Raw genomic sequence first — 143,263 nt, forward strand, 5'->3', positions numbered from 1 at the left:
AAGCTCGATGGACTGCTCTTCTATTCCACGTGGCATTGACAGAGGTCACTCGGTGATATTTTGCTGGCAGATGTGCTGGTCTGGAGGATCCAAGAAGGGGTCACTCAGATGTCTGGTGCCTTGGCCGGGAAGCTGGAAGGCTGGACCCAGCTGAGACTATCAACCAGTTTGTCTCCTCCAGGCCTCTTGCATGGAGGTTTGGGGGCAGTCAGATATTTTGCATGGTGGCTCCGGGCTCCCAAAAAGAGTTACGAGACCCAGGCGGAAGTTGCAAGGCATGTTATGACCAGCTTCAGAAGTCCCAAAATGCCACATCTGCCAAAAATTCTAATGGCAAGCAAGTCACTAAGGCCAACCCAGAACGAAGGTTCAGGAAATACTTAAGAACACAGGCTTGCTGACTGAGTTTGAAGTATAATTCTACAACTGCTATCTAAGTAATCTTGAGAAAGTTTACTTAAGTATTTTTGAGCCTCAGTTTTCACATCTGTAAGGTGGGAATGTTAATAATAGTATCTACCTCTTATGGTTTATGAGAATTGGTTATTTACGACTCATATCAATGCCTGCTGTGGAAAAGCCTGCTCGTGATCACCAATATCTGCAGTTTCCTCTTCTTCCTGGGCACCCTGGTAGATTACATTTCCCAGCCTCTTCAGTGAGGTGTGACCATGTGACTGAGTTCTGGCCCATGGAACTAGAAGGGAGGAGTAGCGCATGATGCATGCTTGCTCCCCCCAGCCATCATCAACTTGTGTTGTGAGGGAGAAATAAAGTCAGAGCCATTAGCCTACCCTGACTAATGCACTGGTACCTAATAAATACTCAGTTAAAATCAGCTGTCTGGCCTAACCTCAGTGGAGCTGTGCTCTTATCTGTGTAATGGGGGCGATGGGATTAAATGAAATAATGTATAATTTGACTTGCTTAATTTCTTTTTGACACAGTTATTTCATCTAAACACTGTAAACTAGGTCATCATTACCTTTTGCTTGAAGCAAGATTATCCACAATAAAGGCTCTTGAAGGTTTTAAAAATAATGTGAACTTGTAACATTTTAGGCCTAAAGCCAGTAATAATGGTACCATTTTAATTCAGAATACTTCCTAAAATCGATTTGATGGTAGGTTTCAAAATGTTAAGTAGATAGATTAGGATTCTTCTAATTTTAAAAATTAGTCAATTTTTTATTTCTAAAATTAGGAAATATTTTTTAAATATATAGAAAGAAAAAAAAGGAGAAGATAACAAACACCTATCTTCCCACAACTCAATATCATCAAATCTTAACATTTTGCCATATTTGATTTGTGTTTTTTTCCTAAAGAAATAAAGCATTATGGATGAAACTGAAGAAAGAAAAATAAATGATGTATCTAAAGCACTTAGCACAGTGCCTGGCGTATACAACACAGTCATTAATCGTAAGCAAAATTTTCTAAACTTTTTTTGAAATAATCTTAAAATTGCAGAGAGCTATAAAGACAGTAGAGACATGTCTTGTATACCCATCACCCAGCTTCCTCTAATATTAACTTCTTACATAACCACGGCATATTTATCAAATAAATTAAAATTGGTGTAACACTATTAACTAAACCACAGACTTTTTTCAGATTTCTCTAGTTTTTCTACTTATGTCCTTTTCCTGTTCCAAAATCCAATCCAGGATACCATGTTGTATCTAGGTCAGCTAATTTTTAATCGTTCATTCATCCAACATGATGAGAGCGCTACCAACTTTTAGTCTAAGATTGAGGGTTCTGAGTAGCACATGATGGCCAGGAGGCCCTGTACTACTGTGTTTCCCCAAAAATAAGACCTAGCTGAACCATCATCTCTAATGCGTCTTTTGGAGCAAAAATTAATATAAGACCTGGTATTATATTATACTATATTATATAAGACCTGGTATTATATTATATAAGACCCGGTATTATACTATATTATGTTATGTTATTTAATATTATATTATACTATACTACATTACATTACATTACATTATGTTATATTAAAGACCCGGTATTATATATATTATATTATATTATATTATATTGTATTATATTATATTATATATTATACCCAGTCTTATGTTATAGTAAAATAAGACCGGGTCTTATTTAATTTTTGTTCCAAAAGACGCCTTAGAGCTGATGGTCCAGCTAGGTCTCATTGTTGGGGAAACATGGTATGTGCTATGACAATAATCACAGCTCTCATTTCTGAAAGCTGGCCACAGGTTGTACAAAGCACTTTCTATTAGGTTGGCGCAAAAGTAATTGAGGTTTTCAATTATTTTCAACCTTTTAAACCGCAATTACATTTGCACCCACCTAATATATTCCCCACTTAATCCTTGCAACAACCCTATATGTTGGCTATTACAACTCCCATGTTATAGATGGGGGAACTGAGGTATGGAGAGTTTAACTGAGGTCATACCCTGGAAGAGGGCAGAGAGAGGATTTGAGCCCAGGTAGTCTGGCCCCAAAGTCATGCTCCTAACAATACCCTACTGCTTCATGAGGTTGCTCTGAGAAGAGGGAGAGTAACCACATCACCATAGACTTCCTGAGGCAAGTGTGGCAGGCAGGAAGGCTTCCTGCCAGAGGTACGTGTCTGGAGCTCAACCTCTGTTTCCTTGGGTGCTCTGGAAAATGTTTGGCTTTCCCCCCAACCTATTCTCAGGGCTTCCCTCCCTCTTCCCCCTGCAGCCCTAGGTTCTGAGCCCAACCCTCACAGCCCCAAGAAGGCGACATGCTGAAACTCAAGCTCCAGGGTGCGGCTGTGGTAGCCTCTGGGCACCTCACCCGAGCCAGCAGAGGCAGGTGGCCCATATTCATAGACCTGGATGTTGATTTACAGACTGGCTTCTGGAGCCACTATTTTGGGTCCTGCTGACAGTGCACGAGCAAGAAATAGCAACAAGGGCTGAGTTGTCAGGCAGAGAGGGGATCCAAGAAAACTGAGGGTGGGCAGGTTGGATTACTAACTTTGTCTGCTCTGGAGAACTATAGGTCTCAAGAACCTGAGGATGAACTGAGAACAGTTTTCCATTCCCTAGATTTGAGAGGGACCCTGCCTGGTTGGGCACAGCAGCAACAGCCCTCTGCCATCTTCAGGCTTTGGAAGAGGCCCAGGGAGCATCTGAGGCAGCCGACAGCCAGCTGGGATTGGGGTGAACCACGTGCTGCTGGAAGGAGAGCAGAGGAGCTGACTGGGCAGTACCTGCTCTTTGAGGCCAGTGCCCAGAGATCCAGGAGGCACCATTCCAGCCCCATTTCATCTTCTCAGAGCCTCAGTTTGTTCGTCTTTAAAATAGGGATATTAAGCCCTGCATCCCAGACAGAGTGGCATATGTTTGTGCAGTTTATGAACTGCAGAAGGAGTGAATGGGGGCTAAAACATAGCCTGTGTTCAGCTCACTCAGTTGAGCACCTGACTTGGAGCTGTCTGCTTGGGAGGAAGTGACACCTTTTTTTGGACAAAGCCCAGGAGTGTTTCTGCTTGAAAGGCTGGTTAGCTCCGCGGGGGAATCTTTCTTTGATTTGCACAAAGGAAAAGCACTTGCCCTCTGGAAATAGACCAGATGGCACAGAAGGGCAAGGGACCCTTAAGCCCCCAGGAGAGGGCAGAGCTGGCCCCAGAGAGCCTTGGTGAGGAGTGAGGAGAAGGGTCAAAGGTGGCCAAGGGGTGAAGATGGGCTAGGAAGAGAGAGTTAGGGTAACGATGTGGTGAGGTGCTGTGTGCAGTGGAGCTGGGAGGACAGCAGTTACCCCTGGAGGCAGGCCCCGTCCTGGGTCCAGCTGGGATCCGCCTCCCCCTGGTGGCTTCTGTGGAGAGGGCTGAGTGGCAGTGGTACCAACCTGTGGCTGCTGGTTCACAGAACCACAGAGCTGTACCTGACGTGGGGTCATAGCCAGAGAGTGTGGGAGCCGTGGGAACAGTGAGCCCAGGGAAACCCTGGTCAGAGAGCCAGTTGGAAGAGAATGACAAGGCACCAGGCAATTATAATTCAAAGTGATGGGGATGTCACAAGGGGCGGATGGACATTCTCGTAGCCAAGGAGGAGCACTTCTCTCAGGTTGGGGGGTGTAGGAGGGCTTCCCGGAAGAGGCATCTAAACGAAAACCTCAAGGAGACCCCAGCGAAGAGTGGTGAGAGTGGTACATTCAGGTGGTACAACATGAAGCCTATGCAAGTTACCAGAAGTGAGAGTAGTGCATTCTGGAAACTGTAAGTGGATTTACTGTTTCTTCATTACCTGGTATGTATGAGAACAGAATTGAAAGAGATATGGCTGGAGGTATGAGAAGTTCTCAGATAATGAAGCATCTTTATATTTTGTCAAGGTGTTTGTACTTTGGGATTGTAAGTGGAGGAGTGACATGATCAGATTTTCGTTTTAGTAAGATGTCTGCGTGGAGATTGGAGGGGACAGGCTAGAGGCAGAGAGACTGTTAGTGGGCTGTTGAAAGAATCCAGGTGAGAGGTGAGGGTCGCTCGAACTTGAGTGGTCACAATAAAGATGAAGCGAAGTGAGCAGATCCAAGCGGTATGTAGGAGACAGAACTGATAGGCTAATTGGATGAGAGGCAGGAGTCCACGGCGACACCCATCACTGACTGGGGTAGCAGTGGCTGTCAGACTAGGAAGAGGAGTGGGTCTAGGTGGGGGGTGAGGAAAAGTTCAGCTGAGTTTGAAGTTCAAGGGCAGTATTCAAATGGAGGTGGCTAGTGGGATACAAAGGCTTTGAGCTCAGGAGGGAGAACTGGGCCAACCCTTGGTGTCTGGGAGTCATCAGCCTAGAGATGTGAACTGAGGCTGTGGGAGCGAGAGGATCTCCAGGAGGGCGGGGACACAGGCAGGGAGAAAAGAGGCAGAGGACAGGCCCTGAGAAACCTTGATATTTATGCAGGTCAGCTGTAGGAGGCAAGGAGTAGCCAGAGAGGGAGAAGGAATGGCAGCCCTTTTAATCTACATAATACCTGTACCTCTTACAGGTGCGGAACCTGCCCACTTTTATATTGTTGTATCAGGGCACAAGTACTAAGAAACTCAGAGCTAAATGTCTTGCTCCATCATATAACCACTGTTTCCCGAGGATTTCTGGGAGGTCTCCTCCACAACCACTTATCCTCCTGTTTGATGCCTCGGTTTTCTAGGTGTCTGTAATTTTAGTCAGTTTCTTTTGAAAGTAGAGTGTAAATGAAAAGATTGGATTCAAGAGATGCCATGTGTACACAGCACGTTTTGATTGTTACTTTTTGATAGGTGGGTATGGAGAGGATGGTGATACATTGAACCTTGGTCTTTCTTCAGACAACCTAGCTCTTGGGTGATGGTGTGAGGAGGACACGATGAAGAAAAGGTCAGCTAATTCTCAGCACTTGTATCTCACTCCTCCCTCTTGCACCCAAATTGCTCCTCATCTGCTGTCCTTCATGGAGCCTTCACAAGGATTCAGACTCCTTCTAGGCTGCCATCACGCTGACAGAGCTGGCAAGCCTTCTGGAACCTCGGGGCCATCCCTGGCGTCAGCCACCAACCCACAAATGACCAGAAGGTCTCCTGCCTTTATTAGGATGAATTTTTTTATTATAGAGACAGACTGAACTCTCTTTTGCATAAAGAATATCTGGATTGGGTCAGGGAATCTGCCTGCGAAAGGTCACCAGCCAGCTCTCCCTCTGCTAAGGCCCCACTTGCTATGTACATCTCAAGGTCACTCAAAACAGACACTGCTGTCCCCAGGGCCAGGCTGGTTGGGTTGGGTCATGCCGGCCAGAAAGTCAGGGTGCTTGGCTGCCCGCCAGGTCAGAACCTCCTGGTCTCCCGTCCTAGTTGGTTGTCCAGAACCTGGAGCTGCCGGAGAAAGCCCGAGTTGGGGCAGATAGCGCGGTGGGCCTGCACCGTCTGGATGGCCTCCTCCAGCGTCATATTCTCGTAGATCATGAGGAAGGCAAGGACCACTGTGGCAGAGCGGCTCACCCCCATGGCACAGTGTACCAGCACGCGGCCTGCGGGGAGACCCAACCTAGCGTCAGCTACCTGCCCTCATACCACCCACCTGTTTGGGAATCAGATATTTCTGGCCACCCTTCAACCCACCTATCACAGCATCCTGGAATACTGATACTGTCAGATGGGGCAACTGAGGCCCAGAGAGGAAAAGGAACTGGCTCAAGGTCACACGGCAAGTTAGTGGCAGAGCTAAGGTATAGCAGCTGGGATTCCCTTCTCCTGGTTCAAGGTGCTTTCTATGGCATCTTTGCAACTGTGGTGGGTTGGTGGAGGGCGGGGTTGGGAAACAGTACTCCTGGAGTCCCCTGGGTTTGCAGCAGATTACAGGGCTTGTCTACCTCCCTCTCTCCCCCTGCCCAGTTCTGCCCTCTCCCCTGGCCCTGCAGCCCGATGCAGTTCTCCCCACAAGAACCTTTGCGAGGTCCTATACCTTTTGCCCAACACCTGGTCTCTTACTGAGGGATATGGTTATACTGATGACCACACTGGACCTTAGTTGTGCCTGTGATGGTTGGTTTCCAGGGGGTCCCTGAAGGGGATGTCCACTAAACAGAGGAAGCTATATGCCCCACAGGATGGGACGGGTGTTGGAGAGGTTTATGGCTCAGGATACTCCACCTCTCAGTGCTACTGGAAAAATGGGTAGCCCCAGATCTCACCCCCAGTCCCTTCCCCAGGGCTCACCTTGGGGAACACTGAGGGCAGTTCGGATGTAGCGAGCAACAGGCAGAAAGTAGACACTGAGGTCGAAGAAAGGGTTGTCATCAGCTTCAACGCCATAGTACGCCAAGGGCATTCCGCGATAGAACTTGTCACCTGTGTCCACTTGAAACTTGCCCGCAGCAACATTCACGACGTGGGTGATGCCCAGCTGCAGCAGCTTGCTCTTGTCCCGGGCTGCATAGCTGGGGGGAGGGCACAGGGGGAGCTGGGATGTGGGGCTAGCTCTCCCTGGATCAGCTCTGGTCGGGCTGCAACTTGCACCCTTCCCTCCTCGGCCATCTCCCTCCAAGGGGAGAGACTGGAGCCAGAGGACTGGCCCACGTTAAAGGGACTCCTCAAGTTAGAGTTCAAGACCCCCCTATCACTCAGGCCAACTTTTCTGGAGATGCTACATGCATCGAAAGCTTTAAAAATGTGCCCAACAAGTCTCATTCTAGGAATTTAATTAAAGAAAGAATCCAAACTGTGCCCACAGACATGTAAACTGGATCTAATGATATTTAAGATGGTGAAAAATTGGGGCAAAATCACTAAATATCCTCTAGCAGGAGATTGAGTATGTACAGGTAAGTGAAATGTTATGCAACCACTAAAATATGGTAGATGTAAGTAAACAAGGAAAGGTATTCATGCTGTGTTGAGAAGGTGTGAAAAATGCAGAATACAAAATAGAATGTTGTTTAAAATTTTTTTAAAAAAATATGTAGCATGATTCCATTAAAAAGCCTTTTATATAAAGCAGATTACAAAATGGGATTATCAAGTGAAACTATTTTTGTAAAAAAAAGTGAAAAAGCATTTATGTATGTATGTGTTATGCATTTTTAAAAAGTCAACAGGATTTTATTACCGGTTATCTGTAGGGGGATACCATATTTGCCATATTGTTAAGATACTGATCCTTATTTTCTAAAAATTAAGGAAATTTTCTAAAATCCACATTATCGGTCCATATAAGTTTTACAAAGCTTTTAGAAAAAAATGGCTCTAGAAAAACACTCTAGAGAAATTCGTGTGTGTGTTCCCAGGACACCTGTACTAGAATGTTTCTAGGATTACTGTTCATAATAGCCAAAAAGTGAAAACAGCTCAAATGTGCATATGAATGGATAAACCATGGTGTATTTATATAATAGAATAGTATACAGCAGTGAAAAATGAATGACTGCAGCTACACATAATAACATGGGTGCATTTTACAATTTTGAACAAAGTATGCCAGGCACAAAACACACAATATGATTCCATTCATATAACTTTAAAAGACAGACAAAACTAATTATTAAGTACATAAGTAGTAAAACTATAAAGAAAGCAAGGAGATAATTATTTCAACACTTAGTGGTTATCTACATAAAAAGGGTTATGATAAGAAGGGTTCAGCAGGGGCTTTTGGGGCACAAGTAACGTCCTTTTCTTGACCTGGGCGATGAAACTATTTATGTAAGCTCTATGCACTAAATGTGTGTTCTATTTCCACAATTAAAAGAATAATATAAATGAAAAGACCCATGTGCAGAGAGATAACGGCAGACAAAAAGGGGGTTCCACCTGTGCCCCAAGAGGGCTCCCCTTCTGCTCCCTGCACCCGCCCACGTGGGTCATACTCACGCATCTCCCAGGAAGAGGTTGGGCCAGACCTCGTCGATGTGGCTCAGCATGGCGGCACGACGGACCCACAGCAAGCGCTGCAGCGAGGACAGCGTAGGTGGCTGGTAGGGCAGACCGACCGCCCTGTGGATGTTGGGCCTCCGGAGGTCCTGCTCCTGCAGCGAGTCCATCCTGGAACAGAGCGGATACTGCAGTGGCTGGAGACAAGGCTCCCGAAAGATGGGTCCAGCTGACCCAGAGGCCCAGGAGCGGGGCAGAGCCCAGGTGCCACTGAGATGGTGCAGAAGAGGCCGCAGCTAGTTCGTATGATGTCATTAACCAGCTCAGCTGGGGCTGAGGCCTAGAACCTTTCCTAGGGAACAAGGGAATGGACCGCTTGTCACCACTATGAAGCTGGGAAGCCCTGTCTCCAAAGGCCTCTGAGGGAAACCTTGACCAAGGGATCCTTGGAGTTCCCTGTTTGTGGCGGTAAGTCAGTGCAAATCCCACCCCTTAAGTCTCTGCTCACTTGGGACTTTGTAGGGATGGAGACCTCAGAGGTCTGTGGCCCCCTCAACCTCGGCAGCTCATCTCAAGGCTCCTCCTCTGTTACTTCAATGGCTGGTCCTCGGACTCCCCTCCCCTCCCAGCTTCAGGTGTTGGAAGAGCAGAGCCCATCTCTGGAGTGAGGGGCCTAGGCTATGAGTGACGTTTGTTAGCCTTTCCACACTGCATAAGCTAATGCTTCTTAGGGACCTGGTGCCTGGTGTAGGTCCCTGTTTTATAGAGGAGGAAGCTGAAACTCAGAATGTTTTAAAGAGATGCCAAGCATCTCTTTAAAGCCATGTGGCTAGTATGTAGCAAGGCTGAGGTTGCAATCCAGTTCTGTGATGCTGCCATTCCGTCCCCAAGCTTTGCAGGTACCATCTTTGGGGATTTCAGAGAGTGGTCACTAACCCATCCCTCTCTACAGGGGAGCCTGGTGTGGCTGTTACACAGCTGCCTGTAGGCCCTGGGACTGTCCTCCTTACCCCCTCGACTCAGGCCAGCGCTGCCAGTCAGGCCTCAGCCGGCTGGGGTGGGTTGTCTCAGGAGTCAGCTGGCTGACGGAGTCCGGGACCTGACAGAGCTTGGAGGTCAGTGGCACCAGAATAGGGGTCTGGAGCTGTGCTGGGAAGGAGTGCTTATCTTGGCTAACTGGCCCCAGTCCCCTCAACCAGTAACTAGGGAAGGTACAAACTGGAAAAAACATCTTTTCTCTTTGGGAGGCAGGGCCAGGACCAGAAAGAGAAACAGGCATCCAGGAGGACACTGGCTTGGCCAGGCTCACCCAGCGGGCAGCCGGTGGGCAGGGGGGAAGTGAAGACCTGGCTTTCCCCTTCATCCCCCACTGTGACCTCTCAGGGCAGGCTGAGTGGCCTGCCACCTACCTAGGGCATGGTCTGGGGCTGGGAGAGGGGGAGTGAGTGCTGGGACAGGCCGGAGGAATGGGACCAGGGCAGGTTCCGCCCACACTATGAAGCGGCTAGAATTCCAGGTCCACCCCTTGGAGCCCGTGGAGGTGGGGCCACTATGGAGGGAAGCACAGCCCTTCCAAACCTCCCGGCCCCTCTCTGCTTGGCGTCTCTTTGGGATTAAAAGTTCTTGGGCCTGGAACTCTCCCAGTGGAGATGGGAGGCTACGTGAAGTGGTGGGAAGAGAACTTTAGAGGGAGAGGGAGAGCTTGGCCTCGATCCATTCTGTGGCCTCAAGCAAGTCTTTGCCCCTGTCTCAGCCACCTTTCTCCTCTCACTTTGAAGATCCTGGCTTTGCCTGACTGAGGAGTCTCGGGGGCTCTGACCTGAGAATGAGAGAGGAGTGGCTGGTTGAGCAGCAACTACGGGTTAGAGATCAGCATAGTGTGTTGGGGTGGGGTAAGCCCCGAGACTCCATGGTTGTCCAAAAGCTACAACAGTCTGGAGCCGCCATCTGGGGCTTGAGCCCTAGGCGGTGCCAGCTGGGGTTTTGGGAAGCCTGGCAGGCTGGGGCGCAGGCCTCTGAGTTTGGCGTAGGGTAAGGCTGCCCCCCGGTGGCCAGTGGGTGTCTCGCAGTTGAATGAGCGGGACCCTGATTCTCCTGGAGGCTCCTGGGCAGAGGAGACAGCAGAGGGGTTAGGGATTGGGGGCTGCTAGGCTACAGCCCCCAGCCCAGTCTCCTCGGGGACCCTAGCCCAGGTCTGGAGAATGGAGCCTTTCCCTTGGACTTAGAGGTATTCCTTGTCACGTCCTATCTAGGGTCTCACTCCTGATGCATATGGATGTACCCCCCTGTCTGCTCCATTCCCCTGGTGGTCCAGCCTCCCTTGCCAGCCTGAGTCAGGCCCAGCCCCTTCAAGCTCCAAGCACACCTAAGAAAGGGGAGTCCGTGGCTGCAGCAGCTCCCCTGGTTTCTGCTGCTCCCAGACCTGGACTGCCAAGGGCCCTGCCGGACATGTCCTCCCACATCCCCTTGGCCACCGGAGGGTGAAGCAGGGACAGGGCTGGCCTGGCTCTTCTCACTCACTCCAGCCCTCATTTCGCCTCCTTCCTGCATCTCCCCGCTAGGCTGAACAGCTGCCTCTGTAGGCAGCAATTTTCCTGCTCGTGTTGCTGCTATTTGCAAGTTCAGACACTTGTTTTCTGCCTTCGTGTCTCTCCTCTCTCCATTGCTCTCCTGGCTCCGTCTCCCACCCCTCACAGGAGCTCCTGCTGCTCCACAGTCTCCCAGCACACCCTGCATGCCGGTGGCCGTGGGCCAAGGCACAGGTCTTCCCGGGGAAGAGGGGCCGCTGTTTGCCACCCAGCTCCTCAGCTGAGCAGGTGTTCCCCCTGCTCCTCCCTCCTGCCCACTCTCTCTGCCTCCCCCTCTGCCTCCTCCTCCCCAGGCAGGCCAGGTGGGACCAGAGATCTCAGGGCAGGACAAATGAAGAGTTTGGTGAAAGAAGCCTCAGGAAGGGTGGCAGGCGGGCTGCCAAAGGTGAACTGCCCGTAGGTCTGTGCTCAGCGTGCAAGCCTTGGAGGAGGGCCGACCTGGGCAGTTCTTAGCTGTGGGGCTTGTATCTGTGTGGGCTTCTGTGAGCCCGCAGTGGGGCTGCCATGAGAATCCCAGGAGATAATAAATGTAAGGCACTTCCCACAGGGTCTGCCTTGTGGTAGATGCCCAGTCAATGGTGCACCTTACTATTATTATTGCTATTATTATTACTCTTATCCTTTCAACCTCAGCCATATCCTGGGTAGAGGGTAATTTCCCCACGAGACAATGAAGCTTGGTCTTTATCTCTGTGTTTCCTGATGTTTCTTTGTAAACATAATAATGATTATTATATTCACCACTTACTAAGGATGTACTATATACCAGACAGAGCTAAGTGCTTACATTTTCTCATTGAATCCTCACAGTACCCTCATGAGGCAGGTAATATCATCCCCACTTTACAGATAAGGAAACTGAGGCTCAGAGAGATTAAGCAATATGCCCAAAGTCACAAAGCCAATAAGCACGGGAGCCAGGCTTTAAGCTCGGTTCTTTCTGACTGTACTGTGCTTTGTTCCTCTATCTCTAACCCAGTTCAGCCTCCAATCTAACCTGATCCCCTCCCCCCTCCACCACAACACACACAGGCACAGGTGCCATGGCCCTCATTACCCAGCATGCTCTGTGGCCCCTCTGAAATAGTGGCACTCACCCACCTGTGGGGGTATCTGGCCCAGGTTGTGGTCTTCTCCAACAGGCACTTCGTGCTGCTGATTTCCAGCCGCTTGTCTCTGCACACTTGATGCTGTTTCTATTTTTTGATTTGAGTTTAATTATAAAGCATGATGTGCTGCTCCCCTCTTGTGGCCTCCCCTTGCCACTCCCCACTCACCCACTGGTCCCATGGCACGGTCAGTGCAGGCCCAGCCAGGCAGCTGGCCCTGCTAGAAGTAGAGGCAGCCCGGCAGGAGGTTGCCTGTGGTGTGCGTGTATGCGTGTGTTGATTGTGGGGCAGGGAGAAGGAAGATCGAATCAGCCATTTTAAAACTTCCTTTGGCCTCCAAGGGTGTTGTGGAGCAAGGGCAGAAATTTAAAGCTGGAAGGAAAGATCTTCTATGGAGGGAGACAGGCCCAAATCACACACAAAGAGACCCGCCCAAATCACACACAAACCGGCCCCATTGCCAGCATCAGAACCCAGGTCCAAGGGCCTTTGGCTGGGGGCTGAGGATTATAGGACTGGCCCGGGATTCAGATTTAGAAGACTCAGGCTGAGGGAAGCTTGCCCTCTGCCAAGCTTCTACCTTCCCCCAGAAGGCATTCCTGGCCCCCGTCCCACTGTCCCTTGAGACCAACGAGATGGTTTCTAAGGTCCCTCCTAAGGTTAACTGTGGCCAGGGGCCTTGGATTTGGGCCTATGAAGAACCCTCCCTACTCTCCAGAGACCCTGCTCATCAGTACTCTTCCCCACTCACACTCCCGGATACCAGATGCACACAGAGCCATGTGTACACCCACAGCCACACTTACATGGGTCTCTGAAGTTGGAGCTCCAGGGAGTGGGGCTCAGCCCCTGCTGGGGCGCCCTGAGCTCTGGGGAGAGCTGGTGGAGGCAGCTGCGGCCATGGGCTGTCATGAACACTTAGAATCCCCTCCTGCTATCCTCCTATTCTCCCCCCTGCCTCCCACCCACTCTGAGGGACCTTGGGGTCCCTGGCAGAGGAGTCTCAGGGCTCAGCTGAGACGGCAGCCCATTCCCACCTGTGGGGACTGAAGGCAGCGGCTGAGTGCAGGGAGCCGGAGGAAGCAGACGGAGGAGCGGGCTGTAAGGCAGACCCCATGCTGGACTCTGACCATCTTCTGTGTGTCCACCTGGGCCAGAGCCTCCAGCAGCACCAGCAGGGCCAGTGCCAGGGTGGCAAAGTGGCAGAGCCCCATGGCAGGGAGTAAGGACCAGCTCTGGAGGACAGATGATCTCCATGTTACAGGCAGGTAAACCAAGGCCCAGATTGGCTGGGTCAGGGGTGAGAGCTGCCCCCTAAATCTGCTGCTTTGAGCCCTTTGGGTAAGGTCAAGTGGCAACAGGTACTGGGAGAGATGAGGAGGCAGGTTTGGGGCCCAGGGCTCATGGAGAGAGATGACCTCACCCCATGGCCCCCTCATCTTTCAGAGGCTGCTGTGTATGGCACAGGCTGCATACTGCACAACCCCTTGGGGGGGAGGTCCAGTTGCACAGACTATTTGGTGGGTGGCACCCTTGGAATTGTGCAATGCTGTAGCCCAACTGACTCCCCCAAAGCCAGTTGCCTGATGGGAAAGACGTTGAGGTTAGAAGTCAAGGTATTTAAGATCCCCAGGCCTAGGAAGTGGGGTGACTGCTCTGCCAGCTTCCTGAAACCTGCTTAGAAGAGAGCAGGGTGGGAACGTGCCATTCCCGTCCTCCTCTTGGCTCCCCATACCCGCAGAGCTCCCACAATAGTTTTCCACCCAGCTTAGCTCCAGGCCTAATCCCAACCCCAGCTATAACCCTAACTTTCTTCTATTACACTCACCCCCAAACTCTAAACCTACCGCTCCATCCTGCCCTAGTCTCCAGCCCCAAGATGCTCATTCTCCTGACAGCATGTGGGAAGGGGTTGGTATTGCTAAAGCGCTCCCCCTTGCTCAGGCTGGCTATTGCAGTCAGAGACCAAAACAGCTCTTCTGAGTGGGGGCGAGGGAGGGAAGATTTAGGCCATGCCCTGGGAAGTTCTTGGCAGGAGGAGAAAGCTGTTGCTCTTCCAACTCCCAGGAGAGCCTAGGCCAGTCACCCATCCTCACTAGCAGCCCCTGTGAGCCAGTGGGTGGTGTGGCACAGCCAAATTCAAGGCTGAGGAGAGCTCAGGAAAGGAGCAGTAAGGGTAGCAGGAGTTAGGGGCAGGGTCGAAGGAATGGAGGGCAGCTCTGGAGGCCTAATCCCCCAGCTGATGGCCCTCAGCAGGGATGTGAATGTGGGTGTGGGGGCCAGACTGAGCTTGGACGTGGGGAGAGAAGAAGGGCAGTGGCACTCTGCAGCTTCCTGTCAGTCCTGGGGCCACCCCAGGAAGGGACACCCCTGCCTCCTCCCAGATGAGCTGGAGGAAAACACAGGGCTGATGGCAAAGAAATGAAAGTAGCACCTCAGTGACCATTTGTGGGCTGGAAGCCTGAGAAGCAGGGTTGCTGCTGGGGTAGCCCAACTCCTTCTCCTGGGTAGCTGGGGACACTGGGGCTTCCAGCAGAAAATGGCTTGGGGAGAGGAGGTATTAGGGATCTGTTCCCTTTGTGCTATTGCTCCAAATGCACTGAATACAGAACAAGAAGGCAGGGGTAACTGGAAACAAGAGTTTGAATAGACTTCAATAAGACCTTTATGTCCTCGGGGAATCCCCAGAACCAGAGAGGTAGGGAGGTTAGGAAGGATCCTTCTGGGATAAGATCGGGTGGGGTGCTGGGGCTAAGGCAGAGAACTGATTAGCATGACAACAGGGGAACTTTATATCAAGCAGGGCTGTGTGAGGAGGTCATGGCTGGTGGCAGGAACACCTGTCCTCCTTCCCCACGTGGGACTGATGAGGCAGGGCTGACATGAGAATGAACTAATAAGCTTGGAGTGCTAGCTGCAGCCACACTTTTCGCCCAGAGCTGTAGCTGGGGTCCAGCCCTGCAGGGAAGGTGTGCAGAGCTGTGGGAAGGTCCCGACGTCCCACAGGGCCGGGACTGACTGAGGCTGCCTTGAGGGGGTGCAGGTGAGCCCCCACAGGCTTTGGGTTGAGGAGGCAGGAAGGTCAGCATCAGGACCAGGTAGGAAGGCCTCACCGCTTCCATTGTATGCTTTCCACCTCTTTCTTTCCTGGTCTTTCCACCCTCTCTTGAGTCTGAAGAATCTGGGTGGGCTGAGAGGGAGAGGGTCCTACCTGAAGGTTACCTTGGTGAGGCTCTACTAAGACCTTGGGCTGGGGAGTGGGCCAGACCCCTTTCAACTCTCACTTCCGGCCACACACAGCCCTGACAACCACCCTCTGCACTCGTCCCCTTCCATGTCCCCTGCCAGCCCTCATTGCCCTCCCCCTCCACGTTCCCCGCCCCCTCAGCTCTCACCTGACCTCTAACTGCACCCAGCCTTGCCCCCTCGCCCCCTCACACCTGGCAGAGCCCTCACCTGGCCCTTCAGCTCCGGCCTGCACCTCGCAACTTCTGGTCCAGCTGGCAGAGCTGGTGGAGGAAGCCGCGGTTGGGGAAGACCCATCGGTGCTGCCTCACAGTGGTCACCGCCTGGCGCAGGGACATCTGCTGGCGCAGCATAAGGTAGGCCAGGACCAGTGTGGCAGAGCGGCTCACACCCACCACACAGTGCACCAGGACCTTGGCTGAGGAAGACATCCTGGTGAAATACCCTTTACCACCAGCTGGCCCACCCAGGGACTGAGAGGGGGACCCAAGTTCCTTTTCCTGCTCTGCTTTGGGAGTACTCTGTGACAAACCCTGGGCAAATCACTCAACCTTTATGGGCCTCAGTTTCCTGATACGTCAACTAGGTAGAGCAACGCCTATTTTGCCTACCCTTGGGATGGGGTCCAAAGTCCTTAACATGGGTTGAAAGACCCTGCAGGAGCTGGCTCCTGCTGATCCTGCAGCCTCATCTCAGGCTGTCCCACCTCAACCCTCAGCTCTAGGAACACGGGTAACTTTCGGTTCCTTGAAGCTGTCGTGGTCTCTGGCCTCCAGCCTCAGCACATGCTATTCCAACTTCCTGTAAAATTTTTCCCCTATTCTTGGTCTGACTAATGTCACTACTCATCTGTTAGGTTTCAGCTGAGACATGGCTTCCCTGCAGAAGCATTCCTAACCACTCATGGTATTGCCGAAATCACAGAGCAGCTGATCCTTTATGCATGTGGCCCAGTGAATACTGTGGTAGAGGGAAGTCACCTTACATCTCTGATCCTCTGAAATGAGCTCCCCGGCCCTGTGTTCCCACAGCTCTTCACATTTGCCTACTCGTGTGAGTAGCCCTCATAATACTTTACATTTTGACTGTCTTTCTGCCAAACATATAATGACACGTGCCATGAGGGTAGGCACCCTGCCTTGTCTAAGTGTGAATTCCCAGTATCTAGCTCAGTGCCTGCCACAGAGAAGAGAATAAATAGCTGGCGAATGAATGGACGAAGAACAAATGAATGTCAAAGTGCTTTGGCTGTTAAGAAGGGCTATGAGCCGTCATGTTGTCTCTCTCATCGCACAGATGAGAAACATAAGTCCAGAGAGGGACACTGGCTTGCCCAGGGTCAAGAAGCAAGGGGCACAGCTCTCACCCCGGAAGAACACAGAGTGGGGGCTCAGTTTACCCCAGGTCCTTTTTTTTTTTTTTTTTTGCTGTACCCTGGCTCTTAGAAATTTGTTTTTGGTTCTTTTTCTCATTTGAAAGTACTTTGGGGCAGAAACCAGACCTCTAGTTACCAAATGGCGATTTCCCAAGGCTGAACGATGCAGAGAAAGAACAGTTTTGCTGTTTGGGAGACTTGGCTTGCTGCCCCAGGGCTGCTCCTAACTCGTGACATGGCCTTGTATTCTAGGCCTCAGTTTCCCCATCTGTAAAGCAATGTGCTTGGATAAATCAATGAAGCACTGAGCAGAGGATTTTTAAAAACCGGTAACTTTTTAAAAAACTAGGGATGGAAGGACATTGATTCTTGAAGGGAAACTGGACATCCCCCCATGACTGAGCAGGATGGGATTTGAGATGAGACCCCAAGTCCTACCCCCAGGTGTGCTGAGGGCACGGTGAATGAAGTCAGCTGCAGAGGAGAAGTAGGCACTGATGTCGAAATCGGGGAGGTCGTGGGCTGGTACCCCCAGATAGCTCACACTGCTGCCGTAGAAGTCAGGGCCGCCCTGGCAGTACAGGCCCCCGTGGGCGGCGTTCAGCACATGGGTGATGCCCAGCTTCCATAGCTCAAAGCGGTTATTTGCCGTGGCCCTGGAGAGGGGAGGAAGGGGGCTGGATGCTGGCTGAGCCATGGGATCCAGGAAGAGGCTTTGCCAGGCCCCCTACTTGAGAGGGACAGAGACATTAGGGTTCAAGGGAGTTGGGAAAAACCCAGCAAGCTTGAGCTGGGATCCACAGCTCACAGCCCCACCCTCAGAGCTTTCTGGTGGGAGAGTTGGTAGTATAGGGAGTTGTCTTTAGCCACTCTTTGCTTCCTGAGGTGATCTGCCCCTGCGTTGGCCAGTACAGGAAAGAAAGAATTGCCTCACCCCTCAGATCCAGCTGCCCCTCCCTTCCTGCCCCATGTCATCGCACACACTTCCGGCCTCTCCTGGCCACTACCTCATACCTGCTTCTACTCGGTGAATGTTTAGAGATGACGCCTTTCCTGCTTCACCTTTAATCAGGCTTACTCACCCACTCTGTGTCCAGAGGAGGGAGGCTGGGACCGAGAAGGGGAACTCTCTGTCCACTCCAACTCATACCCCAAACCAGCATTCCCCAGGCCTTGGCCCCCCAGACTCACCAATAATCCTGGATGTGCCAGAAGACTCCAGGAATCTCTGGGAGCTCAATTTCAGACAAAGCCCCCGCTCCCCCCTGGTGGCCACATCTGTCCATTGCACCATCCCCAGCACACAGGGATCCTGGAGAAAGTCCCTGGCCTAGGATGCTGAGAGCAGAGCTATTTCTCCTTGTTCCCTGCTCCCCAGTTTCTGGTAAAGTGCCCAAAAACTGTCTCTCCTTGTTCCCATTCCCACACCCCTCGGCCAGCTACCACTCACGCATCTCCTATGTAAAGGTTGGGCCAAACTTCATCCACCCGGCTGCAAGAAGAAACTTTCCCAGCCCTCAGGAGCTCCTCCAGTTCCAGGACGCTGGAGCAGGGTCTGGCTTCGGCATCTCCCCTCTGCTCTGGAAGCGAGGCCTCAGCCATGAGCCAGCCCACCCACCCTTCTGTCTCTGTAGTCGCTCCTCTCTGCCTCTCCGGTGTCATTTCTCCTTCCAGAGATTGGCAGGGACAGGTGGAACCAGAGGAAGTGACTCAGCAAGTCACAGGCGCCTCCAGAGAGAACAGGACATTTTCCTCCTCAAGTCACCCCCATAACCCCAAATTCTGTGACCACATGAAATCAGACATACCTCTGCAAGTCATTTCACCTCTCCATCTCAGTTTCTTCATCTGTAAGATAAGGATAATTACACCTACCTCAAAAAATTGTGAGGATTAAATGAAACAAAGATTGTTCTGTCTTTAACACATGGTAGATGCTTAAGAAATATTTTTAAAAAGCATTTAGAGCCCTGAATGGGCTATTTGCTTCTGAGGACTGAGTTAAAGGAGAGATCCAGGTAGAGAGGAGGTGGTTGGCTCCAAGGACGAATGACAGAAAAAGCCCTGCAGGTCTGGGTAAGAACTATATGGCTTTTGGATGAGTCTGTGGATTATAGGGCTCAGGGGAAGTATCCTGAGTTGTACAGCCAGAGAACTGTGGAGAGGAGGCCTGGAAGACCTCATCTAAAGGGTGCCACAGGGTTCATGGGTGAAAGTTTGAACAATGTTTCTGTAAAGAAGATGGCTAATTTCTCAAAACAGAAGGCTGAAAGGGGCCATGGACGTCAAAGGGGGAGAAAGGAGATGAATGCTGCCCTACACCTTCTACAAAGCCAAAGGGCCTAACTGTCATCAGAAACATTTTGGGTTGGGAGGGAGATTCCTCTAATTATAAGGGCTTTTGTCCCTACAGTAGAAACTGAGAAAGGTCTGTATCTGTCCTTCTGCCAGAGCTAGTTATCGACAAAAGAAGTGAGAAATCTTGCCTGCTCTCAGATGACTTCATGAAGGCCCCAATGGGGCTGGGAGGGGTACAAGCTGCAGGGGGAAGCCCCTGGCCTTGAGTCCAGCTTGAGGGTAAAGTCTACTGCAGGATATCCCATGTAAGCAGTCTGCACGCATGTCTACCCCAGAACCTGTGCCTACCCCCACCAGAGGCACTGGTCTGCCTTGCACTGCTGGGGAAACACGGCCAGGGAGGGGCTGGAGCCCAGGTCACAGGTGGTTTTGGACTTGGTTTAGCCAACGCTGGGCATAGGTTGGGGAGTTCCCTGGGGGGGGGGGGTCATATAGTGGAGTGAGAAGAGCACAGGTTCTGAAGTTAGGCGGATTTGAGAATACTGGCTTTGGCACATACTAACTGCCCTACCTCAGGCAAGTCTCTTGGCCCTGTAGAGTTGGCAGAAGGATTAGGTGAAATATTTATATGGCACGTGGCACAGGGACTGTCAGAGAGTGGAGGGACAATAAATGGTAACAATGCTCATTGTGAGTTAGCTCTCGGAGAGCAGCTTGCTCCCTTTAAAGGAATTGCGATAATTTCCTCTTGTCCTCAAACCGCATTCACTAATCCCACTGGCCCCACCTCATCTTCACGAGCCCCTCATCTTCTCCTCCGGCCTTATCTTCTCGCTTTGGGCCTGACGCATGCGCTCTTTGGTTTTCTTGGTGTAGTTCTCGCTCGCCTTTTGAGCCTCGCGTCCCTTCCGGCTCTGGCCCCGCCCCCGTCCGTAAGGCTCCGCCTCCCGCCTGTAGGGCCCCGCCTCCCGAAGCAGTTCCGGTTCGGATTTCGTGCGGCTGCGGGATCCGCGGAGACCCGCGCAGGAGCTATGCCTGCGCGCAGCCGCCACCGCCCCCGCTTCCACGCCGGCTCCCCTCCCCGGGCTCCGCCTCCGCCGCTCGAGGCGCTTCACTCCGGCGAGTCGCGGAGGGTCCCGGACTCCGACGGCGGCTCGGACGCCGACTCGGAGGTGGGTCCGGGGAGTCCCGCTCGGACCGCGGAGGTGAGCAGGGGCTGAGGCTGAGGCTGAGGCTGAGGAGAGGGGAGTTCCGGGGGCACCTGCAGCCCCGGGAGAGCGGGGGGTCGGGGATGGAGCCGGGGCTGGTGGAGGGGAGGGCTCCATCCGGAGGTGCCACGGGGGACGGTTGAGGGAGCCCGGAGAGGCAGCTCCAGAATGGAATCTGAGGGCAATGGAGGTGGTTGAGCCGAGGGCCCGAGGTGGCTGACGGCGGCCAGAGGCTGAGGGGTAAGTAGAGGCAGAGAGGCGACACGGGGAGGCTGAGGCAGAGGTGGCCTGAAAAAGGCAGGCGCTTGGAGGACTTTGAAAGCAGAGTAAGGAGAGAAGGTCGAAGGGGAATTCCCCCAAGAATATCCCCGCGGGAATGTGGGACCGAAGGAAGAGATGCTCTGGGATTTGGCGTGGGAGCGAGGGGCTGATCCGGGCTCGACGTGACCGCGTGGCGCGAGCGGGGGAACGGGCGTGGGACCGCGGAGACTGCTGACCACAGCGGGGGTGGGGGCCATGGGGGGACGGATTTGGGTTTGCGGGAGCGGGAGGGGTCGGGCAGGTGGGAGTCGCGGGCTCGAAGAGATAAAGGAATCAAAAAAGAAAAGGAGCCCTGGGGGATCTGATCCAGGGCTTTGGCGTTGGTACAGGTGTCTTTCAAAGCATCGACAACCACTAGGGGAATACACTTGGATTATGGGGCTTTCTCGTTCGTGGACGGTGGATCCTCTTCAAATCTGCGGTGGGAGGGATGGTGTTAAGCACTGATTTGCCCAAAGGACTGGGGGAAGTAGTGAAAAAGGAAGCGAGGTTTGGAAAAGCTAGTGAAGGAGTGATTCTGAAAATAACGGTAGTAGCATTTGGGTTTCTTCTAACAGTATGTTTCTGTTTTTTGCTTTATATATATATATATATATATTTTTTAAATTTAAATGTAAGTACCAGACACGTTTAGATCTTTACAGGTATTTAATACATTACCTTTAGATTAAAAAAAAAATTAAACTCGAGGCAAGAATTGGGACTTTTACGTGTTACAGATACCTGAGTATTGAGTGGTTCCACATTGACAGCTTGAGTCGACACATGCATTTACCACAGTGGAAAAATGTGGTCGATGCAGGTGTCCGGGTTAAAGGGGTACTTAAAACAATGCATGAAATCACTACGGTCTAGGGGCCTACCAGGTCTTCTTCTTACCCATAACTGCAGGATTGGAGTTCTCTCTCTTGAAAATTGGAGGCGTACTTTTGATAGATTTGCAGGACCAATAATAATGCAATTTTGCAGATATTGTATGAATAATATTTTTAATAGAGTGATTTAGAAGAATAAGAATAGACGGTGCTTGTAGTTGGCAGCTAACAGAACTGGGTAGGAGGCTTTTTATAGAAGACATAGTACCAAAACCATACTTGTGCCAGAAAATGATTGTAAAATTTATATTCGCTTTAACAGAAATAAATTAATTTCCTTTTGTAATTGTAAGTTATAACATGGCTTCATGAAACCTTTCACTTTAGCCACGTCTTTCTTATATGTTGTTTTACAACTTCTTATCTGGTTATAGACTTTGCCAAGTTCTTGGCCATTTCAAAACAAACTTTTCATCAAGTAGTTCTACTCTAAATGGGTATCAGCTGTTTAATCTTCATAAGATGATAATTTACTGATTACAACAAGCTTTTAAATTAGTTTATGTTTATAGACTACATTTGTCATATCTTCAAATGCTCAGTGGATTAGTAATTTCCTCAAAGGAGAGATGAATTCTTAGCTTTGTTTTTAGCTTTTGTCAAAAGATCAACTCCCTTTGACTTAATACAAATGATCTTTAGTTGAAGATGGTGCCACAGTATTGTTTATATTTCAGTTTACCCTCATCATACTGAGATCCTCTGGAGACCTTGTCTTCATACTTAGCTCTAAATAAGTCTTGGCATGTAAAAAAAAAATTGTTGAACTGAACTGAAATATAAGAACTCTCTATTAAGGTTACATCTTAATGTTACTGCAAAATTAAAGAAAAACTGTTTAATGGCGTTGGAGAAAAACTGTTTAATGGAGTTTGATGGAGATGGAGTTGTACAATTAATATACCGGTATGGAGTTGTACAATTAATATGCCTGATAGTTACTTTTTTTTTCTGTCTCCCTTTAATAGTTCTCATAATCACTTTGTGGTAAAGAAAATCAGTGTTATGGTAGAGCAGTTTCTCTAAGGAAGAAATTCTATATTACTTCGGAAGAAGCCATCATGACTGCAATGGCAGAACATGCAATCATCTTTAGATAGATCAGTTTTAATTTCAGTAGCATTCATTCCATTCTGCAGACTCTTACATTGAACAACTACTTGTAAACATTTTTATTTTGTTAATCACTGGAGCCTCAATACTTTTTCAAAACTTTGCTCATAGTTTTGCTGATTTAGAGACATTTTCATGGTTTTTCTGAGAATTGAAATTTGAACATTGTTTTTGAGAAACTGTTGAATCACAGATGTTCTAATGAATATTATCATTATTTTTGTCTTATAAGAATGACCATATCAACTTAGCTATTCTTTCAAAATTCTTATCGCCAGCCCTGATACAACCTTTAGGGCGTACCTAGCACAGCCATTAACTTATGGATGGAAATCTTTCTGTCTTCATTCTTTATGTGGTTATATATTGTTAGTGAAGGTTAAATTCATTTTTTTAATTTAAAACTTCTGTAGCTTTGTTTCTTTTTGTATATCAAACTGATTTATATGCGATATGAATAAACATCCGTATTCTGCTAAATTACCTATGAAGCTCTTTTCAAAGATTGTAGTATTAGTGGAAGAATACAATAGAGCTAAGTGTAATTCTTTTAATGGATGTAGGTTACAGGGAGGCATTACGCTGTTGTGCCGAGATTAAATGCATTGCTTTTTGCATAGAACTTAATTTTTTTCCCCCACTTTTCTCTCATGTGTTTGTATTTGCTTACAAATAAGGTGTTAGTCATTTACATAATGCTGTGTCTTTGTGATTTAAAATTTTTGCTTGCATGTGGTTTTGGAAACTTGAAATCTAGTTTTGTTTTGCTCTGATTTTTCTCTAAGGTGTAATGTAACACACTGAGGGATATTAATAGTTGGGCAAGAACAGGAAGAGCCGCTTAACTAAAGGTAAACATGACAGTGATTCTTACTTTGGGTCTTGCGGTTCTCTTGGCTTTTGTGAAATGACAAAGTTACCTAAAAATAGGAGAGTATGGGCCAGGCACAGTTGGAGGACAATTCGGTGTTTACATGCTGCCTCTGGTTAATTTGCCATCAGAATATATGGCTATGGATTTGTGACAGACCTATGGTGTGAATATTCCTACACCCCCTTCTCCCATACACACAGCACCGTCATCACTGGATCTGAAGCTGAGTCCAGACTTGGTGGTTCCATACCGAAATGCTCTGTTACTTCACCACCCCCTGGGCCCTCCCCGTAATATAACCACCTCAGTACAGAATGTAACATAATGTGAGTCTATCTTGGCTCTTGCTTATGATGGCAGAAACTAGGAAAACTTGGTTTCATCACAGTGTTTCATTATAAAATAGTGTTGTATGATGAGATGTTTTATGTACCTCAGAAGAGCTGTGGAGGCAGTGACCTATATTTGCATTTGTCTTAAGTTTGTATTGTGAGTTTTGTTAAGCTTTTGCATTATGGCAAGGGACAAGAGAGGTGATAATGTATATTATCTTGTCTCTTAATACTCTTGACAGATAGGAAATTCTAGTAGGAGGTGAGAACCATGAAGTATGCTAATTTAAGGGTCTTTCTATAAGTTAAAGTGTATCACTGAGTTGTTGGAAATGCCAGCAAATTAGTTTTAGCTTGGAACTTTGAAACTAAATTAAATTGATGCCAGTTTCATCAATATAATATTGGCATGAAAGTCAAAGGCTGCCAAAACCATACATTAGATTTTTGATCCAAATCCAATATAATTTTTCACAATATTGTAATGGAATTTGAAGTCTTGAGCCAGTTTCTCATTTTCCATTATATTGATTTGATTTGGGGGGTGTAGTATATTTAAAAAATAGTGATTTTTACCATTCAGTATGTCAGACCGTTAGCCTGCCTAAATATTATTTTAGTGATTAGAATAAAGATTATAATTTTGTATGCTTGGCTTCTTTACTGGTGTGCTCTGGTGTGCAGCCAGGTCAAGCCCTTCAAATTTAGCACTAGATTTTTATCGTATGTAAAAACTTTTGCTATAGCTGAGGATATAAACTGGACAGTGTTATTAGATTCACATTCACTGAGTTGAGACAGTTCTAGACATGGTATAGAATTAAATGCAACCTGATTGTGAGAGTCTTAGTTTAAAGGCAAGTTGGAGCCAGAAAAGATTTGTGCTCATTGGTATACATGATAACTTAAAAAATAATAATAATTATTATTATTATATTGAGTGCATGGTCCCGGCAGCAAAACCTGTCCCAGAACTGAGGTGCAGAATGATGATGTAACTGAGGAGGCTATTTGATTGCTTTAATTGTGCTGCCCCCAATTCTGCTCAGAAGTGGGACATAACAAAACAGTAGAAAATCACTGCTAGAGTTTCAAAAATGGAATTGGTTCAGGGTCTTTGAAACTGTTTTGTAATTACAGCAGATTTCATAGATGTTTTAGAAATAAAGCCCTGTGCTTACTAAGAAAAAGTAAATAATTTTTAGTAAATACCAGGAGAATAATTTTTATTTGCCCACTGAAGATATTTTAATTTAGGATCAAAAATTAAAAATGGAATTTAAAAGGCTTGATAGTCCCAAATATAACAAACTGTAGAGCTAAATGCCCAAAGTAAACCTTGGCCTCCTTCATTGGAAGTTTAGGCTTTATTGTGTGCATATTAAATAAACTTTATTAGGTAAAATTGAATTTAAGCTTATTTTAGTGTGAGTGCACCTATAAGGTATAATTGCCCTAAGGACAATATATTGCCACTAACTTTATATAATTAAAAAAAAATTTCCACTTTTTTTGCCTTGGTATATGGAAATAATTCTTTAGGTTTTATACTCATTTAGAAATGATAACCTTTTAATTTTTTTACTGTATACGATATCAGTAATAACTTCCCAAAACAGCACATTTTGTATTTATGAATCAAATTTCATCAGTTCTAAATTTGAATGTCTGCTTTTTAAAGTCAATGTATGGTTTTTGAAGAGGACAATTGCTTCAGACAGCTATACTGTAATATTTTAGAGCATTTTGTGTACAAACACACACAGATGAAACTACAAGAAAAATCTAGCATATTTAAATCATTACAATCACCGTTTGAACATGGACATTTGTTCTGTTAAACACAGAGAGAGTAAAAGTTTCATTTTGTTGATACATCCTCTGTATTCTAAAGATTACCTAATGATGAATTAGAAGCTATTTTGGTCTTTTATGTGTTTGTATAATTAAGCCCATAGAATAGTTTGTGTCTTTCCATTTATTGGTGCCTATCACTTTAGGAAATTTCCACAGTTTCTTCCAAAATTTTTAAATTATAGGTATGACATACTTTTTAAAAATGTTAATGAGTGCAATGCTCCTGTTGAAATATTTTTATTTAAATTTGATTTTAAATAAGTCTGTATGAGAAACTCATGTTAATGTGTAGAATTCTTCATTGGTTAACTGGAATCACTATTGTATTGCTATTCTGTTTCTCAGTTATGTCTGAAAGTTACTTAACTCTCTAGCTTTAGTTTCTTCAGGTGTAAATTAAGGAATTGTTCCACATCTCTTAGATAACTTTCAACCCTAACATTGTAAGAATTCTGTCATCCTAATTTACAAAATATGATTGTTTAATGTCTTAATTAGTTCTGTAGTCTCTTGGTCTCTTAAAATATAAAAGTGAAGTCATTTTCCCAAGTCACACAGTTTAAGAATTCTGTCATCCTAATTTACAAAATATGATTGTTTAATGTCTTTAATTAGTTCTGTAGTCTCTTGGTCTCTTAAAATATAAAAGTGAAGTCATTTTCCCAAGTCACACAGTTTATGGGAGAGGGGAGTGGATCTATAATCAGATCTTCTCTTGGACTTTTTGGTCTTGCTAGTTGCCTCATTATTTCTTATCATTTGTTTAGTGTATATATGCCTACATGAGTTAATCATTGAATTTAATTGATTTTTTAAATTTCCATTCATATTTATTTAAGTGTGATGTGCTTCAAACAGTGAAAAATAATAGTTTTCATTTTCTTCAAAGGATCTTTTCCTTCTGATTATTAAGCATTACATGCTCATTGTATAACATTTAGAAATTTTAGGAATATTTAATTCAGAGAGTGAAAGATTCCACTGGAGAAGCAATTATTAATAATCTCATATTTTATTTAATTAAAAATATGTACCTATGCTATTTTTAGGACATTTTGCTCCTTTTTAAAAAACTTAAAACTTTTTATTTTGAAATAATTAGAGTCACAGGAAGTTACAAAGAGTGTACAGAAAGATTCCATGCACCTTTTACCCAGTTTCCTGCAAAGGTTACATAATTATAAGAGCAGGAAATTGACATTTGTTTAAAGTGTGTGTATAAAGTCAGTTTATCATGAGTGGATTTGTGTAACCACTGCCCCAATCAACATATAGAATTAGTCTGTCACTATAAATCTGCTTTGGTCTATCCCTTTATCATTGCCCTCCCACCCCCCCAGCACTATTTTTAACCCTCGGCAACCTCTAATCTGTTTTCCATCTTTATAATTTTGTCATTTTGAGGATGTTATATAAATAGAATTGTACCGTATGAGACCTTTGGAAGATTGGTGTTTTTCACTCAGCTGATGCCCTTGAGACCCATTGTGTGTGTCCAGTTTATTCGTTTGTATTGTTGAGTAGTATTCCATGGTATGGATGTGTACTGCAGTTTGTTTAACTCTTCACATATAGTGGGATATTTTGTTTTTTTACACTGGTCAGCTATTACAGATAATGCTACTATGAACATTTATGTAGAGGTTTTTGTGTGGACATAAATTTTCATTTCTCTGGGATAAATGCCCACGAGTACAATTGCTAGATTGTATGGTAAGTGTATGTTTCATTTTTTAACAAACTACCAAACTATTTCCAGCATGGCTGTACAATTTTCCTTTCCCAACAATAGTGTGTGAGAGATCTAGTTTCTCTGCATCTTTGCTGGCATTTCGTATTGTCACAATTTATTTTAGCTGTTCTAATACGTGTGTAGTGATACCTCATCATAGTTTAAATTTGCATTTCCCTATCAGCTTTTGATGCTGATCACTTTTTTTTCTGTGTTGATATACCATTCTTATATCCTCTTTGGTGACATGCCTCTTCATGTCTTTTGCCCATTTTCTAATTGGATTTTTGTTTTTTTACTGTTGAATTTTGGAAGTTCTTCATATATTCTAGATATAAGTTATTTCTCAGGTATGTGGTTTGCAAATATTTTTCTCCCAGTCTGTAGCTCGTCTTTGTATTTTCTTCACCGGATCCTTTGTGGAGTAAAAGTTTTTAATTTGGGTGAAGTCTAATTTATCATTTTTTGTCCTGTTTTGTTTGGATTGTGCTTTTAAGTGTCATGTTTAGGAGCTCTTTACCCTGGGTCCTGAAGATTTTCTTCTATGTTACTGTCTAATAAAAGTTTTGTAGTTTTTCACTTTACATTTAAGTGTGTGATCCATTTTGAATCTTTGGGCAAAGTTCCTTTTTTCCCTATGGATATTCAGTTGCTCCAGCACTGTTTTACAACTATCCACCATTGAATTGCTTTTGCACCTTTGTCAAAAATCAGTTGGCCATGCTTGTGTAAGACTTATTTCTGGATTCTCTGTTCTGTTCAGTCGATCTGTGTGTCTGTTCGACTAGTATCATCTAGTGTTAATTTCTGTAGCTATATAATAAGTCTTGAAATGGTGTAGAGTGATTTCTTCCACTATCTTCTTGTTCAGAATTGATTTAGCTAGTTTCTTTTTCTTTCCATGTAAATTTCAGGATAATCTTGTCTACATCTACAAAAATATATCACTGGTATTTTCCACATGAACTGTGTTAAACATATACCAATTTGAGGAGAATTGACATTTATAGTATATTGAGTCAGCTAATCCATGAGTGGAATATCTCCATGTATTTCAGACTTCTTTGATTTCTTTCATCAGAATTTTCAGTATCTAGATCCTATACATGTCGTTGGATTTATCTAAGTATTTCTCCTTTTCTGGTCATTATAAGTGGTATTGTATTTGGACTTTCTTCATCCATGTGTTTATGGCTAGTACACAGAAATACCGTTGATTTGTGTTACGTTGCCCTTGTGTCCTACGGCCTTACTGCACTCACTTATTAGTTCTAGGACTTTTGGTTTCTTTTTGTAGATTCCTTGGGATTTTCTTTGTAGACCTGCAGATGTCACCTGCAAATAGGAATGTTTTTATTTCTTCATTTCCAACATGTACACTTTTTATTTCCTGCCTTGTCTTATTGTGCTGGCTAGAATTTCAGTGCTACGTTTGATAGCAATGTAGAGAGCGGACATCCTTGCCGTTCCTGATCCTTGGGGAAAAGCATTCAATTTTTCACCATTAAATGTGCCAGCTGTAGGTTTGTTATAGATGTTCTTTACCAAATTGAGAATTCTCTCTCCATTCCTGGTTTTCTGAAAGTTTTTATCATGAATGGGTGTTAATGATAAAATTTTGTCGTATGCTTTTTCTGCCTGAATTGGTATAATGTCCTTTTTCTTCTTTAGCTGGTTAACACAGTGGATTACCTTGTTTGCCTTTTTAATATTGAACCAGCTTTGCAACCCTGGAATAAACTCCGTTTACTCATGGAATAATAGTTATATATTGCTGAATTCTATTTGCTAATATTTCATTAAGAATTTTGCATCTATATTTGTAGAGAATATTAGTCTCTCATATTGTAATTTCCTACAGCCACCACCTCCTTAGTGCCAGCTAGAGGTTCTGGTGGCTAAGAGGGGGAGGGGGCCCTCATTATTATTCCTCTGGGGGGCTTTGGGGGGTTGTGCGTGGTTCTTTACCACTGGACACTGCTGGGCAGTGGTGTTAGCTCTGACTCTCCATGAGGCCTTCTCTGACAGCATCTGAGCAAGCAGTGGGAAGGGGTGCCTCATCAGTGCAAGCTGGGTCCAGGCTCCCCATACGGTCTCCACTCCCACCTCGTTAATGGATGAGGATGGATTTGTTACTGCTGGGCATGTACGACATTCTGTTCCCTATTTGGTATTCTCTGATACCACCCCGGTGGCAAGGGAGCAGCAGGTATGGCCTGGTCACAGCCTGGCAAGGTTAGAAGTCTAGGCTTTCCTCTGGCTGTTGCTAGTCGAGGTGGGGCCATAGTTTTTTCTGTATTTGACTGGAGTGGAGCAGTTACTGTTTAAGTTTTGTCTTGCTTGTCTGCCTCTTTTCTGGTCCTTTGGCTGGAGAAAACCAGCTTTTCTTGGGACTCTCTTTGTCTGAACCCATTGGCATTTCCAGGTTTCTGGCTTCTCCAGTTATCTAGTCTGGCATATGTGATAGCAAACTTATTAGTTCTGGTTGAATATGCTTTCCTATTTCGTGCAGTTAACTCTTCTTATCTGATACACCCTTATTTTGTCTTCATGAACAAATAAGCCAACAAAAACACTCAGACAAGTCACCACTGTGTTTTTACTCCTATTTCAAGGTGCCTGCCAGTCTGCCTTCCTCTCTTCAGCTTTCGGTCTTCTTATGTTTGCTTTATACATAATGCACAGGGGGTAATAGGGGGAAATATGTAAAGCAGTAGTCCATATAATGCTATTTTTAAGAAAGGTGCCTGTCGGAAAGTTTATAGATTGCAAACACTGGCATCTTTTCATCTGCTGTAGTATTTCCTTCATCCCGTGCCTTTACTTTTTAGAAGCTGTTTCCTTCATTCAGTCTGTCATTACATTTCATTCTAGCTGCCAGCCTCACTGTTTTACACTCTTCTGACAATTATGTTTTCTAAAGCACACTCTGACTATGGTATCCTCTTGCTCAAAAATCTCCAGTGGTTCCCCAGTGTCTGTTGAATAGCCTTAACTTGACAAAGATTTCCATGATCTGGCCCCAGTTTATATTTTCAACTTAATATCCTAATACTCCTTTCTCACCTATGAATACTAATGGTTCTCCATTGTTTTCTGTCTCCATACCTTTGCTCATGCAATTTTCTCTGCTAATGTATTTTTATATCTCTGTCTGTATCCACAGTTTCACCCGTCCTTTAAGACTTAGCTCAAATGTCATTTCCAGGTACTCATCTCTGATCTCACTAACTGGAAATAATCTCTTTTCTCCAACTCCCGTAACTTTCCAGTTGTTTTTTTTTTAACACATTACAGAAGTAAAAGCTTTATTAGTGTTATTTTGAAGATCGAGTAAGCTAATGTATAGAAAGAACTAGCAACTGTAATTTCCTTTACCTTCTTTTTTCATTTTTTATTGGGGAACAGTGTGTTCTTCCAGGACTTTTTTCCAAGTCAAGTTGTTGTCCTTTCAGTCTTAGTTGTGGAGGCCGCAGCTCAGCTCCAGGTCCAGTTGCCATTGCTAGTTGCAGGGGGCGGAGCTCACCATCCCTTGTGGGACTCAAGGAGTTGAACCAGCAACCTTGTGGTTGAGAGCCCACTGGCCCATGTGGGAATCGAACTGGCAGCCTTCGGACTTAGGAGCATGGAGTTCCAATCGCCTGAGCCACCGGGCTGCCTTTTACCTTCTTTTTTAATGACTCTCTTTAATATTCCTTTCCAGACTGTAAAATCATTGAGGGTAGGACCTGTTTCAGATTCATCTAAGTAAATATCCTTCACATATTATGTGCACAATGAATATTTAATAGGTGAATAAATGTAACAAATGAGGGCATCTTAGAACTGTGTCACTGGGGAATGCCTTAGTATCTGACATCTGTATGTAGCACTCAGTAAATGTTTAAGATTGAACAGTGCAAACTTGTGATTCAAAAAGCCTTCATTAATAGGCAGCTCATTGATGTAATTTTTATCTAATGTAATTGAAGACCTTTGATAAATTTCTTTGCTGACTACTAGAAAATATTTAATATTTATGAAATTCATCCCCTTTAGAAGTACAAGAGCCCTCAGCTCATGAGGTGTTGTAGTGTAGTGAGTAAGAACATGGACTTTGAAATGAGATTGCCTGGGTTGAAAACTTGTCTGTACTAATTACTAGCACAAGTTCATCTTGGGCAAGTTACTTTACTCATCTATTCAGTTATCTCACCTGTAAAGTGAGGAAGATAATAGTACCTACTTTCTATGGTTGTAAGGATAGTTTGAGCATATAAGTAAAACACTTAGAACAGTTCCTGGCACTTTGTAACTGCCTTACATATTAGCTCATCTAATTATTACCTGTTGTTACTTCCTGAAAATGTCCTGAACACAGTTCAGAATTTAAGGAGTGTGTGAGTTAGGGTATATATTCTTTTTAAGGAACAGCACTCCCCAGCCATCAGATATCTTATACTTGTGCATTCTGTCCCCTGTATTGCTGCAGCAGGAGGTATTGATTGGATAGCTGATAATCCTTGTCACCTTGTTATGCTTCTCATACAAAAGTTGAACAAGTCCTTCTGGAGCTTTTTAGCTCAGACAGGATTAACTAGTTCACACCAAGGAACAATATGTACTCTTGTCCTTTTCCTTTGAAGGATATGACAAACTTGTTAGTTCTGGTTGAATATACTTTCCTATTTAGTGCAGTTCTCTTCTTCCTACCTGATCCACCCTTATTTTCATGAACAAAACCAAAGTGACTATTTTACATTTCCTAACATCAGTTTTAATTTTGTCTGTTTTTATCAATTTAACAGTCCTCAGATTTTTCCCCAAGATTCATCTGAGTCAGACTTTTTTTTTTTAAATAACAGGTGAATCTTAAAATCTACTTTTGTATAAGACTTCAAGAATACATACAGTATGTTTCCAGTCATATAAAATACAAAAACAGGCAAAACTTAATTATATTGTTTATGGATACATGCTTAGGTAGTAAAAGTATAAAGAAAAGCAAAGGATTATCTCACAGATGGGTTTGTGGGTGACGTAGGGGGAAGAAGAGGACTTGATGGTGAGTGTGTACAGGGATACTGCTGGTGACCTATGCTGGTTACAGAGTGTGAGGGAAGTGCAGAGCTGCACGCCTGAGGAGGGAAGATTTGGCTTTTATCTGGCTGTTTGTATTGCATTATTGATATGTGTGTTTACTTGGTTTGGGCACCTAAATAGTTAGCACAGATTTCCAGACACAAGTTGAGGACAATGTATTACTTCTATCTGCAAGAGGGTCTTTTAGCAACAGTTGACACTTTTGTAATAAAAAAGCCCCACTTTCCTCTGTAATCCTTTTCTGTGCAAATCACTAAAAAATTATCTGAATTTTGTTTCTAGTGTGCTTTTCTTACTCTGAAAATACTTGTTTTATCTTCTTGAACTTCTTTAAAGTTAAAATTATTATCTACTCATTGACATCTTCAGATTTGAATTTGTCATCTATATAGGTAACGGAAGGTCTTAGGCATAATAAAAAATGGATTATTTATACAGCCTTAGATACATAGTAGGTAAAGTTTTAAATAACACCATTAATGTTTTAAGAAACACCCCCAGTGTCGTTGGAACATTTGCATGAATCCTTACTGTTGGAGATCTGTGTTAATTTTAGCTGTGATCTTAACCCGATGTCATAGTATAGTGGTTAAGAGTGGAGAAAATTAGTAACCAACTAGGGAGATTCAGAATGTAGGTGAACCTACAGAAGAACTGTTCTGAACTCAGCTCTTCTTCCTCCTTCCTCCCAAAGATGGGGCACTATTCTAGACTAAAAGAGACTAAAGAGAAGTGATGACCAAATGCAACGGGTGAACCTAAACTGAATCCTGATTGGGGGGAAAAAACAGATATAAAATACACTTTTGGGACAATTAGAGTGATATTGTGGCTAATTTTCTTGGGTGTGGTAATAAGTATTATATTGATACAGGAAGTTATTATCAGAAGGTGCATGCTGAAGTTAATTTATGGTGAATATCATAATGTCTGCATATTAAATAGTTCAGCAATGTGGGTATGTGTGGAAAGCAAATGTTGGGTGGGGAAGGCAGAGGAGGAGGAGATATGAACAACCTTTTCTAGACAGGTACTCTCTGTGCGTCACAGACGTTACATTAGGTCTCGTAAGAGTCTGGATTAAATTTTGCTTAAGATCCTCTGCTTTTCTTTGCTCTGATTATTTACTCTACAAGTAGCATTCTGATTATTGTATCAGCATCCTAGATGCTTCACAACTGTAAAGAGGTGTGCCTGACACAAGGTGCTTGGAGCATTCTTTCTAGACACTTAAGTGTCCAGTGTTGGCGTTCTAGTTTATCCATCGGTACCTTGTGAGTTTGCCCTTTGTCTCTCTTGGTTTGATCAGCCCCGGTGTACTGACAAAGTCAAGTTTTGAACCTTTGGACCTGAATACCAGGTCCTGATTTCTGAAGCACTTACCAAATTAGTGATCAGGGGTTATCTCTTGGCAATTAGACATTGTGAATTTGTTGATATAATACTGTCTGAAGCCCTCAAGAGTTTGTAATAAAATTTTGTAATAAGAAATATGCATAAATAAAGGGAAACTTATAATAAAATCTTTTTAAGAGTATACTTCTAAAAATGAAATAACAAGTCTAAAGGCAGGGATTTTGTTTTGTTTTGTTTTTAATGATCCTGTTTGGAAGGGCATTAAGGAACTGAATTATTGAATTATTTTGGTTGCTACTTCATTCTTGCACATTCATTTAATAATGCTCATTGAGGACCTATTATGTGCTAATCATATAGGCCTTCGTAATCTTCTTAGTAACCCCTACGTTCTTCTCTAAAAATAAAACAAAAATAGCCTAACAAAAACTCACTAAGCTCTCTTGCTGCTCTTGGTGCTAGATACTTTTTTTTTTTAAGATACATTCTTATTTTCCCTTCCTCCCATTTCTTTTATTTGTAGCGTGGCATTTGTCTTCTTTCTTATACTTGATACTGTTGAGCAGCCTGCTTAATAGATAAAATGGCCAGATCAGAGCCTTTGTTTTGTTTAAATTATTAATGGGACGTTTTACTACTCAAGTCTTTTTCCACTAACAATGTGCTTGGTTGGGAAAAAAATAGTTGTACTGCTTATTGAAATAAAACATGTCATTCATTCCAAAGATAAAGCAAGAGCATATCTATTAGAAGAGAGGATGAAAATCATAATATGCTTAATTCATTTTCCAGGAAATTAATGGAAGTGACATGAAGTTACTTTGCCTCACCTAGAATTGAACCAGAACGGAGATTTATGGGAGAGCCTGAAGCCTTTACTTTGGGAACTGCACTGGCTTTGAAAGATGACAGCTTGAAGGGCCTATGCTGATATATTCAGTCAGGGCTCAGTTATAAGAGACAAACTACTTTAGGCTCTGGGCTGGGCTGCCAGGAATGACTTGTAGAACAAGAGCTGAACTGGTGACAGGAGTACCACCTTTGTCACAGTCAGGAAAGGCATTAGGTAGGGTATTAGAAGGCCAGCATGAAACTTCGTTTGAGAATAAATCCTCTCAACAACAAAAAACCAATAACCCAATTCAAAACTGGGCAAAGGACTTGAATAGATAGTTCTCTGAACAAGATAGACCAATGTCCATAAGCCCATGAAAAGATGTGCAGCATCACTAATAATTATGGAAATCAAATCAAAACCACAATGAAACACCACTTCACACCAATTAGGATGACTATTATTAAAACAACAACAAGAACAAATGAAATAACAGGGCAAGGATGTGGAAAAATTAGAGCACTTATGCATTGCTGATAGGAATGTAAAATGGTGCAGCTCCTTTGAAAAATGGTATGACGATTTCTGAAAAAATTAAACAGAATTATCACCTGACTCAGCAATTCCACTTATACCCAAAAGTAGTGAAATCAGAACATAAGAGGAGATATTTGTACACCCACGTTTATAGCAGCATTATTCACAATAGCCAAAAGGTGGAAACAACCCAAATGCCCGTTGATGGATGAATAGAAAAACAAAATATTATACATATATGTGTGCACACACACACACACACAATGTAATATTATCCAGCCTTTAAAAGAGAGAAAATTCTGACACATGTTATATAACATGGATGAACCTTGAAGACATTATGCTAAGGGAAATAAGCCAGACACAAAAGGACAAACACTGTATGATTGTACTTACATGAGGTATCGAAGAATAATCAAATTCATAAAGACAAAGTGGAATAGTGGTTGCCAGGGGCTGGAGGGAGGGAGCAATGGGAAATTACTGTTTAATTAATGAATATGGAGTTTCCATTTGAGATGATGAAAAAGTCCTGGTAATGGATGGTGGTGATGGTTGCAAACAATGTGAATGTATTTAATGTCACTGAACTGTACACTTAAAAATGGTTAAAATAGTAAATTTTGTTTTGTATAATTGAACACAGAGACACACAAATACACACAAAGAACATACAATCATATCTGTGATACAGGTATTAGGAAGCCAGTACTGCTTCTTCACAACTGCAACTGTTTCTTGACACTTAGAAAGTTAGTGACTTAAAATTGGAGAATTACATGCACACACATACAACCAACCAGCATGTTCACAGTCGTTCTTGTGGATAGCCGAAACTTCAGTAAAATGGCCCAACTTCACTTTCTACTTTCCTCATCTCATGTCAGAAAATCTAGTTGGCTGAACCTTACTCACATTTAGAACCCTACTTTGCAAGTATCCTGGGGAGTAATTTTTAGCTTTCAACCTCTGTAGTAGCAGAAAACAATTAGAGGGAGATTAGAAAGGATGCTGAGTGCCATTTCATCATGTTTGTCACAGACTCTGAGTCAGTTGTGATTTATAGTAATCACAGGTGATGTTCCTTTTAATCAAGTCATCATGTCCAGTAGTGGCCAGTTATCCTGCAGCTGGTCGGGCACAGAGGTAGAATGGGGCAAACAGATAGTTTCAACAAGGCAGAATAAGGGAACAGTTTGTTTGTAATCATGTCCTTTTGCAATTCTGGGCTGATTGTGCTCATTTTGTTAAACCTAACATACAGTGTTTGCAGTTTTAATGAGGTAGAACACAACTGAGTTATTTATATTACTGTGAAGCGATTCAGGTCACTAATGGGATACAGGAAAGGTTCATTGATTAAAGAATAGCTATGCTAATGTTTAGGAATACCAGATTTAAAATGTTTATTATAAGTTTTTTCAGTTTATTAAGTACGGAGATAAGAACATCAAGGAAATCAACTGAGCTCTTGCTCTCAGGCTGCTGAAATCTCTAGTATGAACTAAATTTGGGGAAAAAAGCAATTTACTAATAAATAAAAGAGTTGTGCTAAAAATTGCATATTTTTGAACCGTTTTCAAAAATTTCTAACCATGGTCCACCCAGAAGATAAGATATCTTTTGTTCTACTTTGTACAGAACAATCAGCTGTTTTGTTTATCTCTTATTTATTACTTGGAACTGTTTGACTAATGCCTATTAATAGTAAGATTCTGCATGAGTGCACTGTTCTCTCTGTGCCTTGTTAATACAGTATTGACCTTTTGATAATTAAGTAATTTCTTAATTGCTCATATTTCAGAATAAACTTTTACAATTTTTATCTCAAATTGAAATGTTGTACCTATCAATTAACATTTTGGACAAGTACCAAGCTTTGCATGCAGTGCTTTTTAATGTGGATCAAACTTGAATGACGTACCTGGGAGTTAGTTGTCTAATTAATACCTCAGATTCTTTGTTACAGGTTTTCGCTTCTAGAAATCTAACCTAAGGCACTTGGCCTCTCAAGGCACCTCCAAGCACAGTGTGGGCGGTGGCCATCAGCACATGGCTTTGTGGCTTATGCCAGGTCCTAAATAACAGAACAAAGCTCCAGAAAAAGACGAAATGAAACAGAGACAGGCAATCTACCAGCTGCACAGTTCAAAATACTGATTTGTAATAGTAATAAAATTGTGAACAATTGCCAACAGTGGGGAGATGGACAAATTTTATTATTGTAGAGCCATACAATGGAATGTCCTTTTCAAAGGATAATTTAATAACATTAGACAGGACTCATACTGTAATGTTAAGTTAAAGGAATTATTTATGGTATGATTTCTCTTTACAGAGAATTCTGTGTGTGAGATAATAACAAATTACAAGCAGTAGTTCTCTGGGGGTAATTTTAAAATTATATTTTAAATGTTCTTCAATGAATATGTATTGCTTCTATGTATTTTCCTCTTTTTATTATAGAAATACATTGAAAGATATAAACAATGCAGAAATCTGCAGACTAAAAACCATAAAAGTCCTTCAGTTCCCTATATAGACAAGCAAAGCCCAGTCTATCAATTTGTTTTTTTAATGGATTTTGCTTTCGGTGTCATGTAAGAAATCTTTACCTAACCTAAGGTCAGAAAGATTGTCTCCTGTATTTTCTTCCAGAAGTGTTCTATTTTCAGGTTTTACATTAGGTCTGTGATCTATTTTGGGTTAATTTTTATGTGTGGTAAAAGGATGGATTGATGCTTTTTATATATGGATATATGGACATCTATTTGTTCCAGTACCATTTGTTCCAGCACTTTGTCTACTGAATGGCCTTTGCACATTTGTAGAAAATGTGAGATATCCATATATATGCAGGTCCATTTCTGGATTCTCTGTTCCACTGGCAGATGTAGGTGGCTGCCGTGTCTGAGTGTCCACCAACATGGCTAACACTGTTCATTCACCCTACCCTGGAGATTCTGAGACCCCTGCCCCACTCAACTTGTGGGCCCACCCAAGTCACTTCCAGTGGCTTTTCTATGCAAACAACCTGCCTTGGCGCATATTGCAGAGTTTCCTAAAATCTCTCAAAGGTTCACAAAACCCAAACAACCAGCATATGGCTTCGGTTGTCCCATACCTCTGGCTGTGCAGCCCTAAGATGGCACTAGCAACAGTTGACCTCTGTCCGTGGCTTGGCCTTTCAAGGCACCTCCAAGCACAGTGTGGGTGGTGGCCATCAGCATATGGCTTTGTGGCTTGTGCCAGGTCCCAAATAAAAGAACAGAACAAAGCTCCAGAAAAAGAATAAACAAAATGGAGACAAGCAATGTACCAGATGCAGAGTTCAAAACACTGGTTATAAGGATGCTCAATGATCTCAGGGAGAACTTCAACAAAGAAATAGGAAACATAAAAATGGAGACAGAAAACCAAAAAAAGAACAAGTCAGAAATAAAGAATACAATAAGTGAATACATTAGAGGGAATCAACAGTAGACTAGATGAAGCAGAGGACTGAATTAACAATTTAGAAGATAAGGTAGCAGAAAACACCCAAACAGAACAGCAAAAAGAAGAAAGAATCCAAAAAAAGGAGGATAGTTTTTGGGACCTCTGGGACATCAAGCGTACCAAAATTTGCATCACAAGAGTACCAGAAGAAGAAGAAGAGAGAGAGCAAGGAACTGAAAACCTATTAAAAGAAAAGTGATGGAAAACTTCCCTAACCTGGTGAAGGAAATAGACATACAAGCCCAGGAAGTGCAGAATTCCAAACAGGATGAACCTAAAGAGGCCCACACCAAGACACATCATAATTAAAATGCCAAAGGTTAAAATCAAAGAAAGAATCTTAAAAACAGCAAGAGAAAAGCAGTTAGTTGCCTACAAGGGAGTTCTTATAAGACTTTCAGCTGATTTCTCAACAGAAACTTTGCAGGCCAGAAGGGATTGGCAGTAAATATTCAGTGATGAACATCAAGGATCTACAGTCAAGATTACCCAGCAAAGCTATCATTTAGAATCTAAAGACAGATAAAGGGCTTCCAAGACAAGAAAAAGCTCAAGGAGTTCGTCATCACCAAACCAGTATTACAAGAAATGTTAGTGACTTCTTTAAGACGGGGCAAAACAAATCAAAAAATGAACAATAAATTGGCAATAACTACATATCTACCAACAATTACTTTCAATGTAAGTGTATTAAATGCTCCAATGAAAAAGTAGGATTGCTGACTGGACAAGGAAACGGCCCTTACGTATGCTGCCTACAAGAGACACACTTCAGATCGAAAGACACACACAGACTGAAAGTACTTGTACAGGGATGGAAAAAGATATTTCATGAAAATTCAAACAACAAAAAAAGCTGGGGTAGCAATACTTACACCAGACAAAATAGACTTTAAAACAAAGGCTATAACCAGAGATAAAGAAGGACCCAGTAATCCCACTTCTGGGTATTTATCCAAAGAAACCCCAACGGGATGTGTGTATCCATATGTTCATTGCAGCAACTTGGGTGTCCGTCGATGGGTGAATGGATAAAGAGGAGGTGGTACATAGAAACAGTGGAATATTGCTCAGCCATGGAAAGGAATAGGTTCTTGCCATCTAGGGCATGAATGGAAGGTATTGTGCTGAGTGTAGTGAGTTAGACAGAGAAGGACAAATGTCATGATTTCGCTTATAAGTGAAATCAAAAGAACAAAATAAAACAGATTCATAGATACAGAGAACATTTTGATGGTTGCCACATAGGAGGGGTGGGGGTTGGTGGGTGGGTGCAAAAGGGGAAGGGATTAAGAAGTACAAATTGGTTGTTACACAGTAGTCATGGGGATGTGTAGAGTATAGCATAAGGAATATAGTCAATAATGTAATAACTGTATGGTGTCAGATGGGTACTAGATTTATTGGGGTGATACATGGGAGGGCAGTTGGGGGCAGGGTGAAAAAGGAAAAGGAATTAAGAAATACAAATTGATAGTTACAAAATAGTCATGGGGATGTAAAGTAAAGAAAGCATAGGGAATATAGTCAGTAATATGGTAACAAGTATATACAGTGCCAGGTGGGTACTAGATTAGTCAGGGGGTCACTTCTTAAATTATATTTCTAAGCACTATGCTTCACACCTGAAATTAATATAAAATAATATTGAATGTCAGCTGTCATGAAAAATTAGAAAAGGGGGGAAGGTGAAGAGGAAGAAGAGGTTCAAATTTCCAGGTATAAAACAAGTCTTGGGGATGTATTATACAGCATAAGAAATATGGTCAATAATATTGTGAGAGTGTGGTACGGTGTCAGATGGTTGCTGGACTTTTCATGGTGAGCACTTCTTCAGGTATATACATGTTGAATGACTGTGGTGTACACCTAAAACTAAAAAAAGAAGATTGAGTTTTATATGTTGATCTTATATCCATCAATCTTTCTAAATTACTTCTAATGTTTTTTTTGCATAGATTCTTTTGAATATTCTGCATCAGTGATCATATTATCCGCAAACACAGTTTTACTTCTTCCTTTACTAATCTATATGCCTTTTGTTTTTTCTTCCCTTATTCTACTGGCCAGAATGTCCAATGTCTTCTAGAAATGGTAATAACGGGCAGTCTTACCTTGTCCCTGATTTTAGGGGGAAAGCATTCAGTCTTTCATCATTAAGTATGATGTTAGCTATAGGTTTTTCAAAGATGCCCTTTATGGAGTTGATGAAATTTCTCTCTATTTCTAGTTTGGTGAGAATTTTTTTATCAGGAATGAATATTGGGTTTTCTTGAGTACTTTTTTGTGTGTTTTGAGATGATCGTATTTCCAGTTTTAACTTGTTAATATGGTGAATTATTTAAGTGTTAAACCAACTTGCATTCCTGGGATAGACACCCCTTGGTTTTGATGTATTATCCTTTTAAAATATTGTTGGATTTCATTTGATTTGTTTAAAATTTTTGCACCTGTGTTCTTGACTAGCAGGCTACAGTTTTATTTTCTTATAATGTCTTTGTCTGGTTTTGGTATCAGGATAATACTGGCTTCATGGATTGACTTCAGATATATTCCTTCCTTTTTTGAAAGAGTGTTATTTGAATAGTCCATTTCTCCCAAGTTTCATGCTATTATTGACATATATTTTACTTATGTATTTACTCATATAGCTACCATTTCTAGTGTTCTTCAGTGCTTTGGGTAGATTCACATTTAAATATGGTTGCATTTTCTTTCTTAAGGATTTCCTTTTAACATTTCTGGTAGTGCAGGTCTGCTGGTGATGAAATTGTTCAGTTTTTGTGTGTCTAAAAGAGTATTTATTTTACCTTTGTTATTAAAAGATAATTCACCAAGCATAGAAAATGCAACCATATGAAATGCAACTATGACTTTTTTTTTCTTTCAGTACTTTAAAGAGGTTGTTTCACTGTCTTCTAGATTGCATTGTTCCCAGTGAGAAATCTGCTATCATTCTTATCTTTGTTTCTGTGTATATAATGTGTCTATTTTCTCTTTTAGCTTTTAAGGTTTTTCTCATTGTCACTGGTTTTGAGCGATTTGATTATGATATGGCTTGGTGTAGTTTTCTTTGTGTTTCTTATGTTTGGGGGTTAATAAGCTTTTTGGATATGTGTGTTTATAGTTTTCACCAAATTTGGAAAAATTTTTGGTCATGTTACTTCAGTTTTTTTCTTTCTTGTCCTCTCCCTCATCCTTTGGGGACTACAATTATACCTCTTTTAGGCTGTTTGAAGTCGTCCCACCTCTCACTGATATTCTTTTCATTTTTTTTTATTATGGCAAAATATACAAAACTTATCATTTTAACCATTTTTAAGTGTGCAATTCAGTGGCATTAAGTACATTCACATTGTTGTGCAACTGTCACCGCTATCCAGTTTTAGAACTTTTTCATCATCCCAAATGGAAACTCCATACCTATTAAACAAGAACTCCCCATTGTTTCTTACCCCCAGTCCCTGGAAATCACGATTCTACTTCCTGTATCTATGAATTGGACTACTCTGCTTACCTCATCTAACTGAATCATGCAACATTTGTTCTTTTGTGTCTGGCATATTTCACTTAGCTCGATGTCTTCAAGGTTCCTTTTAAAGGCTAAATAATATCTTCATATTTTAAAATTCTCTTCTGTGTTTCATTTTGAATAGTTTCTATTGTGTGTCTTCGAGCTTATTATTCTCATCTTCTACAATGTCTAGTAAGGTATAGATCCCATCCAGTGTCTTTTTCATTACATATATTGTAATTGAGTCTGTAGAATCTTCAGTTAGATCTTTTTTTATATGTCCATGCCTCTATTTAACTTTTTGAACATATGTAATATGCTTTTCATAATTGTGTTAATTTCCTTGTCTGCTAATTCTGTTATCTGGGTCTATTTCAATTGGTTGATTTTGTACTCATTATAGGTGAAATTTCATACTTCTTTGCATGCCTGGTTATCTTTGATTAGATGCCAGACATTATAAACTTCCTATTAGGTGCTGAATACTTTTGTACTCCTACTAATATTCTTGAGCTTTTTTGTGGGATGTAGTTTAAATTACTTACAGACAATTTGGTCCTTTTGGGTCTTGCTTTTAAAGATTTGCTGGGCCAAAGGAGAGACATGGTTAGTCTAGTACAGTGTTTCTCAGTATCAGCACTATAACATTTTGGGTCAGATAATTCTTTGTTGTCAGGGGCTGCCCTGTACATTGTAGAATGTTTAACTGCATCCCTAGCCTCTGTACTCTTTAGATGACTCCCCAGTTATGGCAACCAAAAATGTCTCCAGAAATTGCCAAATATTTGAGAGGGAGCAAATTCCTTCCCCTCCCCCCATTGAGAATTACTGCTTGAGGGTTAATGTTGCCCTACTACTATGGCAAGATCTTCCTGTGTACTCTGCTCAATGCCCTGTGAATCATGAGATTTTTTTTTTCAATCTGGCTGTTTGGGGTAGGCACTTTTATTGACCTTCTGTGAATACTGGGCACTGTTCTCTCTAATCTCTCTGGGTGGTTCTTTTTTAGTCTTATTTGGTTTCCTGACATATGTGCACTAATCAGCATTGAGCTGCATATTCAAAGGAGACCCTCTGGAGGCAGATCTCTGAGTTCCATCTTAGTCCGTTTGGGCTACTATAACAAAAGACCACATTTAAACAATACACATTTATTTCTCACAGTCTGGAGGCTAGGAAGTCCAAGATCAAAGTGCCAGCAGATTCGGTGTCTAGTGAAGGCCCACTTCCTGGTTCATAAATGGCCATCTTCTAACTATGTCTTCACAGAGCAGAAGGGGTGAGAGAACTCTCTAGGTTATCTCTTATAAGGGCACTAATTCCATTCATGAGGGTTCTGCCTTCATGACTTAGTCACCTCCCAATACCATCCCACTGGAGGTTAGGATTTCAACATACGGATTCTGGTGGGGACACAAACATTTAGTGCATGACAAGTTTGCTGTCTATGCATCTTTGTGCTCACCAGGATTCTGTCCCATGAACACTAGCCACCTTGATCTCCTCTGACTCTCAGCTCTGTCTCCTCAGCTTAGCAAGTCCGCCAGTCCTCATCCAGTTTCCATCCTGTGCCACTGATGGCCGAGAAACATTCAAAGCAGTAAGCTGGGGCAGTAGGGCTCACCTTATTTCCTGTCTCTCAGGGACCTTCATTGTCTGATGCCTAGTTGTCTTAACACTTTTTTTCCCCATATACAAGTATTTTGTCTGTTTTGGGGTTGTTTGACATGGGAGGGTAAATCTGGTCCCTCTTATTACATCTGGGTCAGAAGCAGAAATCCGTTTAACTGATAATTGATTCATATTAATTATTGGTTAAAGCTGAAAGTGTTCTTAAACATTTACTCACCTAACTTCTTCATTTTGTAGATTTATATGAAACCTATATCTGTCATATTCTTCGTTCAAAATCTCCTGTTCACTGTAGTTCCTATGGCATAACATAAATAGTAAATTGGCCCTAAAGCCTTCTATCATCTTTTAATACACCTCTTTAGTGCAGGTTTTCCCAGCGTTAGCTAATTATGGGCACCTAACCATGTGTAGGAGCATACAATTAAAGGACATGCCCTGACCTGATAAAGCACAGCAGTGGAATGCGTCATGCTTTTAGGCCATTGCCACAGCAGGCTCCCAGACTTGGAGGAGGCTTCTTTGTATGAGAACTCATAATTTCTAGCAGCTAAAACACCACCATCAAAGCCTGTTTGTTAGCCTGTTTGTTGGGTTGAGGGTGTAAAGAACTGGTGATATAAAACCAAAAAAAACAGAAGATCATTTTGAGCAAGTTCACAGTATGAAACTGTACTGAAGAATAATGCTACAAGGATGGGCGTGACTTGGAACCCATTGGTGGTAAGCTGTTGAAGGAAGGAAAAAAGTAGCAAAATAGAAATGAAGTGACAGGATATGTTTTGTATGAGATGAGCTTCTCGGATGTGCTACATCATAACTACTGCAGAGTTTGTAGCATGTGCTTGTTGGCTATTCAAGGATGAAGTAATTTATTCAGAGTATACCTTGGGGCAAAGATATGTGGTAGATAGGGTGAAACCATTTGGCTATGTATATGAACTAAAACATAGCAAAATCATATTTTAACAGAATTTTATATATTTATTTATTTATGTAATCAGTAATATATATCAGTGTGTATTAATTGCATGTGTTAAAGTGAATAAATCGTAATTTTTGGGGTTTTGGCATGATGATGATACGCTGTAGCTAAAAAGAAGACCTGAGTAAGTTTTTTGTGGCTCCACAGTATATAAGAATTAGCCTTTTAAAACATACAGATAACTTATAGATGGATGTGCTGTTAATTTTCTAAGACTGAAAGCTATTGTGTATTTATAATATTAAAAACTGTTTGGAAACAAAATATGATTTAAGGCTTCCAAAAACTAGGATTGCTTTTTAGTAATTAAGAAATAAATATTTTATGAGCGTATTTCTTATTTGCTGAATGTTTTTAATGGTATAAGTGGTCCTCATGCAGTTAGGCATGTGCGTTTTTCAAGTGATTATAAATCTTCACGGCAAGAGTTTGTGGGGACAGGGGAAGAATGCAGAGCAGTAGCAGCTTTTTACTTTCCTTGGCCTAAGGAAGCATAGAAGGTTTTCATAGGCAAAATTCATACTATAAGGGAATGGTAAACACTAAAATCAGGAATTACTACATCTGGGAGGAGATGCAGGGAATGCTATCAGAGAAGGACATTCACTGTATTGATGTTTTGTTTTTGAAATCAGACTTTAAAAATAAAGTTTAACATATGTAGAGAAAAGTGTAGATCATAAGGTGTACAAGGTGTGATCAAACAATACTGTGAATGTTTAAATAAAAAAATTTATTACAGTAAAGACCCATCACCATTAACCTCCCTCAAAATACTCCTCACTTTGAACACACTTATCCCATCATTCTTGCCACTTTCTGAAGCAGTTCTGGAAGTCCTCTTTCGTGTTTAATTGCGCTGTCGCAGCTGCCTCTGTCTCCTGAATCATTTGGACTTTGGGGAAGATCCAGAAGTCGCATGGAGTCAGATCCGGTGAATAAATGGATGAGAACACACCGTAATGTTTTTATTTAACAGAAATTGCCGTACCGGAAGCGATGTGTGACATGGAGTGTTGTCATGATGGAGGATGATGTACGGCACACTTTAAAACACACCTTCTCTCAACTGTAGTTCACACCCAACTGACTGCACCGAATAAGTTGAAACTTGTCACACACTGTTAACTAAGGTTCGATGCACCGCTTCCCGTATTGCAGATCCCTGCCTTTCCATTGGATGGCACTCGGCAGCAGCATTCACCATATTTTTTGATCACAATGGAAAGGCTCCATGTCACACATCACTTCTGGTACAGCAATTTCTGTCAGAAACATTACGCTGTGTCCTCATCTACCTTATTCACTGGATCTGATGCCATGTAACTTCGAGCTCTTCCCCAAAGTCAAAATGGCCATGAAAGTTAAATGTTTTGAATCGATTCAATGTGTCTTTTACTGCAATAGTTTTTTTTATTTAAACATTCACCATATGTTTTGAGCACACTTCGTGTATAGCTTGATGAATTTTCACAAAATGAACATGCCTGTATAATTAATACCTAGATTAAGAAACAGAATATTGTATCAGAACTGTTTGATTTTTTTTTTTTTTCAAGGTGGGTAGTGGGCACCTGGGTGTTTGTTATATTCTTTATTTTTAAAAAAATGCTTTAAAGTTTGCCATATATATATATATATATATATATATATATATATATATTTTTTTTTTTTTTTTTTTTTTTTTTTTTAAATCATCTCAGAAGGAAAGAAATACAGTCTTTAGAGAGCTGGAAAATGTCAGAAAACCCACAGGCTTTAGTAGTTGAGAAAGTACTAGAGGGAAATAGGTTTTTTCCCCCCCCCCCACTTTTTTGTTGTTAGTTTCATGTGTACGAAACACTGTAATAGTTAGACATTTTTCATTTATACCTCTCACAAAGTGATAACCTCCCTCATCAATTCCACTCCTAGGTATCCATCCAGGGAAACAGGTTTTTTCTATGTAGGCCTTTGTCTCCTGAAAGTTTATAAACCTGATATTGACCCAAGTTACTGAAAGTTTTAAAATGGAAAAAGAACATATACAGTACTGTATGGGATCAAAGTAGTAAAAATTATTAGTACTTTTTGAAACAGTACATTATTAGCCTTTTATAATTACAATATAAACTTTGGGTCCTCAAATTTATGGTACATTGAAATGACAGTTTTGTTTTAAATTTTTTATCACTAAAATCTCAATGATAGTTTAAGAAGGAAATTCCTTTTTCAGTTCTACAATGGAATATTCAAAGTATAGAAAGAATTGCGCTATTAAGATATTTATAGATATTTATATCTAGTTTAAAGGTTTTATATCTTATCGAAATTGTTATTTGTATAGTCCATAGAAATATACTTAATCTAAGGGGTTTCCTCAAATTCGTTATCTATCTGCCTTTGTGTGTTTTTTTTCTATTTTGGAGGAGGAGGAGATACTCCATGAACACGAAGATTTCCAAAATTTAATTTTTTACATGTAACAAATAGTTTTATATATCTCACTTTATGAAAGGTATTAAAATGGGATTTTTCTCCATTGTTCTCAAAAGTAGGCTTTATCTAACTAAGTTACGGCAGCTGTGCTGTGGAAAAGCCATTTGTAAAATAACATTTTGTAAAAATGGTCATTTGCCTTTCTGCTATTAGAATGTTAATCTGGTGAAAACCACTCATGATTGAATAATTTTTGTTTCTTTCACTCTCGTGTAGAAGCCAATAGGGCAGCATCAGCAAATTGCTGTTTCTGGTATGTTTATGTGTATATGATCTTCAAAGGAGTTGTTAGGACGCACTAAAGTTTTTGTTTTGTTTTCCTGTTTTCCCTTAACAGGCAGTGGAAGAGGAAATGGCCGGTCCTAATCAACTCTGCATTCGCCGCTGGACCACCAAGCATGTAGCTGTTTGGCTGAAGGATGAAGGCTTCTTTGAATATGTGGACATTTTATGCAATAAGCACCGACTTGATGGAATCACATTGCTAACGCTGACTGAATATGATCTCCGGTCTCCTCCTCTGGAAATCAAAGTCTTAGGGGACATTAAAAGGTTAATGCTCTCGGTGCGAAAACTGCAGAAAATACACATTGATGTTTTAGAAGAGATGGGCTACAACAGTGATAGTCCCATGAGTTCCATGACCCCTTTCATCAGTGCTCTTCAGAGCGCAGAGTGGCTCTGTAATGGGGAGCCTTCACATGACTGTGATGGACCCATCGCTGATTTGAATTCTGATCAGTACCAGTACATGAATGGGAAAAACAAACATTCTATTCGAAGGTTGGACCCAGAGTACTGGAAGACCATACTGAGTTGTGTGTACGTTTTTATAGTCTTTGGGTTTACATCTTTCATTATGGTTATAGTCCACGAGCGAGTGCCTGACATGCAGACCTATCCACCACTCCCGGATATATTCTTAGACAGGTAAGTCTTGTTTCTCATTGCCAAATTTGTAGGCGGTTGCTATAACAGCAATGATAAGAATATATTTATGATAATTGTTTATTATTGTTGGTTTGGTTAATATGTACTTTCCATTTGCTTTATCTGGTGGTATAGAAAGATATGCTTTGAAATTGGCTCTTTCTCTTAGAGTAAATTAGACCTTAAGTCTAGGTAAGTGGGAAAGACCACTGCTTAATTTATTTTTCTATAGCTATATTATAGCTCCCCGAGCACTTCAGATTTTAAAGGGGTTTCCCGGAACGTTGTTTGTAATAAATGGAATTTTGTTACTTTTTTTTTTATGATGTCAAGGTTCTACTTTTCCAAAAATATGGGAAGGTCTCCTGTATCACCAAATAACTTGGATGTTTCACAAATAGTACAAACTGATTCATAGATAGCATTCTGTTATTTTCATGAACTACCAAATGTGTGATAAAGAATATAGTATATGTATATGAAAAATAAGACTAGAACAAACCTCGAAACTGTTTTGACACTGGTGATTTTTAAAAATCTTTTTAAAGTTTGTAGTGCTTTCTCGTTTGCTTTTATAAAAGGTGTTACCCTTTTAAAAGTGCCTTATGGTCTGTGCTTGTTTAAATGAAATGGATTAAAATGTCCACATTAAAATGGCAGAATGACATACATATCACACTTTGTCCCCTCTCAAACCTCAAGTGAAAGCATAGTAAAGAGGTTTTTAATGTTTATTTGTTTTAACTTGTAAGCCCACAGGATGGGGCAGATAAGAGAGGAGAAAACAGTCGTACATTTTTAGAAGTCTGAAAGCAGATGGCTGAGTGGCAACTAGCAGACCTGAAATAACCTAATTCTGAAACAGTAGTCGAGAAAACTGAGAACCAACCCAATGTACGTTTCAGATTTCTCAAAGCTCTGGACATTGCAGATGAAAGGGTGGTACTAAAATAAGGAGAATTGAATGAAAGCTGTTACATCCCTGTATGTCCTTCCCTCTTCTATACAGTTTTCCCAACTGTAAATGAAGCCCCCAAGGAAGTAAGGAAGAAAGCATGTGGATATCTGGGAAAGAGTATTCTAGCAGAGGAAACAGTAGGGTGCAAAACTCCAGAACGGGTCGTGTACTTAACATGTTTAAGGAATAGCGAGTGAGAGATGGGGAGAACAGTTGCAGATGAGGTCTGAGAGGAGACAGGAACCCAGATTGTGTAGGGACTGGACGGTTGTAAAAACTTTGGTTTTCATTTTGAGTGAAAAGGGAAGCCATTGGGAAGTATTTAGGAGAAGAGTAGAGTGCACTAATTTCCATTTTAAAGGGTCCCTCTCACTGTTATATTAAGAATAGCCTTGGGGTGGAAGTGGGAAAGGAGGGAAATTATTGAATTCATTTAGACAAAAAGGACGTCAATTGGATGATAGTAGTGGTAGAGAGGTAGAGATGGTGTGAAAGAATATATATGTGTGTGTGTGTGTGTGTGTGTGTGTATATATATATATATATATATATAGAGAGAGAGAGAGAGAGAGAGAGAGAGAGAGAACGAGAACAGCCAACAAGATTTGCTGATGAATTTGTATGTAAGGTGTAAGTGAAAGAGAGACGTCAAGGATTATCCCAAGATTTTTGACCTGAGCATCTGGAAGGATGGCTTTGCCCTTTACAGAAATGGAAGGACTGTGGAAGGAGCTGACTTGGAGAGAAAATAAGGGTTTGGTTTTAGGTGTGCCAAGTTTGAGATATCTTTTACACCAAATCAGATAGCAAGTAAGAAATGAGAAGATGAATTGGAATTCGGAGAACTCTAGGCTGATTTTGCAGTTACCAGCATAGGTAAAGCCATGATATTAGATAAGGTCTCCTAGGGAGTGAGAAGGGAAAAGAAGAAGATTGAAAATTGATCCCAAGAACATTATAATATTTAGAGGTCAGAGAAGTAAGGCAAAACCAGCAAACAAGACTGTGACTGTCAGGGCAGAGAGAGAGAGTGGTATTCTGGAAGCTAAGTTAAAGAAGCAATTTAAGAAGGTAGGAATAACTAATAATTAGCTGTGTCAAGTACTGCTGAAGGGCCAAGTAAGATGAGGATAATTGACAATTGGATTTAGCAACATGTTGGTCATCACTGACCTTGACAAAAGTCAATAAGGGCAAAAGCCTGATTGTAATGGGTTCAAGAGAGAATGTGAGATGTACTGGAATTTACCTAATGGTATATCTCCACAAATATGAAACAACATATGCACAAAGTTATTTGTGACATTATTTCTAATAATTATAAATATTGGAAATTATCTAAATGTTTATCCATGGAAAACTAGTCAAATATACTATTGTACATCTATACAATACAGGACTGTTTAATCACTGTTTAATCATAAAAAAGAATGAGGAAGATTTCTACAAAGTGATAAGAAATGATTTGTAAGGAAAACTCAGTAGCATGAGCACCATGAGCATCCAGATGATGGTTTTAAATACCAATCCCCACTAAAAAGAACCCCAGACCAAGGCTCTGTAGAGAAATGGCTGATTTTAAGTCTAGGGCAAGGAAAGTGAGACATGAGCTTGAAGCAGATCTTGTGCCGTAAAGCAAGGAAGCACACAAAACCAATGGAAACATGCCAAAAACACATAGAAACTGGTTTGAAGGTGTTCCCACTGATCAAATTAGGACAATTGGAACATCAAAAAAAATAGTGATGGCAATGGATTATACTATGTCGAGTAAGAAAAAGAGTCTATGAAGCCATAGTAACAAACAAAACAAGCAAAAAGTAGTGTGGTGAGAGGGAAAGTTCTTCAGGAATAATACCAGCAAAGAAATGTGGATGGCTATTCCTGGCTATTTTGCAACCTCCAATGTAATAATTGATTCAGGCAAATGGATGCTAAAATTAGTGGACGCAAAATCTGTTAGGGGAAAGGCCATGGGGAGCAAGATAATCACATGATCTGAAACTATTATCTCACATATTATACTTAATTACGGGGGAATAAGGTACCTTTACAATGGGTATAGTGACCTTTATGTGTGTCATTTTAACCAAATAATCAAAGGTATCATCACAGTGAGATAAACGAATCTAATCACATCCAATTCACTAATCACTTATGTAATACTCTTGCCTCCCCCAAAATATGTCCTAAATCTAATCATAAGGAAATTATGAGACAAATCCAGAACATGGTACATTCTACAAGACAGCTGATTTAGACTCCAAAAATGTCAATATCATGGCAGACAAAAGCCAGGCAAGGAGGAATTATAAGGGAAATTGAAGAGACATAACCAAGAGCAATGCGTGAAATTTAATTAGATCCTCTATCAAGGGAAAAAAATACTGCTATAAAAGACATTTTGGGGACAGTTGGGAAAATTCAAATATGGACTGCATATAAAGTGATGTAGTGTAACACTAAAGCAGTGTTACTCTTTTCTGGGTGTAGTAGTGTATCAGGTTATGATGAAGATATCCTTGTTCTTAGATACATGTCAGAGTATTTAGGGAGGTGTGTTATAATGTCTGCAAATTACTTTTCGGGGGTTCAGTCTCCTCCAAAAGAGTATATGTGTATGTATATGTAGATATTCATAGAAAGTGAAATGAAAAATGTGGAAAATGTTAATTATTGTAAACAGTTGATAGCTTTAGGTGAAGAATGTAGTGTTTATTTTTTCAACTTTTCTTTTGGTATGATCAGAATTTTTCAAATTAAAAAAAAATGAGCAAAGAAATGATAAAGGAGAGAAAGAGAACCGGAAGAGAGAAATTGGAAACAATCAAGTCTTACAAGTTTTCCTTTAAGGGCAGCAGAGAAATGAAGCTGCAAGTTGGGGAGAGGAGAAAAGGATATGGAGTTACCAGCGTTTTCTTTTGGCAGGGCTATATTACAGCTGATTTGTTATATTGATGATAGGAATGCCCGGATTTTGAGGGAGGGGATGATGTTAGAGGAAAGAGAGGGTACAATTGTTGGGGTCATGTCATGTCCTTGAGTATATGAAAAGGGATGGGCTCTAGTGGGTGGAAAAGGCTCGTCTTACGCTCATGGACTGTTCATCCACACAGAGGAAGGTGGAAAAGATGGAAATCGAGGTAGTAGGTTGCTAGATGTAATGGTGGAGCATGAGGAAATGCTTTTCTGATGGTTTTGATTTTCTCTTCAAACAGAATTAGAATGGAGAGAAGGTTGGAAATTTGAGGAGAAAGGATGAGGTGTAAAATAGTCATTGAGGAGAGGGATAGACTTGTGTGATACAGGGGCAGCACTAACGGCCTCCGTGGTCTTGGTAGTCATGTTGGCACTGTAGTCTTGTTGGCACCATGTGTTTTACCAGCCTCTCTGCAGATACAGGTACGGGGTAGATGGGAAATTGGATTCAGACAGGGCTGAAGTTTTTCTAGGTGGTACGATGAAGGAAAAAAGGACAAGGGAGTGATTATAATGACTGACCATGGACTCGGGTGGATAAGGAGGGATGTGAGGATATGAGGTAGGTCAAAGAAAGTGAAAATGTTATAAGAGCAGTGGATTTTAGGTTTCAGAATTGTTGAAGTTGGAGTACTAGAAGGAATAAGCTGGAAAAACAAGGGGTATTGGTTAGTATAGGATTCTTGACATTGAGATTATAAAGAATAATCTTGATAATGACAAGATCCAGGTTATAACCATGGGTATGGGTGACTGTAGTAAGTAAAAGACAAGGTCATAGGAGAAGTGAAAAGAAAAGTGATGTGAAGAACACAAATTACAACAGGAGTTTTGGAGAGAGTGACAAGTAAAGCAGAAACTAGAATCTTCAGGAAATGAGAGAATGGATGCGGAGGGTCTATAGATGATTATAGCAAGGCATAAAGGGAGAAAAGGGGAAAATGGTCTGGAAGTACAATGAGGATTTTAATTTAAAGTGTACAATTCAGTGGTTTTTAGTATATTTACAAAGTTGTACAGCCATCACCACTAATTCCAGAACGTTTTCATCACCCCCAAAAGAAACTCATATCCATTATCAGTCACACCCCATTCCCGTCTTTCTTCAGATGCTGGCAAGCACTCATCTATTTTCTGTTTCTATAGATTTGCCTATTCTGGACATTTCATGTAAATAGAATCATACAGTATGTGGCCTTTTTCTGTATGTCTTGCTTGTTTAATTTAGCAAAATGCTTTCAAGATTCATCCACATAGTAGTATATATAAGTATTTCGTTCCTTTTTATTACAGAGTAATATTCCATTACATGGCTGTACTGCAGTTTCTTTATCCATTCATCAGGTGATTAATGTTTGAGTTGTAGCTACTTTTTGGCTACTACTACTGCTGCTATAAACATTAGTGTACAAAGTTTTGTGCAGACATATGTATTTAGTTAACAACAGGGATTTGAAACCAAGTTTTACCTAATACTACAATGCCACCTACTACAAATCTCCACACTCTAAGTATCTAAACTTTATTCACAAGATAATGGTAGCAGGTGCTGTCAGTGTACTTCCTATATCCCCCTCAGATCTGTTTCCTATTTTCTTACACATTGATACTCCCAACCTCCACAAATATGTCTTTGTTGGGGAGCTGCTCTTGGGCTGCTGGAACCTACTTTGCCTGCTTGCAGAGAGAACCAAACATGCTTGGAAATTGACATTGCTCCGGCAGCAACCCTTAACCAAAGACTGGTGAGGTGGGGTATAAATATTTCATTTCTCTTTGCCCTAATTGGGACAGCTTTTAGGCTGGACCTACACTGTCTCCCAAACTCCCCACAGGACTGAGCCAAAGTGCCCCTTGCCTGAGGTCCCGTGGGGCTGTGCTTGATGTCCCCCCTTTGCCTCACTTCCTTGCCGTCCTGTCACTTCCCCATTGCCCTGTGGTTTTCCCTTGGGAACACTCCTAATCACTTTCCCACTGATCTCTGTTTCAGAGTTTGCCTCTGAAGCTTATTTGACAAAATTCCAAGAGCTTCAACACAACATAAACAGAAAAGTAGAAAGAAAAAGGGATGCTTCTAGATGCAGGCCCCCTTACAACAATGAGAGGGATAGCTGATAACCATAATAGCAAGGGAGGAAGCAGAAAAATTATAGAAAGCAAACGTAAGTAATGGAAAAACCACATCAATCTGGGGGTTCACTGTCCTTCATTTCTCAGTAGTCCTTGAGGTCATTACCATGTTCAACGTAATAATCAGTGATGCCTCTGAATTACCAAAGAAAATTAAATTCTATCTTTTAAAAAAGGCATCATAAATACGAGATATTGAATACTCATTTGACAGTTTTCTCACAATATTCCACTAAAAGGACAGTAAAAAGGGGCGGGGGGTACCCTATAATCCCATGAAGACAAAAATATTGATAATAATGAAAATTTGGAAAGTGGAAAGCTAAGTACCTCTTGTGAGCTTGGGAGTGGGGACTGGCAGTGCCTAAGAGGTGAGTTTATTTGTACCGCAGCGCTCCAGAAAAACTCTCAGGACCAGAAGCACCAAGCATCTCTCAAGACCAGGTATAGACAGGAGCTAAATATGAGAGATTGGGTTGGAAATCAATGGAAGAAGTTTTAGACATGCTCTACTCTGCCGGAAGACAGACAGGTGGTATGTTCTCCAGAGGAGCTGAATGTGATAGACTCTGGACTCCGGACACTGGGTCCCATGAGCACAAAGGTGTATGTTTTTTAATATGTTTTCAGGATTAACTGTAAATCTACCAATTGATCACTGAGACTTCCAGCTCCCTTACTTAAACAATCAGACTTATTTCCCATCCCCACTCCCACCCAACCCCAGTCCTCCCAGCAGGAGAACAGATTCCTCTCCTTGGAAAACCTGCACAAGAGAAAAGAACTGTAGATACTGTGGTAGGAGAGATACACGTAGCCCTGGCTCATAAACCAGATGTGCTCAGTCAGCGAAACCCACAACTTGACAGGCTCAGTCCGTGCACACAGAGCCTTTGTGCTTTGTTTTGGGTTTTATACTTCACTGTCAAATATGAATGGTTAGTCCAGAATCACCAGACATTTGAGAAAAAGAGACCCATGCAAACAGAAAAAAGCAAACTGGGGAAAACAGAAAAGGGAGAGCAACACTTCAAAAACAACAACAACCATATTCTCACAGATAAGAGATGTTGCATGCTATAAGACAGTAACAGTGGGTTATAAAAAGGGGAAATACAGAGAAAAAAAGCTTTTGGAAAATAAAAAATGAAAGTAGAAATTTAAAATCCAGCAGGATAATTGAACGTAGATTCGATGAAATTGCCCAGCAAGTAGAGTAGAGATGAAATGTAGAGGACCAATCCAGTTGGTCCCACAGGGACCAAACTGGACTTCTATAAAGAATACGTAGCAAAAAATGAAGGGGACAATGTTATCTAAGATACAATACAAGGAAATTTCTCAGAACCAAAGGATGTGACTTTCCAGACCGAAAGGGCCCACTGAGCACCCAGTACAAGAAACAAAAAATTTCAGAACACTGGATACAGACAGAAGATCCTAAAAACTTCTTAGGAGACAAGACAGGTAACATACAAAGACTGGAAATTCAAGTAGCATCAAACTTCTTGGCAACAGTGGAAGCTAGAAGACAATGGAACAATGCCTTTAACATTCTGACCTAGAATTCTCTGTCCAGGCAAACTACCAATTAGATACAAGGTTTAAACCCAAGGATATTTTTAAATTGGCAAGTCTCAAAAATTTATTCTCCAGCTCACACCTATAGAATTGCTAAAATGAAAAACAACAAAAAAAGATAGAACACAGCCTGATGAGGCTTCAGAGCTCCTGATGCCGTCATTCATTGCTGGTAGAAATGCAAAACGACACAACTGCTGTGAAAACAGTTTGATCGTTTCTGAAAATTATAAATGTACATTTAACAAAAGACTATAAACACTTTCACTCCTAGGTGTTTACCCAAGAGAAATGAAAACATATGTCCATGCAAAGACTTGTATGGGGCATTTATTCATAATCACCCCAAACTGAAAATCGCCCAAAATGTCCGTCAACCAGTGAATGGATAAAGGAACTGCAAATAAAGAATTATGCATGCAGTAACATGGATCAATCTGAAACATATCCATGCTGAATGAAAATAGTCAGATACAAAAGGTTATCTGGACAAACACTGTGAGTGCATTTATGTGCCCTTCCAAAAAAGGCAAACCTGTAAGGGATGGACATCAGAGATCAGTGGCACTTCCAGAGCTGGAAGTGAGGGAGGGGATTGACTAAAAAGGGGCATAATGGAACTTTCTGGAGTGATGGAAATGTTCTATGTCTTTATTGTGGTGGTTACATGACTGAATACATTTGTCAAAACTCATTGAATTGTATAGCTAAAAAGGGTGAATTTTTCTGCTTGTAAATAAACCTCAAATAAATCTGACATTAAAAACTCTAGCCCCTCTTTCTCAGAAAACAGCTGGAGGATATAATATACACCATCAAAACTAAGGAGTAAACTGAGAAAGAGGAGAACATGAGATTCAGGAAGCAGAGAATCCATTGTAGAAAAAGTGGAATTCCCAAGATGAGGATTCAGTTTTATTCCAACAAGTAGCCATGCAGGAGAACTAGAAAATGGCAAACTTCTAGAATGGACAAGAAGAAGAGCTCTGGGAGAGCTTCCCCTGAAGGAAAAATTGAAATTGATAGAATAATTTGGAGATGAATTGGTGATAGGCACACAAGAAACAGAGCAAACTAAAAAGAAAAAAAAGAGAGTTCTTTATTAGTTCCAGAGAATTATAAGAAGTTGTACAAGAAAGGGCTTTAATCACTGTTCTCTGACTCAGCTATGAATAATATTTACAAACTAAACAAAATTGTGAAATAATATTGAGAGCATGGGAGAGAGAGAATGTATGTATATGTTTGTGTGTGGTGTGTGACTAAAAATGTCAAATAAAACAGAAAAGTGAAAATGATCACCTCTGGGGAGCAAGAATTAAGTTTAGGTTGGGTGTAAGGCAGAAAACTTATTTTCATCATAAACATTGTAAAACGATTTTAAATATGTAAAAATTTATATAAATACATATACATACACATATTTGTTTTTCATGTTTATTTTAAAAGTTTGAATTTTTACAAGTCATTTAAAAAAGAATCTTTTATCTGAAAATTTCTGTTATGTGAAATAATCCTTTCCCCCAGTGATGCCAGATAAATAAGTCAGCAATAGATTAAAAATGCATAAGAGGAGCCCCGCCTTGGACAAGAGTCCTCCCTTTGCCCAGCATATCACGCTGTGTACACTCCCTGCCCATTAGTCACTTAGTAGCCGTCTCAGTTATCAGATCGGCTGTCGCAGTATCAGCAGTATCACAGGGCTTGTGTGCAAGTGACCCTTATTTAACAATGTCCCGTTCACCTCACTTCATCTCATCACAGAGGCATTTTAGCATCTCACATCACAAGAAGGGTGAGAACAGTACAATAAGACACCGCACGAGAGAGAGGCCACATTCGCCTAACTTTATTACAGTATATTGTTATAATTGTTCTATTTTATTATTGGTTATTATTGTTAATCTCTTACTGAGCCTAATTTATAAATTAAACTTTATCATAGGTACGTATATATGGGAAAACACATAGCATATATAGGGTTTGGTACTGGCCATGATTTCAGGCATCCACTGGGGTTCTTGGAACGTGTACCCCATGGGTAAGGGGAACTACTCTATATTAAAAACAGAGGAGTTAAGGTCAAGCCCTGCTTGTCTGGATTCTGAAATAAGCACATCATGCAAGAAGTGAGCCTTTTTTCCGCTGTCTTTTGTGGGCAGTCCTAGATCCAGGACTGTCATGCTATAGGGAGAGAGAAAAGGGCTGTTACTTCTCTGCTGAGAACTATGACTGGGAATCACAGACAACAAGAGGATCTGGTTAATAGGATACTTTATGAAACAGTTGTTTCCCTTAGATTCTCCAAATATCTCCTAAAAGAGGTAGAAGTTACAGAAAACAATTTTAAGGTCACTGTTAGAAGAGTGTCTTATTGAAAAGAGTGACATCACTTATGTACATATACTTCTTGTCAGCCCACTATGTAATTTTTTTCTGTTTTAGTGTTCCTAGAATCCCATGGGCCTTTGCCATGACAGAAGTATGTGGCATGATTCTGTGCTATATTTGGCTCCTGGTTCTTCTTCTGCACAAGCACAGGTACCTCACTTATTCCATTAAAAGACTGAAAGTGTTTTGATTGTGTTAAAGGTCATCAAACTTGTTTCTCCCTTTGCAGTTTCCTTGTTAATTTCCTTCTCTAGTCATTATGACATGGTAGTTATTGACAAAGGACAATGTTGGAGGTTTGGTCAACAAAAGTCAGCTTGAGGTGACAGCTACATATTTAGTAATATTCTGAACATTCAGAATATCTGCAGGGAAAGATCACAGATAGCGATGATCAGTCATGGGCTAACCTTTAGCATTCTAGCCTTATTTTTCTTAAGAAACAAACAAAAAAATGCCATATTATGTAGAAGGATAGAAACTACTCCAAGGACAGTCTGTGGTCACATGTTTGGATAGAAGAAACTTCTCTGCTTGGAGGAGGCCCATTGAAAAAGAGATTACTTTGCACAGACCATACATGCCTCGTCAGTGTGGTTTACTTCAGATGGTACAGGAAATTGCTGAATAGGGAACATGCTTCTTTGGCACGTTCACCAAGAAATATAAAGCGAAAATTTTTTCTCATTTAAAAAAAGAGAAGCATAAAGGGAGGCTCTTTTCCTATGTTAATGAGGTAAAATTACTTGATTTAAGTAAAACATAAGGCACACTGAAGAAAAACTTAAAGAACTAGAAAGTTTGTGGATCTGCTCTTCGTTTTTGGATACTGAAGAGTAACAGGGCCACTTTCTTGATTTTTCGATCCTTTCTTCCCACAGGGAGCTTGAGGTAAACCACAGTGACGAGCTTTGGGTCCTAAGTAGCAGTTATTTCAGGGCTTTGAAGGTGAAGAGAAAGGTTGACGTTGCTATTCCTGTCACACTTTTAGGCCATATTGCACTTCATTCTCTCCTGTTTGCAGCAATATTTTTAACTGGGTTGCTTAAAACCAGACGTAGTTTTGAAAAACTGCTGCTTTCTGGTTTAAGTTTGTCTTACAAGACACTATGGATTTGAATTTATCCACTCTTCAAAACACGAGTTTATAAGAAACCCTGGTAGGTTTAGCAAATCTTAGCAGTCGCCAGTTAAATGCAAATTTTGATGTTTAAATTAGAGAAAGAAAGTGTCAAAATGTGGTCTTTGTGCACTTTCATTGGAATCACCTGGGCTCTTGTTAAAATGCAGACTACTAGGCTCCATCCCAGGTGTACACAGTAACATTTGAAAAATATCTAACTTTGCATCCAGTGTTTTTTTTGAGGGTGGGAGGGAGCATTTTGAAAACGTATAAAGCATAGTCCCAGTACTTAAGAATTTTACAGTCTGTTTTGGTATAAGACATTTAAAAAAATAATACAACAGTGTAAGTGATGTCACAGTATAGTTCAAAATTTGTGTTAGAGATAACTTAATGTAAAACTTAGTATTAAAAAAAACTTAGTGTTTTATAGCTTAAGTTGAAGTTAGGAGAAGTTAGAGAACATTTATTAGGTAGCTGCTATCATGAAGGAATTTACAATGTTATTAGTAAGCAAAACAATCCCTAGAATCTCGTGTTTAACTTTATACCTCTCATTAAGTAAATAATGTCTGAGCAATATATGAGTAATAGGACTAGCACTAAGTTGAGTCAGACTAGGCACAAGTCTTCTCTTTTACAAGAGTCTACTCTTGCTTTCTCTCAGCCATATTTTCTTATGTTCTGTGACGCTCTGAGGTCTGCACTGTCCAGCATGGCAAGTGCTAGCCACATGTGGCTCTTTAAATTTAGTGAAAATAAAATTAAAATATAGCTCCTCAGTCGTATTAGTCACAGTTCAAGGGCCCAGGAGCCACACGTAGCTGGCCTGTTGAACAGTTCAGTTATGGAACATTTTCATCATTGCAGAAAGCGCTACTGGACAGTGATGCTTTAGACGGTCTCTAAGATTTCTGTCCTCTTCAAAGAGTCGAGCGGTTTTCCTGCTTGCTTTCCCTTTAAGTAAACATTAGATGGCTGGGGTATTTGGGTTTGTTTTCTTCTGATCACCTCCCCGTTTGGTCGCTCTGTTCACAGGTCAATACTTCTGCGAAGGCTCTGTAGTCTGATGGGTACTGTGTTCTTGCTTCGCTGCTTTACCATGTTTGTGACCTCGCTCTCCGTGCCGGGACAGCACCTGCAATGTACTGGAAAGGTAGCCTGCTGCCTTCTTTATCATTCTTTCCTCTTGTTCCCTGTGGGTTCATGGCACCATGTATGCAGTGGGGCTAAGACTTTGCTTTTAATATTAAAATGTACTTTTCAGTATTTTCAGTATCTTGTAATGAACCTCTAGAAATAATCTGGTAAAAATGTAAAGCCAGAATCTACCTCCCTGTTACTTCTATCTATTGATACTAGTTCTACACTGTGGAGCTATAGAAAAAAAATGATTTCAATTATCGTCGTCCCTTTCCCACCATCCTCAGCATTTTCAGTTCCTCATCACAGAACTCTGGTCCCTTCGCTGTCCTTATCACTCCTTTTTTAAGTGTTGCACTTCGACCATATTCCATTTAAAATATAGTGCCCACTCCTCCAAACTTTACTCTTTCTAGGATATACTAAATAATGGCTGGTTTTTTGTTTTTGTTTTATATTTTGTAGCTTGTTTTCTTCTATTGTAGGCATATCTTCTCTTCTGGTTAAATTGAGAGAAGAGAGATTATACAGATGGGAACAAAAAAAGGGTAATTAAGTACTTTAAAACAATTGAAAAAACCCTGAAAATCACTTACACTTTTTATACAAAATTGACTATTGTGACTCGTTGAATTTGGACAGAAGAATTTATTGTCTGACTTTTCTAAGCCTCCATGCTTTAGTTATGTGTTTGCAAATATTCAGATATGTATATTAACATCTTTGTTATTTTAATGTTGTTTATAAAGTGTAAAACAAAATTATCAGTTATTTTACTGCAATGTGTAGCTGAAATGCCAACAAGGGAGGATTAAGCAGCCAAACAGGATCAAGAGCTAAAAATACAGCCCTGAGCTGAAAGGTGACAAAATTCCTCCAGGAGTTAGGAGACTGACCCATAAGAAAGCGAGAAGGGATATATGCCATTTAGGATTTAGTGTAAAGGAAATGTTTTGTTTTTAAGATAAAAGCTGTTTTGGTTTTCAAAAAGGGAAAGTGATTTTTTTCTCATTATAGAGTTATATGTTCATTAGAAAAATTCAAATTTTAGGGAAATATATAAATTACAAAGTCAAAGCTCCCATAATGCCCTCTTTTTTCACCCATAAATAAAACTATTCACAGTTGTGTGAGTATATGTAGTCACATAGACTATTTTTAGGCATGTTTACATATTCAGATAAGTTTATATAGATAGATACTTTGTAAACAAAAGTTACGATTATATTGCATAGTTTTTTTTTAGCTTATGTTTTATTTAATGGTAAGTTTACTTTTTTCTGAAGAAATACATGTAGCTATACTACATTTTTTCAATAGCTGCAGAGTGTTCCATTGTATGATTTACCAGTCTCCAGGTGATACTCATTTAGGTTGTTTCCAAATCTTACTATTTATAAACACTGCTGTTGTAAACATCCTTGTACACTAATTCTTTTTCATTATTTAATCATCTCCTTAATATAAATTCCTGGGAGTGGAATTATGAAATCAAAGAACACACACATTAAAAATTGTGATATGTATTGCTCCAATGTCCACTTGGAAAGACTAGTTTTCACTGCCAACAATGTATGCATGCCAGTTTCCCACCCCTGTGCATGCACTACTTATCAATCTTTTTCAGTCACTGCCATTCTGATTAATGAAAGATGATATCTGAGACTTTTATGGTCTTATGTTTTGTATTTAAATCTTTAATCTATTGAATTTATTTCTGTACATGGTGTGAAGTAGCGATAGAACAGTTTCCCCAAGTAGCACGCTAATTGATTAGAAGAGATTTTAAAAAAAGAAAAATACAAGCTTATTACCTTGAAAAGAGAATTTCCTATAGCGCAAATATTTAATTGTGGGTCAGCCACTAAAGAGAAGGACATTTGGTCATAGGGCTGCAGCATGTGCTGCAAAACCAAACTAGATACCATCCCTCTACAGCATGGACAGCCCTTTTTCTGTCTCTAATGACTGTTTACCAGTTGGTTATTTATGGCCATTTCTATTCAAATCTGCGCCAAATGATGTTAATGGCTTTGAATTACTAAATAACCTACTTCTTGACCTATATTATTTGCAGTAGTTGTTAAAAATAGAAAGATAATACATGGTCATGGAAGGAGAACTGACTCTGGGTGGTGAACAGACAGTGCAAATACGGATGGTGTATTATAGAAATGTGCACTTGCAACCTATGTAATTTTACTAACCAATGTCACCCCAATAAATTTTTTTTTAAAGATTTTATTGGGGAAGGGGAACATGACTTTATTGGGGAACAGTGTGTACTTCCAGGACTTTTTTCAAGTCAAGTTGTTGTCCTTTCAGTGTTAGTTGTGGAGGGCGCAGCTCAGCTCCAGGTGCAGTTGCAGTTGCTAGTTGCAGGGGGCGCAGCCCACCATCCCTTGTGGGACTCGAGGAATTGAACCAGCAACCTTGTGGTTGAGAACCTGCGCTCCAACCAACTGAGCCATCCGGGAGGCAGCTCAGCTCAAGATGCCGTATTCAATCTTAGTTGCAGGGGGCAGAGCCCACCATCCTTTGCTGGACTGCAGCCTTGTGGTTGAGAGCCCACTGGCCCATGTGGGAATCGAACTGGCAGCCTTCGGAGTTAGGAGCATGGAACTCCAATCACCTGAGCCACCAGGCCGGCCCGACCCCAATAAATTTAATAAGTAAAAAATAAATAGAAAGTTAAGATGATAGTAACTAGCAATCAAATCCCTTACAGTGAACTTCCATAGGGCAACATTCATTATCATTAATTGCTTGAAATTAAATTCCTAGAAGTCGGAGGTTTGGGGGCAGAACCAAAAACATGCCTGCTTTTGAAATTAAACAATGGACTCACCTTAAGGAAAGAAACAAATTTCTATAAAACGAATTTCTATACTTTTTCTCATCAAAGCATTTTATTAATTCTGTTGTGTTGTGTTACAATTTTTGTTTTTCTGGAAGAATATTTGGGATATTTAAGACTGGAAAGGATAGGGAAACTTGAGTAATTGAGCAATAATTGCTTTCTTTTGACAGACCTCACCACCTCACCAGTATCCTTGGCTGAGATTTTTTTCCTGCTGTCTCTGTTCTTCACTGCCTGAATTTTTTCACTTTCACGAGAGTAACATCTCTAACCCTATTCTCATTAGAGGTCATGGAAGAACCAGAGCAGGTTTATTTTGGCACCTTCTCTTTCCTTTTCTCTCCTAATAAATTCCTCTTCCTCTCCTGCGCTCAACTAAGGCAGAAGGGGAAAGCCGGGTTATGTATAATCAGCAAGTGAGCTTTCCAATGAAATTGTGATAACTAACGAGGATATTCTGTTACTAAACAAGGGGGGGCCGTCCGCTCCACGCGCAGCAGAGCAAAATACTGAACATTGAGTTTTGCAGAGGAGAAATCGGATTCATTTATTGCCATGGCGCCAAGCCAAGAAAATGGGAAGCTAATTATTTAAACCCAAACTCCCTGATGGCTTTTGAGCAAAGGTTCTTAAATGCGGAGATTGAAGGTTAGAGGTAAGGGCCGAGGGTGAAGCTGATTGGTTAGTTCTTGTGCAAGCTTCAGTGGTTTTCCTTTCCTAAGTCCGTTCCTGAGGTCATCTGATTTCATGCCTTCATCGCTGTGATCAAGCGGTCTCAGTGATCGAGGAGCCAAGATTCTGCAAAATATCTTATAATTGTACGTCAGTGATGTCTTTAAAGCAGAAACCGAATATCTGGTGACCTTTGTTACTATTCAAGCTATCATTGTTTTGTGCTGAACGAGGTGCATTTTTCTATTATCTCAAGTAAAGTGTACTTCTGAACATTTTTTTCTGGAATTTGCTTTGTAGGCAGGCCTTCAGGACATGACTAACATGCTTTATACTCTTGGACTATAAGCTTCGTGACAACCAAAGCAATGGAAACATTTAGGGCTTTGGAATTGGACTCCCTGCGTTCACATCCTAGTTATGTTACTTACTAGCTAGCTGTGTGCCCTCTCTAAGCCAGTTTTCTCATCTGCACAATTGAGTTACTTCATAGGATTGTTGTGGAAATTTAATGTAATAACACATAAAGTACTTAGCAGGACGCCTTGCACATAGTAAATGCACATACAATTTTAGCAATTTTTTTGTATTGTTACTATGTATTATAATAAATGCCATGTGCGTGAGTGTGTGTGTGTGTGTGTGTGTGTGTGTGAGTGTGTGTGAGAGAGAGAGAGAGAGAGAGAGAGAGAGACCATTGCTCAAACTCTTCCTCAAAATGGATTGCTTTTTTAAATTTCTGTGTGGGGGTTGGGGTTCAAGATGGCTATGGTTTAATAAACAAACAATGATTTATTCTCCCTCATAAGAGAAGTCTGAAAGTAGGTACTCCGGGTCAGATACGGTAACTATGGAGGCGTGATTCTTCTGCCTTCCTGCTCTCCTATTCTAACACTTGGCTTACATCCTCAAGGCCATTTTGTGGTTCAAGAAGGCTGCTGGAACGTCATCTGTCATGTCTGAGTTGTAGGCTAGAAGAGGGAAAGGTAGAAAAGACTGCCTGCGAGCCATTGTCTCTTTCCTTTGTTAAGTAGCCTTCCCAGAATTCTTTTACACTTCCACTAAGATCTTACTGTAAAAAACGTAAGTCACATAGCAACACCTAACTGCAAGGGAGGCTGGGAAATGGCAGTGTTTTGGTTGAGTTCATTGCCACTTTAAATAAATTTGAGATTCTGTTACTGGAGAATGGATACTGAATGGTAGCCATTGTCTCTGTCATAGCCTATTTCTTATTGGCAAGAACAGCCAAGCAAACTACTACTCTCTTATTGGATTACAAACTGGGAAATATTTTTATGTCATAGTGATCTTTTCATTGTAAAGAAACTCCTAGTAGAGAAGTTTGAATTCTGTAGATTTCATTTAATTACCAAAATATTTATGAATACAGCCAAACGTGGACCACCCATTCTTGATGTCTGGAATGAATTAGACTCGAGGTCTGGTTGTTTTTGCTTAGATCTTATTTCTAAGCCATTCAGCATTTGAATTTTAGTGGGAGTAGCTGTTTGGAAGCTCCTCCCTCCCCCAGCACTCGAAGCACTGATTCACAGCTTTCTTTACAGATCTACGGCAGCGTGTGGGAGAAACTGCACCGGGCCTTCGCCATCTGGAGCGGCTTCGGTATGACCCTGACCGGCGTGCACACTTGTGGGGATTACATGTTCAGTGGCCACACAGTCGTCCTGACGATGCTGAATTTCTTTGTCACGGAATGTAAGTATCTCTTTAGTGCTTCTATGCATATTAGATGACTAACTGCAGAGAAAGCTTCGGGTAGGGTATCAAGTTCTATGAAGAGTGGGAGAAACAGACTGACCTAAGAAACATGGGGCTTGAGAAGCATTAGAAGGAATGTGGTTTTAAAATGATCTTTCTGTCCTTTTCCCAGATACACCAAGAAGCTGGAATTTCTTGCACACTTTATCCTGGGTTCTCAACCTCTTTGGAATCTTCTTCATTTTGGCTGCCCATGAACATTATTCCATTGATGTGTTTATTGCCTTTTATATCACAACAAGACTCTTTTTGTACTACCATACACTAGCTAATACCAGAGCATATCAGCAGAGTAGGAGAGCAAGAATTTGGTTTCCCATGTTTTCTTTTTTTGAATGCAATGTTAATGGTACAGTACCTAATGAATATTGTTGGCCATTTTCAAAACCAGCAATAATGAAAAGACTTATTGGATGAAGAATATCTTTGTTATGAATTCGTGATTAAATATACAGTGGCTGCTGAAAGTGAATAACTTTGCTTCTCCCCCTTGGTTGTTCCTGGATGCCTTGCTTTTTGGCTCATATGTTAACAAAGTAAAGTTCCCTGTTCTGAGCAAGGCTGTGATTATACAAAGCAAAAAAGAACTATCAAGAGTCCTTATAAATCTGTTTGAACAGAAAGCTTAAGTAGATGTTTTCTGCCCCTTCTCTTTAGGCAGAGGTAATGGGATTGATTGAAGCCAGGCTGTTACCCTTACTTGTTGAGTATTTGCTTATTGAACTTAAGCAAATCAACTTAAGCAATTTGCTGGTTGAAAGCTTTTTTTTTTAATTTCCAGTAGGACTCCAGTCAAGAAATAATATGTTTCGAATCTCATTATCTTCAAAAGAAAAACCCCTACCAAGCGAACAGTTGTACTTGTTCTTTGAACTAATCTCTGTCTTTTTAAAAATGCAACTCTGGAAAGTGATCCGTTTTACTAACAAGTAATTTTTATCTTCTGAACCATCTTCAAGAAAAGTGTATTGAACATAGCAGGATGCCCGAAATAAGAAGAGAAAGGGGCCGTACCTGAGGTGACAAAGTACAGATACAGTCCTGGCATTTTTCACCAAAGATGTAACAGAAGATGCAGTTCCTATTTTGTTCTGAGGGTTCAGGATTCATGAGGGGAACATGGCTGCACCCATAAAAATAAAATTGGCTGAATTTTAGTGATACAGGCACCTGGGATAACTTTGTGCAGTAGTTGTTAGTTAGATGGCAGCCCAATTTTATGTTTTTGAATGATGTTTAATGAGCAAAACAGTGGATTGTTTTACCAGATGTTAGATAACGTTCTTGTGTCCTTAAGTAGGGAGATGTGCATGCAAAAAATATTTTTTGTCTTTCTGGAAGAAATTTGTAGCAGGTTGCAGGCATAATATAACTTTTTGGTTTTTGAAATTTCTCATTCTTGGTCATCAGAGGTAAGCAGTCACAGACATATTTGGATCTGAAAAGGTTTTCGGTTTTCTTTAAAATTTTTAAATACAATTGTGTACATACATTCTTTCTATTTAGACTTAATTTGGCAGTCAGGAAGTGATACAATTTAGTTGCTGTTTACAACACTAGAAATTTAGTACCTTATGTAATTTGATCTGTGTGATAACATTTGTCGCTTACTTTTAACAATTTTAGTTAGTAGCTGTGATAGTAGGATGGTTATGGAATTGCAATTTGAACCCCACCTGATGAGCTTGATGAGCTTAGCCAAACTTTGGAATATTAATTGTGTAGTTTTTACATTCCATTTTAAAACAAGGTGTTAGAAAAGGTGCTGGCATATTGAGGTCTAAAATTAGGCCTCTTAGCAGGAACTTGCTCCTTAGATGGGTGAAATATTTTATTTTTGCACTTTGAGTCATATTCCTACCCCTGTATAAGCTATGGAGGAGCCTTGAATGGATGGGGTAGGAGAGGAATATTATGTGAACAAGTTTTAGCCAGTGCTAAGTGACCCCAACTTGGGTCTGCTCTGAACATTATTTTTTATTTCTCACGTGAGAAATGGCACAAAGCAATTCAAGTTTTATTATGCTTTTAAATCTCATACTTCAGAATCTCACAATAGCTTAAATTGTTGACTCGATTACATGCTAGGGACAGAAATGCCAACATTTCATCTAAGGAAATTGTATCATTATGAAGGGTGAAGGAGGCTTCCTGTGCCAGTTAGCGTAGTCTGATGCTTGAGGTCAAAAGATGTTTTACTGCCATTGTTCTTCCAAATGACAGAACAGGACCGAATTTAGCTAGGGAGGCACTAATGTTCAGGCTTTTGGAAAAATGTTTGAAGAAAATCTGTGGCAAAATTAATTCAAGAATGTTAAGCAGTTACTTAGTGGTCAAATTTCCTAACATCAGTCTTGTTTCCTTCATATGGATTCTATTCTAGAACAAAATAGAAAAAAATAAATTAGGACTAATTTGCAGAGCTATTGACATTGAGAGTGCCTAACAGCAGACTACTATGAAGATTGTAAAATAACTTTTCAACCTTGGATTTATCATATCTGTTTTGAGGAAAAGGTAAGCTAGACTTATAATTTATTCTTATAACTATTACAAGGCAAGTGTTTACATAAATCAGTCATCTCTAAGTCTCTTTCTCGGAAATTGAGACACAGTCCTTCCGTTTTTTGTGTGTGTGTGTTTTTTTTTTTAACATGAAACCTACATTTTAGTCGCTTTTTGTTTTGTCCAGAAATTTCCAGATTTTTTCTTTGTATTTTTTTTTCTTGTTAAAAATCTAAAACATAGTGAAGGTAGTATTAACATTTATATTTTGAGAGTGACTGTGGCTAGGTAGAGAAGCTACATGCCTTAGATCTACATAGTTTTTGACCTTGTATTAGGTTCTATAGTTGCAGACTTGTGAGAAGCTTACATCATTCAACACTGAGACCTCAGTATAGAAGGAATGAAGGAGGTTTTTGGTTTAGGGATGCAAACTGGAGGTTATGTTGAAAGTCTTTGATGCATTTTCTATGTTCCTGGCGACAGTGTGACCTTTTTCCCTTCCTTCCTTTCTTCTTTCCTTCTTTCTTTCCTTCCTTCCTTCCAGTCCATGCAGGGCAGTGTTACTAAAGGGTAATTGAAGTTCTTAGGGAGTAGAATGTTTTGAAGAAGGTAAGTTTGATGTTCTCTTGAAACAATTTGGGAGGAACATTTTTGGCTATGCTGCAGAATTCTCAACATGCCTATCCTCTCCATAGTTCTCTGTGGCCAGAATTGCTAGGAAGTTGTAAAATGACAACTTTCATATGCTAGGTCTGTTTATTAGTATCTTTTTAAATCAGAAAACAAGAGCTTAGCCTTAGAATCAGTCCGTTAATAAGTGTGTACTGTTCACCAGAAGAAAACCCACTGACTGAGAGACCTGCTGGTAACGTAACTGACGCCGCAAGTGGCATTCTTCTCTGCCCTGGGCCTGCCTGATCGTTGTTACTTGCAATTCCCCCAAATCCTATATTTTGTCAGTGGACAAAAGAGGAGACAAATGCTTTTATAGCTGATATGAAACAGTCTGTTTTAGGGACATCTGTTTGGAAAGTGTTATTTATATATTCAAAGTAATATTCATAACACTAACCTGCTTTGACTGTATTCAGCAAAAGGCAATTTTCTCATTAGTTTCATAGTAAACTTTCTAAGGACTCTAATTCCAAAATGCTTGAGAACATTAACTTTATTCTTGTTTTAAACTCTCTGATCTAATAAATTTTTTTGATAGTCTTTCTTGTAGACTTAAGTTATCCCTTACTAAAAGTAATTATACTAAGTCATTTGTCAGTTCTTTAAGGTAGTCAGACATTTGAGACAAGAAAGCTGTCTTTTAGAATAGTCTAGTACCTTTCTTAAACAGTATTGGTTTCATTTAGATAGTTGCAAAGCCAACAAAGCATGTCAGTTTTAAAGCCAACTTTACTTGGCATTTAAGACAGTTTGCATTTGTAAAAAGTTTCACCGAAATTACCCCTGCGTCTCTGTAGAGGAGAATTGTTAGTAACATCAAAAGTCAGGCTGCTTCAGGTGACCAATGCTGAAATTCCAGCAAAAGCCAATTTCCAATTTCAAGTAACTAAACTGTGGCCTATTACTTTGCATCAAGTTCAATAAAAATATCTATGAAATCGATAAGCCATAATTCAGCTACCAATAAAGTTGGTTTTTAACATATGTTCTACCCTAAATTAACCAAAGGACTTTTTATTTTGTGTACTCCACGTTTAAGCATAAAGAAGCATTGTGCTTGATATGGAGAGAAGAAATACTATGTTAATTTCATTGTTATTTCAGTCAGGTCTGTTTCAATCTACACTTGATCTTAGCCAAAGGGCCGAGAAGCGATGGTCTGTTTCAATCTAAACTACTGGGTTGTCTGAACATAACCAAACAATGTTATTAGGTAGTAGTGTCATCTTAAAAATGCTTAATTTTAATAATTTTTATTCAGAGAATCTATGGATTGTTAGGATAATTGAAATATTTCTATATGGCACAAAGGAAGTGGAAACTGATACATAATGGGGGAAGCAAAATTAGCTTGGATTAAAGTGGACATGTTTTGTTTCAAGATTTCTACCTAAATGTCACCCTATCCACAGAAACTAGTATTACTTGAAGATGTGAAAGTTCCTGTGGTAGCCATACCTTGAAGCACAGTATTGTATATAAGTAAATATCTTGATTCTAAATTAAATCCAGATTTAACTAATATATATTATTTTATATCTTTGTTGTATTAAAATGTTTTAAAACACTAAAAATAAAACATTTGAAAGTTGGATTACAGTCTCTTATTTAACTGTCTTTGCATTATTGGTGCAGCTGCCCTATTTTTTATACAGTGAATTTTTATTTTTGCAAATGATTGGGCCCTGCAACTCTAAATCCTAATGTAGTATCTAGTCGCTGGCATTTTCTAATTCTTAGTTGTCTGTTAGATAAGCCATTTTCCCTTTCCCCTTTCTTTTCTGGAAACTAGGAAAGAAAAGTGATTTTCCTGAGGGTGTTAGAATAATTGTAGATTAAGTTGAGAGGGAGGCAAGAGAAACAAATCACTACTTATTCCTGGACACATTCAAGTTTTTGTTTTTTATTTTAATTGTAGATTAAATAGGAAGCTGCCATCATCCTGTTAGATCAGCTTTGGAGATAATGATGAACAGCGAAAGGGAGGTAGTTGTTAGGGTAGCCCAGAATCACAGAGTAGTGGGAACACTACTACGCATTGTCACAGGTGTGGGACCAGATGAGCTTAATTCACAACTGAACTTGCCTTCATGATCACTGCTAACTGTAGCCTGTCTGGTGCTGGTCCCAGCTGGTCTTTCTCTCTGGAACTCTGGGAAAGAATAGTCCAGAACAGATCTAGAGGCTGCAGGTGGGATAGAAAATGCACAGGAGTTAGTTAGACTCTGAGGACCTGGGTATGAGTTACATCTCTGCCACTGAATAAATTGGGCCTTTTCTTCCAGCCCCACTTAACCTTATGTGTAAAATGGGGTAGGGGGTGCCTACCTCATAGGTTGTATTAAGGGCCAGATTATGAAAATACTGGAGTCTTGCTGGCCCAGTACCTGGTACATATTGCTGAAATAGTAGTTGAATCTAGGTCAAGAAAATAGGGCTTATGCTCCCAGGGATTTAATAATCTGGCTGGCAAGGTGACATTAAAAGGTAGCTAACAGCATTCATTGGTGGAATAGATCAGTAGTTTTAAAACTGCTTGGCTGGCAGCATTTGAGATCTTATTCCCTGGCATGTGTGGTCAGTTTGACTCAAACGCTTATAAAAATTCTTTACAGGTTTGAACGTTTCTTATGTTGACACGGGTAAGAATATTTTCCCATTTATTTGTATTTCTTCCGACATGAATTATGGGTCCATGTTATTCATCAATTTTTTCTATTAAGAGTTTAATGATTTTCTTAATAATTTGCCTGAGCATTTTATATATTAAGGATATTAACTCTGTCACATTGGGGACAAATAGTTTTTCCTGGTTTGTCCATTACTTTTTAATAAATGATTTTTGATGCTTGTAAAATATTTGTGACTACACATTTGATCTTTTTTCTTTTTAACCTAGGTAGTTCTTTCCCATCTTATGATCAATCACCAAGTTAAAGTGACTTTTTTTTCCTGGTAGGTGAGATTATAAATGAAATTTCTTTGTGGTTATAATTTCTGTACTTAATGTATGATAGCAAACAAGTAGTCTTTTATAACGAGGGGGGAATCTCCAAAAACCCACCAAATTAGAAAAATAAAATAAAAACGTTGTGCTGTTTACCTAGAGAAGAAAAAAAACCCCACAAAACTGTTTGGCTGAACATCTTCAGGGGTAGGGGAAGGGGGCTGGAGCTTGTACCATTTTCTTCCAGAGTTGGTGTTTTGTACATTTGACTTTCCTGGTAGGCTTTCCCTTTGAAAAAAAAAGTGTTGAAGATAGGGGAAGGAAATGTTTGGGAAAGACTGAGGCAATAGACAAACTTATTGTCTTCACTTAATGGTAATGCTACCTTGAGAGGAAGGGCTCACCGGGGACTGGGCCCAAGAAGAATTCACCAAGCATATGAAACTTGAACTGAACCCTCCCTGAAGGATAATTCCTAAGTACTAAGTTTAGTGAGCTCTAATTATCATGCAAAAAATTTGTATTTATTTTTGTATTTATTAGGGAACCGATAGACAGGATATGATATGTGTTTGATTTTGTTAGAAATGGAAGCCTTGGGAATGCCTGTTGCCAAGGTCTAAATTGTGGGGACAAGTATAAATAGTTGTATAATATAAGAATTGGTAAAGGCAGCATGTAAGCCAAAAAGAGAGGTAAGATGGTGGAAAGTATACAAGAAATCACTGGTGATGAAGGGAAGGCTAGAGACCCCAAGGAATCAGGACTGGGCAGAGCTTGTAGGAGGCTTTTGCCCCCAGTCAAGAAAGATCAAGACATCAAACAAATGAATGACCAGCGGCTAGTGGCTGGTGTAACATGAATCTAGGATATGTAACATACATTGAATCCAGAATTGTCTCTCTTTGGTGGCGCACCGCACCCACCTGTTGGAGTGCGAGATTGCCAGGAATCACGTGGAGTGGGAGCTGCTCTGGCAGAAATGTGAGGAGGGCACTGGGTGAGCGAATGCCTCAGAGGAGCTCAGTGACCACCGTCAGCTCTAACTTTGAAAACCAGATCATAGCTTGAATGCCTCTGCTAGAAGAGCAAGATATTTAAGTGCCATATGTTCTCAGCTTGCAGGGCTCCCTGAGAGCAGAAATACAAAACCACCGTGACCTGTCCATATTCCAACCTGAGGAGCCCTGGGTCCCACTCTAAAGAGAATACCGGTACCTAATGGCTTTTTTGATGCAGACTAATCAGCAGCCTTCATCAGTAAGACGTCAAAGTACACGAAATCTGATCCGATTTTTCCACAAAGACTGATTTGGAGACTTAACTGGAGAGCATTTTGGCAGTCGTGATGCAATTTGAGGGACTTCAACACAGATGAAATCTCGCATGCAGAAATTTGAGAAGCCTAACTGCCCAGGCAAGATTCTGAATTTTCTTCACTATTGAGTCCACAGAGGTGCCTGTGATTCGTACTATCTTTATATATATATATATATATATATATATATATATATATATATAAAATTTTTATATATATATATATAAATTTTAAGTGAATAATTTATGAACATGGTAACAAACTATATATGTGGAAAACTCTTTTCCTCCCACCCCAGCCTTTTAGTTCTTCTTCCAAGAGGCAACCATTTTAACTAGTTTTTCCAGAGGTATGCTATGCATGTACAAACTATTTTAAATTTATTTTTACATATTTTACACGAATTGTAGCTTAGACATGTATATGCATATTTATATGTGATTTTGCACCTTACTCATTTCACCTAACGTGTCTTCCCCTCCAAGGACACACCGTAGTTGAATAAGTTGGGTTTATTGCTCTTGCAATGAGGAAGAACACACGCTATGGGGAATTATAGGGCATCGTTGGAGGGTGTTGGAAAGGATTTACTATAATTTGGGTTTGGATTAGATAGCTTTGGGAAAAAATTTTAAGGAAATGTGGATTTGCTGTGGATTGGATGCTTTCGGGATGCTGGGGCAATTCTGTGGTCGGCTGTTTTAAATCTTAGCAGTAAAGCAGGAGGAATGAATCAGGGCCAATGTTACAATTGGTAAAGAAGCAGCCGTCACTCATATTAGCCAGGCTAGAGGGGTATTTGGTTGTTTCTGTGGTTTCAGTAATGCTCATATTTTTATCTGTGTTGAGACACTATTACTATGTAGTCTTTGTTTTTCTCTTGATCTATCACAATCACAGATCTTGTCTGATGTTGGTGTTCTGTGAATTTTATGTTCAGTGGGAAAATGCTAAGGCCTATCCATGAGTGCCAGGCCAGCCTCTAGCAGCACCAAGTTCTCGCTGATGGTACCAGACCAGCTCCCTGATGTCAAGAGCTGCTTTTCTTTCTCCCATGATGTATTAGTGTTCTCTCCATACAAGTACGTAAAGAATGAGATGTTCTTTGTTCTTGGGAATGACAGCATGATAGTCCATTGTACAAGCGTCATGACAGTTTGTTACTCATTCCCTGAAAGATGGACATTTAGATTATTTACTGTTCAAACAGTGCTGCAATAAATAACATATGCTACTTTGTATGGGTGCAAGGTTATCCGTAGAATAAATTGTTCAAATTGAAGTTGTTGGGTCCCACGCTTTGTGCATTTTAAATTTTGTTAGATACTGTCAGATAGATTTCTATATAAGGTGTGCTAATTTATTCTTCCACTAGCAATGTACGAGTTTGCCTATTAATCCACACCATTGCCAAAATAATGTGTTACTGAACTTTCTTATTTTTGCCAATCTGATGGGTTTAAAAATGGTATCTTAATTTCCTTTCTGCATAAGTAAGCTACAGAAGTATTTTTAAATAGTAATATATGTAATAAGGGAATGGTGGAATGGTGACAACTTTATTGGTATGTAAATCTTTCTGGAGGTTTAACTGAATCGCAGACTACGTGGTATATTTTGTTAAAAGCATATGACAATAAGATGTTGAATGGAAAAAGGAAGATAATTTAGCAGATTGAAGAGCGTTTCTCCCATTTTATTTGCGGCATAATCTTTAAGTTGGCCATCTCTTGCCATTGGAGAGTAGTGGTTTTTTCCTCATAATTGTCTTCCCAAGCACCTGAAGGAAGCTAAGTCCTGTCTAGTCTAAGGGAGAGTCTGGAGACTCAGTTGCTCTCACTGTTTAAAGTTCTGTGAGGGGTAAGTGTTAATACCTGTTTGCCTACCAGCAGCTATTGTTGGCTCTACCATCACCTGAGACATTCCAAGGACGCAAATTTGCCTGTTTCGTATATAGGGCTCCATTATAGATGTGTAAGACTTGAGGTATGGAAGATGTTCTGAAAAAATATTTAGCAAACATTTATTGAGTACTACTCTATCCAGGCACTATTTAAGCACTGGTGCATCAGTGTTATGTAAACAAGACAAAGTCCCTGCCCTCAGGAAGCTTACTTTCTAGACAATAAATATATGTATGAGAAAGAAAAAAGCATCCCTGACACGCATCAGCGAATAACTGGCCTAGTTACAGTGGTGTCTGCCTCCTGAACATAAACAGTGTTGTAGAGTCTCGACATCAGATGAAGAAGACTGCGTGACCATAAAGGACCATCTTCATCTCTAATCAGGCCTGAACAGACACTGCAACACAAAAATAACCACACACTCCTCTCTCCTAATTAATACATGTAACTAAGAGACTGAATTGCTCCAGCTTTCTAAAAACACCTAATCCAGACTAGCACCCTACTTCCTTGTTTTCTTGAACAGTCTATAAGATTACCTAACAAGCCCAAATCATGTACCAGTCTCTCCTATCACCCTCTTACTGAGATTCCTCACTCGTCTCCCTGGTGTTTACTTTTTCTTGCTGCAGGAAGTTTAATTAAAAAAACACACACAACTGACTGACTAATGTGTGCTCTTGGTGATTTTGGGGTTGGTGGGAATTGACTCTAGGCAGCCAAAAGTGCTCACTCTCTCCACACACATGCACGCGTGCACACATATGCACACGCACACGCACATGCACACACTAGAAAAAAGGATAGAGAGTGACAGGGAGCACTTGCTACCTGACAGCACTAAAAGGCCTTTTGCAGAGGTGACATTTGGGCGGAGGGAGGAACCACGTGGATATCTTTCTAGGGGTCGAGGGAATAGCAAGTGCATTGGCCTCTGGGAAAGACTGGGCATGTTCTACAATTAAGAGGCCAGTTTGCCTTAAGAGTGAGCAAGGGAAAGTTCTGTGACTGGAAGTAAACTTTATTCTAGAAAGCCATTGAGAGAGTTGGGTTTTGTGTAGGTGAGTGACTCACATCTCCATCCCACATCTCTGTTGTTCCCAGAGTAACACTGCCCTCAGGCTAAAGCAGAGAAGGCCTCATCCACCCACATACTTCCCTGGGGTGAGTTGCCTGGCCTTGGAGACCGTTATCCCTGAAAGTTTCGTCAGGCTCTTCTGGAGTCTTTATTAGGAGCCTGGAAGAGTGAAAGGTGCACAAGGAAATGAAAGCTGCAGGAGTATGCACATGATCTCAGAAATGCTGTGGTGGAACAAGGCAGCAGTGGATGTAATAGGAAACCATTTGTTTTAACTTTTAATTCACCTGAACAAAAAAGTCACAGGCTGGCAATCGAGAGTGACGAATCTTGCTTTTGGTTGAGGTCGGCCTTTGCCGAGGGGCACCAGCAGAGGGTGCTACAAACCTCCAGCAGCCTGTGTGCCTGGGTCACAGGCGGAGAATGAACTCCGGAAGTTGCTGTTTTGAAAAAGTCTAAGTGTGTGCATCAGAATCACCTGGCTTGTTAAAACACACCTCTAAACCCTACCTCCTGAGGTTGAGTTCGTGGATGGGAAGGACTTTCATTTCTAACAGGTCCCCAGGTGCTGCTGACACTCGCAGTCAGATTGGTTTTGTATGTGGAGGTGTCAGAATGAGCTGAAGAGCGTTTCAGCTTGTCTGAGGCACCTTTCCAGAAGGGCATTTCAGATGGGGGAGTGGGAGAATGCAGGTGTTTTTGCAAAGCTCCCTAGTTCCCTCCTCCCTCCTGCTGGGCTGTTGTAAAAGTACTGTGTATATTGAAGCTCTATACAAACGATTACCTACACATCATGCTTAGCTTTTTCATTCCCGTTCCATCTTTCCATTTTGATTTCCAATTGTACATTACCAGTGTTTAGAAATACAACTGATTTTTGGATGTTGACCTTTGATCCTGTGACTTTGCCAAACTCATATATTAGTTTTAGAAGTTCTTTTGTAGATGCCTTAGAATTTTTACATAGTTGCAGACAATCTCTTTGTCTGTGAATAGGGACAGTGTTACGCTTCCCACACTCCATCTTGAACTCTTGTTTCTCTGGTGGCCGAAAGTAGATCTGCTGACTGTATTCTGTCAACTTATTCAGGAGCAGAGAACACACCATTCACAAAGCAATTTGACAGTATTCTGAATCCTAAGTGACCACGGAGGACACGTAGGAAGAAAAACACTTGGAATGATGAGGGCGTTGGCCTAAGATGAGAGAGACCTAGCCTCGATGAATAATTTGTTCTCCTTGGCCAAGCTATCCCAGCCGAGCCCAGCGCCCAGCTGACCCACCAGCCGCGGCAGCTGCGTGAGTGCGCCCAAGGGAGACCAGGAGGCCCACTGTCCCGTCAGTGTGCAGAATCGTGGACAGACATTCTCAGAAGCCACTGAGTTTTGGTATGGTTTGTTAGGTGGTGATAGATAAACGATATACCATTTTATTTCTAAAGCCCCTTCCCATTGGTCTCTGTATCTTAAAAGGCCTGGCTCTACTTCTTTAAGAGGCCAGAGTGTGTTTTGCCAGCCTTCTCCGCCAATATCCAGTTCCACACTGTCCTGAAGTCTGTTTCCACAAGGCTGGCCTTGACTCTGAGTCTGCTGCATGTTAGTCTCTCTGCTGAGTCGCTCTCATTGTCTTGGCCTGGAATTAAATGGACCAACCCAGAGGCTTTTATATTTTTTCATTTAAGGAATCACTTCTGCCTGTGGCCAAGATGGAGTGGTAGGAACAGATATACCTGCCCATTTCAAACTGATCTCCCCTAGTTTGTCACCGTCATCCTAAATGCGATACTCCAGATGTGATGTGGGCCCCGTGCTAAGGCCAGCCTGCCCCTTCCCCGGGACCTGCACTCTATATGTCTATCACTTCATGCTTGTAATTTCATAAAGGAGGTCGAACCTGAGCAGGTACTGTCTGTAGAAGGCTGTGCTCTGGCCTCGGCTGACCTCTCCAGCCTAGTCTTGCTAGCTAACCTCTCTTCCCGATACCTCCTCCTCTAATATCCTATCTGTTATTAGGTTGGTGCAAAAGTAATTGCGGTTTAAAAGGTTAAAAATTGAAAACACCACAATTACTTTTGCACCCACCTAAATATAATTCCCATTCCTGCCATGTTGTTTGCAGTTTGCTGTACATGCCATGCTGTATATGTCACGCCTGGCCTCTTTTCTTGTGCACTGTCCTTCCCGTCTTGTCTGCTGCACAAACACGTCCTCCATTTTTGAGAATCCGTTTGACTCTGAGCCTCCATAATCCCACTGTTCTTTGTTCATATAGCAATCCTTGCGCCTACAGCACTTGTGTTTGTCTCTTTCTAGACAATGAGATGGTTGGTAGTCTCCAGGTCAGTGTCTGACACGTTCTAGTTGTTTAATAAACATGTGTAAATAAAAGCGAGAGATGAAGAAATGTGTGTCACAAAATCTGAAAGCCTAGGAATGGTCCCCGGCTACAAGCAGCCCATGCAACAGCTGACTGGACCTTCTGAGTGATGAGTTCCGTACCTGGATTTCAGGCTAACAGAGCCATTGCAGCATTAACTGGGAACTTCACTGATTTTGGAGGATTGACAAGTTGGATAGTTTATTTTATACCACTTGTAAACACAGGGTTTGTCCAGCTAAAATACTGTGATATAAACAAGAGTAGGCTTGTCAAGTCACTTTTAACACCTGACAAGTAACCCTTTCCATATAAATGAATTGATGGACTGAATTAGAAAATATTCTCATCTGTTCATTAAAACAAATTCCCCTCAAGACCTATCCTGAGGAGCACTTTATAAGCATAGTTCCACTAGGCTCCTGAAGGTAACAAAGCTGAATTGCTTTTACTATGCTTTATGACTCAGTCAAACCAACTCTTGTCAGTTGGACCTAGTTGATCTGAATTCACTATACTTGAAGGACTTGGCACTGCAGAGAACAGGATTCATTCATAGGGTGTGTCTTTGTAGCTTGTCTCATAAAATTGCTGGAAACTCAGAGAAAATGGATGCTGCTTTGGAGGAGGAGAAAGAGGTGTCTCCTGCTGGTTGTGGCCTCTAAATTTGAACCTCATGCCCTTGGTGGCTTTCTTCTTGCAGGGGAGCTGTAGCAGCAGCCCTGACTCTTAACAGGCACCCCTCCCAGCCTTCCCCTCCTCCAAGGAAAAAAAAGCCCCCTTCTATACATGTAGCATTTCCATAGAAATTTCCTGTGGCATAAGGGCCTTAAGTGAAGAAAAACACAGACTGTTCCTGGAGGATCATCCTGTTAGAACAAAAGGGTGTTACCTGGGGAGGACGCCTTGCTGCACTGGAACACACTTGCCTCCTGGGAGAGCAGAGGTCATGGGTGCTGCTCTGTGCCTGCCACCCAGGGCCACAGGCATTCGTTCCACCCATGACTGTTTCACTCTTTGCTAAAATTGCCTGGAGCTGGAGTTGCGAGGAACGAATGAGGCTTGGGGCAGAGCCAAGTTGTGTGTGAAGGGCTCTCCCATCGGAAAGACGTCAGGTTCCTGGGACAGGTGACAGCCTTTCCTGAGCCTCCCCAGAGGCACAGCCATAGGGCAGGTATAGAAGCAGATGATCTAGGAATTCCAGTAGTTTCCTCCTGCAAAGACCTGCAACGGGTTACTTTGGGGGCCACCACTGCAGTGCTGTGGGGAGTCCGACTTCCCCCACCACGTCAGACTCCATGGGAAAACCCTAAACCTTGGTGGCGTGACAGACACCCTGACCTGAAGGAGGAGGCAGAAAATACTCTGAACTAGGCAGACGGCCGGGTTCTGGGTGTTCTAATTGTGTCCCTTCATCGACACATTGTTCCTCACCAGCCTTTGAAATTTCATTCCTTCGCTTTCCTGTCATTTTTTTCCTACTTGCCCTGAGCTTGGGTATGAGGCTTTCACTGCGCGAATAGCCCTTCCAGGGTGTGTTTATAGGCGTGTAGTGCCAAGCTCTGCACAGGAGCCTGGGGGCACACCTTGGGCATTCCTGGCCCTCTTCTGGGCAGTTACTTCTGAAATCATGGTTCTTTCATATATTTAAATATTATATATACATAGATTTAAACACTTTCTGTTGTATACTATTTATATATTTTGAATATTTACATTTCCTGGATGACTTTCCCGATTGGCTCATCTGCCCCTCCTCTCTGAGATGCCCCTTTCCTTCTGCAAATGGCCATTTTTTCCCACTCAACAGCTATTTGTTGGTGCACTATGAGTAAGGCCTATATCTCAGGTACTTTAGGGGAGTTAAAGATGAAGATTACACTGTCCACACTCAAGAGTTCACGATCTGATAGGAGAAAGTAGAAAAAACACAAATGACTGTAAATGACCACAATCATTTTGTTTATTGAGCACCTGCTTTATGCTCAGTGCTTTAAATGTGATATTTCATTTAATCCTTGTAGGCCTTGCAAGATAGTGGTATCATCTGGAAATTTATAGGTTGTTGAGGAACCTCCTTAAGGTTGTAGTGCCAGTAAGTGACAGAGTGGAGGGTCAAACGTGGGCCACTGTCTTCCATGAGCTTCCCTACTGTACCAGGAAGCCGCTCGGTGCAGACCATGAAAATCAGATGCCATAAAAGTCATGTGAGGCTCCAAGGAGGAGCTGCATCCGGAAAGGCTTTAGAAACAGATTTGTGATTGGCGTGCTAGTTTGCATCCTCTGAGCAGCAGGTGCCGAGATGGAATGAAATGTGCGAGAGAGTTACTGAGGGATATGCCTGTGATGGACAAAGGCGGAAAAGCAGAAGAAGCTTCAGGTTGCGATACAGGAAGGAAGCAAGATTGGGTAGGAAGCGTCTCAGGTGGCAATGCAGTTCTGAGAAAGTTTCCGCCGGGCCGAAAGGATTTCCTCAAACCAAAGTCACCTGTTAGACGAGTGCCATGTTTTACACGAGTGGACCTGCGTGGGCACCCCCGTCATGCTCAGTCATCTGCTGGGAGTGGCCTGTGTGGCTTCACTGGATCCAGGGGCAGCAGCTGGAGCAGTGAGTGCTACACCCTCACAGCAGCCGACCTGAGCCTTGCATTTTGATGGCTCCCATGACAGGCTGAGAGGAACTGGCCAGATTTCAGGGTTGGCTGTGTTGAGAATGACATTTGAGATAGCACACTTTCTATGGAACACTAGTCTCTCAAACTTGAAAAAATTGGGAACATAATTGCATTGCTTTTTCAGAGACGCGTCATGTACAATAATTCAAGCCTCTGGGAAGTTCCACGTAAAGAAATGGGTTAACCTTAGTTTAATCCAACAGTTCTCAAACCTATTTGATAACAGCTCCTCCTATCTATGTAAATTCTATCAATGCTCTGTGTCATTAGTATTTGACAAAATTCCCTCCTTGCTTAGGAAGTTAGGTGTGGGCCACATTGTGGAGGACTTGAACATGTATTTGACCTGGTGGCGCACGGGTTGCTCTATGGAGGCGTTCTGGAGAGGGGAGCCATACACTCTGAGCTGTGCTGTCTGGCAGTGGTGTGTAGTGGAGATGGGAGCAAGAGGGTGGCCCTCAAAGTTAGTCACTGATTACCTGCAGCCGTAACCTGCCCTAGGATTGCCCCCACTCTCAAGATGGAGCATGTGAATCATTTGAAATCCAGTTGCTTCACTTCCAACCAAAGGTCTAGGAGAGCTTAAATTGCTGGGAAGGATGGTGGGTCACCCAGTATAAAACTGACGAACCTCCTACAGCCAGAAATAATGGCTCATTGTCCCTCTGGCTTCCTCATCAGCTTTCCTCGTACTGAGCATCCAGGAGGCTGCCAGCCAAGTCCTTGTGACTTTCCTAGGCCTCAGAACTCTCCCTCACCCTCCTTCCACTGACTCCCACAGTAGCCCCAGAGACACAAGGCAGCCACACAGTAGATGCAGGCAGCCGTGGGATGGGAGTCATGAGACATTCTCAGCAGTGACCCAGTGACAAGTCTGGAGAAGCTGGCTTCCCTCTCCCTCATTTACCTGCATTGTGGAGGCTCAGGTCCTCACCACAAATTTACCAGAGAAAAATTTTGAAGGCAACTACCTCTCTAAATGGGCCATGACGAGAATGGTCCAAAGCAGTGAACTCTGAATGTTCCATAAATACGATGAGTCAGCCTCAATGGGTAAGGCGTTGGCAATGGGGAGGCAATGGGAACGGTGGTGAAGAACACATGCTCAGACAGAGCTGGGTATAAATTGCATCTCCAGCCCTCAAAGAACAAACAATGCATCCTGGGCCAGTTACTGAATCTTTGTAGGCTCATGTTTTTTTAAAATTCATAACAGGTATAACAAGTATCTAACAGTTATAACAGGTATAACAGGTACCTGTTTCATAGGGTTGTTATGAGAACTAAATCAAGTATGTGAAATGTTTAGAGCAGTGCCTGGTACCAGGAAGTGCCTGACAAATTTTGGCCACGATTATGTTGATTGTGCTTATCATTACACATGGCATCATTATTAGATATTTAGATATTGGATGGGTGGTTGGGGAGAAAGATGAGTAAGAAACGGTTCTCACAATTAAAGAATTTGACAGGGAAAGCAGAGTATGTTTTTTAAATATGACATGTAGGTACATTTTATGTTAAAAAAATAAATATTGAACTCTAGTTAATGATGTTAATGTGAAGTATTTAGGGGTGAAGTGTACTGCCAGCTGCAGCTGACTTTGAAATGCATAAAAAAAGTTAGATGGGTTGATGAATTGATAAATGGATAAATATGGGATAAAGCAAATATGGCAAAATGGTAATTGTAGAATCTAGGTAGTAGATATATGAGTGCGCATTATACAATTCTTTCAACTTTCTGTATAGTTTAAATTTTTCATAATAAAATATTGGGAAAATATATAATAAAAGGCCATAAAGTAACAATTGCCATAGAAATTCAGAGGAAGTCAAATGGACGTGTAGCTGGTAAGTCACAAAAAACTGTGGTGAGAGTACATTTGAGATGGGTGTGGGGACAGAGTCCCAGAGAGCAGTTTCCAGGTTCTCGGCCTCACGTGGAAAGGTGCTGGCTTGGGTAGTAGATGGCCATCAACTGTGACTAGTGGCCATCAGCTACTGCCAGTTAGCCATTGGCCACTGATATAACTGCCAGGGCTAAGCTAGCAAACACGGATTGCGGATTGCAGCTAGCAAGTGAGGTTGGTTGGCTCCGTGGATGTTCCTTTTTGGCCTCACCATGTCTTGCGTTCTTATGTGGGGAGCTGGACCAGAGACCCTGCATGACACCCTGCATGGCAATGGGCTTTAAAAGGACTCAGAGGATTTAGCTCAAAATGGTAGGTTGGGGAAGCATTCTAGGTGGGATGAATGGCATAAGCAAAGGCAGTGACACTAAAGCACTGCCTGTGGTTTGGGGATAGTCTGTGACCTGGCTTACCCCAGGTGGCAGGTGGGAAACATGACAGACAGAAGGCAGAGTAGCATCATGGCCCATCTTCCTTTTATCAAGGACCTTATCCTATGTGTAAATGGGAGCCACCAACATTTCTTGAGCAGGAGCTTTTCTGGAATTTCCCTGTTACTTTGGGCTAAGCTTTCCCATAGAGGAAGGTGTGAGCTCTTTCAAGGAACAAAACATTGTTTCACCAGTATTGTAATTGTAACTCTGAGTAAGACCACACGTTGCTGAGTGAATGATAAATAGCTTTATATCAGTCTCTATGTCAACCTAGAATCACTGCACTGGAATATCAGGTGAGAGGAACGGCATGAAGCCTGCACCTGACTTGTGTCCTGCTAAGCTGACTCCCTAAACACACATTAATCATCACGCCTTATATTAAATACGAACGCAGCAGGGAGTCCACGCTGCACGTGGTCTAGAGAGCGATAGAATGGCCTCCTTTAGTCACCGCTGGGATTTGCTGGACGGACTAGATCAGTGGTTTTCATGCTTTAGTGTACGAAGAATGACAGCCCAAAGTTGCACGCACAAAACCAGGGATCTTGTCCTTTCTGCATCATTTCAGGAGCTTCACAGGTAGTGGCTCGACTTTTGAGCCCCGTTAATCTTAGGATGCTCCGCACCCCCAGCTGTGGGTCCTAAGTCCCCAACATAGTTTTTAAGTCCCTCTACTCATCTCTGCTCTCCTTAGGTTTCATCCTAGTCCTGTCTGCTTCCTTCTTCCTGCCCTCACTGCCCTCCCACTGCTGCTCTCTACCACCCCAGCCCACGGTGCCTTCTAGAACCTTGTTCTAGTGTAAACAAACTGCCCTAAGTCTTCAGCTTCCCCACTGAATGCTGTCACTCTCCTTAGCACAAAATTCCCTTTTCCCGTGGATACTGGATCCCAGGGAAGACTGCTCATTCTTCCACACCCTTCCCCACCCTAGGGCTGCACCTGGGGATGGGAAGCATGGCCAGTTTATTTCTCCACCCTCCTATAAAACCACCTGCTTTGATGTTCATGCCATCAGTCCTCCCATCTGCCATCAGTTGTCATCCTTTATGACCAGCTTCCTGGTTACTCCCCTGTGTGCCCTGAGGACTTTGGCACCTGACTCACAATTTTCCTCTCCACCTCTTATCCTCCACATCCTGGTGACTTCAGTATCCCTGGCAACAACAACCTGTGCCTATCCCACCATGGTGCATTAGATGGGGGGGCGTGGGAAGGGGGCGAGAGGCAAACAGCTCCAACAACCTAGCCTCACCTGTTCTTCCTGACCACCTCAACTCCAGTGAACTTCACTTCCATTCCACCCTTCCATGGCTACTCACCACCCAGAATGCTCCATTGCGGAATCTTACATCCCAGCACCCCACATTCTAGCCATAACCACAACTCTTGGTCCCCTCTCTCACTTTCTCATTTCATCTCAATGTTTGCTTCAATTGAGTCCCAGGCCCTAGTCCCAGCATTGCCCTTAGACCTGGGCAAGAGAGGCCCAGGGCAGGCCTCTGCGCCTCTTAATTTAGAGGGCTCGACTCTAACTCTTCTCAGATTGTGCTTATTCCTGTGGGGTGAGGAGTCTGCAGGGCCTGGGGAACATGCCCACCAAAGCCCATGCCCACCCTCTCCATTTCTGGACCAAACTCTGGATACAGAAGATCTCAGTCTTCCCTGCTGAAGCATCCTGAGCCTGCTTCTGGGGCTGCATGGACCTCTTCCCCAGAGCCTTTTCTCCTGAGCATGGATTGAACTGCCAGTGACACCTCCCTCAGCCCACGGGTGATCACGGAGCCCGTGTGTGTGGTGGGGGAGGGTGCTTAGATATGTGGGCTGGCTGTACCCTTCACACGGGGGGACAGTCTGGGACAGGAAGAGAAGGGATGTGCATCGAGGGCTGGCTCTCCCATGTGACCTCATCTGGTACAGAAGGAGTAGGACTGAGTCCTCATAAAGGAGCCTTCAAATTTGGTCTGGCTAGATTTCAGGACTGCTGTGGACCGCCAAGTAAATGCTGTTCTCCCACACACCCCCTCTGATCAGGGGTGTCTCTAGCAGTTATCCTGCACCGCTAACCCTGTGTGTGCTGGAGGTGTGTATGTGTGGGGCAGACAGTTTGTCTCTTTAGTGCATAGGTCTTCAGATCGAGAGGAATTGTGCTGGAGTTGCTGCATTTAAGGAACTACTCCTGACTTGCTGATGCTATAAAGGCTGGGGGTTTGGGGAGGGAGTGAGTTTATTTTCTGTGTAGGAGAAATATAAACAATGTGACCAGAGCATCGCCTGTGGTGATTTACGAGTAAAATATACCCACAAATTCTTTGACACTCCTTTCAAAGGTGGAGCCTAATTCCTCTCCCCTGGAGTGTGGGCTGGTCTTAGTATCTCACTCCTAACAAACAGAATAAGGCAGAAATGACAATGTGATTTCTGAGGCTGGAACGTGAGACATTATGGCTTCAGTCTCTCTCTCTGATCACCTGGTCTACGAGAGGCTGGCTGCCATGTCATGAAGACACTCAAGCAGCCCTGTGGAGAGGTCCTGTGGGGAGGAACTGAGCCTCTTGCCTAGAGCCATGTGAGGAAGCCGTCTTGGGAGCGGATCCTTGAGCACAGCCAACCCTTCAGAAGACTACATCTCCAGGGAGGCCCTGAACCAGAACCTCCCAGCTAAGCCATTCCCTCATTTTTGACCCACAGAAATGGTTAGATTAAACCATTTGTTGTTTTAAGCTATTGAGTAATAGTAATTGATACTCTGTATTGATAAAGTAATGAATACTTTACCTCAGTTGACTGCTTCTCAGGATTTGACACTGTCGACCACTCCCTCCTCTCTCCAGGGCTCTACCTTGGCTTCCAGGAAAGTACTCCCTGCCGTTTTCTTTTAGCCTCCTGGACAGTCTGCCAATTTTCTTCATTAGCTCCTCTGCTGCTTGCCCCTGAAACACCAATGCTCTTAAGGCTTCTATTTATTTTCCTTCCCCATCTCTCATTGACTTTCATCACGCCCATGGTTAATCATAATTAAAACTAAAGTTTTCATGCCCGTGTCTCCCACCCAGACCTTTCTCCGAGGCTTCATAACTGGCTATGGGACAACTCTATTTAGATGTGGCCCCGGGCTCCTCATTCTTATCTGAAAGTGATTCATCCTCTTCACTCACACACCTGTTCCTCCTCCTGTAGCCCTTTCCACACCCAGTGGTATCTTTGTCCTAGTTCCTCAAGTTAGAAATGTTGTTCCTAGCCACCCTGGACGCCTCCTCACTCACTACTTTCAGGACCTTCAGCATTTGACTCCTGTCAACATCTTTAGACTAATCTCTCAACATTTTCTATACGTTTTTCCAGCTCTACTTAATTACTTGTGGTTTCCAAATGATTCTTGCCACTTCAAATCCCAGTATGGCTTTACACATGACTCTTTCTAGAATTTTGCTTTTCCATCCTTGGCCTAATGGCTTTTTCATTTTGATAAGTCCTACTTTCAAACTTTAGTGCATGTGTTTTCTCAGTCTGACTGTGCCCACAATTTTTTGCGCTTACATTGAGCATTGTCCTTGCAACCCTGGAATTCCCATCCTTTGTTGTGGGACAATCCTCCTTGGTGTTTCTACAGGTCTTGGAACAGGTTTGACCTCAAACTATCTTTACAAGGATGTTTGCTACCCAAACATCCTTAGGACCTAGAGGTAGTGTCTCCCTTTAGAAGGCAGAGGGCAGATTTTATTTCCTGAGAAGTATACTATGGTCTCTCTCGGGGCAAAGGATGGACAGGTTTGTTAGCAGCTCCTTATAAGACAGGGAGTTTCCTAAACTCAGGATTCCTCAGCTGTGACACAAACACATGGTGTGCACAGCTTCTGCCCAGGGTGGTCTCCATCATCCTTGTGGAACACACAGGGCAAGGAGAGCTGATTTGTACACGAAGCTTATGCTCTCTGCTGTGCCCCGAGTAATAAAGTCCTTTGTCTCTGACCTTCGAGTTTCATGTCTTCTGCCAGAATCTATGAACCTATGAAACCACGGCACGCTAACTTGCTAGCTTGCAAGTAGGGTAAAATCTTGGACATCTCACAGTTCTTAACACCTTTGCACACACTTGACTCTAAGTGCCTTGAGAGCAGGAGCTGCATCTAAATGGGCTCCGCTACCCCTGTGGGTGACACAAGGTGATGCTGCTTTGGTCTAAAGGGCTTTGGATGTAAGTACTCATATATTTACTGAATCCAACTTTGAAATAAATTGCTATGATTCTTCTGATTATTAGATATTGTGTACATTCCTTGGATTCATAATGGGTGAAGCCTCAGATCAGTGTTCTGGGGCAAAGCGAAATTCTCTGGGGACTGAAAATGCTACAGATACAGGAGTACCCACTGTTGATGTAAGAACATCCAAACCTGTATTTTTATTTGTTTATTTAGGTGAAAACTGATGACAGTTTCCAGGAAGCAAGATCTCAAATGATCTGGAGAATAACCGTTTTGCATTTCTTTTATGCATTTGAAATTAAGGATGGAATTTAAAGAAGATTACATGAAGGTGAGAGGAAAAAAGGTGGGGATTGAATTACAGGACAGTTAACAAGATGTGCTCTCTTGAGGTTGGTTACTTCTCTTGAGGGTTATTACTTCTGGCATTTCAAATGTGTGTTAATCTAGATGCACAAGAACAATGGGCAGGACTTGCTTAAGGCAAAGATAATTCTTTTACCAGGGAAGTTATATGCCTGGAATGTGATTACCTACCAGGACCTGTTAGGAATTTATGATCAGTTAGGAATTTATGATCAGATCCCTCTGTGAGGTTACTTCCATTTATAACCCCTTTTTGTCCACACCCCTTATCCACAAGGGATATGTTCCAAGACCCCCACTCAATACCTGAAATTGCAGGTAGTACTGAACCCTAAATATTCTGGTTTTTTTTTCCCGATACATACATATACTTTACAGCTTCTCTTTGGCATATCCGAGTTGCCAGCATCACGACTCTTGTGCTTTGGGGCCATTATTAAGTAATATAAGGGTTACTTGAATACAAGCACTGCTATACGGTGACAGTGGATCTGATAACCAAGATGGCTAGAAGGACAAAGGGTTGATTCACATCCAGGGTGGGAGGGAATGAGACAGGGAGCAAGATTTCATCACGCTACTCAGAAGAGCACACAGTTTAAAACCTGTAAATGTTTATTTCTGGGATTTTCCATTTAATATTTTTGGACCGCAGTGGAGCACAGATAACTGAAACTAAGAAAACCAAAAGCATGGATGGGGCGGGGGGAGGTACTGTAGTTCACAATGTGAATAAGCCCTACTGCAGCTACTGGAGGTGACTGAGCCAAGACTAGGTTTTCCTGGGAGGTGGTGTGTCATGCTGCCATTGGGATGGGATGTCAGTTTCTGCCACCAGCCTCACAATAGCATCAAACGTAGCCAGAGCAGACCGACACCCAGTGGAGCTAGGCTGATTTCAGACCAACCTGTTTGAGATTGAATGATGGAATTAATTTTCTGATGCCCGAACTCTTAGGAGCAAAGGCTCTCTCTATTCTTCTCATAACCCTTTACACGCACAGCCAACCCCTACCATGACCAGGCAAGATTGCTGTCTGGGTTTGCTCATGGAACGTAAATCCACCATGGCAGCTGTACTCTGGGCCTGGATTGTGGAAGTCTATCTTGCGACTATACTTTTCCTGGTTTAGGAGGAGGGTGGAACCTTGGCTTTTAGAATCAGAGGAAATCAGGGGGCAAAAAGCTTTCCTAGTCTATGGCTGAATGGCTATTAAACACCACTTCATCTCATTTAAACGTCATTTGATAGACGAGGAAACAAACGGGGTAGAGGGGATAAACTGCTGAGACTGGCGATGGCTTCTGGAGCCTCAATTGACTCCATTTCTCTCTCATCAGACTCCTTTTTAAATGAGGCTCCTTTTGTCTTGGTCTCTTGGCTCCCTCCCTGTCCTGCACACGCAGGGAGCTGGAGGACAGCGTTCTCCTGCCTGGTCAGCACGATTCCTAAGTTTCCTAGCAGGCCGGCCTCACCAACATAGCTACGGCCCGGGGCCTGTGGGAAGCAGTCCCAGCGCTGAGCCGGGAGGAGGCGGCAGACGAGGGAGCCTCGGGCGAGAGCCAGGGAAAGGGGCGGGGCCGCCGCGCGCTCCCGTCGGCTCAGGGCGGGGCACCCGGAGAGAGCCGCCCCGCCCAGCGGAGGGGTGGGGGGCGGCGCGGCGGGGGGGCGGCGCGGCGGGGGGGCGGCGGGGCGGGGGGGCGGGGGGCGGCGGGGCGGGGGGGCGGGGGGCGGCGGGGCGGGGGGCGGCTGGCCGGGGTGGGGGGTGGAGGGGCGGGGGGCGGCGGGGGGCGGGGGGCGGAGGGGCGGGGGGGCGGGGGGCGGCTGGCCGGGGTGGGGGGTGGAGGGGCGGGGGGCGGCGGGGCGGGGGGCGGCGGGGCGGAGGGGCGGGGGGCGGAGGGGCGGGGGGCGGAGGGGCGGGGGGCGGGGGGCGGAGGGGCGGGGGGCGGGGGGCGGCTGGCCGGGGTGGGGGGTGGAGGGGCGGGGGGCGGCGGGGCGGGGGGCGGCGGGGCGGGGGGCGGCGGGGCGGAGGGCGGCGGGGCGGAGGGGCGGGGGGCGGAGGGGCGGGGGGCGGGGGGCGGAGGGGCGGGGGGCCGGGGTGCCGCTGTGCTCACTCCTTCGTCCGACTCTACAGGGACTGTTTCAGAAGCACAGGCCGCACTTGCTCAGGGAAAACGGGCATGAAGCTCAGCCGACTCCTTTCAGACGCCCCGCACCACGGGCCGCGTGCGGGGCGCGGGAGCAGCCAGGAAAGGGCACCGGGGAGACGTGCGTGCCCGCCGGCGTGTGCCGCCGCGCCCAGTAGCGCCGGGCCCCGCGCGGGCACGCGCCTCGCGCCCCGCCCCGCCCGTGACGCGCGCGCGTGGAGCCTCCGCCCCGCCCCGCCCTCGCGGTCCCCTCCGCGTAGCATCCGCCGTTCCCCGCCCCGTCGCCGCGGGGGCTGCCCTCGTAGCTGCCTGAGCGGAGGGCCGGCAGCTTCTGCCTTTCTGGCTCCTGCCGACGGACCGAGGCGGCCCACCCTGGGGACGGGGGTGTCCTCGGTCCCCGTGGCCGTTCCGGAGCAGGTTGGAGAGGGCAGCCGGCGGCCCTGCGGGGACAGGCGCGGTGGACAGCCCCGGGGACAGCGGCGGGGTCCTGGACGGGGGAGGACAGGGTTGCGGCGGGCGGAACGGTGTCTCCTTCACTTCGCCCTCCAGCTCCGGCAGCTGCAGCCCGACCACAGCGAGCGGAGCGGCCTTAGCTGCGAGCGGAACGGCGGCGGCGGCCCCTCCCAGGAGACCACCAGGTACCGCCGCGCCCGCCTCGCTCCGACCTGGGGACCAGGCCTCGGCCGCCCGACGGGAGGCCGGAGCCCGACGCGGGGTCGGCCCGGCTCCCTAAGATGGCCGCGCTGCCCCGCGGCCCCTCGCCCATGTCTGTCTGAGACCTTCTCCTGGCCCCCTGACCCGCTTCTTACTCTCGCTGACCGCACTTCTTGTCCCTTCCGCAGATCACCCATTTCCGCGGCCTCGCCATGGCGACTTACGGACAGAGCTGCGCGCGGCGTGAGTGTGGAGCAGGCATCTCTGCGGGGTGGGGCGGGATGGGGCGGTGTTGTGCGGGGAGGCGAAGCCGGTCCACCAGAAAACCGCAGCTTGTTTCCCCCCACGTCTCCGAGGACTTGGAAGTTGGTCCTTTTCGGTGGACACTCCACCGTCTTGACCCCCTGGCTCTGCGGAGGAGGGGCTGCGCTGCCGGACAGCGGAGGAAGGCACTAGGCCGGGAGAGTTGGTCTGTGGCCGCATTCACCTTTAGCTTTTGGACACGTGTGAGGAACTCAAAAGCAGAAAGTTACTCATTGTTGGGTTCGGTCTTTGGAGGATTGGATCAGACTTTTTTTTTTGAGGAAGTAGTAAACCCCCTTGGACTAGCGCAAGGTCAGGACACGTGCTCCTAAGGGCGTGGACTCACTTTGTAGAATGAATGAGCTGGTGTGTCCGGAGCTTAGATTGCTTGCCTTTAAACCGCACGGTATTGACTAAGGACTTGAGTATCATGTTAATATGTTTAAAGTGCCATTTGATACTTAGTTGATGTAGGCACTTGAGTGAAACATACATGGCCGTGTTGTTTCTATGTTCCGATATTTAAATTCCCAAAGTATTCATTACCGTTCTCTTCCCACTCCAGAATGTTGGTTTTGACCTCAGTGAGGATATTAAAGGATATATTGGGGGAGAAGGGCTTGTCTTAGGTTTTGATTTTTATCTCATTTGGTTAAATCTCGTTCCAGTGATTTTGGCAGGTACATCTAGATAGATGTGTATGTGTTTGATTTTTTTTTTTTTTTTTGGCACTAGTCCAATCCTAACAGACGAGGCTATGGGCACTGTGTAAATTTAGGAATAGAAGTCTGTTTTTCAATTTTGGAAGGAATTTCCCCAGTTTGTATAGCCACTTATTGTGGTTATGCATTTTAGAAACAAGACTTTGTTGGTGGTATCTCTTTCATGGATTCTTAGAGAACAGTTTTATTGTAGCTTCTGGCGGTATCAAAACACATCTCCAACAAGTTGGACTGCTTGAATTTAAAGAGAGCAGTAGTAGGTCATAATCTAGTTCTTGGACAGAAAGTGGGAAAACAGGAAACATTAACATTGGACTGTTTCTTTCTTCCAGCAATGTGTATTCCTCCATCATATGCTGACCTTGGCAAAGCTGCCAGAGATATTTTCAACAAAGGATTTGGTAAGAACTTGTCTTTTTAAACTTTAGATCAGAAGTGAAAATATGTATTTGGATTGCTTAAGGAAATTAAGTTAATAATTTCTTCAAATTGTAAATATCTTGTTGCATTAATTCTTTTATTAGATACATTTTATTTATTTATTTATTATTTTTTTTTTGGTTTGAATATGTAATTCTTTTATTATTCTGTAAAAGGTAACAAAATATACAGAACAAAACTTTCCCTTTTTTAAACTAATGGTACAAACCCATATCATTGCTTATAAATACTATACTCTATAGCTGATCATTAATTAGGTGTGTAAGTCCAACAATGTAGCCCTCTAACTGTTAAAAAACAACAAAAAAAGGAAAAGTTTATATTAGATACATTTTAGATAAAATGTCTATTAAAATAGTTCTGCAACAGTCCACGTCCCCCTCCACCTCAGTTTCCTCCAATTTTTTCAAACTATAGTTCAAGGATTTTACCTCTAAGAAAAAAACAGCTGTGCTTTCATTTTCCTTCAGTTGTAGTTTAGACCTTGATTAACTAGAACTATTCCTATGATTGTGTATGTATGTTTTACTTTTGTGGTGGTGACTCCCAGCAGATTATGGGCTTTTCAAGTGAACTTGGGTTTTCTTCTTGAATATTTTGGTCCACCCCCTTCCACTTTAGATTATTCCTCCAGTTATTTGGATTATTAATCCAAAGGGGAGATAGGAACCTTTGGGATAAATGTTCTAAATGTCTATTATAATAAACTATTGGCTATTCTGAGATTTAAGCTGAATTAGTTCTCCAGTCTGATGTTTAGGTTTTAAAGTTGTTTGAAAGCCCTTTTTTTTGTGAGGGTGCCAGATATACACCAAAACACTAGGCAAAACTGCATAGAGATGTTCTGTCCATTACATGTCAGTTTACATAGGATAATTAAAATTTTTTCATTTAACTATTGTGTACCAACATTTTTATCCTCCCCCCCAAAAAAAGGGGAAACCTTGGGTTTTTTTTTTTTTTTTTTAACGTATAGTTTACTACTGGTATGCATTTTTGTACAAAAGAATCATTTTGTTATCATTTGCTCTCCACTTTAAGGTTTTGGGTTGGTGAAACTGGATGTGAAAACAAAGTCATGCAGTGGGGTGGTGAGTATTAGCTATCTAATAAGTTCTCATGAGCCTTTATGTAATTTTCTACCCATAAAATAGTCATAACTGAAAGATGTCAACCCAATTTATCTTAAGAGGCAGAAGTTAATTTTAAGGGATTTGCGTGTAACTTGATTTATTTTGGCTTTGGTCGTTTTTTCATGTTGTCTTTTGCCATATGACTTACTGTGTATGCACAAGTAACTCAGGAAGGACACTGGTCATGTGAGACTGTTTATTCAGTAAGATTACAGGCTTGAAAGCAGGGGACCTGTTACACTTTTTCATAACTCTTTCTTTCAACGCATATTAAAAGCATTAAGAGTTCTGGGCATAAAAATATTCAGTAACTCTTAATTTGAGTGTACTAATCATTTATATAATGGTTATCTTCTAGTAGCCCTTCTTGGGGAAGATTTCCCCACGTATTTTGTGAATTTACAGAATCCTGATTTGAGTATTTTTAAAGAGGTTAATATTTTGGTATTTGATGTCTTGATTCCTCCTCACAAACTCCTCCATTGAAGGGAGTAAAGTAAAATTTAGTTTTGTATGATTTCTTCCTCTAAAATGTTTGTTTTGAGATTGTTATGGTGATGGATATAGTGTGTGCATATTGAATATTATTAGTTATTTTGATAAATTCTTGCTGTAGTTGATTCCCTTAGTGCATATAACTGGTATTAAAATTAATTAAAATTAATTATGTTATAGTTTTTAACGCCTAGACTTGGATTTCTGGGGTTTTACGTTTGTCCTGAGTGTCATTTGGTTTATTTGATCTGAAAGGACGCCTGATTGTTCAGGTGGTTGAGTGACTTATTTGCTTAATGTAACAGGTTTCAGAGTAGTGACTTCATGTTTATTTTTCGTATTTCTGCTTATATCCTACTGAGGCACCGTATAAACACTTGCTGTGTATTTGTTGAAACACAAAAGGCCTTCTAAAAAAAATAAAGGACTCAGTCCTGTGTTTAAAAAACTTATTTGCTGGTTGGAGAGAGAAAATAAATTTTAAACTGGGGAAAATTAGAGAAATATGTCTAATACTAGGTTGTTTGATAAATCAAAATCGTTGTTGGAAATGAAGGGCTTATTGTGGACAGGGTTAAGGAAAGTTTTATGAAATTAGGTTTAAGATCATGGATGTCTAGGAGGTGGTTTAGATGCAGAATATTTTTGTTTCCATTTAATGTATGTAATTCAACAAGCTTGGTACTGATGTTGTAATATGTACCTGGCCCCAAATAAATCTCATTAATGGCTGGTGGTATTCTCATCTGAACTCAAGATGTCCAGTCCACTCCAGAATATAGAAGCCTAAAGGTCTGCTGATGAAGCGAGGGTGTAAGCTCCGCCAGTGGTGTTATCTGGCCCAGTTTTGGTCCCACAGTGTGATCATCTTGGTTTTGTGTCTTGAGGATTCTTTGGCTGGCTGTCAGTCTGTGGGTGGATGGATGGTAGTGGGTGGGGTCTCAAGAATCATTAGTCAGTGTCACTCAGGAGTTAAAATAGCTACTCAGACACATTCCCCATTGGAACCACCTGCTAGAAGAACATGCTCGGTATGTACTGTTTTAATAATGCCTGCCTTTTGTGTGGAGCGCATGAATTATGTGCAAAGCTTTCACAGTGTCAGTCCAGTTTAATCCTCTAGAGATAGGTTTTGTTATTATAATCAAAGAAACCGAGTCCCAGAAAAGTTAAATGTCTTCCTTTGTGTTACTCATTCAGTAAACTACAGAAATGGATGCCAGGACTCATAATTTTTTTTCTAGTGTTCTTTCTTAACATAATCCAGTGTTCTTTTTTAGTATGGACTTTGAGTGTCAAGCTTTGATTTGAAATTCCTGTTAATGAAAGCATTTAATTTCAAGCAATTGTGGATAAGACCTAAGGATTTGAGTCTATTTCACTGCAGAGCAGTAGTTACACAAATGTTCTATTTTCTAAGTGAAGGGTGGTTGGCCTTTTATCCTATTGCACAGTTTTTGATGTTTCCTGACTATGCAGGTATTCATTTCAGATTGAATAGTTCAGATTGGCCGTCTTCTTTAAACTTGGCTTTCCAATGGCCAAAGGGTATAGCCATTATTAGGAGACAAATTGTGAGTCAGAACCCTCAGAGGGCTTTTTAATATTTTATCTTGGAAGATTTCAGTTGCCTGCCTGAATATATACTGAGTTCTGAAAGATTATTAGATTTCTGGATTATCTGTAGCAGATTTTAAATTTCAGATTTGCCCTCCTCCGTGTTATGTCTTCCTTTTCAAGTGGTGTGTAGTTAGGGATTGGCAAGTTATTTATATTTGCTACAAATATAAGATTATATAATGCACTTCAAATTGATCCCTATATGAGATTGTTTTTTCCCATCAATATCATTATTGTGCATAGTTTATATCATGCATGATATAAACCAGTTATAGAATAAGTCTATAATTCCCTCCCCCTACTTTTTTTTCTTCTTTTTTTTTTTTTAAAGCGGGCACAGCTCTCAGTGGCGCATGCGAGGGTCAAACCAGCAATTTCGGTGTTAGTATTAGCACCACGCTGTAACCAACTGAGCTAACCGACCACCCCATTGTTTTTTTCTTTTTTTAATGAAAATGTGAAAGGTGGTTGGAAAGGCATGAAACCTGGTGAAAACTCTTATCTCAGAGAAACAGAATATTGGGATTACCTACTGTTTTTCCCTGAAAATAAGACCTAGCTGGACCATCAGCTCTAATGCGTCTTTTGGAGCAAAAATTAATATAAGACCCCGTATTGTATTGTATTGTATTGTATTGTATTGTATTGTATTGTAGTATAGTATAGTATACTCGATCTTATATAAGACCCGGTTTTATATTAAAATGAGACCGGGTCTTATATTAATTTTTGCTCCAAAAGATGCTTTAGAGCTGATGGTCTGGCTAGGTCTTATGTTCAGCGAAACATGGTAAGAATTTAGAAAAACAGTTATTTGTTCATAGCATGAATTCCTATAGTGGTGTACTTTCAGAAAACATTTCATAATAAATAAGAGTATCTGTTATTATAAACTCTGATTTTAATGATGGGATCTGTGGTTATCCATAGTAACTTATTTACTTTTTTTTTTTTTCAGTATCAGATAGATTGAGTGCAATATCAAAATATTCATTCCTTTTTTTCCCCATTGATTTTGAATCCCAAATAAAATCACCTTAGAAGTTTCCTTGAAAGGTGTATAGTTTGTTTTTCACTTGAGAATTGGATACAGATTAACTTGTGATTGGTTGGACATGTCAGCTGTGAGTAAGGTGGCAGTCAGTAACTTAACAGGCTAATTTGTCACTTTTGTATATTATACACTGTAGCAAAGGATAGGAATATTTGGCAAGCTATAAAAAAGGATTAGTGAAGTTACTAAGTGTTTCCAGGGGTTTTCTTTTTGTTTGTGTAAGTTAGGCAGTGGATTCTTTATTGCTTACGAGAAAGTTCATGAAGTTATTTATTGTCTTATTAGGAATTCTCAACATCTGGTTCATCAAATACAGACACTGGTAAAGTTACTGGGACCTTGGAGACCAAATATAAATGGTGTGAGTATGGTCTGACTTTCACAGAGAAATGGAACACTGATAACACTCTTGGAACAGAAATCGCAATTGAAGACCAGGTAACATTTTGAAAATGTGCTTTAGTATTACTTACTTTTGTATTAAAAAAGAAATACAGCTGAAAACAGATTTTTTTTTTTCTTTCAAAATAGATTTGTCAAGGTTTGAAACTGACATTTGATACTACCTTTTCACCAAACACAGGGTAAGCATGGTCATTTTTATCTGCTTTAAATGGGAAAGCAGTCCTCTTCTGTATATGTAGGAAAGATGCATATTTATTGTTGGATAGCTTACCCAGCTGCTGTGTGGCGAATTTCTCTTTTCTGCCTTTCGAGTGTGAACTCTGGTGGCTATCACTGGCTTGCCTCTTGTCATTGTGGCATGAACTTGGGTAATGAACATGTTTTGAATATGCTTTTGTGATCAATGGCCAGTTCTGCAACGCAGCCTTCCGGTGTTGGTGGCGTCCAGTTACCCCATGTGCCCTTGTCTTCTAGTTTGTGAGCTATATGTTTTTACCTCTTATGATTGATTACCCTGCTACTTCTTTTGCTCCAGTTATACTACAGTTCATTTAAGTCTGTTTTGTGCCCTCTGCATGTAAATCTTTCCCACTGGCATCAATTTTAAGTCAGTTTGTTCTTTTTCCAGAAAGAAAAGTGGTAAAATCAAGTCTTCTTACAAGAGGGAGTGTATAAACCTTGGTTGTGATGTTGACTTTGATTTTGCTGGACCTGCAATCCACGGTTCAGCTGTCTTTGGTTATGAGGGCTGGCTTGCTGGGTACCAGATGACCTTTGACAGTGCCAAATCAAAGCTGACCAGGAATAACTTTGCAGTGGGCTACAGGACTGGAGACTTCCAGCTACACACTAATGTGTAAGTATTTCTGTGGTGGGGTGTTATGTAGGACCTCAGATGACATTGATGTCTCTTGTCATTTTTTATTAATCTGGGTTGAACCTAAAGGATTTCTCTTAACCTAAAAAGATCGTCTTTGGGCATTTCTAGGGTAGCTCTCAAAAGTGTATAGTTAAAAAGTTAGTCTGACTTTTGGCACTGAGAATAAATGTTCGTTTCATACAAGGCTTGATGTGCTTTGTATTTTCAGAAGAGGCTAAGACAGTGCCAGACTCTACCAGGGCATTCATTTGTCTTAATTGTGATGTGTGAAGTGCTGATTTGATAGGATTGCCTAAAATGTATGGTGTTTTTACCTAACCCAACTTCGATATATATGTTGAAAAGACTTAAAAAGAATTTTTTCCCTTATGTAAAAAATAATGCATTGGTAAATAATTTAAGTACAAAGAAGAAAAACAATTTCCCATAATCCCACCACCTAGGTGTATAATCTATTAATTGTTAAAGTTTTGGTGTTTTACCTTTTTATATGTGTATATACGTAAAATACATAGAAATATCTGGAAAGCCTGTTTTATAAGCCTTTTTTCCCGTACCTGGTACATTGAGATCATTTTCCTATAGCAGTATTTATTCTGCAGCATGAGTTAGTGGCTGTGAGCTATTTCCATTGGATGGATATACCATGATTTATTTGGCCAGTCCTTGTTTGTGGACATAGGTTGGGAAAAGATCTTTTAAAACGAAAGTTTTCAGTGGAACACTAGAGATGCATGTGAGCAATTGCTTTTATTTAAATATAATGCTACAATATCAGCCTAGTGCCTTAAACATATTACAGTCTTCTAGATTTACTAATTTAAAATATCTTACAGCAATGATGGAACAGAATTTGGAGGATCAATTTATCAGAAAGTATGTGAAGACCTTGACACTTCAGTAAACCTTGCCTGGACATCAGGTACCAACTGCACTCGTTTCGGCATTGCAGCTAAATACCAGTTGGATCCCACTGCTTCCATTTCTGTGAGTAGTACTATGGGCTTAGAATAGATGAATGGGGTTTGGGCTTGTGGGAATTAATCTTCAGGTATGTTCAATTGTGTTGAGAATTTGAACTGTGGTTCATATTATCCCCAGTTCACACACAGATTGGGATTAGAACTTGGAATACTGTTTTTGCTGTGGAGACAGTATTAGAAGTTTGATATCCAGGCCACAGGAGTTTTTTTTAACCTCAAAAGTGTATAGATATTAACCCTGAGCTCAAGCTTGTCTAAGCCCAGGGAAGCTGGTGTTTTGGGTCCTGGGCAGTTCTCATTCCTGTTGGGGAGTAAGTACTTCAGTTGTTACTTTGATTTTTTATGGTTTGTAAAATATCTTCGGATTTGATCTCAGTGCTCAGTGGCATGCATGCCATTTTGCAGGTGAAGAAACCAAAGCGTGGAGAGGACAGACTTAACACCACTAGGGAGACAGGGTAGGGGGAGTAGAGCTGGGACTAGCCTGCATGTCTTTTGATTTCCCTCCCATCTAGGGTGACCAGCTAGCTCATCCTGCTTTGCCTGGGCCTGTCCCAGGTTTAGCGCTGAAGTCCTGCGTCCCCAGGACGTGCCTCCCATCCTGGACTACTAGCTGGGTCAGATGGCCACCCTCGGCCAATCCATATGCTTGCTCTGCTGTTTCTTCCTTCAGTCACAGTGGATTAGGGTACGAGGAGGTACAGTGTCTCAGGGTGTAGAGGGACTGGCTCCAGTTTCAGGCAGATCAGCAGCTGTTGCTTGTGTCAGTTGTTTACAGGTCAGGGACTGTCTGGACTGTATGTACTGGGAATGACAGAAGTTAAATCTTTTGGGAGAATTGTTTGTTGCATAAAGGGACATTCGTTCTGTGGACAGTAGTTTGATAATTTAGGCAGCTAAGCTTTGGCCCATTCTTGTTTCATTTTAACACAGTTGTAATCAGGATGAGCAGCACCCGGAATGCTTCTCCCATTGGCAGGACAGTTACTCATCGGTTTTCCCTTCTGCGCTTAACCACATGCAGCAGTAAAACCTCAGCGTCCCATGCACATGGCTCTCTGGTAGCTGCCTTGCTCCTTCTGTGTTTGTAGACATCTCAGGTGCAATGCCCGCAGAAGAGGCCACTCTCACCATCTAAAGTGGGTGGGAGCTTAGGACCTGCGTGTCTTCGAGCGACTCCTGGGGACTCCTTGGAAATGTACCCAGCACTTCCCGCCTGAGGAGTGCTGCTGTTGCCCTGATCGGATCACCCGAGCAGTGCTTCCTGCCCCGTCACAGCTTCATGGTCGACTCCTAGTCTAAAATGGTGGGAACTTGCGTCCAGTTTTCTGAGGATCTTAATTTGTTGGGCACACGATGGTCACCAGTGGGGCATTTCTTCCTGAGACAGTGAACTCACGTGGTCACTGGAGGCTCATGAGGTGGCTGTAGTGCCAGGTGACTAGAAGTGTTGTTTACGTGACTTGTGCCTGTACAGCTACCTCATTTCTCTTTCTGGATTGGGCTGGGTGGTTTTGTTTTTTTTAAAGGATTTTTCATTTTATTTTATTGGGGAATATGGGGGAACAGTGTGTTTCTCCATGGCCAAGTCATTGTCCTTCAATCTAGTTGTGGAAGGCGCAGCTCAGCTCCCAGTGCAGTCGCCGTTTTCCATCTTTAGTTGCAGGGGGCGCAGCCACCGTCTCACGTGGAAATTGAATCGGCACCTTGTTGTTGAGAGCTCGAGCTCTAACCAGCTGAGCCATCCGGCCGCCCCTGGGTTAGGCTGTTTTGGTGTTACACATTATAAGAGGGTGTAGACGTCAAGTCATTTCCAAATCTATGATGATGCCAGAGGCTGTTTGTTTCCTTTTTACCATAGCACTCAAAATGCTGTAGAGCAAGGAGCAGCCTAGGTCCTGGAGACTGGAACAGGGTGCCCCCATTTACGGCCGTAGGCCTGTGGGATGGCTTAATGTGTCAGTACTAGGAGAGAATGGAGCTGCTCCTCCCGTGTCTTGTTCTTCAGGGCTCCGTTCAGCCCGTGAAGGTCTGTGACTAAATCCTAAAATAATAGAATTGTACAAGGAGGGCAGGCACCTGGATTGGTAACGATGCCCCATTGCAACGTCTTCTCAAGCACAATCAGTTACGTACAGCCAAGACCCAGGGGCATTCATGAGAGGTGTGAGAAAGTGAGGTAAAGGGTTTTCAGTCGACCTTGTTCTTAGAGAAAGTGCTTGCCATTTGGAGATTTTCAACATTGATGATTTTGATTCTTTAGGAAGACCCTTGAAAGTAGTAATGTGCATGTCAAAGTCATGGATTTAAACTTCACATCCCACGTTTTAGGCTGGTGTTGGTGTCACATCGCTAGTGAGCCTGGTGGACTTAATTTAGTCTAACATTAGTCACATTTTGGCGTGGTTTGTTGTCTTTGCTTAGACTCAAAAAGGACAATTTCTTTATGAGAGTCTGTAGGCTCTTGAGTGATATGGACATTTTTGGGGTCTTGTGATACATCTCAGTAGACACATCAAGAGTATCGTGTCCTACTGATTTGACTTTAATGGATAAGAATTAAGGAGTACCTGGTTTTTGTTTGGCTGAATAAACGTTACATTTTATTGTAATGTGAGTAAAAGGCTGAACACTTCATAATTGCATGATAGGGAAATGTAGGGGCTTTGTCTCCTTTCAAATTTTTTTTTTTAACAGTTGTTTATGCATTTTATTTTAGGCAAAAGTCAACAACTCTAGTTTAATTGGAGTGGGCTACACTCAGACTCTGAGGCCTGGTAAGTATTCTTGATAAAGTAGGATTTTTCTGATACTGTTTTAAACATTTTCATTTCTTGGCTTATTTTGCAAACTTTTCAAGCATACAGAATTGACAGAAGAGTACAATGAACATGTTTACTTTTTGCCACAATTTTGTATTCCTTTTCTCCCACCCCCTCCCTTGTCCCCGCTTTTTCTAATGGGCTGTTTGGAAGGTGCAGCTATAATATCATGACACTTCTTTGAATGCTCAAGCATGTGTCCTCCTCAGAGTAAGACCATTTCTCCCGTTTTGCATAACCATAATACCATTATCACACCTAAGGAAAAGACAGTGACACAATGTTGTTATTTAATATCCGTTCTCTATTCACTTTCCTCACTTGAACCTGAAATGTCTCCTAGTAATTGTTATTTCTTCCATCGAACTTCACTTATTGCTTTGGTTGTTGGTTGTTTGGTGTCTCTAATCTTACTTACTTGACATGGTATTTTGAACCTTGCTGTGTTTCCTAAAGCAGTATTTCTCAAGCTTCAGTGTGTGCATGAATCACCTAGGGATCTTGTTAAAATGTAGACTCTGATCCCCTAGGTCTGGGATGAGGGGCTCTGTCTCTCTAACAAGCTCTTAGATGATGCCAGTGTCCTGGTTCTTGAACCATTTGGATAGCAGGGTTCTAAAGCACTTGGAACTTTTGCCTCCTCCAAATAGAGATTTTCCCCCAGACTTTTGTATTTTGACTATTTTTAAATATAAAGAATGTTACCATGAACACCCATATGCTTTTCCCACACTACCAATTACTAACATTTACCACCTTTGTTTTATCTCTCCATGTCTATATACATAATATTTTTTTCACATGCCCTTATGAATTATTTAAATGTATGTTTTCCAGAGATGTAGACACATCAGCCCTAGTGTGCATATGCCAAGAGTAAGACATAGTTTTTGTAACTACAATACCATTGTCACAGCTAAGAATATCAACATTAATTTATTATAATAATACCTAATATGTGCTGTAGTCTGTTGATTTCTCTACTTGTCCCCAAAATATTTCTTATTGTAGTTTTCCCTTTCCGGGATTCAGTTATGATTGTTTTAGTCTTTTTCAGTCTGGATAGTATATTGACCATTATTGTATTTTCGAGAGCCACTTGGAGCTTTATTATTATCGTTTTCGTGCTCTGACTTGGGATGGTGCCAACTGAATTCTCTCTGGTATCTCAGATACTCCCAGGTACCCTCTGGTGGCTGGAACTAATAGGTCATCTGGCTGGCTTAGGAAAAGTGACAGGCAGAGGCAGACTCGGGGTGATTATTAAAGAAGACTGCAGACTCTCCTGAGATTTTTCACAAACATCATGGTTGTCTGTTTTTGTTTACAGGTGTGAAACTCACACTGTCTGCTCTGGTAGACGGGAAGAGCATTAATGCTGGAGGCCACAAACTAGGGCTTGCCTTGGAGTTGGAGGCTTAATCCAGCTGAAAGAAACCTCTGGGAATGGGTATCAGAAGATTAAGATTTGGCCTTAATATATTTCCAGTGTGACCAGCAAGCTTTTATCCCCCAAGGTGGTGATCAAAACAAAGGATGATCTAAACAAGAGCTGTATTTTAAATATTTACACAGTTACTTGTTAGCTGGTTTCTAGTTGAATTGGTTATCTAACTAGTTACCAACGCTGCAGTCGTGCAGTAACCTATACATTATTTAAATGTATTTAACTGTTAAATGCGCTCCCCACCAATAATGAAATAGACCTTTATGAAAACTGTGCAGTTGTGTGCATGTTTGTTTTTATGTTCCTTTTAACATTGAATATTGCCATTGAATGGAATGGATCAGTGGATTTAAAATGAGGTTTAAAAACTTTTTGTTAAATTCTACCATTAGAATCACTTTGGTATCCTAAAACATTACAAATTACAAATAAAATAAGTATACATAATTAATGATGCCAAGTATTTGCCGAGTTAAAAATTTGCTAGCTAGGGTCACATCTCCCCGGTACCTAGCTAATACTTAATTTTTCCAGTGAGCATTTTGCCCTGTATCAAAATCTATGCCACAAAGTCTTCTGTGTCTCTAGAGTAACTCCATGAGTTTTTTAGACCATAACAAGAGGATACATGCCTTTACAACTTCACTTTGTAAGTTTGTGCAAAATTACACTGGAATATTGTTAACCCTAGGAAAGGTTGGACAGTAAGTGATGACAGTGAAGGGATGGTGCTGAAAAGTTATATATACAAACCATACTCCTGCAAGCTATTGCTACAGAAAATGAACTAGGCCCTAGTTAGGGGAGATGGGACTAGGTGCAGGGAACTGGAGTAAGATGTAGACAGTACCGTGGTTCCCCAGAAATAAAACTGGGTCTTATATAAATTTTTGCTCCGAAAGACGCATTAGGGCTTATGTTCAGGGGACATCATCCTGAAAAATCCTGCTAGGGCTTATTTTCTGGTTAGGTCTGATTTTTGGGGAAATGTGGTATCAGTAACCAGAGGGACTGTGAGAGAAGGGAGTACACAGTCCCAGTGAGCGGTCCTTTCTCCCAGGCACACACCGACTGCAAAGCTTGGGCCTAAGTTTGAGACCACAGGCAACGCCTTCAGGCTAAGTGGCCTTTGGTCTTCATATGGACTTGGGCTGAATGATAGAAATTAATAGGTGATTCTGGTTGGAAAAATAGGACAGAGCATGTTTTTTGATGGGAAGAGAGAGTTTGAAGGATAGAATCAAAGGTTAGGGAAGGGGTATTTGTCCAACAAATGCATGATAATAGACCTGAAGTACAGTTTGAAGCCTGAGGAGACAGATAAGAAAATAGTGCTTTGAGATTCGTTACACAAAGTTATACATGCCGAAAGTTGCCAGGTCAAGAAGAGTGTGATGAGGAATTAGAAGAGTAAGCAAGCTCTACACAGATGTACTGGGGGGCACAGAGGCCCCTCTTGTCTCACTGTGTTTGTCCTACAGGACTGGCTGGAATGGCCCATGTGAATCAGACACACAGGATTAATGCAGAAAGTTGGAATTTGAACCAATTTGTTTGAGTCAGGACCTATTGTTAGGTAAGAAAAACAAGAAAAGATGTGAAAGCTACCTTTTGTGCTTTCAGGATACGTAAGAGACGTGTGAAGTAGACCAGCAGCCTCTCAAACCGCTCGTGGTGCTCAGGCAGGGAGGAAGCCTGGGTACTGGCCCCAGTGACACCTGCAGCCCCTGAATGGCCTGCTGCTATTTAGCTAACCAGTGGCCCTCCCTCATGCTGTGGCTGGAGTTCACCTGGTCCAGTACTCGGGACGGGTGTGACCATATGTTGTGAGGTGTAGTGCAAGAAAGTTAGCAGTTTATTAAGGATCTACTTACAGAAAAGTGGACGTGTTCACCCATATGTATCCTAATATGCTTTTATGAGTGGGAGGCGGGGTAGGTTTATAGCCAGGGGCTGAGTGTTGTCTAAAATGCAAGGTATATCCCAGGAGCGTAGGAGTATGAAAGTCGCCACCTGTGGCTCCTGTGGCCTTGCTCCTGGCGGCCTCCCGGTGGCCTTCCAGTACCCAGGCCTAACCCGGTGCTGGCCACACCTCGGTGTATTCTAGGCTGATGCCGTTTCTGCCTGAGGTGGTGGTAGTGGAAAGAAAACAGTACCTGGAACTGACCTTGCTGTGGCGTGGAGATCTTCCTACAGGATTGGGGAAGTTTAAATGAGAAAAATGAAGCACGGGCTCCCTCTCCACCTGCACACACAGGTGGTGCTGCGGGAAAGCCTAACTTGCTCTTTGTCTTACTCTGGGGACTTGTTGAAAATTGCCGTCCTGATGGTCTCCTACCGATAGGACTGTCTGCTTCACACCTCTGGCCAGTGAGCCCACCCAGTCCCTCACCTTCCTCCAGGACTTCGGGGGAGGATGGAATATATAGGTAAGTCAACCGTGAGGTCCTCAGGTCTAAGTCAAGTGGCCTGGTTTGCAGAGGCGAGGCCAAGCCGACAGTTTGGTGAAAACGGGGGCACAACCGGCATAACCTACTGCCCCGCTAGGCCTGTTGTCAGATCCAGATGTGGTCTCCCAGTGCCAGCTGTACTGAACAGCACTTCGCTCGTCCTTCCTAGGAAGAGAGGTAGGAGGGAGACCGAGGGGCCTCCACCCAGGGTCCAGCCCTCAGCCTGTGGAGGGGGCCTCTGACCCGCCGCACGCGGCCAGGTCCGTTTAAAACTAGATCGGCCTCCAGCCAGCCAGAGGCTCCTGTGGTCTGGCCCTGGTGCCAGGCTGCCCTCAGGACCGTGCCAGGGATGAACTTGGACCTAACGCTCCCTTTTGCTCAAGAAACTGCGTGTGCTGGGCCTTCCCTCCCTCTCTACCCCACGTCAGTGCCACGTATGGACGCTCAGAAGATTGTGTCCCAGACCCCACTTTATTGACATGTAAAACTCAGGGTCAATGGCTGGGGCTCCCAGGTCCCCCCATCAAGGCCATCGCTAGAGGCCAGGCTTAGATCTTAAAGGCTAAGGTGAGGCCGTCGCCCAAAGGCAGGAGGCTGATGTGGACCCTGGCATCCCGCAGGATGCGCTCATTCAGGTTTCGCACACACTGGGCATCTGGGTCCCGCGTCTGAGGCTGCAACACCTCTCCTCCCCAGAGAACCTGCGGAGGGGCGGGGCATCATGGGGCTTCGGAGGGCGGTGCCTGAGCAGGAGGGGGCGGGGGCTGGAGCTGGGGAAAGCCTGGGGACTCGCCTGGAATACCTTGAGGGAGGGGCTTACATGAGTGGCGGGCGGTGTTCTGGGGGCGGGTCATGGGGAGGAGCCAAAGGGAAAGCCCTGCCCGACAGCGTCCTGCCCCAGTCTCCCTTACGCTGAGGACTGCGAGGACGCCTCCCGGTCGCAGCAGCTGCAGGCACCGCTCGTAGTAGGCGGTGCAGTTCTCCTTGTCAGCGTCCACCACGGCCACATCGAAGGTGCCGGCCTCGCCCGCGGCCAGGAGCTCGTCTTGCGGGGGAGGGAGGGGCAGACGTGGCTGAGTTCGCAGGCCACGATGGCTGGAAGCCCCTGCCCAGACACCACTCAGGGACCCTGGTCTCGAGAGCGCCAGCCCTGTCACCCTGACTGGCCGCATACCGTGAGGCTGGGCGCGAGAGGCTGTCACTGCCCCAAGCCCATCTGTTGGACCTGCTCACTACCTCGCACCCGATGGCCCCATTTGGGAAACGGTGCCAAGACCCTTTCCACTCCGGTGCTCACCCAGGGTCTCCAGGGCGGGCTTCAACCGAAGATCGATCTTGTTTTCCTCCTCAGCCTGCGAAAGGGGCGGGGGTCAGAGCCAGCATGTCCTTCCTCTGGGACATGCTGGGAGGACTGCTCTGGGTGCCTGACGAAGGACACTCACCTGCCTCCACAGGGGCCGCCCTAGCTCCGGGGGCCCCGGGTTCACCTCGCAGGTCACCACACGACCGGCTGGCGGCAGCGCCAGAGCCAATGCTAGGGCCGAGTAGCCTGTGAAAGTTCCTGGGGACAGGGACACGGACAGCCTCAGGACACAGTGGAGAGATGGCCGGTGACTTCGGCCCCCAGTGATTGCGGCCGCGCGCCCTACCTAAGTCCAGCGCCTTCTTGGCCTTAATGAGCCGCGCCAGGTTGGCCAGAAGCTGGGCCTGCTCACAGGTCATCATGGAATACCCCTGCGGCTGCTCCAGGGTCAGCTGTGTGGGGGGGAGAGGGTCGCACCAGCCCTGCCAATCACCCAGCCACACCCAGGTTCAGGCTCTCCCTCGTGGGCGTGGCCTAGGGGGACGCCCCTCCCAGGAACGCCCACCGCGCCGGGGATAGGAAGACAGAAGCGCGGAAGCCTAGAGTGAGTCACCACCCTGTCCAAGGTCAACGCAGCCACTAGGGTCCGCAGGGCCGGAGGTGGGCGCCTGTCCCCGCCCCCGCCCCCGCTGACCAGCCGCAGGCTCCGCAGCGCGGGATGCTCGCGCAGGGAGCGGCTCAGCAGATACTGCCACAGGGGGCTGTCCTCAGCGGGCAGTAGGCGCTTCTCTCGCCGAGATCGCCATGGAGGGCACCGTCTCCCTGCCGGGGAGAGGATACTGGGTCAGGGCCTGAGACTCCAGGGTGCCAGGGGTGAGGTTCAGCCGCAGCCAGCCTCGAGGATTCACGGGCTCTACTCCCGCGCCTGTCCCGCCCGCGGAGGCTCTGTCAAGGGTGCCGCAGACTCGGCCCTACTCACCCAGGAAGAGACCGGTAGCGAAGGCGGCACCCAGGGCGACCGAGCCCAGGGCCAGCGCGGCGGGCACAGAGAGCCGGGGTATGGGCTGGATCATGGCACGTGCAGGAGGCGGCGGCGGCTGCAAGGTCACTTGCGCTGCGGCTACCCGGACCGCACTCGGACCCTTGGGCTCTCCCTGTTGCGCCTTGTCGGGGTACTGCCCGCGGAGCTGCGGCCTCCGGCGCCATCTGGCGGCCCCACGGCCTTACTGCAAAGCCCTGCCCAAGCGAGCCGGGCGCCATCTGGTGGCCGCGCTTGGAACTTAGCCTGGCCGGGAGCAAGACCTGCATAGGGTCTGGCGGCCTGGGTCAGGGAGGGAATCTTTGATGTGCTTCTTCCTTCTCTCTACCATTTGGCTGAGACCTCCCCTGGGGCGTGTGTGGGAGGGTGCGTGGGGCCGTCGGTGTAATAGGATAGTAACGAGTACAAAATGATAGAAATTAAAGGAGCCCCTGGGAAGAACTGAGAATCAGACCAGGCCTTTCGGGGAGGTGACCAAGGTTGCAGGTTGAAAGAGAGAAGGACCTGGTTTTGGAGAACACAGCCAAAGGCGGGTTAGGAAGCTCTGGGGCAGGTCAGGTTGATGGGGCGCTGAGACGATGTCCTTAGAATCCTGGGTACCAAATACACATGCGTGTGAGATCTTGGGCCCATCAGTCTCTCTGAGCTTCAGTTTCCTTTGTGTAAAGCGGGGACCACAGTCTGATTGTAAATGACACCAGATCCCACAGCCTGGCACACAGTATGTCCTCAATAAATGGCAGCTGCTGTTACAGGTTCGAATGAAGACGTCTTGGGGAGGAAAGCGATTAGAGGACAGGTGAGGCCCCCTTGCAGGTGTTCTGCCGAGACATTATCCAGGGAGCACTGATTGGACACCCACTGTGTGTCAGACTGTGAGGAGGCGGAAGAAGCTGTCTTGGCTTGTATTCTTAGCGAAGCTGGATTCAGGGACCACGGGACACAGCGGGTGAACCCCAGCTTCACAATTTCCTGTTCTGTAAAATGGGGTTATTAATGGTCCGACAGGGGATGAAATAAGAAAATCCAGGTGAAGGACTCATACAGGGCCCAGCACTTAGTGGGCTACATTTAAAAGGAGTCGAAGTCCAAAGGGCATAAGGTCACCCGGCTGCTGCTCTGCAGCTGTCCCCTGGGGACAGCCCAGTTACTAACCACACTGTCCAAAGTAGAACTCCCCGGTGGGGCTCAGCGCCAGCAAGGCCTAAAAACGGGCTTGGTGGTGGTGTGGGGGGCGGTCAGTGAGAGAGCGAGCGGCTTGACTGAGGCTGCAGAGCAGGTTGAGTTGGAGAGAACCTTGCAGCACCTGACTGACCCAAGCTGCGGGGACCCTGGGCCTTGGAAGGTGACGCCCGAGGAGGCCCAGTTCTGGGGCGGGGCTCCGGGAGCCGAGGGCGGAGCTTCCAATCAGGCCAATCAGCCGGCGCCCCGCAGGCGGTGCGGGGGCGGAGCCTGCAATGCCACCGCCCCTGGGGCTGGGCCTGGGTGCTGGGTGGGCCCAGGTCGGGCTGCCCCGCTCCTCCCACTTCCCATCGCCAGGCTGGCGGCCGGCTCGGAGCAGACGCTCCTTCCCCGTTACCTTTACATCCTTTGTGTCCTGCTTGGCCCTGTAACTGTTTCTCTGACCTAAGTACGACTCTCATTCTCCAGGGTAAGGACTGTGGCTGCTGGTCTCTCCTCCCCCGCAGCTGAGCACACAGCAAGTGCTCAATAAATGCTCTCTGAATAGTGTGCTGGCGGTGCTTCAGGCTCCTTGCTGTCTGAGCAGCCAGTCTAGGCAGTAAAAATAGTAACAGGGGGGCCGTTTATTGACCGTCCCTGTGAGCCTGTGATACTCCCATTTTCCAGGGGAGGAAACCAAGGCTGAGAGAGACCACCTCTCCGTGCTTACTCCCCAGACCCTGCTCTTGCTTTCTTAAACCCTCTGACCCCCTGGCCAGAGTGGGAACACGCGGATGAGCAGGGCCCCAGCCAGAACCAGACTCCCCTGCTGGGGCCCCTCCACCAGGCCAGCCGGCATGTGGACCTTGGGCTCAGCCCGGGCTGCAGACCCCATGTCTCCCCTGCCTGGGAGTCCAGGCTTGGGCAGACCCCCAGCTCACACCAGAACCTCCCTCCACCAGCCTGGCTTCAGGCCGAAGCCCACGGAGGTAGGGGGGCAGGCGGGGAGGGGAGGCATGTCACCATATATCCCCGTCAGATTAAAAAACTAATTTGAAAAGATTAATGTATTCCATTCTTGTTAGGCTGGCTCTGATACCTCTGGGCCTGCGGCCGCTCTGCCTCCTGATTATTGAATTTTTATGGCCTGGTAATTAATTGCAGATTCCCTGTTTTGTTCTATTTCTTTTTCTCTGACATTTTAATTTCAACAAAAAGCAGTGGTCTCCACGCAGGTTCTCTCTGGAGATCCTAATGGTCTATAAAACAGAATGACTTAGAGACGTGGCACCCACTTCAGTTGGCGAGCGATTGTTTGAAACCTTGCTGATCACGCAGAATTTAATTTTTCCACCTCCCTCCCCCATTTGCTCCTCATTTCTTGTCTCTTCCATTGCAACGCCAGCATCTCAGCTCACAATGAGGGGAGCAAAGTGAGGCCTCGGAATCTGTTACAGCGTCTTTCCCTAGAAGTCCAGGGGCCTAGAGACAAAGTAGGTTTTGATTCTTTTCCTCAGAGGTGGCCCTGGAGGTGGTGGGGGGAGCTGGACCTCCGCAAAGGGCCATGTGGATGTGGGCAGCTGCCCCAGGGAGGGAGGAGGGCCATTTCTACCTCTCAGTTGCCCTTTTGGCCACATGCAGCTGCCCCATTAGGCACCAAGGAGTCTGCTGGCTCATGAAGGCAGCAGAAATGGGTGCCTGTACATTCCCCTACGTTCACACCAGGAAGTCCGGGGTTTGACCCCTGACCAATTCTTAGCCAAACCAGGTCACTGGGGGGAACAGCTGTTCGCAAAAACGGGCCTGAAAGAGGCACCTGAGTTTTTATCCTAATGCCCCCAACTTCTCCTTCTGCCAGCCTTACTAACATCACACAGGCTAGGCCCCCACCCCATGGCCCCCCAGTACTAGGTGGGGCAGGGGCAGAAGAGTAAGCTCATAGAGTCAAGTTGGGTCGAAGGGATTGGAACTCGACGTCTCTGGGGGCCAGGCAGGTAGGTGAGGGGAGGGTAATAGGAGCAGTGGGTGCTGTGGTGTCTCCAAGCTCATGCCCCATCATAAGGCATGGCGGCCACTTGGCTCCACCCAATACTGCCACGTGGGAAGATGGTGTGCAGTGTGGCCAGACTTAGGAGTTTCCAAGAAAGGTTGGAAATGTGGCTTTCAACGTAAAACCTCACAATTTACAAAATTTGGGTTAGACTTTTTTAAAAATAAGTTTTATTGGGGAATATTGGGTATCAGTGCGCCTTTCCAGGTCCACCAGCTCCAAGTCGTTCTTCAATCTTAGTTATGGAGGGCGCAGCTCAGCTCCAAGTCCAGTTGCCCTGTTTCAATCTTTAGTTGTAGGGGGTTCAACCAGCAAAATGTTGTTAAGAGCTCGCGCTTTAACCAACTGAGCCATCCAGCCGCCCCTCCAGCAGCTCAGCAGTGGCTCCTCTTCAAGTAGTGTGGAGGGCGCAGCTCACTGGCCCATGTGGGAATTGAACTGGCAACCCTGTTGTTCAGAGCTCCTGCTCCAACCAACTGAGCCATCTGGCTGTCTTTTTAAGCACCATGTCAGCTGAACTGAACAATACATCTTTGATCTGGCCCATGGGACAACTATTTCCTGTGATTCAGAGCATGGATCAGAGAAGCTGGGAGATGGAAGTGGAGTCCAGCAGAGCCAGAAGGGTCTCAGTGGCTGGGTGACAGCCCCCTCCATCCCTACCCCAGGAATCTTCTTCCTACCTTTGGGCCCTTCAGTCCCCCCCACACTGAGTAGGCTCTTCCCAAGCAAGCTGTGGGTTGCCAGGGGCTCCTTTGGGTCTGTCTCCAGGACCTGCCTTTTTTAGGTCTCCTCTCTCCACAGAGAAACTGTATGTAGCCTGGAGTCTGACCACATCTGGGTAAGGTCTGTCGGACTCCCCAGAGAGGACGGCAGCTTTGCACCTACGACTTCAGGAGGCAATGCCCTGACTCCAGTCTTCCAGCGGCCTGTTTCAAGATGAGTGGATGGGTGCAAACAGACGTGAGACAGGCTTCTGGGGCTCCTGAGATGAGCTGAGGAGGTCAGCGGCCCACGGCCTGTTCCTGTCTCCTCAGTGCTGAGCTGCGGTAGAGCTGACGCCGGCAATGCCCCAGCCTCTTGTGCCTCAGTTTTCTCATCCAGATAGGCCGAATGGCAGGTGCCAGCATACTCATAGGCTCCAGCATCAGATGGACATGGCTTCAAACATTGGCTGATGGACAGCGTCAGATGGACATGGCTGTGAGCTCAGAGTTCTTCAGCTAGAAAATGGGGATGCTACTTCTGTGTTAGTGTTCTATTGCTACGTAATAAACTACCACACACTTAGTGGCTTAAAACAACACTCATTTATTATCTCAGGGTTCTGTAGGTCAGAAGTCGGGCAACGAGTAGCCAGATCTCTGCTCAGGGTCTCACCAGGCTAAAGCCAAGGTGTTGCTGGGGCTGCAGTTCCAACCCAGGGCTCTGAGCTCTGGCTATTGGCAGGTTCATTTCCTTCTCACAAAGCTTCTCCATTTTCAAGGCCAGCAAAGGCAACTTGAATCTTTCTGGGTCTTCAAATCACTCTGCCTTCCTCTGCTGCTTTTAAGGGTTCATGTGATTACATTGGCCCCACCCAGACAATCCAGGATAATCTCCCTATTTTAACGTGAGCTGGGGAGTAAACTTAGTTATACCTGCAAGGTCTTCCTTGCCAACCATGGGAATGACATTGGTGGTGGAGATCATGAGAGGATGGCAAAAGTCTGCCTGGCACAACGTCCAACCTCTGAGAATGGTTGTATGGATTAAAATACCCCTGCCTGGTTCCCATCCCCGCTTCTTGAGAAACACAGGATTAGATATTTAAATACATAGGATTCCCTACTGCCACATGAACCGAAGTGGGACTGTTCCTCACAGCACTCCTCTCTGGTAGCGAGAATTGTCTCCATTTTCCAGATGTGCAAACTGAGGTGCCCAGGTGTCAGGTGATGCATAATTGGCAGAGCCAGGATGTGACTTGTCTCTCTCAGCTTCCATAAAGGTTTGTCATCTCACCACAGGGTCCAAGTCCAGAGCTCCTAGGTCCAATGGAAATGCATTTAGTTCTTTGGGGAGGCACCCACTACGTGCCAGAACTTTACCTGTGTTCCAATTTCTCTGGCTCAATTCAGGGGTTTCAGGAGTCCCCAGTGAATGACTTAGGTGTTTGTTTCATGGTGTCACCTGTTTCTTTCCTCCTTTCTTGTTGGGGTGGCCAGGGGTGCTTCTGCAGGATACCTCGGCTGACCCTTAGGAGCCTTTACATGGTCAAGACTTCGTGGGGCTCTTTGGAGAAGTGGCAAAGAAAGTCTCCCTGCAGCTTTGAACTCTTCTCATTGAGACATGGCCTACATTGTGAGTCCTTCCTGCCCCAAAAGAAGACAAACACGTGTACGTCCCAGAAGGCATTGCTCCCACCTATCAGATGCAGGGCGCGTGACTCCAATGCAAATGTGGACGATGTGAGTTAGTAATTATGTGAAGGAGAACGACGATGTTCTGGCAAGCAAGTGTGACAGAGGTGGCGGTGCCCGTGTCTGCTGGGGTGGTTGTGGTGGAGCCTCTACCAGAGGTGGGCGGGTGCTGGCTGTGTTCTAACTAAGCAGTCCTATGATGGGATTGGGTGGGGCTTCTAGCTGTGACGTTCCTGATTGGCTGGTCCTCCCAGAGGCCGCTCTTTACAACAGAGTGGAATTTGCTCTTTGCTACGGAATGGTTCTATTACTTGTAACAAAGTGGAATCTGCTGTTTGCCACAGAGCAGCTTCTATGGTTTGCAATTAAGAGTCCTGCTTGGAACTGCTTTGTGGGACTGATTTTCCCTGCTCCAGCGGACACTGTTACCCTCTACTTCTGAGCCATTCCTCCTTTTGTCTTGCCAACAGGAGCCTGATACTGTTTAGGTAACAGAGTACCCAACTCTGGGGGATGAACTGTGATGAGTCTCAGGTTGTCACAACCAACCTAGTGCTTTTTTCAAGGTATCTGCTCTCACCTTCTCCTGCAGTTCATTTCTGGCCAGAGACAAAGGGGTGCTTCTCAGAACATTTCCCTCCTTGATGATAAGAAACCCCCTTTTCTTGTTTAGCCTCTTCTTACCTTGAATGGGGTTGTGTAAAGATGAAATGCTTGGAACCATAGCAGCCATATTCTGGCCATGAAGCAACAAGTTTAAGGATTGAAAAAAACCAAACGGTGAGGATGGCGAGAGGAAAGATGGAGTGTTGGTCCTTGAAGACATTATCTAGCTACTAAACCACCCCTAGCAACTGTCTACCTCCAGACTACTTGTTACGTGAGAGAATGGAGCCTTTTATGTTTAAGCAAATGATCAGCTACATATTACTTGAAGCTCAAAGCATTCCTAACTGATATAGGCCCCCAACCATGGTGGCCTGTGCCCACAGGGGAGGCTTAAAGTTGGTACTGAGATAAACTTGTTTGTTTTTTCTTCAGCCTAGAGTGACAGATTCCATACTGAACTTGAAATCATGCCCTCTAAAGGTGAGGATTCATTTTTCTCAGGAATGAGCTTTCTCATAGGAGATGCCCCATCTCAGACTAATGGCAGGCCTAGTCCCTACCCATCCCTCCCCACAGCCTGATGAGTCCAAATGCCAGCAGTGGGCACCCATCGTCGCCCTCCTGCATGCCTGTGGCCACCTACATTTCTCACTCATGCTTCAGTGGGTCAGCTGGGGCACTTCTGCTTCAGGTGGTGGGTTTAGGTGTTTCTACCTGTGGATGCTCTTTCCCAGGGGACAGCACAGGTGCAAGAGGCCCACCTCTTCATTTTTTAATTAAATTTCATTTTTTTAATTAATTAATTTTCATTTTAAATTAAATTAAATTTAATTAAATTTAAAATTTTCATTTTTAAATTAAATTTAATTTATTTTAAATTGGGGAACAGTGTGTTTCTCCAGGGCCCATCAGCTCCGAGTCGTTGTCCTTCAATCTAGTTGTGGAGGGTGCAGCTCAGCTCCACATCCAGTCGCCATTGCAGGGGGCGCAGCCCACCATCCCATGCGGGAATTGAACCGGCATCCTTGTTGTTGAGAGCTTGCACTCTAACCAACTGAGCCATCCAGCAGCCCCACAAGTGCTTTTAAAGCCTCTGCCTCTGTCAGATCTGCAGATGTTCCAGTGGCCACAGTGTCACTTAGCCGAGCCCCAAGTACAGGCTAAGGGTGCTTGCTGTACCCCCTACATGGGGTGGGCCCCTGAGGTCACGGGGCAAAGGGTGTGGACGTGTAGCCCTGTTATTGGTGGTGGGGTGAAGAGTCAGGAGCAGCAGTCCAATCTATACACTGGTCCCCAGGGCCCCAGGGTGTCCCCATAGCTGTGGGTGCAGAGGTCCCCCATTGAGCAGGCCCTTGGCAGGGGCACGTGGGCTAGGGTAGCTGGAGCTGAAGATTCCCCAATTGATTTAGCCTTAGAGGAAGAACCTAAAGCTCTGAGAGTCAGCGTGTTTACCTGAGGTTGCAAACCAATGCCTGCCTCCACCCACCCTCACTGCCATCCTGAACCGAGGCGGGGGAAGGAGCTGAGGGGTCAAGCTCACCATACCCAGGTCCAGCCCAGAGCATCTGCCTTCCTGCCAACACGAACTTCCTTTCTTTCCTTCTCACCACCCCCGTGCTCAGCAAATGCCCATTTCCCCTAGAGTTGCCAGGAAATGTACCCTGGGACAAAGGGTTCACACTGCATTGCATAGGAGAACTCTCAGCACTTGTTTATATCTGGCACCCCGAAGGTGGCCTGGGGACGTATTCTGTTTGCCTTGATCAGTGTTTAGTTTGCTAGAATGGGGCCAGCACTGAACAATCAGATAATTTCACAAACAATTCAGAGTTGACTTCTATTTCTTTGGAAAAAGCAGACGATTTGACAATCCTGGACCCATTTTACAGGTTGGCTGGCACTGTGTGGTACCTGTCCCCACCCCCATGGGGCATGTGCCTTTGTTCCAGTCCCCACCTCACTCTCCCCTCTGCCTCAAACCCAACAAACTTGTCGTATTCCATATTGGTCTTTGTGCTGCTGGCACATGATCTAATGCATTGCCCAGAGGCCCAGCGAGGAGCGATACCCACCCGGGTACACAGCCAGTCAGGGGCTTTTACTTCTCTTTCTCTCTTCCTGATAAGCACTTTATCTGGATCCTAGCGAGCAGCCCCTCCTCTGGGCTCCAAAGCACGTGCCCAGTCTCTGCCTCCAGCCCCCCCGGTGCCTCTTCTCTGAGGCAGAGCTGTCCATGTCATGGCTGGCGTTCAGAATACCCCTGGTTATTGCTGCCCTGCGAGTACAGTGAGGGGACCCAGTCCCTGAGCTACATGGGGAATCCCCCTAAATGTATAAAAATGGGATACTAACTGTGATACTTATATGGCCTTGCGGTGCGCCAGCAAGGTAACTTCATGTTAACTCATTCAGTCCTCACATGTATCCCCACGTTGCTGAGGAAGCTGAAGCACAGAGAGGTTAAGCAAGTTGCCTGAAGTGGCACAGTTTATACGTGGTAGAGTTGGGATTTGAACTCAAATCCTCTGGTTTCAGGACTTACAGTTCTTGAGCACTAAAGTGTCCTAGAAGAAATGCCTATCGAGGTGGCTGCTTTTCCTTTACGTCTCATTTCACCCTCAGACTTGCCCAACAAGGTAGGGTTGGGTTTGGCTGTGAGTGACAGAAAAAAATCCAAGAGAACAATGGCTTAACCAGGAGAGCAGTTGATTTCTATTTTATAGGTACAGCCTAGGGGTGGTAAGGAAGCTCCAGGGTCAACAGGCCTCTACTCTGATGTGCTGCCATCTTCATTGGGTGGCTTCTCCTCATTGAGCAAGATGACTGCTTGAGCTCCAGCCATTACAGCTTTACCCCGTAAAGGTGTAATGGAAGGGTAAAAGAAGGGACAATATAGGACTCATCCCCTTCCTTTAAGGACACTTCCTCAGAGTTTGACAGGATACTTCTACTTGCATCCCTTTGACCAGCCCTTAGTCACGTGACCACAGGTCAGCCTAGAAGTCGTGTTTATTCTAGACCAGGGGTGTCCAAACTTTTTTCAACGTTTTTCACCAAGGGCCATATGCGGTAAAATACACAAACAGCCGGGCCACTCACTCGAGGTGAAGTAAGTATTGCCTCACCTGGTTTATTTAAGTAAACTAAATATATTTTTCGAATTTGCTGTGGGCCAATAAAAAATGGATAGCGGGCTGCAGTTGGCCCGAGGGCCGCAGTTTGGACACCCCTGTTCTGGAGGATTGTGTCCTCAACTAAAAATAAGTTTATCATTATACGGGAAGCATTTAGCTTCATAGCTGCATTTTACAGACAAAGACACAGGGTCAGAGAGAGGAATGACCTGATAGAGGTCACACAGCCAGGAAGAAGTAGAGCCAGGATCTTCTGTCTCTGGGTTCGTGGGAGCAGGTGGGGTTCCAAAGACACACTCTGACAATTTCCTGGCAGGTGAGGGCACATGTGCATATGTGCACACCTCCTCCCGGGTCTCAGGCACAGCCAGGGCCCAGGTCCTGCCAGCCAGAACCCCCTGTGCCTTCAAGCCCTGGCAAGCCTCTCTGGGCCTAGATCCGCCATCCCGGCAGCAGCCATATCCTAGGCCTGACTCCATCCATCCCACTCACGTCGGCATTGACTATGCTTGGGCACATTCCTGAGGCGGCCTCAACAGCGCTGAATAATTCAGGCCTGCGTACCGGGATAATGAATTTACTGACAACTCAGTGTGGTCTTGGTACGTACATTTCAAGAAATACTGAGTCCCCAGGCCCGCTCAGCAGGCTGGGGATGTACACAGACCGAAAAACTGTTGCTTCTGCCTGCCTCATGCGGTTCAGGCCTGATTGGGTGGAGACCCCACTGTGGTCTCACTGGTTCTTCAGCTGCTTGGGCAAGTGGGGAGTCTGTGGGCAGGGTGCCTGCCTGGTGGGAACTTTGGGGTGAGGTGGAAGTGGACCACGGAAGCTTTGAAATGCAGAGCTGCAAGGGAACCCAACATTCCCTGCATGCCCATTTTCTGAACAGAGAAAGTGAGGTGGCAGAGGGGACAGGCCTATGCACCTAGACACTGTGTTCTGTGGCGGGGAATGCTGGGGTGACTTTGGGGCTCTGGCAGAGAGAGCTGCTTGTGTGGCTTCTAACCTGCTGGTCCCCCCCCACCCAGCTGCTGGAGGCTTGCTGCTAGTGGCTCACAGCTGCCCCTTCGCTGGAGCTGCAGCCTGAGCCAAACAAGAGCTGCCTCCATCCAGAACGCCTCGCATCACCCACACAACTGGGGCCGGTCGTGGTCAGTGACTGACTGATGTGGCAGCGCGTGAGGTGCCCTCTGTGATGCTGTTTGTGTTCCGGAACCCTATGTGGGACCAGGCTGCGGCTTGACCCCAGCTGAGACCACATTCTGGTGCAACTTTTACCCCTTCCCTCTTCTCCTTCTCACTCCCCTTCTCCTCAGAGTCTCCCTCAGTCCCTCATCTGAATAAGAATCCCCAGTGCAAGCTCTGCTTCTAGGGAACCCACCTAAGCCACCTGCATTTCCTGGTCTGAGCTCTCCTTTCTGAGGACTCCCCCCAGAGTGCTAAGAGGGGCTCAGAGCCAGGAATCCTTGGCCCTGGCTCTGTTGTGTGACTGTGAGGAAATCACTTCTGTTCCCTGGGCCTCAGTTTCTCCAATATGTGACTGGGGTGAGGGAAGGCTCTCTCAGGTCCCTTCCAGCCCTGAAGGTCTATGATAAGACCTCAGGTACCAGTAAGCCTTCTGCCCCTACCTAGCCCCACAGGTGTGTCCCACCAATGAGGCATCACCTTTTCTCGGAAGGCTTTTTCAAAATGCAAAAGCAGCTGAGGTGAGAATGAGTTTCACTTTAGGTAATCATGCTGCAGGGCAGAATCTCTCCAGGTGGGATCCTAGAATCACTTATAAGAGAATCCATCACCTGAAAGGTGTTTGTTATTAATGGATCCCTTCTTTTTTTGAATGTGGTACTTGATGTCTGGAGCTGCAGCCGCTATCTTTCAACTATGAGGAAACAGCATAAGATGTAAACAACAAGTTAAGGATGGTGAAATAGAAATATAGAAAGAAACTGGTTTTCAGTGGCATTTCTGAATCATTGCTCAAAACCTGAAAACTACTACTGCTAGAATCTTAGTGTGTGAAATAATTGTCTTCATTGCTCAAGCAAGCCTTGGTTGACTTGCTTTGGACTGTTATTTGCAGCCCAAAGCATTCCGAGCAAACCAACAGTCCTTATCTCGTTGAATCATAATAACAGTCCTTTAAAGTAGCGATTATTGGCTCAGAGAGTGACACAGCTAAGGTCACAGCGGGCAAGTGGCAGTGCATTTTGGGGCCAGAGCTTTCAGGTTGGGAGGAATTTTCATTACTGATCATGTAGATCCTGTCTCCTCTGGGCCGTGTGTCCACTGGGAATAATCCGCTTCCTTAGCCATTCTGGTCTTTGGTCATTCTCTCCCACATCTATCCCACCCTAGGTGTCAGCTCAGAGACCAGGACAAGGTGCCTTCTAGCGTTGGGGGGTGGGGAGGAGAAGCTACTATTCATTCCGTCATGGAGTTTTCCTAATGAGTGGCCAGATCCTGGTACCAAAGACTGAAGGGAAGGCCAAACCCATTTTTGGAGATAATTCTGGCCTCTAAACAGCCCTAGACCTGTGTAGGTGTGTGTGTTTGGGGGGAGGGGAGGTCTGCAGCTTACAGCGAAAGAGAGAGAAAAAGCTCAGAGATACGAAAAATAGCTAGACAGAGGGAGAGAAGGAGAGGAAGAGAGAGGCAGAGCTAGAGTAGGAGGTGGGCGAGAGGAAGGCAGAAGAGAAGGATCTCAGGTTTTAGAGAGAAATGTTGAGATAAACTGACAATGAATGTCAGCCAGGACAGATGGCTCTGTGCTGAACGGTAGCAGATGCCCAGCAAACAGGCTCCCCTTTCCCACCCCCCTTCCCCTCCCCACACCCGTCTGATGGGCTTGGTTGCTGCTCTGAGGGTGGAGGTAGGACTAGAGGAAAGGCTGATATGGCCTTAGGCAAACCTTCGTTCAGCGTCCTCTGGAGATCAGAGGCCTCAAGGAGGAGAGGGAGCCGCGTGTGACTATGTGTGCGCGCCCCCTAGTGTTCCGGATTAGGTAGACACTTCCAGGTGATGGGACAGCAGGATATTTCCCTCGACAGAAAAGTGGCCTCCACAGACCAACAGCATAACTAGAAATGCATCTGTCTCCTTATCAACAAAGTGGGGTGGGTGCAGGTGGGGAGATTTATAAAGACTCATCACAAGGCAGAGAGTTAGGGAGCCACATCTGGGATCAGCTGGTGGGGAGTAACTGCTACAGACCCTGGGACTGGGCCCCCCAACCTCGGGGGGGGGGGGTTATTGAATGTGTGGGAGCCCTATCTGAGGGGCCTCCGGTCTGCCCCAGATTAGTGGGGAAGGCAGGGACATGGACAGCTTCAGATTAAGGGCAGAAAGAAGGGTCTCGGTCAGGCACTCAGGGCAGCTGAGCTTCCCCTCCACCCCTTTGGCTTGGGTGGTCTCTGGGTGGAGTCTGGGTCTCCAGGGCCTGGCACACAACCTCAGCGGAGTGACTGGGCCTGGGGCTCCTGCAGGCCTGGTGGATGTCATGACAATGGAAGGGGGTGGAGACCAGCCTCAGATGGGAGGGAGGCTCAGGGCCAGGGCAGGAGGGGAGCGACTCCTCTCCCTGTCACACGCCCTGCTCACCTGGCTCACTCCTCATGCCTAGGTGTTCAGGCAGGCAGACTGTCTCCAGGGAGCCTTCCCCCACCTACCAGGCCAGACGTTCCCCCTGACCACGCGGATGGGTGGTTTTAAAATATGCCCACGAATTCTTAAACACTTCTCTCATCAGGAAATAGAGTCTGTGTCCCCTTACCTTGAACCTGGGTGGGCCTCGGGGAACAGAATGGAGCGTAAGTGATGTTCTGTGACTTCCGAGGCTGCTTAGAAAAGGCCAAATAATTTCTCCCAGATTCTCTCTTGGGAACTTGCTCTGGAGCTGTCAGCTGCCCCGTAAGAAGTCTGTCTCCCTGAAGGCCACCATGTGCAGCGACCACATGGAGTGAGAAGGATGCCCAAGGGGCCCCGACTCCTCCACTCCCAGCTGTTTGTGTCTTCCCAGCCCAGATGTCAGACATGTGTGTGAGGACGCCTTGGAGATGAACCCAGCCCCAGTCACCAAATGTCTGCAATGTATGACAGCCTAGAGTGAGGACTGGTGGAGTCCAGGCAACCTCCAGATTCATGAGCAGAATAGATGATCGTGTATGAGACCCTAGGGCTGCCTAGATAACAAATGACCACAGGGTACAACAGAAATCTATTCTCTCACAGGTCTGGAGGCTACAGTCCCAAATCAAGATGTTGGCAGGGTTGGTTCCTTCTGAGGGTGCTGAGAGAGAATCTGTTCCAGGCCTGTCTCCTGGCTTCTGGTGGTTGTAGCAGTGCTTGGTGTTCCTTGGCTGGTAGATACATCACTCCAATCTCTTCCTTGTTTCCAGTGCAAACACAGTCTTTGCACTGTGTTCTCCCTGAGTCTCTGTGTCCAAATTTCCCTCTTCTTATGAACTTGTCTGAACTAATTACATCTGCAATGACCCTATTTATCAAATAAGATCAGATTTTGAAGTACTGAGGATTAGGACTTCCACATATCTTTTTTGGGGTGGGGCAGAATTCAACCCATCACATATAGTTATCATTTTAAGCCACTGTTTTGGAGTGATTTGTTATGCAGCAATAGTTACTCAGAACAGTAGAGTTAATGGGTGGCTAGAGAAACAACTAGACATCAGTGGAAATGTAAGGAGATGGAAAAATTTACCAGAACATCCCTCCAGGAGGCTAGTGTATATGGTTGGAATAATTGATTTTCTAAGCAGCTTGCTTTTGGGGTAGGGACTAGATCCTCCCCCCAAAAGACGTATGTTGCAGTTGACACATGTGTTTGAATAACAGCTTCTTTAATGACTTCTAATGCAGGAAAAGAGCTTGGGTTTTGCTTTGTAGGGTATTTCTCCCTCTGAAATGTTGCATATTTACTTAAAGGGAATCAACTTGATTATTGAGTGTTTCTGGTCTCTGTGTATAAACAGCATGGATTTGTTTACCTTCCCCCTTGGAGCACACTGATTAACTGTGGGGTGTTTAGCTTTTCCATAGAACACAAGCACCAATGAGGGCAGAGACAGGCTCTGTTTTGTTCTCCCCTAAATCAGCAGCACAGTTCGTGGCAAATAGTAGGTGGCTTACTAGTTAGTTTCCAAAAGCATGGATGTTGGAAAAGGAATAAAGGGGTTTGAAATCTACATGATGACTACATATTTACAAATAAATCAGCTACAAGATGTCTAATGATGCTAGAAAAAATATTTTGAAATTCTCTTCAATTAATGGAAGAGGCTGTAAGAAAATAAGGGAATTAACAAGAGGTCAGGAACAAACTGGAAACAGCAGTCCAGGGAAGTAAATGATTTCTGAAACTACTAAACACCCGGAGGATATCTACCTCATTAAGTAGCCTTCAACTTCCACCAACTGATCTTCTGTGACACGAGAAAGAAGCAAGGGATTATAAAAATAACCAGTCAGATTTGAAAAAGAACAAGACATAAATTCTAGACATTTAAATATATCACATATGAAATTTAAAACTCAGTGGAACAGTTAAATAGAATAGACATAGCTGGAGAAGGAATTAGTAAACTGGAAGATAGATTTGAAAGAATTACATATAATCCAGCACAGAAAGAAAAATGGAAAATATGAAAAAGAGGTATGGAGGATGGAATGAAAAGCTCTAATATATGTCTAATCAGATTTTTTGGAAAGCAATTATAAGAATAATAGGAGAGAGGCAAGGTTCAAAGAGATAGGTGGCTGAGAATTTTCTGTGGTTATTAGAAAACATGAATCCTCAAGTTCCAGAATTCCAATGAATCTCAAACAAAATAAATAAAAAGAAGTCCATACATAGATACATCATATCCAAACTGAAGAATCCCAAAGAGAAGGAGAAGATCTTAAAGGTACCAGAAAGAAAAAGTTTTGTTGTTCACAACTTCTGTAATTAGATGAAATTAGACTAATGGCTTATTAGTTACAATAATATCACTAGTAACAATGAAAGACAGAAGAATAATAACTATAAAGAGCTTTTTACAAAGATACCAACTAAGGACTGTATACCCCAGTCCCCAATAAGACTGAAATAATTTCTTAAAAGATAAATGTCCATCAACTTATGAACGGATAAACAATTGTGGTATATCCACACAATAGAGTATTATTTGCCATGAAAGGGGATAAAGTTCTGATCCATGCAACAATGTGGAAGACTGTTGAAAATATTATGCTAAACAAAAGAAGCCAGACACAAAGGCCACAAATTGTATGATTTCATTTACAAGAAATGTCCAGAATAGGCAAATCCATAGAGAGGGAAGGTAGATTTATGGCTCCTAGAGGCTGGGGTGAGGGACGGTATGTGGAGTGATAGCTAAAGGACATGGAGTTTCTTTTTTGAGTGATGAAATGTTCTGGAATTAGTGGTGATTGTAAAACCTTAAAAGTATTCTAAAACCACTGAATTATACACTTTCAGTGGGTGAATTTTATGGTGTGTGAATTATATTTCAATAAAAATGTGAAAAACAAGAAGGGTGGAAATAAAACATTTTTATTTATACTAAAACAGAGAATTTATAAACAACTGACCCCTCATTAAAGGAATTTCTGAAGGATTAACTTGGGAAAAATTATCTGAGGAGGAAAATCTGAGATAAAGAAGAAATGATGAATTGAGAGAATAATAAAAACATGGGTAAATCTAAACAAATGTACTGACTGTCCAAAACAATGTCTATTCCATGGGGTTAAACAAGAGATAGAGCATTTTGACTCATTTCAAAATGCTGAGTCACCAATAAAAGAATAAGAAATAGAGTGCACACTAGTAGATGGAGAAAAAAAGGCAATGAGTGAAAAAACCTCAATCAATTCAAAATAATGCAACAAAGAAGATGAAAAGAAATTCTTAGGAAGAAGGACAAATTAAAATAAAACACAGAATAAGATCACAGAAATAAAGCCAAACATATTTTTAATCGTGATAAACATACAGAGACTGAACTCCCAGTTAAAAACGCATAGACTGTCAGATTGGACTAAAAAGAGAATAGCCAATCACAGTGAGATGTCAGCTCACTCCTGTCAGAACCATCATCAATAAATCAACAAACAACAAGTTTTGGCAAGGATGTGGAGAAAAGGGAACTCGTGTGCACTGTTGGTGGGATTGCAAATTCGTGCAGCCACGATGGAAAATGGTTTGGAGGTTCCTTGAAACATGAAAAATAGAACTTCCATATGACCCAGCAATTCCACTTTTGGGTATTTATCCGAAGAAATCCAAAACACTAATTTAAAGATATATGCACCCCAATGTTCACTGCAGTACTATTACAATGGCCAAGATATGGAAGCAACCCAAGTGTCCATCAGATGATTGGATAAAGATGTGGTGTATATATATACAATGGAGTGTTACTCGCCCACAAAAAAGAATGAAATCTTACCATTTGCGACAACATGGATGGTATCATGTTAAGAGAGAAAAGTCAGACTGAGAAAGACAAACACCATATGATGTCACTTATATGTAGAATCTGAAGAACAAAATAAATGAACTCTTTAGTTAAAAACAAAACAGAAATAGACTCATAGACACAGAGAACAAACTGATGGTTGTCAGAGGGGAGGGAGGTTGGGGAGCTGCGTGAAAAAGATGGAGGGATTAAGAAGTACAAATTGATAGTCACAAAATAGTCTTGGGGATGTAAGGTACAGCATAGAGAATATAGTCAATAATGTTGCAACAGCTATGTATAGTGCCAGGTGGATATTAGACTAATCAGGGACATCACTGCATAAATTATAAATGTTTAACAATATGCTGTACACCTGAAAATAATATAAAATAATGCTGAATGTCAACTGTAACTGAAAAAAAATAATAAAAAGAATAGCCAAATGCTGCTTACATGAGACACATCTAAGACATAAAAAACAACAAACAAATTGTAAAACAGTGAAAAAATACCAGAAAAATACTAACAACAAAAAAAATTGGCATAGTTATATTAATAGCAAACAAAACAGACTTTAAGGAAAAAAGGAATTATAGATATTGAACGTCAATATATAAAATTTAAATTCACCAGGAGAAAATAGTTCTAAATTCATGGATACCTAATAATGTAAATCCCTTATCAGATACTTGATTTGTAAATACTTTTTCCCATTCTGTGGATTGTTTTTTCACTTTATTGGTGATGTCCTTAGAAGCGCAAAAGTTTTCAATTTTGATGAATGTTTTTTTCTTTTTATTGGTCATGCTTTTTGGGTCACATCTAAGAATACTTTGCCAAATCCAAGATCATGAAGATTTACCCCAATATTTTCTTCTGAGAGTTTTATGGTTTGAGCTCTTACATTTAGGTCTTTAATCCATTTTGAGTTACTTTTTGTATATAGTGTGAGGTAAGGGTTCCACTTCATTCTTTTGTATGTAGCTATCTAGATGTCCTGGTATCATTTGTTGAAAAGACTATTATTTCTCCATCGAATGGTCTTAGCACGCTTATCGAAAGTCAGTTGACCGTAGATATGAGAGTATTTCTGTTCTGTCAACTCTAGTCCATTGACCTCTATATTTATTTTTCTGCTAGTATCACACTATCTCGATTACTGTTGCTTTGGAGCAATTTTTAAAATCAGAAAGTGTGAGTTCTATTTTCTTCTTTTTCAAGATTGTTTTGGGTATTCCTGGTCCCTTGTAATTCCATATGAATTTTAGAATCAGCTTGTCGGCTTCTACAAAGAAGTCAGCTGGGATTCTGATAGGGATAGCATTGAATCTGTACTCAAGTCTTACATCACTTTTTGGGGTGAGCACAGCTCCAAATCAGCTGCTCCACCAGAGTAGAACCAAAGGACCAAAGTAGAACCAAAGGTCCAAGTTGGTCTGGTGTGGCCTCATCTGTGTGTCCTCAAGAGGCCACATGAACACGGGTGTCCCTGGGGCTGAATGTGTGTGGTTAGAGTGTAGATGGTTGAAATAGGTACCCAAGTCTTTGAGACCCTTCCAAGATTGTCGCTGTGACTGTAGAATGGATGATCTTAGGTTGGATCCCCCAAGAAGCAGACCTTGAGAGATGAGGATTTGAGGGAAAGTAGTTATGTGGGAGGCGCTGGAAGGAGAGTGGGGAAGTGGGCCAGGGAGGGGAAATCAGGAGAGTGTGCCCTGAATGAGCAGGTTATTGCTGTGGGCATCTGGGGCTCAATACTATTGGGGACCTCTGGGAGAGAGGGCCTCAGCACTACTGACATTTTGGGCTAGATAGTTATGGGTTATGGGCTGTCCTGTGCATTACGGGCTGTTTAGCAGCATCCTGACCTTTACCAACTAAATGCCAGTAGCAACCATCCAACCAAAATGTCTCTGGACATTATCAAATGTCCCCCGGAGGGCAAGATTGTACTTGGTTGAGAACCACTGGTGTAGAACATGTCTCAAACTTGTCCCATCTAAGGGGATACACCAGTTCCCATTACACACCACCTCCCATTCATCATTGTTTTAGGTCTGCTCTTGGGGACATCAAGTCCTGGCACCTCAGGCCTGTCCTGAGGGTCCACAGCACATGATCCCAGGGCAGTAAAAGCTCTTTGGCAGCACTGCAGGTGCCCACAGTAAGAAGCCACCAGCATGTGTGGAAATAATGAGGGCTGGGGGCATGTAGGCACCCACAGTGCAGCTATGTGGATCCTGCCATGTGTGGCTTTGGGAACCCAGATTGCCCCCACAGATCTGCAGCTTGGCCTGGGAGTCTGTGTTCCTGGAGGTTTGCAGGTTCCAGTGCGTGCACAGTGTTGAAACTCACCCACCCTGGAGCAGGGCTTTGGCTCCTCAGCCCACTCCCCTGCTCCCCTGTCTGTCACAGGCCTGGCCCAGTTCTTGCAGGTTGAGGAAAGACGGCCTGCGAAGAATTTTAGACTGAACAGGCCCTATGTGATCTTGTTTTCCCAGGTAGAAGACACTGGGGGGAAAGGTGTGCTCACAGAATCCTCCTCCTCTCCCCATCTCAGCCCCACAGAGCTAGTCTCAGCTTATTATTGCAGGGGCTGCTGAACATGAAGGGTCTGCAGCTTCTAAGGTTGTTCTCCATTTACAGTGTGCTGTGTGGCTGTGAGCAAGGCACACCTCTTTTCTGGGCCGCCGTCTCCCTTCTGTAAAAAACGGGTAAGGTGGGGTGGACCAGGTGACCTTGAAATGTCCTTTCATCTTGAGTGACTGCTGAGAGCCCAGGGAGGCAGTGAGGAGTCACTAGGCAGCCTGAGCCTGGGGGCAGCCGGAAAATGTGACTTCGTGACAGCTCGGCCCCCAGTGGTGCTGCTGGCCTCTGATCTCTGAACATTTCCACTGTGTGCCTGACACTCCGGGCCTGTCACAGCCCAGTGCGGCCCCTCGCTCACTCAGGAACATCTGCTACAGCATTTACCACGTTAATAGATTAGCTTTGAGAATCGGGCAGGTGTTTTCCACCCAAGCCAGAAAACATCAAAATCAGATTGCTCTCCAAGCCTTTCCGCACAGGCAATCGAGTTAGAATGACTCATACGGTCTAACAGATAATAAAACACACATAACATTTGCTTTAAGGTACAGGCGGGGGTATTTTGTCCCGCGCTTAGGAGAAACAAAAACTCACTCTATTTGGGAATAGGGTAATTGAATACAGATGGGAGGAGGTAAATGAAAGAATTTAGCAAATATCTCAGTGGAATAGCTAATGGGAATGAGACAGAATAGGAAATTAAAAATTATTCGAAGCAGATGGACCATTCTTTGAGTTTTTAAAAATTTATTAGGGCCGCGAAAAAATGTGTCTGTTTATTTTCTACGGCCATGAAATTAATGACTTGGTGAGTTTTGCTTGTGCAATTTTATGACTGCCATGTCATCTGTCATAATTTGGGGGCTGTTTGATATGGATTTATGAATGTCCCCACCCCCCCGCCCCTCCCTGATTTATTGGTGTGGGTCATATGTGAATTAGGCTGTCCCCTATCGAAGGAGGAACGCCAATGGCAGCATAACCCTGCAGGCCCTGGGCGGGGACCCTGGGGGATTCTTGGCCCAGAGGGGAGTGGACAAGCTGTGGAGGGTCAGTCTGGGGCTGTGGGAAAGGCCAGGCCTGACCTGGCGGAACTTCCTCTGTGAGGATGACCCCAGCCAGTGCAGGCGGAGGAGGAGGTGTTAGGGAAGGTTATTGCAACCTGCTGGGAGCAGGAAGCCAGCTCAGCCTGCTTTAGCTTGGCTGGGGGTGGGGTGGGGGCTGTAGCTGCAGCCTCAACCCAGCAAAAGGGCCACCTGGCTCCTTGTTCCTGCAGCCCCCATAGCCCGGCTCACCTGTCCCCAGATCTGAAGCTCAGGAAGGAGAAGAAAATTCACATTGACTGGGCCTCTGTTGGTGCCTGGCCAGGGGCTGGGGGGTGGGATGGGGTGGGTGGGTGGGGCTTAAGTGTAATATATTCTCTAGATCAGGGGTGTCCAAACTTTTTTCAACGTTTTTCACCAAGGGCCATATGCGGTAAAATACACAAACAGCCGGGCCACTCACTTGAGGCAAAGTACGTATTGCCTCACCTGGTTTGTTTAAGTAAACTAAATATATTTTTGGAATTTGCTGCGGGCCAATTAAAAATGGATTGCGGGCCGCAGTTTGGACACCCCTGCTCTAGATGGTGGTTAAAATGGGGCTTTACAACCAACACTCTTGAGTTTTGCTCTGAGTCTTCCTAGCTGTGTGGCTTTGGGCAGGTCACTACCCTCTGTGAACCTCAGTTTCTTCCTCTGTAAAAAAAGACAAACCATACTTAATATTAGGGAAGTTTTGAGGATCAAAGGAGATAATGTAACCTCCTTAATACAGAGCAAATTGCTAATAAATGGTAACATTATTATTCTTAATAATCATCCTGTCATCACCTTGAGGTAGTTATTATTATTTCCACCTGACAGATGGGGACACTGAGGCTCAGAGAGGTTAAGTGGGTTGCCTGAGGTCACACAGTTAAAGAGATGGAGCTGGGCTTCCTGCACAGATTTGCTCATTCCTCCAGAACTCTGGGGCCTAGCTTGTTCTGGAATGGGAAACCTCAGGTCCCTGGAAGCACAGTTCAGGCTAGATTCCTGACCCTGTTCTCTGGTTTCTCTGGCTGGGCCTGGTCTAATTCTCTACCTGGCCTAATGTTCCACCACAAACTCAATCCTGGTGACCAGTCCCTTCTGGTACTTGGGCCCCCTACAGGCAGAGAGCCTCTTATGAACCCCATTGCTGGGACTAGCTGGGCACCCATCTAAGTGTGGATGAAAGGGTCTGTCCAGCTTCAGGACCAGGCCCATCTCCATTCCCTGCCAACCCTGACCCAGTTCCCAGAGGATACTGCAGTCAGGGCTTTCAATGAGTGGGGCTCCATGTCCCTTCTGGCTGGGGAGTTGTCTGATGGCAAATTCCTGCCATGGCCTGTGGCATTTGGCCTTAGAATAGGCTGTGGGTTGCTTTGAGTCCCATCTTTCCTCTTCCTTTTAGCCCTACCTGTTCCCAGGAGTCCAGCTCCCTCATGCCTCTCTCTGCACTTCCAAATTAGTAACAATAATTCTGATTCACTGAGCACCTGTGATACATTGTGCAACGTGATTCTTTCATGCAGTCAGCCATCGATTCTTCTACAGGTTCAATATTTGTTGAATGCCTTCTGTGTGCCTGGCACTATCCCAGGACTGGGGACACGGCAGGGAACAAAACATACATGGTCCCTGCCCTCACAGAACTCACATTCCAGCGGAGAGGATAGGCAGTCAATAAGCATATCACTCCCTCATGTGCTAGGTAGTAGTAAGGGCTTTGAAAAAATTAAAGCATGGTAAAGGACAGAGAGGGATGGAGGTGGTGGCGGTGGTGTCTATTTTAGATAGGCTGGTCCAGGAAGACCTCTCTGACAAGGTAACATTTTGAGCTGAGACCTGAAGGAAATGACCATACATATGGATATCCAGGGAAAGGGTTTCTAGATATAGGGAACAGCAAGTGCAAAGGCTCTCAGGTGGGAGGATGCCTGGAGAGTTCGAGAAGCAGCAAGAAGCAGAATAAATGAGGAGGAGAGTGATTTTAAAGTACCTGATCTCATTTAATCCTTACCACAGTTCCCCAATGTGGGCATTATTAACCACAGTTTTACTAATGAGGACACCAAGGCTCAGAGAGATTAGGTCATTTGGTCAAGGTCACACAGCAGAAAAAAGTTCTGATCCTGGGTCTATGTGAATTCTTCTTACTCTACCACATTATTTCTCTGGATAGTAACAATTGGGTAACACAGCAGAGTGGGACCAAGGTGGCCAAAGGTAGGGTGAGGGCTGGAGATGTCTGGAATGTGTGGCTTTGTGTGCAGGCAGGACTCGCTCCTGTGGCCAGGGGGCCTGTGGTGGCCCCAGCTGTAAGGATTCTTTAAGGTTGGAGTGCCGAGCTCTGACAGGGCAAGATGGATGAGAGCTCGGGGCTTAGTACTGGCCGAGTTTCCTGAATGATTTTCATCCAGATGGTCTCTGGGAGGATAAGGTTTAAGAAGATTGATTCCCTGGGAAGGGAGGACGGGAAGGAGGAAGGGCTCCTAGCGGGCTTGCCCCCAGTGGAAACATCTCTTGTCTTCAAATAAAGGAAACTACTGCTTTGAAAGGTGTGACTGCCTGAGCTTGGCGACCTGTGTGATTTGCAGGCCTCAGGAGCTGGTGGGAGGATAGGAAGGGGTGGTGATGACTCCCGAGATTTCCTGCCTAGGAGGGGTGCAGGGGTGCTTGCAGCCCTTACAGTGTTAGGGGCCCACTCGTGTCCTGTCTCCTCAGCCGCACGTCGATCTCTCCCTCTTCTGCTTCCACTTTCACCTCTGAATGACTGAAGGATTCCTGTTGATCTTGTATATGCTCACAGCTTCATGCCTCCAGGCCTCTTCCTGGGCCTGCACGACTGTGTCATTCATTATTCTGTGGCAGGGTGGCCAGTGAGCTGGCACTTTGTGTGCGTAAAGTAAATGATACATGGAACTGGTATCATTGTGGGAAAGCTGCTATAAAAGTTGCAGAGGCCTTCTGGAAGAGAAAGGATCAAGACTCCAACTCCTTTTCCATAAGATTTAAAAGTATTAATTTTTAGAGTGTGTATGTGATAAAGCCCCAGTGGCAGTGTTCTAAAATTGGCTGTAGTAACGCTTGTACATATCTGTGACTATACCAAAAACCATTGAATTGTACATTTTAAATGGGTGAATTATGTGATATATGAATTATATAAAAACACAGTAGTTATTCAAACAACAACAAAAAGACTCAGTAGCAGGGACAGCTATTGAGGTTTCTGAAATAAAATCACTACTGACAGGCATGGGACAAGTGGGTTGGTTGGTGGAAGAAGGGGTGGCTCTGGGTAGGGCAGGGAAGGCAGTGGAACCCAAAATCTGCATTGGTCTAGTGGTCTTGGTTTGTGCCCTGGGACTTTGTGTGTGATGAGTTATTATTTTTAATATTTTCAGAAAATTTCAAACGGATAATGATACCATAAGATTCTTGAAGAAAATGCCAAACACAAAGTTTCAAATACACAAACAGAAAGAGAATATTATAGCCCCTGTGTACCCATCACCCAACTTCAACAATGATCAATTCATGGCCATATTTTTTTCATCCACATCCCCATTCACTTCTACCCTTTCTAGATTATGTTGAAGCAAATCCACATCTCATCATTTCATCTGAAAAATACCGTTACACCTAAAAGAATTAATAGTAATTCCTTAAGATAATGAAATAGCCAGTCACTATCCAAATTTCCAAATGTTTCATTAATGTCGTATTTTTAAAAATTTAGTTTATCTGAGTCAGAATATAAATAAGGCCCACACATTGTGATTAGTTGATGTATCTCTAAGTCTTTTTCAATTCATAAGTTCCTCCTCTATTGTTTTCTTGAAGTTGATTTTTTTGAAGAAACTGGATTGTTCGGAAGAGTTTCTCACATCCTTAATTTTCAAATTGTATGCTTAGCAAGCTCCTCGGGACTCTAAGTTTCCTATAAGTTGGATTTAGAGATTTGATCAGATTCAGATTTTTTGTTTCTGTTTTTGGCAAGGCTACCTCAGCGATGGTGGTGTATCTTCCATCAGGAGACACATAATGTCTGGTTGTCTCTCTTTGTGATATTAGAGACCATCGATACTCAATGTCTAGATTCATAAATTCATAAGGAGCGGCCCAAATTATCATTCATTCTTCATTTGTTAGCAAAGAGAAACTTCTCCTCATCTACTGTTTGGTTACCCAGTCGCACAGTTCATATAGGAAAGGCAGGATAAGGCTGGATTCAGCTTTTTGTTTACCAGTCACCAAAAGAACAAGTTATTTTCCTATCCTCCTGGGTTTGTTGTTTTGTTTGCTTTCAGTATCAGCATAAACTCATAGATTGCAACACATTTGATACATTTCAACCCAGTGCAGTTAGCTTTATTAGTGATGTCCAACTTGTCCCCTCTTTGTCCAGTGGGAACACGTCAGTTGGCTCCCGAGTCCTTTTGACACTATCCTAGTGGTCTTCAGGAAGTCCTTGCTAGTTGGTACGACATGGCTCATCTTTTACTTTTCCTGTCTCAGAACTGGGATCAGCCATTTCCTGTGGGTGAGTGAATCTAGGTCCATTCGGGGGGAGGGAGATCCTCTCTCACATCATCTGTGCGACTTTGGCCCAGGCACTGTGTGACTCAAAGAGTTCAACCCTGTCCCATTGCTGTAGACAGAGTAACTGGAACGGTCTCAGCATAAACAGCACTTCCTCAAGAAAATCCTCCCTGCTCCCTCGGACCACAGCAGCAGCCCATTACCTTTCCTGTTTCACTCAAGTTTTTTCAACAGTGAACATTCATGGTTGCAAGGAACAGAAACTGCCTCTGGTAACGTAAATGAAAAAGGGGTTGATGTAAAAAAAAATATTTATTAGGATATTGGTTTGGCTGCACTGACAGATAAAGAAAAGAGGGTTTGTTTCTCTCCTGTAAAAATATGAGATGATAGGCAGTCGGGGCAGGGGAGCCTGGAGGGTGACTCTGCTTCTCAGAGCTGTCCAAGGACCCACGTTCCTTTTGCTTGTCGCTCCACAGCCTTCAGGACAGTGCTGTTCAATACAACTGTTGGTGATGATAGAAATGTTCTCAATGTGGGCTGTTCAATACAGGAGCCAGGAGCCACACGTGTCTATTGAGCACTTAAAATGAGGCTAGAATGACTGACGAACTGAGTTTTTAATTTTATTTAATTTTAATTCATTTAAGTAGGCACATGTGGCTAATAGCTCCAGTGTTGGACAGCATATCTGATTTATGAGCCTGGATGAAAGAGACTCCACCAATCCACCGTGCAGATTTCAGGAAGTGGGGACAAAAGGAAGGGCGAGCAGCTTCCATCTGAGGATGCACATCACTACCTGTCACATGCTATTGGTCGGAACTTAGTCAGGAGGCCACGCCTCGCTTCAAGGGAGTCTGGGAAATGAAGTATCTAGTTGGCGAGCCGTGTGTCCAGGTGATACTCAGCAGTTGCTTCTACTTAAAAGGAAGAAGGGGGAGGATAGAATTGATGGAGAATTAGAGACAAGGAAACCGGACTGCCCTAGACTGCTACTAGGAGTCAGGAGGTGAGGAAGGCAGAGAATCCGGCTTTGAGGCCTTCAAGGCAGACATAACCCCCCAAATTGTCACTGTGATGCTGATCCTGTATCTTGCTCGCCAGTGAGTGCTCTGGGATACAACTAAGGGGTTAATATTGCCACTCCGCATCTTAAAGCAGACTCCCTGGGTTCCACAGCTATCTGTAGTCATTTCAGTATTTAATCCTTAAAAAAAGTCTAGGAGGAAGGAACTGTCACTATTCCCCTTCCGATCGCAGCCTCCGACTTCACATCACCTTCTCCTCTATGTGTCTGTGTTTCTTTTCTTGTTTCTCTCAAAACTCCCCCTGCCCCTCTCTTATAAGGACACTTTTCATTGGATTTAGGACCCACCGGATAATACGGATAATACGAGATAAGCTCCTCCTTTCAAAAACCTTTACTTACTCACATCTTTTGCCATATAAGGTAATACAGTTTCTGGGATTAGGGCACAGAATGTCCTTTTGGGGTCACCATTCATCGCACTGCAGTTTAATTCGCCTATGTGCCTGGTAAGTGGGCCCCTGGGTTTCACAATTCTAGGGACACCGTGTTTAATGTTGTGGTCCCCCTGGTATGGCAGAGCTGGGACTTGAATCCAGGCCAGCCTGATTCCAAAGCCCACTGTTTCCATCTAGAATATAGCCTCTGAAGTTTTGAGAGTTAGAGCAGGTCACGACCAGAGAGCCACGGTTAGCCTATATCAACACTGAAGGCTGGATTGAAGTTCACCCCCCCCCATAAACCTGTCAACTTCTTGATCATTGGTTTTCTTGTTGGTCTCTCTCTCCCCCACCCCCTTGACTAGGTCCTCCCACACCCTGGTGGGGTGTGCTGTGCCTCTATAAGAGAAGAATTCCTCACATCTGTAAAGTGCTTTATCCTTTATGAAGCAATTTCACACAATATGAAATTGAGGACTTTTTTTTTTTTTTTTAGAATTGGCTCCACTTACTGTTCTTGATTTAAAAAGCAGAAGAATTGAGTTCCGTTGTTATTTTTCAAGGAAAAACAGTCCCCAGATTAAGTTGATTTTTGTATATGACCTTTGCTTGATTTCTTTTTGGGGTCAGTGGCCTTTGATAGAAAAAATAACCACGCTCTTGCAGCCTGAGGAAATGGAAAGACAACAGGAGGCTTGAGCCCAAGGCAGGAAGAAGCCAGCCCAGGGCAGAGTGCTACAGAAAAACGAAGCTGCCCAAAGTCCTGCATGCCTCCACGGGGAGGCTGGGCCAGGCTCTTAAGCCCTGGGTGCCAGGCTGGGAAAGCACCCTCTAGATGAGCACTGGACTGGTGATGGCTGCCCTTCCGCGAATCCTGGCACAAGGGCCCTCAAGAACACTAATGCTCATTCATTGCCAAGTTGCTCATATTTTCACACTCAGAACCTACATAGACACACACTTGTGTGTATGCACGTGCACACACACAGGTACACTTATGAATAATTGATAGTACTTATTAGGCACTCACTGTGTACCAGTATCATTTGACTAAGTGCTTTTTATTCATGAACTTATTTCAGTCTTTAGCACCATCTGTGAGATAGGTAATGTAATTTATCCCGTTTAACAGATGTAGAAGCTGAGACATAGAGAGGCTAAGTAACTTGCCTCAGTTGGATGTGAATCTAGTCTATCTGGGCCGAGAGGCCACTGCTTCGTCCAGGCCCCCATTTACTCTGGTGTGACACACACACACACACACTGACATGCATGAACATCAACATGTACACCCAGACCCATGCGTGTACATGTGGACAAACACACCTGCATACGCATATACACCATCCTCCTATTCCCAATGCTGCCAGACCCATTTGTGTGCAAATGCACTCTGACACACACACAATCACCCGCTGACCCCCCACGGACACTCTTGCTGCCCCTCCTACCTCTCTTCCCTTCCCAGGGACAGGTTTTCTTCTGAAGCCAATGACTGAGACCAGGCCTGGCCGGGTGTCAGGGTCAGGATGGGGGCAGGGTAGCCACTGACAGGGTGATGGAAAGCAGGAAAGTCACAAATAAGCAAATAGCCCCTCTTGGACACAGCCTCGCCGAGCATTTCCTGAATGTCCAAGGACATGTTTATTTTTTGATGACTGTCCAGAGCCGACCCCAAGTCTTTCCCTTCCCGAGTGGCCGTCTCGATGGAGCCATGGTGCTGTGAGTCTGGCTCACTCAGGGCTGATGTTTACAAATGTCTCTCTTCTCTAACTGAGGCTGGGAGGCCCTCGAGGGGTGAACCCTGTCTACTGGGCTCATATCAGCTTAAAATCCCCCATTCCTGGGTGCCCGGCTGCCGGCTTTCTGACCTCGTACCCTCCAGCCCACTCCAGCCTCCCTGCCTTTATTTGAGCTGTCCTCTGCCTGGGATGCCCAATTCCTGTACTCTAGGTAAATCCTACTCTCCTTCCTGGACCTCACTCAATGACACCTCCTCCAGGAAGCTGTCTAGGATTATTTCACTGTGTAAGGAACTCTTCCTTCTCCTGGCACTTAAAAAAAAATTCAAAATATTTGATTGTGGCAAAATACAAATAACATAAAATTTACCATCCTAACTATTTTAAAGTGTATAGTTCAGTAGAGTTAAGTAATTCACATTTTTGTGCAACCACCACCACAGTTAATCCACAGAACTCTTTTCATCTTGCGTAACTGAAACTGTACCAATTAAACAATAACTCTCTATCCCCTCACCCCCCAGCTCCTGGCAAACACCCTTCTACTTTCTGTGCCCATGAATTTGACTATTTTAGATATCTCATATAAGTGTTAGTCTTTTGTGACTGGTTAATTTCACTTAGCGTAGTGTCCTCAATGTCCATCCTTGTTGTAGAATGTATCAGAATTTTCCTCCTTTTAAAGGCTGAAATATATTCTATTGCATGTATATACACCACATTTTATTTATCCATTCATCCACCCATGGACACTTGGGTTGCTTCTTCTACCTTTTGGCTGTTGGCTCGTGAATAATACTGCTGCTATGAACACGGGTGCTAATATCTCTTTGCCACTTGTTCTTTTAATACAGCACTTATTTGTCCATTCATTTGTTGATGGACATTTGGGTTGTTTCCAGTTTTGAGCTATTACAAATAAAGCTGCTACAAACATCCATCTACAAGTCTTCATATGGACCTACGCTTTCGTTTCTCTTGGGCAAATATCAGGGAGTGGCATGGGTGGCATGTTAGGTGTATGTGTGACTTTCTAAAGAGACTGTCAGGTTGTTGTCCACACTGATTATACGATTTTACATCTCTAGCAGCAGTGTACAGAGTTCTAGTTCCTCCGTTTCCTCACTAATACTTGGTATGGTTAGTCTTTTCAATTTGAACTATTGTTTCTAAGAGGTATATTGTGGTTTGAATTTGCATTTCCCTATTGACTGTTATTTGCCATTTGTATATCTTCTTTGGGAAAGTGTCTGTTCACATCTTTCGCTAAGTATATTTTATTGGATTGTTTGTTTCTTATATTGAATTTTGAGTTCTTGATATATTCCTGATACAAGTCCTCTCTTAAAAATGTGATTTGCACATATTTCACCCAATGCATGAAACATTTTTTTTTCTTATAACAGTATTTTTTGAAAAGTAGAAAATTTTAATTTTGAAGTCCAATTTATCATTTTCCCTTTATCTATCATGCTTTTGATGTTATATCTAAGAAATTTTTGGCTAATTCAAGGTCACAAAGATTTCTAGAAATTTTATAGCTTTGGGTTTTACGTGTAAAGTCTGTGATCTATTTTGACCTAATGTTTTTGCATATGGTATGAGGTATGAATTAAACTTCATTTTTTGCATATACAATTGTTTCAGCATCATTTGTTGAGAACGCTATGAAAAGACTATACTTTCTCCACTGAATTACAAAGGCTATTGTATCCTTGGGATAAACCCTACGTGGTCAAATTAATTGTCCATAGATGTGTGTTTCTTTCTGTTGCATTGATCTATTTCTCTCTCTTGTGTTAATACCACATTACCTAGTTAACAGTAGCTTTATGATAGGTCTTAAAATCAGGTAGTTCAAGGCCTCCAACTTTGTTATTTATCAAAGTTGTTTTTATTCTAAGTCTTGCATTTCCAATTGTAGAATCAGCTTCTCAATTTCTACAAGAAAGTGTGCTAGGATTTTGATTAGGACTGTTTTATGCTGTGCACCAATTTGAGAAGTGAAGTACTAAACATCTCCTGACCTTTGAATGTGGTATATCTCTCCATTTATTTAGATCTTCTTTATATGCTGTCAGTAATTGTTTATAATTTTCAATGTACTAATCTTACACATCTTTAGTCGGTTTTATCCCTAAATAGTTCATATTTTTGATGATATTGCAAAGGATTTATTTTTTTAAGCTTTATTGAGATATGATAGTGTGGGGACAGAGCCCCAAAAAGCAGGTTCCAGGCTCTCGGCCTCACATAGAAAGGTGCTGGCTCAGGTAGTAAATGGCCATCAACTGTGATTGGATGGCCATCAGCTGTGGCTAGTTGGCCATCAGCTGTAACCAGTGAGCCATTGGCCACTAATATAACTGCCATGGCTACCCTAGCAGAAAAATGAGGGCTAGCAAGAAGATGGTGGCTGAGCCTGCAAGCGGAGCAGTGAGGGTTGTGAACAGTGTGGCTCCTACTTCCTGTGTCTCCAGTCCAGCCGCCAGCGAGAATATAGTGGTATGACTCCCCTACCTATGGCTCCGTGGGTCTTCCTTTTTGGCCTCACCATGTCCTGCGTTCTTATGTGGGGAGCGGGAGAAGAGACTCCGCCAGACGCCCCGCATGACAAATGGCTCAGTGAGCAGGGTCCCCTGCACGACAAATTGATAAAATTGTAAGATATTTAAAATATACATTGTGGTGATTTGGTATACATAAACATTGTGAAAGGAGTCTCCTTATATAGTTAATTAACCCATCCATCAACTCACATATACGTCTTCTTGGGTGTGTGAGAATATCTAAGTTCTACTCTCAGCAAATTTCAATTATGCAATACAGAGTTATCAACTATAGTCACCATGTTATACATTAGATCCTCAGACCTTTTTCATCTTATAGCTGAAAGTCTGTACCCTTTTACCAACCCCTCCCTCTCTCCCCCACCCTCCCAGCCCCTGGCAACCATTTTTCTACTCTGTTTCTTAGTTTGCCTTTTTTTAGATTCACATATAAGTGGTGTCATGAAATATTTGTCTTTCTCTGTCTGACTTATTTCACTTAGCAAAAAAAGGCCCTCAAGTTCCATCCATGTTGTTGCATGGATACCGTATGAGCAGGATTTCCTTTCCCATGGCTGAATAATATCCCATTGTATGTATGCGTGTGTCTATATCATATACCTATATCTATATCTATATATCGATATCTATATCTATCTTCTTTACCCATTCATCTGTTGATAGATGCTTAGATTTTTTCAATATCTCAGCTATTGTGAATAATGCTGCAGTGAACATGTGAGTGCAGATAACTCTTTGTTATTTTGTTTTCATTTCCATTGGGTGTATATCCAGAAGTGGGATTGCTGGATCATATGGCAGTCCTATTTTTACATTTTTGAGGAACCTCCATACTATTTTTCATAGCGGCTGCACCAATTTAATTCCCAACAGTTCACAAGTGTTCCCTTTTCTCCACATCTTTGCCACATCTCCTGTCTTTTTGACCATAGTCATTCTAATTTCCATTAGAATGGAATTTGAAATTTCATTAAATTTCCAATTGTTCATTACTAATATATAGAAATACAATTGATTTTGGAAATCGATCTTGTAGCCTGCAATCTTGCTAAACTCACTTATTAGTTTTAGTGGGTTTTTGTAGATGCCAGTGGGTTTTCTACATAGATGATCATGTCATATGCAAATAAAGACATTTGCTTCTTCTTTTCTTATCTGGATGCCGTCTTAAAACTCTTTTCTTGGGGCCGGCCAGGTGGCTCAGGTGGTTGGAGCTCCATGCTCCTAATGCCGAAGGCTGCCATTTCGATTCGCACATGGGCCAGTGGGTTCTCAACCATACAGTTGTCGCTTCGACTCCTCAACTCCCACAAGGGATGGTGGGCTGCGCCCCCTGCAACTAACAATGGCAACTGGACCTAGAGAAAAAATCCTGGAAGCACACACTGTTCCCCAGTAAAGTCCTATTCCCCTTCCCCAATAAAATCTTTAAAAAAAAAAAATCTTTTCTTGCCTTATTGGGTTGTCTAGAATCTGTAGTACAACATTGAAAAAGAGTGACAAGAGCAGACATCATTATCGTATTCCTGATCTTACGGGAAAAGCATTCGGTCTCTTACCGTTAAATATGATACTAGGTGTGAACTCTCCATAGAGCCCTTCATCACCAGGACAAGGAGATTTCCTTCTATTTCCAATTTCTTGAGAATTTTCATTATAATGGGTGTTGGATTTTGTCAAATTCTTTTTCTGCATCTTTTGAGATAACTAACTGGCTTTTATCCCCTTCATTCTATTAATATGGCATATAACATTAATTGATTTTTGGATGTTAAATCAATCTTGCATTCTTGGGATAAACCCTACCTGATCATAATGTATTATTCTTTTTATATATTGTTGGATTCCATTTTCTAAAATTTTGTTAATTTTTGCATCAAGTTTCATGAGGGATATTGGTCAATAGTTTTCTTTTTTAGTAATGTGTTTATCTAGTTTTAGTGGAGTGATGCTAGCCTCATAGAATGAGTTCAGAAGTACTCCCTTCTTTTCAAGTTTTCTGGAAGAGCCTGTAGAATTGATGTTATTTCTTACTTAAATGTTTGCTAAAATTCGCTAGTGAAATCATCTGAAGCTGGGAAGGTTTATAACTACAAATTCAATTTCTATAATAGTTACAGGAATATTCAAGATATTTATTTCTTCTTGAGTGAGCTTTAGCAGTTTGATGAAAAATTTTAGCCATTATTTCTTCTTTCCTTTGGGGATTCTAGTCATGTGTGTGTGTGTGTGTGTGTGTGTGTGTGTGTGTGTTATATAGTAATATATAATATATAATATATATTATATATTATATGTTAGGCTGCTTGAGTTGTTCTACAGTTCACTGATGATATGTTCAATTTTATTTCTCTAGAAGTAGATATAGGTTTTTTTTACATCTTTCATGTCTCTATTGACCATGTATGCTCTTTCCTCTAGCTTTTGAATATATGGATACAATTATAATAACCACTGGTCAGTGCTTTGCTGAGTAGTTGAGGGGCTGCACATATCTGCAATCGTCTCCCTGTGCAACTTTCTCTTCTCTAAACTCTATCCTGCAAATGCCAGATGCCTTGGTTTCCTCAGAGACCATCTTAGCTCCAACTCCTTATCTTCTTAACTGAGCTCTGCCTGGGATTCCTCCTCCCTTTGCTGCATCCTGGAAGCTCTCAGAACAGTAGGTTGGGAAAAGTGTATGGTTCACCTTATTGATTTCCCATCTCTGTTGCTTGGTGTTCAGTGTCTCAAAAATGGTCTCATATACTTGGTACTATATTTTAGTTGTTTCAGGTGCGAGGGTAAATCCAGTCTCTGTTACTGTGTCTTGGCTGGAAGTGGAAAGCACTCAGTATTATTTTGCTTTCAGCAATAGTGCCTTTACATTAGGAAGCTAGCAGTTCTGGAGGAGACTGGAGTGGGTCATGGGATTGGCTGGAGGAAGAAGGGTCATTTTATATGAAAGGGTGTGCTTCTCTGTGCCAATAGCTTTGTATCTGTTATATCCCTGATGGCTCATCTGTCTGCACACACCTGTGTGCATGTCTGAATGCATTCTACTGGGTGGTGTGTGGGAAGTTGTCTGTGGCTGCCCCCGGAACAGGGTTGTTCATTCTGTCTGCTCAGGTGAAACTCCAGGCTGCTCATCCTGCCAAATCTCTGGATGTTCCATGCCAGAGTCCAGCAGGCCTCGGCTGGCCTGTGAACAGGCTATAGATGAGCCAAGCAGACATTTGCCTTTTGTACTTCGGGTTGGGAAGACGAGGTAGGAGCAGAGTGGCTTTTCTCTTTTGAGTCCACTGGGGCTGATCTAGGGGCCTCCCTCTCCTTTCCCTTCCACAGAAATCTCACAGGCCCCAGGCTGACCCTTCTGTGGTTCCCAGCTTGAGTGCTGACCTCTCTGGTCATCAGAGGGATCTGATTTTTGCCCTCAGCCCAGCCCAGGTCTTGGAGGAGCATGACTTAGTGTTCTGCATGATGGATTTTCCCATGGGCCTCCAGGAGAGCCAGGGCCAGCACACTTTCAGAAGACCTAGCCTTTACCAGAACGTTCTCCTTTCCCTTTCTCATTCCTGTCACCTATACAAGGGAATGGACATGGATTGACATTATCCAGGCCAACCCCATAGCATCCACTTCATTCTGAGGCCTTTTTCCTAAAGGTGGACAATGACACATAAAGCTGTCTATAATAGGTAGAAAATTTACCACCGTGATAGTTAGACTAAAAGGAAGGTGTATATATATATACATATATTTTAATCAAATTAAATTTGGTTCAGGGCCTCACTTATCAAGATTCAAGATGGATAATCAGCCCAAGAATTCTAGAATTAATGCAGTCTAAAAAGGGAGGCGTGGTTTAATCCAATTAAGTATATTAAGTATATATATCCCTAATAATCTATCAGTTCAGCTACCTGGGAAATCTATATTCCAGGAAAATTTTCTCACAGGTCCATAAGGGGACACGTCCGCGTGCACTGTGGTGTTGTATGTCATGGTGTGGAGTTGGAGACAATCTGACTGATATCCTGCCTGAGGCTGCATGAGAACCAGGTGCAGGGAAGGCCTTATGCTACGGTGCCTCTCCTTCCCTCATGGCCTTTGTTTGAACTCCTTCTATGGTGGGCAACTCAGTGACGTGTTATATTGCTGGGAAGCTCAAATTGTGCCAGAATTACATCTCCTTGCAGACAATCATAGTGAACTTGGTGTCTTGGGGGTGGGGGTGTGCATTTGGGAGAAACACTGTGTATTCTTTCATTCGTTCATTCATAAGACAGTTATTCGGCAACAGCCTCTGTTAGGTTTTAGAGATGCAGGTTTCTCTGCTTAAAATCGAGTGGGAGAAACAGATATTAAACAAATAAACAGGTCATCAAATTGATGATTCTGG

General features: G+C 43.5%; 4 protein-coding genes across 13 annotated transcripts; 2 read left to right on the top strand and 2 right to left on the bottom strand.

The window, feature by feature from the left end:
• Positions 1-4,896: 4,896 nt before the first annotated feature.
• On the bottom strand, positions 4,897-18,331 carry DUSP13A (dual specificity phosphatase 13A). Of its 7 annotated transcripts, XM_081074749.1 has the most exons (7): positions 18,128-18,325; positions 15,513-15,720; positions 13,094-13,291; positions 12,049-12,143; positions 8,360-8,530; positions 6,710-6,930; positions 4,897-6,021 (listed from the first exon to the last, which is right to left on the bottom strand). In XM_081074749.1, the coding sequence occupies exons 1-7, from the start codon at positions 18,277-18,279 to the stop codon at positions 5,819-5,821; spliced, it is 1,248 nt and encodes a 415-aa protein (XP_080930875.1). In that variant the 5' UTR covers positions 18,280-18,325; the 3' UTR covers positions 4,897-5,818. The 7 variants fall into 7 exon arrangements, with proteins under 7 accessions (XP_080930875.1, XP_080930878.1, XP_080930876.1 ...); XM_081074752.1 differs by lacking the exons at positions 13,094-13,291; positions 18,128-18,325 and having other exon boundaries at positions 8,360-8,711; positions 15,513-15,715; XM_081074750.1 differs by lacking the exons at positions 12,049-12,143; positions 13,094-13,291; positions 15,513-15,720 and having other exon boundaries at positions 17,869-18,331.
• A 1,613-nt stretch (positions 18,332-19,944) lies between these two features.
• On the top strand, positions 19,945-70,528 carry SAMD8 (sterile alpha motif domain containing 8; the record flags this gene model as incomplete). 2 transcript variants are annotated; one of them, XM_081074513.1, is made up of 6 exons in its annotated part: positions 19,945-20,180; positions 47,542-48,134; positions 58,228-58,323; positions 60,335-60,452; positions 65,540-65,690; positions 65,866-70,528. In XM_081074513.1, the coding sequence occupies exons 1-6, from the start codon at positions 20,007-20,009 to the stop codon at positions 66,168-66,170; spliced, it is 1,437 nt and encodes a 478-aa protein (XP_080930639.1). In that variant the 5' UTR covers positions 19,945-20,006. The 2 variants fall into 2 exon arrangements, with proteins under 2 accessions (XP_080930639.1, XP_080930640.1); XM_081074514.1 differs by lacking the exon at positions 65,866-70,528 and having other exon boundaries at positions 19,968-20,180; positions 65,540-65,728.
• A 20,063-nt stretch (positions 70,529-90,591) lies between these two features.
• On the top strand, positions 90,592-103,541 carry VDAC2 (voltage dependent anion channel 2). Of its 2 annotated transcripts, XM_081075088.1 has the most exons (11): positions 90,592-90,725; positions 90,858-90,946; positions 91,151-91,205; positions 92,320-92,388; positions 93,470-93,519; positions 97,016-97,168; positions 97,262-97,314; positions 97,764-97,991; positions 98,852-99,002; positions 101,718-101,775; positions 103,151-103,541. In XM_081075088.1, exons 3-11 carry the CDS (start codon positions 91,175-91,177, stop codon positions 103,240-103,242), a joined length of 885 nt encoding a protein of 294 aa, XP_080931214.1. In that variant the 5' UTR covers positions 90,592-90,725; positions 90,858-90,946; positions 91,151-91,174; the 3' UTR covers positions 103,243-103,541. The 2 variants fall into 2 exon arrangements, with proteins under 2 accessions (XP_080931214.1, XP_080931213.1); XM_081075087.1 differs by lacking the exon at positions 90,592-90,725 and having other exon boundaries at positions 90,778-90,946.
• A 2,630-nt stretch (positions 103,542-106,171) lies between these two features.
• COMTD1 (catechol-O-methyltransferase domain containing 1) lies at positions 106,172-108,205 on the bottom strand. 2 transcript variants are annotated; one of them, XM_081075091.1, is made up of 7 exons: positions 108,000-108,205; positions 107,715-107,842; positions 107,367-107,472; positions 107,160-107,278; positions 107,015-107,069; positions 106,629-106,762; positions 106,172-106,418 (listed from the first exon to the last, which is right to left on the bottom strand). In XM_081075091.1, the coding sequence occupies exons 1-7, from the start codon at positions 108,091-108,093 to the stop codon at positions 106,266-106,268; spliced, it is 789 nt and encodes a 262-aa protein (XP_080931217.1). In that variant the 5' UTR covers positions 108,094-108,205; the 3' UTR covers positions 106,172-106,265. The 2 variants fall into 2 exon arrangements, with proteins under 2 accessions (XP_080931217.1, XP_080931216.1); XM_081075090.1 differs by having other exon boundaries at positions 106,316-106,762.
• Between the last annotated feature and the right edge of the window lie 35,058 nt (positions 108,206-143,263).

This window comes from Rhinolophus hipposideros (assembly GCF_964194185.1).
Source record: "Rhinolophus hipposideros genome assembly, chromosome: 15".
Lineage (NCBI taxonomy): Eukaryota > Metazoa > Chordata > Mammalia > Chiroptera > Rhinolophidae > Rhinolophus > Rhinolophus hipposideros.

Excerpts from the sequence above, each read along its gene's own strand:
- DUSP13A (XM_081074749.1), bottom strand. The coding sequence starts at position 18,279 with ATGGCTGAGGCCTCGCTTCCAGAGCAGAGGGGAGATGCCGAAGCCAGA. Across the intron at positions 12,144-13,093 it reads GCTGCCTTCAGTCCCCACAG|AAACAGCATCAAGTGTGCAG; the intron begins GTGGGAATGGGC and ends ATCAAAAAATAG. Across the intron at positions 6,022-6,709 it reads TGCCCTCAGTGTTCCCCAAG|GCCGCGTGCTGGTACACTGT; the intron begins GTGAGCCCTGGG and ends GTCTCCCCGCAG.
- VDAC2 (XM_081075088.1), top strand. The coding sequence starts at position 91,175 with ATGGCGACTTACGGACAGAGCTGCGCGCGGC. Across the intron at positions 97,169-97,261 it reads AAATCGCAATTGAAGACCAG|ATTTGTCAAGGTTTGAAACT; the intron begins GTAACATTTTGA and ends CTTTCAAAATAG. Across the intron at positions 97,315-97,763 it reads ACCTTTTCACCAAACACAGG|AAAGAAAAGTGGTAAAATCA; the intron begins GTAAGCATGGTC and ends TTCTTTTTCCAG.
- COMTD1 (XM_081075090.1), bottom strand. The coding sequence starts at position 108,093 with ATGATCCAGCCCATACCCCGGCTCTCTGTGCCCGCCGCGCTGGCCCTG. Across the intron at positions 107,843-107,999 it reads CGCTACCGGTCTCTTCCTGG|GGAGACGGTGCCCTCCATGG; the intron begins GTGAGTAGGGCC and ends TCTCCCCGGCAG. Across the intron at positions 107,070-107,159 it reads GGCGGCCCCTGTGGAGGCAG|GCTGAGGAGGAAAACAAGAT; the intron begins GTGAGTGTCCTT and ends CCCCTTTCGCAG.